General features: G+C 52.7%; 4 protein-coding genes across 8 annotated transcripts; 2 read left to right on the top strand and 2 right to left on the bottom strand.

Moving 5' to 3' along the window:
• Nucleotides 1-18: 18 nt before the first annotated feature.
• On the bottom strand, nucleotides 19-3,408 carry LOC104680063 (serine/threonine-protein kinase pim-3-like). The gene is made up of 6 exons (XM_030913972.1): nucleotides 2,886-3,408; nucleotides 2,707-2,816; nucleotides 2,591-2,628; nucleotides 2,150-2,520; nucleotides 1,109-1,291; nucleotides 19-1,035 (listed from the first exon to the last, which is right to left on the bottom strand). Exons 1-6 carry the CDS (start codon nucleotides 2,968-2,970, stop codon nucleotides 848-850), a joined length of 975 nt encoding a protein of 324 aa, XP_030769832.1. The 5' UTR covers nucleotides 2,971-3,408; the 3' UTR covers nucleotides 19-847.
• Nucleotides 3,409-33,568: 30,160 nt separating this feature from the next.
• On the bottom strand, nucleotides 33,569-51,649 carry LOC115892841 (RNA helicase Mov10l1-like). The gene is given in 9 exon segments (XM_030915320.1): nucleotides 33,569-33,702; nucleotides 34,237-34,478; nucleotides 34,749-34,889; nucleotides 37,313-37,500; nucleotides 37,909-38,021; nucleotides 40,313-40,409; nucleotides 40,411-40,473; nucleotides 49,539-49,723; nucleotides 51,518-51,649. Coding segments are annotated over 9 exon segments (1,254 nt in total). The 5' UTR covers nucleotides 51,615-51,649; the 3' UTR covers nucleotides 33,569-33,574.
• Nucleotides 51,650-55,353: 3,704 nt separating this feature from the next.
• On the top strand, nucleotides 55,354-80,206 carry LOC104660758 (modulator of VRAC current 1). 5 transcript variants are annotated; one of them, XM_010361207.2, is made up of 13 exons: nucleotides 55,359-55,588; nucleotides 55,990-56,150; nucleotides 56,327-56,562; nucleotides 58,078-58,167; nucleotides 60,782-60,835; nucleotides 61,154-61,255; nucleotides 64,268-64,369; nucleotides 64,889-64,960; nucleotides 67,916-68,032; nucleotides 71,871-71,927; nucleotides 73,869-73,991; nucleotides 76,474-76,638; nucleotides 78,867-79,206. In XM_010361207.2, the coding sequence occupies exons 3-13, from the start codon at nucleotides 56,386-56,388 to the stop codon at nucleotides 78,939-78,941; spliced, it is 1,134 nt and encodes a 377-aa protein (XP_010359509.2). In that variant the 5' UTR covers nucleotides 55,359-55,588; nucleotides 55,990-56,150; nucleotides 56,327-56,385; the 3' UTR covers nucleotides 78,942-79,206. The 5 variants fall into 5 exon arrangements, with proteins under 5 accessions (XP_010359511.2, XP_010359512.2, XP_010359513.2 ...); XM_010361209.2 differs by lacking the exons at nucleotides 55,990-56,150; nucleotides 58,078-58,167 and having other exon boundaries at nucleotides 55,354-55,931; nucleotides 78,867-80,206; XM_010361210.2 differs by lacking the exons at nucleotides 55,990-56,150; nucleotides 61,154-61,255 and having other exon boundaries at nucleotides 55,354-55,931; nucleotides 78,867-80,206.
• Nucleotides 80,207-83,237: 3,031 nt separating this feature from the next.
• Nucleotides 83,238-132,923, top strand: TTLL8 (tubulin tyrosine ligase like 8). Its single transcript, XM_030915291.1, is given in 18 exon segments — nucleotides 83,238-83,301; nucleotides 85,035-85,126; nucleotides 85,698-85,836; nucleotides 86,628-86,701; nucleotides 88,787-88,915; nucleotides 90,136-90,250; nucleotides 90,718-90,852; nucleotides 94,094-94,280; nucleotides 117,494-117,642; nucleotides 118,645-118,653; nucleotides 118,656-118,884; nucleotides 119,950-120,066; nucleotides 120,068-120,162; nucleotides 120,165-120,370; nucleotides 121,117-121,753; nucleotides 130,139-130,206; nucleotides 131,512-131,623; nucleotides 132,763-132,923. Coding segments are annotated over 18 exon segments (2,718 nt in total).
• The last annotated feature ends 1,945 nt before the right edge of the window (nucleotides 132,924-134,868 follow it).

The raw sequence follows: 134,868 nt of genomic DNA, 5'->3' as shown, positions 1-134,868 counted from the left end.
CCATCTGCGATGGCCGCACACACCGCATTCACAGAAACACAGGTGCTGAATAAATTAAACGCTCAGGCTCTGGCCCCACCCCAGCTTTCAGAGCCCACAGGCAGACTGTACAAAGTCAATAATTTAAAACCCGCACCCCGGGCACAGTGCCTGGAAGTGTCGGGGTCACCCACTCCCCTTAAATTAGCCACTGTACAAGTTCATCTTCTGACAGGCGGAGCCAGGACACAGGAATCAGGGCCTGGGGTCCCTGGACCACAGCTACCCCCTCCCCGGCCTCCCCACTGTCCCCTGGGGCCTGGGAGAGGCAGGCTGCTCAGAGGAAGTAACCTCAACAAATAAATTAAACAATAAATAGCCCCGGTGGACCCAGGGCACCTCCACGGGGTCACACCATAAATAACAGAGTTGGCGGCAGGTACGGCTCGCGTGGGCGGGCGGGCCCAGAGGCCCGGACTCGCATTGTGTGTGCAGGACGCGCCCAGACGCACACCGCAGGACTGAGGGCAGGAGGTGGGCTGGGGACCCTGCGCCGGCGGAAAGAGCTCCGGGTCGGCAGGCAGATGGAAGGCCGCCTCCGGACAGAGCAGCACAGAGGGGCGTCTGGGGTTCAAGTATCCACCCAGGGCAGGCGGGACCTCGACCGAAGCGTCTTTGGACAGAGCTTGAGAAAACCAAGTCCCGCGGGACCAGCGGTCAAAAGGCACTCAAAGCGAAGGTCACCAGGGGTCAGAGATCACTGCTTCCGCAGGAGGAGACGGCCCACGCAAGAGAAAGTCAGGGTCTGGGGGCGTCCCAGGTTTGGCCAAGGCAGGTGGTCCCCTAGCTCCCAGTCAGGTGTAGCTCCTCACAAGCTCTCGCTGCTGGACGTGGTGCTGGCCGCGTCATCAGGGTCGAGGGTGCACAGCCGCAGGTCACAGCTATCCGGGGCGACCCCGTCAACCCCCAACATCCAGGGATGGGCCGCAATCTGGTCCAGCGATGGCTGCTCTGAGGGCCGCAGAGACAGGCACCACTGGATCAGCTGCTGGCACTCTGTGCCGAGCAGAGAGGTCAGGGAGGGTCTGGGCAGGGCGAGGCCCCCACCCCGCCTCGAGCCCCCACGCACCTGGGGAGACCCTCCTCCGGAAGAGCAGGCGGCCGCGGAGGATCTCCTCGTCCTGCTCGAAGGGGATGTCATAGAGCAGACACACCATGTCATAGAGCAGCACGCCCAGGGACCACACGGTGGCCGAGCGCCCCTGGTAGCGGTGGTAGCGGATCCACTCCAGGTGGCTGTACACTCGGGTGCCTAAGGGGACACGGGGCTTAGCACGCTTAGCTGCCCCACAGGGGCAGAGCCGCTCAACGGACAGCAGGCACCTGCTGGTTAACTCCTTGGCCTGAGTCACAGGAAGCAGAGCCAGGCCTCAAAATCCTGCTCGTAATCACCCTGGAAAAACCCCAGCAGGCCATGGGGGGGCTGGGGGAGGGGCCGCGGGGGAGGAGCAGGTCACATGAGCAAGGGTTCAGCTTTCACAACAAACAGATGCACTGTGAAGCTACCCGGGGCCACCGCGGGTCCCTTACAGCCAGGGCGGCCTGCGGGAATGGGGCGGGGGGAAGAGGGGAGGGCAAAGGAGGGGCGGGCGGGGGAGCCCCGGCTTCCCCGAGCTCCGCAATGCCGGGATTTCTGCCGCGGCGCCCCCGCGCTCCGCACGCACGCAGCTCCCGCCCCCCATGCAGGGGAGGCCCCGCCACTCCAATCACACCACGGGGGCCTCCAGGCTCCCAGCACAGACCCAGCCCAGCTGCGCCCTGCGTCACGCACGAGCCCTGCAGAGACTCCTCTGATACTGCCCCCAGCCGGGTGTCTCTCTGCCGGAAGGTTGTCACGCGCTTCCCACACGGGGGCAGGAGGCCCCGTACCCCCAACCCGACGGAGGAAGAAATATTGAGCGCGCCCCTAGCCCCCACCCAGCACTATCCTGCTCTTGATCCCTCACTCAGTCCTCCCCAGGGCAGCGCGTGGGCCGCTGCCCCCAACCAGAACAGACCCAGGGCGCGCGGCCGCCCAACAGTCACCAGCCCCTCCATGCGCCGCTCCCCGCAGGCGTTAACCCGCCGGCACGGCCCCCGGAACGTTCCCTGCCTCGTGCCGGGCGCTCACCGTCGAAGTCGGTGTAGACCGTGTCCTTGGGCAGCGCGCCTGAACCGAAGTCGATGAGCTTGAGCTCTTCGGAGCGCAGGTCCACCAGCAGGTTTTCGTCCTTGATGTCGCGGTGCACGACCCCGCAGCTGTGGCAGTGGCGCACGGCTGCCAACACCTGCTCGAAGAAGCGGCGCGCCAGCGGCTCCTCCAGGGCGCCGCGCTCTGTGATGAAGTCGAAGAGGTCCTGCGCCGGCTCGGGCAGCTCCAGCAACAGCAGAAAGCCGTCGGGCCGCTCGAACCAGTCCAGCAGGCGGATGACGCCGCGCGAGCCGCCCGCCACGCCCACCTTGCGCAGCAGCACCACCTCCAGGGGCACGGTCGCGCCGCCATGGGGGACAGGGCGATCAGAAAGCCCCGCGCCTGACCCCTGCTGCCGCCGCCGCCCGCGCCCCAACTACTAGGCTGCCCCACTCGGTCACCCGCTCCTTCACGGCCACCTACGGGGGACGCGGGAGGTCAGGCCCGGCCGAGCGAGGCGCGAGAGAACCCCGGGCCCGCCCGGCAGCCCGACTCACCGAGAGCCCGTCGACATTGCGGCTGCCTGCGTAGACCGTGCCGAAACCGCCGCTACCCAGCACGGCGACCACCTGGTACGCCTTCTCGAAGCTCTCGTTGTCCGCCTTGGCTGCAGGGAGGCGCGGGCGGGGTTGGTGCGGCCTGGGGTGCCCCCGATCCCCGCCAGCCCTGCGCGTACCTGGCTGCAGGATCTTCACCGGGAGGTGGTCCACGCCGCCAGGCCCGCAGAGGTGCGCCAGGGAGCCCAACTTGGAGAGCAGCATCGCGGGGAGCGGCCTCCCCGGAGCCCCGAGCCCCAGGCGCCGAAGCCGCGGCCGATCCGGGCGGGCGGCGCGCCGGGGACACCGGCCGCCGAGCCTGAGGCGGTCGGCGCGGCGCAGTGGGCCCGGGAGGCCCGCGGGGACCGCATAGACGCTCAGCAGGCAGAGCGCCTCACCCGCCCTGGCCACCTCAACCGGTGGTTTTGGGCCGCGGCGCCGCGTATCCCTCCGCGGGGGCGGGGCGAGCAGGGACCCCGCCCCTTCCGCCCGGGGCCCTGGCGGCGGCGACGGCTGGGTGCTCGCGGGGGAGACGGCGGGGCAACCGGGCGCCTGTCCCCGGGCGGGCGAGGGCCGGGTGCGGCAGGCGTGGGGCAGCTCCGGGACTCGTTGTCGTAGCGCAGCCGCGGAGGCGCACGGCGTGCTGCGTCGGTCCACTCTCCTTGCTCACTCAAGCACTCCGCGCACGCGCAGCTCCCGCGCCGGTGGCGGCCGTGGCGCCTCGGGCAGCGCGAGGAGAGGCTGCACGAGCCAATGGAAACCGGGATTTTAAAAGAAATCCGGTGCCCCAGCCAATGACGGGGCGAGCCGTTTCCCGGCCCCACCCTCAACATCGCCGAGGAAGGTCACCCGCTGGCCCCGAGCAGGGTTCCTGGGGGCGTGGGAGTCCGGTAGGCGATCTACGATCGTCCCGCGACCTCGAGGTGACACAGGCTGCGAGTCTGCGTCTCTGGCTGTCCGCGCTCCCCGTCGCGCACATGGCCGGCCGCGAGGAGGTAGCTTCGGCTCCTCTGGGACCCCTCCCAGCGGCAGCGCCCCTAGTTTCGCAGCCCAGCGAGGGCCGAGAGCGCACGTGGCTGGAGACGTTTCCTCCTCACCCTGGACTCTGACCTCACGCCCGCAGCCCAGCCCGAGGGCCTTCCCTGGAACCTCTGCCCTGGTGGCCGGTGCCTGAAGTGGCCTGACATGGTCCTGGCTGCCCTCGGGGCTCTCCAGCAGCTGCTGTCCACCTCCACCAGGGAGCCCACCTGGATTGCTGCAACAACTGCACTCAAGGCCTGAACAGCCAGGGTACTCATTGCCCTGATCTGAACTTCACCCTGTCGTGCCCTTTCCCTGCTCTCTGTACAGAAGTCAGACTCACCTGTGTGGTTTGGTGCAAATCCACAGATTGCCAACATTGGTCCAAGGTCACCGGCCTGAGAGTAGCTCAGGGCTCCAGGACGTGAGTGGCCACCTGCCAGCCCCAGGGCTAGTGGGTTGAGAGTTGGGGGCCAGAGAGCCCAGGGGCTGGTCCTCTTGGCACTGCCAAGCGTTCCCAGTGGCTGCTGAGGGCCCAGCCGGTCTAAGTATTATGGCAGACATTCCGGGGAGGTCTGGTGTGACTGTCAGCGTGCACACACACCTGCCTCAGAGCTTCCAGCCTCCCCCAAGTCTGACCTCTCACCTCTATACAGTTATCATCACTGTCCCTGCACTGATCACACACCTCTCCCCTGCTCAGCCCTTCTGAGGCTGTGGCTCTCAGGACTGGCCCAGGCCCACCTGCCATCTGGGCCATCTCTGGGGCTCACTTCGTCCGCTGCTGCCTGGGCTCGTGCCTGTGCTCCTGGGGGCTCCTCACTTGCCTGGCTCGTCTCTTCCTGTCCCTTGGGTCCTGTTACCCCAGGATCAAAGCCAACCCTGACATTGTCCCCCCGTCCTCTCCCACTCCAGCCCCTGCTTCCCGGAGCTCTGTCCAATTCTCTCCCGCCTACGAGGGCAGGGTTGGGGCTGTGGGTTAGCCTTTCCCCCACCCCCCCCCACCCAGCCGGGCTCCCCCGGATCAGATCCCAGGTAGGATGACGCCCCAAGCCTACCCTCCAGCGGCTCCACACAGCACCTGAGAAGGAGGGCTGCTGCCCACGTGGTCCTCCCAGGGACCTGCCTGAGGGTCCCGTGGGGCCACCCTCTTCTGTGCTGGCCACACGCAGAGATGGGCCAGGACCCTGGAGGCAGTAGGTTTTTGGGGAGACCACCACAGTTGGGTTCATGTCGTCTGGGGGTGGTCCTCAGCCTGACGTGTCAGGCTAGTCTTCTTGAGTCTGATATGTCAGGCTCCAGGCCAGTCTTCCTTGAGTCATCCTGGCTGTAGAAGACCAGGCTCTGGCAGGTGGGCACCCCACCCTAGCTCTCCCTAGGCCCTGGGTCTTGCTCTGAACCCCTCAAGCATCCCTTAACTAAGAGCTTTCTGCTCCTCTCGAAAGCGTGATGTGCCCGCCCTCCACAGCCCTCCTCCCGCTCACTCCAGGTGTGCTGGAGATTCCTGCAGGCCTCCAGGTGGGATTCTTGCCACACAGGCCTCTGTGAAAGCCTCCGGGGGGCTCCTGCCTGGGGATCCAGCAGCCTGACCCTGGAGTGGGGGGTAGGGCAGAGCAGGAGGCAGCCCTTTCTCTGAAGTGTGACATCTTTGTAACCACATTTGTCCAGACACTGGTGTATGTTATAGATTTGCTGTTACATGCACCTGTGTGTGCAGCAAGGACCCTTGCACTGACGATGAGCTCCGTGAGCGGTCAGCGTGCACCCCAGCCCTTCACTCTGCCCCAGGACTGTTTTGACATTGAGGCCTCTTTTAGAATGTGTCTGGTCCAGGCCACCACATCAGATCTGGTTGGAGTCCTGGGGTCCCCAGTAACCCCAGATAACCCTGCTCACTTGTCCTGCGCTGCCATTGGGCACGGCCCAGCCTGTTCCTCAGCTTGGCAAACAGATACGGGTCATCTCAGTTGTGGAGCATCTGTGCTCTGCATACAGGAAAAGAAAAATCTGAGGGGCCTCAGGGCCTACTCACCCTCTGCCCTGGGCCACCCCTTTCCTGCAGGTCCCATCAACACCCCACCCCCCAACCAAGTCCCCAGCAGGGCAGGACACCAGCCCTGCCTGTTTTTTCCTGGTTCCTGGATAGCCCATCCGGTGGGCCCCATGGGCAGACCCAGCCCATGGGCCAGAGCTGGGGCCGCTCCTGCGAGCCAGGAGGTGAGCCAGGAGGAGGGGGCTTGGCAGGGTCTTGGTTCGGGGGCCGCTCCGCCTGGGTACTGGACTGCCGAGGACCTGGCCTGGCCCTGGAATCTGTAAAATCGAAAGTTCTGGGGTCAGCGTAGTGGCTCACACCTATAATCTGAGCACTTCAGGAGGCTGAGGTGGAAGCCCTGCTTGAGTCCAGGAGGTCAAGGTTGCAGTGAGCCGTGACTGCGACACTGCACCGCAGTTAGGAGGACAGAGGAAGACTCTGTCGCAAAAAAAAAAAAAAAAAAAAAAAAAGGTCTCACATTAAAAAATTTACACACACATTACTAAGTTTTAGTCTAAAACAGGCTTGTCCGACCAGTAACCCATGGACTGCATGCGGCCCAGGACAGCTCTGAATGCAGCCCAACACGTATTCGTAAACTTTTTAAAACATTATGAGTGTTTTTGTGATTTTTTTTTTCAGCTCATCAGCTATCATTAGTGTTAGTGAATTTTATGTGTGGCCCAAGACAAATCTTCTTCCAATGTGGCCCAGGGAAGCCAACAGATTGGACACCCATGGTTTAGAAGTTTATGCCAATCTTCTCCTCCCACAACTATTGTGTTTTGCAGTGTGACTGACATACAATAAGGTGCACATATTTGAAGTGTGTGACTTGACAAGTCTGACGTGCACATACCCATAAAACCATCAGCACAATCGAGATGACAAACAGACCCGTCAGTCCCCAGAGCCGCCTTGTGCCGCAGCCCTCCAGTCACATGGCTGCTCACGTGCTCTGGAACTTCATACTTCACATGAATGCACACAGTGTGACTCACTGGAGAGCCACCTGTGCTGTTGCATGTCAACAGCTTGCTCCCTGTATTGCTGAGTCATGTTCCATTGTACGAACGCAATGCGACTTGCTTATCCATTCACCTGCTCATGGACATGGGTTGTTTTATTTTTGGTGATTAAAAATCCAGCTGCTGTGAACTTTGTGTATGGGTCCTGGCATGGCCGTAGGTCTTCATCTCTCTGGGGCACATGCCTAGAGAGAAATGACTGGGTACTATGGCAGGTGTGCATCCAGCTTCTTAAGAACACCTTTTGCACAGTGGTGTGCCACACCCCCTTCCCACAGCAGGGTACGTGCCAGTGGCCCCACGTGCTCACCAATGCACAGATGGTCCAACTCAATTTCTGGCCATTCTAGTAGGTGTTCAGTGGCACCTCGTTGTGTTTTAATTTGTGTTTCCCTAACAACTAATGATGTTGAACATCTTTCATGTGTTTATTACCATCTGTATGTATTCTTTGGTAAAGTGTTCAAGTGTTTGATCCATTTTAAACACTGAGTTCCTAGGCAGTTTGTAGAGTACTGTTTTCCGAATACAAGTCCTTGATCAGATGTCATTTGCAAATTATTTTCTCTAGTCTGTCATTTTCCGTTGTTTTACTAGTGTCTTTTCTTTTTCTTCTTTTTTGAGACAGTTTTTCTATGTTGCCCAGGCTAGCCTTGAACTCCAGGGCTCAAGAGATCCTCCAGCCTCAGTCTCCTGGGTCACTGGGACTAAAGTGCATGCCATTGTGCCTGTCTAACAGTGTCTTTTCAACAGCAAAACACTTAATTTCACTGAAGTCCAATATATCAATTTCTTTATACGTCATGCTCTTAGTGTCACATAAAAAAATCCTTGCCCAAAGGACGTGCAGATGTTCTTCTACACTGTTTTCTAGATGTATAGTTTTAGGCTTTATATTTACGGCTATGAACCACAGAATAAGTTAGTTTTTGTCTATGCTGTGAGGTACAGATGCAGGTTCATGTTTTTGCATGTGTCCTGCATTTACAGATCATTTTAGGTAAAACAGGTAACTTGATAATATGGAGTCTTCAGACCCCAGAGATACAAATAGTATCTCTCTCCATTTATTTACATATTTTGTTGCCCATCTTTTGTCAGATGTATCCCTAATGTTTAAAACATTTAGGTGCTACTTAAAAAAAAAAATTCAGGCCGGGTATGGTGGCTCATGCCTATAATCCCAGCACTTTGGGAGGCTGAGGCGGGTGGATCATGAGGTCAGGAGTTCGAGACCAGCCTGGCCAACATGGTGAAACCCCGTCTCTACTAAAAATACAAAAATTAGCAGGGTGCAATGGCAGGCACCTGTAATCCCAGCTACTCAGGAGGCCAAGGCAGGAGAACTGCTTGAATCTGGGAGGTGGAGGGGTTGCAGTGAGCCGAGATCTGCCACTGCACTCCGACCTGGGCAACAGAGCAAGACTCTGTCTCAAAAGAAACAAAAAACAAACCAAAAAACAATTTCTGAGTGTTTCCTGGAAATATAGATACAACTTATTTTTCTACACTGATCGTGTATATCGCAAAGTTACTTAGTAGTTCTAACAGCTTCATTTCAGATCTCACCAGGTCTTTCTTTTCTTTTTTTGAGACAGGGTCTCACTTCATCAGGGCTGCAGTGTAGAGGTACAATCATAGCGCACTGCAGCCTCGATCTGCCAGGCTCAAGGGATCCTCCTGCCTCAGCCCCTGAGTAGCTGGGACTGTAGGTATGTGCCACCATGCCCAGCTAATTTTTAAACTTTTTTTTTTTTTTGAGGCGGAGTCTCGCTCTGTCGCCCGGACTGGAGTGCAGTGGCCAGATCTCAGCTCACTGCAAGCTCCGCCTCCCGGGTTTACGCCATTCTCCTGCCTCAGCCTCCCGAATAGCTGGGACTACAGGCACCCGCCACCTCGCCCGGCTAGTTTTTGTATTTTTAGTAGAGACGGGGTTTCACTGTGTTAGCCAGGATGGTCTCGATCTCCTGACCTTGTGATCCGCCCGTCTCGGCCTCCCAAAGTGCTGGGATTACAGGCTTGAGCCACCATGCCCGGCCGCCAATTTTTAAACTTTTTAAAAACAGAGACAGGGTCCTGCATGTTGTCAGGCTGTTCTCAGTGATTTTCCCATCTCAGCCTCCCCAAGTGCTGGGATCACCAGCATGAGTCACTGTGCCCAGCCTCCATCAGACTGTCTACAGGGTGTGGATGCCTCTTCTTTCTGCTTCATTGCACAATGCTGGGCAGAAATGCTGAGTAAACGTGCTCTGATCCTGATCTTATAAGCAAAGAGCATTTAGTTATCACTAAGTAGGTTTTTGTAGGTAACGGAAATTTCCTTTTATTTCTAGTTTGCCGAATTTTGATCAGGAATGGATGCTGGATTTTGTCAGATGGTTTTTCCTTTTCAGTTTGTTAATATGGTATATGACACATTGATTTTTGGAATGTTAAGCCATTCCTGGGATGAACCCTCTTGGTCTCATATACATGTCATATAAATATATATGTGCATATATATGTGTGTGTGTGTGTATGTATATATAATTTCTGAGACAGAGTCTCACTCTGTCACCCAGGCTGCAGTGCAGTGGCATGATCTCGGCTCACTGCAATCTCCACCTCCTGGGTTCAAGCGATTCTCCTGCCTCAGCCTCCTAAGTAGCTGGGTCTACAGGTGCATGCCACTGCACCCAGCTAATTTTTTTCTGGGATGGAGTCTTGCTGTATTCTATTGCCCACACTGGAGTGCAGTGGCACAATTTCAGCTCACTGCAGCCTCCACTTCTGTTCCATTTTAGATAGTTTCTATTGCTCCGTCTTTAAGTTCACTTTTTTCCTTCTGCATTGTCTAGTCTGCTGATAATTCTGTCCAATATATTTTTCATTTTAGGCACTGAAGTTTTCATTCCTAGAAGATAAAATTGTCTTTTATATATCTTTCACGTCTCCAATTAACATGCTCATGTCTTCTACTTTCTGGAACACATGGAACTTATTTATAACTGTTTTAATGTCCTTGTCTGCTAATTCTACCATGTTATTTTGGGGGGTTGGTTCCAACTGACTAAATTTCCTCCTTTTGGGTTATGTTTTTCACTTTTTCATTTTTTAATCAGATGTCAGTGTTCATTTTATACCTTGTTGGGTGCTGGATAATTTTATATTCCTATAAATATTCTTAAACTTTGTTCTGGGATGCAATCCAATTACTTGGGAACAGCTTGATCCTTTTGAGGCCATCATACCTTGTCAGTCTGGGCCGGAGCGGCCTTCAGTCAGGGGCTGGACTTTCTACACTCCTGAGACAACACCCTCCCAAGGACTCTACATGTGAATTATGAGGTTTTTCTTCTCTGGCTGTGGGCACAGCTATTTTTGGCACTGTGTCAACTTTAAGGATTTTTCTTGCTGTTCTTTCCAGCTGGTTCTTTTCCAGGCCTGGGTATTTTACTCACATCATGCATTCATCAATGCTCAGCTGAAAACTCAAGGAGGAACCTCTGTAGGTCCCCAGATCTCTGTACCCTGCCCTCTCCCCAGCATTCTACTGTCAGCCTTATCCCCCCGCCCTCCCCACCCTTCCAAATGCTGTCTCTGCACTCAGATAGGTCACCAGGCTCCACCTGGGCTCCCTCTTGGTGCTCTCTGGCCAAGACACTCTCAGAAGGCTGTGAGTTGGGAAAACCATGGGGTCACCTCATTTGTTTCCTCTCTCAGGAATCCCTGTCCTATGATAGCTGATGTTAATGTCTGAAACTGTTGTTCCATATGGTTTGTCTGATTTTTTATTGTTTAAGGAAGAAAGATAAATCTGATCCCTGAAATTCTATCTTGGTTGACATATGAAATATTCTTGAGGCCGGGTGCGGTGGCTCAAGCCTGTAATCCCAGCACTTTGGGAGGCCGAGACGGGCAGATCACGAGGTCAGGAGATCGAGACCATCCTGGCTAACACGGTGAAACCCCGTCTCTACTAAAAAATACAAAAAACTAGCCGGGTGAGGTGGTGGGCACCTATAGTCCCAGCTACTTGGGAGGCTGAGGCAGGAGAATGGCATAAACCCGGGAGGCGAAGCTTGCAGTGAGCTGAGATCTGGCCACTGCACTCCAGCCTCCAGCCTGGGCGACAGAGCGAGACTCCGTCTCAAAAAAAAAAAAAAAAAAAAAAAAATTCTTGAGTTTATTTTCAATCTAGTTAATCCATAAGAAGATAATGTTTTGCATTTTAAAATCTACAGTCAATTGGAAATGTGCCCACCTAAATAGTAACACCCTCCCCGACCTCACACGCCATCCGCATCACAGACTCTCCCTGAGAATCAGGCAGTATAATGAACTAGTAATGAGGTGATGACGGAAGAAGAAAAGCACTGTCCAAGGAAGACTCCTTTCTATTTGCAGAACAAAAAAGAGATCAACTATAAAATATGCCACAAATAACTTTCAAGGATAAACTCTTGCTGCTTAATTTGTCGTATTTTCCATGATTGTGCAGGCATTCTAAACCTATCATTTTTTGCATTTTGGGGGAGGAAACTATAAAAATGGTAAACATTTTTGAGTATTAGATATAATTTAAAAATTCATGTTATACATTGAAAACATGCTCATAAAACTAAATTTGAATAGCACAGAATAAGTTGTAAGCTCCACCATGGCATAGATGACTTTCTTGTTATTAGAAACACGAAGATAAATAAAACCACTTCTATTGTATTCACAAAAATATACCAAGAGCCCAGGACAATACCTGGCATATAATAGGCATTATATTACTAATTATGGAGTGACTGGACTATGGAAGCTTTTTTTCCTTTGAGATGGAGTTTCACTCTTGTTGCCCAGGCCTGGAGTGTAGTGGCTCAATCTTGGCTCACTACAACCTCTGCCTCCTGGGTTCAAGTGATTCTCCTGCCTCAGCCTCCCAAGTAGCTGGGATTATAGGTGTACACCCAGCACGCCCAGCTAATTTTTTGGATTTTTAGTAGAGATGGGGTTTCACATCTTGGCCAGGCTGGTCTTGAACTCCTGACCTCATGATCCGCCTGCCTCAGTCCTCCCAAAGTGCTGGGATTAGAGGCGTGAGCCACTGCACCTGGCCTAGAAGTTTTTATAAAATATCTTTGCAACATTGACAAAGTTTGGAAATGTTAACAATTTGTGGGGTGTGTATCCTTCCAGACATTTTCCATGCATACATGATCACATAAATGTACCTAAGTGTACACAAAAACCATATAATTTAAAAATAAAACTCTAAAGCCAGGCGTGGTGGCTCATGCCTATAATCCCGCACTTTGGGGGCCGAGGAGGGTGGATCACAAGGTTAGGAGTTCAAGACCAGCCTGACCAATATGGTGAAATCCTGTCTCTACTAAAAATACAACAATTAGCCAGGTGTGGTGGCACATGCCTGTAGTCCCAGCTACTCTGGAGACTGAGGCAGGAGAATCGCTTGAATCTGGGAGGCGGAGGTTGCACTGAGCCAAGATTATACCACTGCACTCCAGCCTGGGTGACACAGTGAGACTCTGTCTCAAATAAAAAAAAAAAAAAGAAAAAGAAAAAGAAAACAACCCAACTCTGAGGTCATATAAACATCCGTACTTTGCTTCCCCTATTTAATATATTGTAGCCATCTTATTAGCCCTTGCACATAAACTTTACACTAAATCTATTTTGTGAATATTTTAGTTCACTTGATTTTTTTTTTTTTTTGAGATGGAGTCTCGCTCTGTTCCCCAGGCTGGAGTGCAGTGGCTCGATCTCAGCTCACTGCAAGCTCCGCTTCCCGGGTTACGCCATTCTCCTGCCTCAGCCTCCCGAGTAGCTGGGACTACAGGCGCCCGCCACCTCGCCCGGCTAGATTTTTGTATTTTTTTTTTTTTTTTAGTAGAGATGGGGTTTCACCGTGTTAGCCAGGATGATCTCGATCTCCTGACCTCGTGATCCACCCGTCTCGGCCTCCCAAAGAGCTAGGATTACAGGCTTGAGCCACCACGCCAGGCCAGTTCACTTGGTTTTAACTGCAATTTTGAGTTATTTTGTGAACCACACTGCTCGAATACTCCAGTCAACTGAGCGCTAATACGCCAAGAAGGAAATTCCCATCCCCTGTGTAGAGACAGTTACGTTGTTGAGCACTACCTTTTTGCTGGTGGACTGTCCGTTGCTTTTGGTGTCTTGTTCATGGTTCCAATTTTCTGTCACTTGGGGAGACTGTAAAATAATTTCTTCTGGAAACAACACTTTTAAAACAAAAAAAGGTAAGAGCATAGGTATAACTAAAAAGTTAAAGAAAAATTAATAGAGGTTGTTTATGGCTGACCCTAAAGTAATTAATATTCTATTCCCTTCCTTTCTTAACCTGCCTGTTACACTGTTTCTAAATCAGAGCATTATTAGTAATGCATATTCTTCACAACAAAGCCATTTACTCGCCCACCTGCAAAAACAAAAATGAATTACATTTATGAGGGAAAAGTGAGCAAGATGAATTTATTTTCAGTTATTTAAGCAAGCTATTATTAATTATTCACTAAGCTGAAATAGTAAGAAAACACTAAAACTTGATAGAAAATTAAAAACATGACTATAACAAAGTTTTACTTCTAATATTATGACTGAAGAGACTATTTTACACAAAATTTTACATGAAGCCTATAAAAATATTCTGTGAAGATGTAACACTATCATTCTATAAAAATAATACCTTTTACACCTAAGTGGATGACTTGTTCAAGTGCAAAATGACACCGTCTGCTTGTAGTCCTGCTGGGAAGAAAACCACATAAAATAACTAACTTCACATTCAGAACTATTAAGGCTGGCATACAGTAATGCAAATTTGATTATACAACCTTTAAGTCAATATAAAAAAAATCACAGCAACAATCCAACAATCAATGAAATAGAGAACAGAAAAACACTAGAGAGGATGGGTGCAGTGGCTCACATGTGTAATCCTAGCACTTTGGGAGGCCGAGGTGGGCAGATCACCTGAGATCAGGAGTTCGAGACCAGCCTGGCCAACACAGTGAAACCCTGCCTCTACTAAAAATACAAAAATTAGCCGGGTGGGGCGGTGTTGCACGCCTGTAGTCCCAGCTACTCGGGAGGCTGAGGCATGAGAATCACTGGAACCCGGCAGGCAGAGGTTGCAGTGAGCTGAGATGGCACCACTGCACTCCAGCCTGGGTGACAGAGTGAAACTCTGTCTAAAAAATTTTTTGTAAAAACCACTAGAGAATACCAATGAAGCCCAAAAAAAAAAAAAAAAAAAAAAAAAAAAAAAAAAAAAAAAGCATGTGACAAAATCCCACAACCATTCTTTAATTATTATTATTATTTTATTTTAATTTTTTAATTTTTTAGTTTTTTTGAGACGGAGTCTCGCTCTGTCGCCCAGGCTGGAGTGCAGTGGTGCGATCTCGGCTCACTGCAAGCTCTGCCTCCCAGGTTCCCGCCATTCTCCTGCCTCAGCCTCCTGAGTAGCTGGGACTACAGGCGCCCGCCACCACGCCCAGCTAATTTTTTTTTGTATTTTTAGTAGAGACGGGGTTTCACCGTGGTCTCGATCTCCTGACCTTGTAATCTGCCCGCCTCGGCCTCCCAAAGTGCTGGGATTACAGGCGTGAGCCACCACGCCCGGCCTTTTTTTTTTTTTTTTTTTTTTTTAAAGAGACAAGGTCTTGCTGTGTTGCCTAGGCTGGAGTGCAGTGGCACAGTCACAGCTCACTGAAGCCTCAAATTCCTGGGCCCATGTGATCCTCCCACCTCAGCTTCTCAAAGTGCTGGGATTACAGGTGTGAGCCACCACACCTCGCCCCATATCCATTCTTGATTAAAAACTCACTAAAATAAGAATCTATCTCCTCAACCTGATACAGGGCCAATATGGAACCTACAACCCACACTGTACTAACTCATTCAGGACTGACAGCCCTGCCCCTAAGACCAGGGACGAAGCCAGTGCATCACTTCTCACCATTTCTATTCCACATCGGCACAGAAGTTCCAACCAGTTCAGGAAGGCAAGGGAAAACAAATACAGAGCATCCAAATAAGAAAGGAAGAAGTAAAACTGTTTTTTTTTCAGACAGAGCCTCGCTCTGTCACCCAGGCTGGAATGCAGTTGGGTGATCTCGGCTCACTGCAACCTCCGCTCCTGGTTTCAAGTGATTCTCCTGCCTCAGCCTCCTGAGTAGCTGGGATTACAGGCGCCTGCCACCACGCCTGGCTGATGTTTTGTATTTTTAGTAGACACGGGGTTTCCCCATGTGGGCCAGACTGGTCTCAAACTCCTGACCTCAGGTGATCTGCCTGCCTTGGCCTCCCACAGTGCTGGGATTACAGGCGTGAACCACTGCACCCGACTTGAAACTGTCATTCTTTGATGTACGTATATGTACTTGTATATGCAGAAAATCCTACAGACTCTATGAAAAGCTACTGGAGCTACTGAGTTTAGGAGACCTGCAGGATACAAGGTAAACAGACAAAAATCAACTGCTTTTTATAAATACTAGAAACAAACAATTAGAAACTTAAGTTAAAATTACTGTTTACAATAGCCATTTAAAAACTAAATAGGTATAAATCTGACAAAAGATACCTAAGACCTATACACTGAAAAGTATAAAATCTTGCTAAAAGAAATGAAAAAAGATGCAAATAAATAGAGAGACATACCATTTTCCAGGGCTGGAGGACTCATTAAGATTTCAATTCTCTCTTAAACCGACCTATAGATTCAATGTAATCCTAATCAAAATCCCAACATGCTTTCTGTAGAAACTGATATGACCTAAAATCCACGGAAGAATAAAGAAGACCTAGAATAGCCAGACAACTCTGAAAAGGAACAAAGTTGAAGGCTTGATACTACCTGATTTTGAGACTTATCATAAAGACACATATCATACACTATGTTTGTGTTCCCCTCAGCTTCATACAGTGAAACTTCATCCCCAATATGATGTTATTGGGTATGAGGAGTTGAGGCCTTTGGCAAGTGATTAGATCATGAGGGTGGGGCCTCAAGAATGGAGTTAGTGCCCTTATACAACGGAGCACAGAGAGCTCTCTCATCCCTTCTGCTGCGTGAGGACACAGGGAAAAGACATTCGCCTATGAACCAGGAAGCAGTCTCACTAGGACACTGAACCTGCTGGTGCCTTGACCTTGGGCTTCCCGATCTCCAGAGCATGAGTAATACATTTCTGTTGTTTATAAGCCACTCCATCTATGGTGCTATGCTAATGCAGCCTGAGTGGACTAAGACAGACAATAAGACCCTGTAATGTTGGTGTCAAGACAGACAAGTGTACCATATGGAACAGAACAGACAGTCTGAAGAAACAGATCAACAAATATTTGGTTGGCCGGGTGTAGTGGCTCACGCCTATAATCCCAGCACTTTGGGAGGCTGAGGCGGGCGGATCACAAGGTCAGGAGATCAAGACCATCCTGGCTAACACAGTGAAACCCCATCTCTACTAAAAACACACACAAGAAAATTAGCTGGGTGTGGTGGCGGGTGCCTGTAGTCCAAGCTATTCAGGAGACTGAGGCAAGAGAATGGCGTGAACCCAGGAGGCAGAGCTTGCAGTGAGCCGAGATCACCTCACTGCACTCCAGCCTGGGCAACAGAGTGAGACTTTGTCTCAACAAAAAAAAAAAAAAAAAAAAAAAAATTGGTCAACTGATTTTTTTTTCTTTTTTAAACAAAGGTACAATAGTAATTCATTGGAGAAAGGACAGGTTTTTCATCAAATAATGCTTGGACAACTGGATGTTTATTCCACCCTCCAATTTCCATTCATACCCTACAAATAATTTGCAAAAGCTTAATGAGATAGATCATAACCCTAAATGTACAGGTTAAAGCTGCCAAGTTTCTAAAAGAAAACAGGATAAAATCATTGAGATCCAAATTAAAGATTTCTGAGATGCATCACTAAAAGATCTGTGAAAGAAAACATTCATAAACTGGACTTCACCAAAATTAATAATTTCTGCTTTTCAAAAGGCACTATAAAAACAATGAAAATACAAGCTGTAGTCTGAGGAAATATTTGCACAGACACATATCTGATAAAGCACTGTACTGAAACTATACAATCATCTCTGCAAACTCAATCATGAGAAAACAATTTTTTTAAATGGGCCCAAAGACTTGAGGAAAGACTTCAACAAAGATTTTGTACAAATGGCAAAAAAGCACATAAAAAGATGTTCAGCGGCTGGGCGCGGTGGCTCACACCTGTAATCCCAGCAATCTGGGAGGCCAAGGTGGGCAGATCACGAGGTCAGGAAATCAAGACCATCCTGGCTAACACGGTGAAACCTCGTCTCTACTAAAAATACAAAAAAATTAGCCAGACGTGGTGGTGGGCGCCTGTAGTCCCAGCTACTCTAGAGGCTGAGGCAGGAGAATGGTGTGAACCTGGGAGGTGGAGCTTGCAGTGAGCCGAGATCACGCCACTGAACTCCAGCCTGGGGGACAGAGCAAGATTCTGTCTCAAGAAAACAAAAAACAGGACCGGGCATGGTGGCTCACGCTTGTAATCCCAGCATTTTGGGGAGCCGAGGCAGGTGGATCATGAGGTCAGGAGATTGAGACCATCCTGGCTAACACAGGAAAACCCCGTCTCTACTAAAAATACAAAAAAATTAGCCACGTGTGGTGGCAGGTGCCTGTAGTCCCAGCTACTGGGGAGAGGCTGAGGCAGGAGAAAGGCTTGAACCTGGGAGGCGGAGCTTGCAGTGAGCTGAGACGGTACCACTGCACTCCAGCCTGGGGGACAGAGCGAGACTCCGTCTCAAAAAAAAGAAAAAAGAAAAAAAAAGATGTTCAGCATCACTAGTCATTAGAAAAATACAAATTAAATCCACGAGATACCCCTTCACACTATGAGAATCAGCTCTGTTCTAGAGTCAAAGCAGGTCAAGGAGTCCAGGTCTAGACGTCGGCTGTAGTCTCTCTGGCTGCCATGATGGGAGCTGTGTGCCTTCTACCAGCGTTGCTGCTCCCTATGGCCCCAGCCAACCCTCACACCTCATCCAACACAGCTGCGCCTCCCTTCCCATTCCTGGGCCTTCTCATGGCACTCACATGCTGGGGTCTCTCATCTTGCACAGCAAACAAAAAGCACCCCCTCCTGGGCCTCCTGTATCTCTTTGGTCACCAATTTCTCTCACTCTCTCTCCATCCTACCCTCCCTGCTTTCATGGGCAAATGCCTTAAAAAGGAATCAACGACATTTCTCCATTTCCCCGTAGTCCATTCATTCATTCTCAAGACATTCCAATCTGGCTGTAGCCCAAATACTGCCGATTTCTCAGACATAGAAAGCACTAATATTAAAAAAAAAATGATAAATTTGACTATATTAAAACTAGCACCTTCTGTTAATAAAAAGACATATATATTTATATATAATAAAAAATATATACATAGTTTTTTGAGACAGAGTCTCACTCTGTCTCAGACTGGAGTGCAGTGGTGTGATCTCAGCTCACCGCAACCTCCGCCTCCTAGGTACAAGCAATTCTCCTGCCTCAGCCTCTCAAGTAGCTGGAACTACAGGCGTGTGCCATCATGCCCAGCTAAGTTTTGTATTTTTAGTAGAGATGGGTTTTCCCCATGTTGGCCAGGCTGGTCTCAAACTCCTGACCTCAAGAGATCCGCCTGCCTTGGCCTCCCAAAGTGTTGAGATTACAGGTGTGAGCCACTGCACCCAGTCTCAAAAGACACTTTTTAAAAAGCTAAAAGACAAGGAACAAATCTGGAGAAGATATGTACCTAAGAATAGTTTATCATAAGGAATACAGAAAGGACTCCTACAACAATGAAAATCAGATAAATTACTCAATAAAAAAGAGGGCAAAAGACGCAAGCAAGCATTTCACAGAAGATGAACATTTTACAGTCCACAAACAAGAAGATTCTCAGCCTTGTAAGTAAGCCAGAGAAAAGTAAATCAAGACCATCATGAGATGTATTACACACCTACCAGAGTGGCACCAATTAGGAAATCTAACAAAATCAGATTGCAGGGAGGGCACTGATCAACAGGTTGTTATATACATGGATACTGGAATTCACTTGATGCAACCACTTGTAAACCTGGAAACAGGAATATACCCCAAACCCAGCAATTCCACCCCCACATACACAGCGGCTCTAGGAAAAGCAGGAAACAATAGTAACAGGAAACAATGAAGATGTCCATCAACAGAAAAACAGAGGGTATTCACACAACCGCCAACTAATGAACTGTAGTTACAGGCAACAACATGAAGACATCTCAGGAACACAATGTTTAGTGAATATCTGCAGCTCCTAGGAACCAAATACAGCAGTTACTCCTTTTCTAAAGTTCAAAAGAATTAAAAGTGAAGAATACACTCTTTGTGCATGACTAGTTAATGGTTTTGTGGAGGAAGAAAAAGTCAGCTGGGTGCCAGGTCACAGCACCCCTCATCTGACAAGAAAACAAATAAAAGTAAGGAGCTGGTAGCTGACAGTGACAGTGAGGCATGAACCAAAGATCCAGTGCACGTGAGGTCTGGGAAAGAATGAACATGCAAATGTATGCACCTTTGTATCTCAAAAAATAGTCGATAATAAAGCTAGAAACACGGGGCATGCAAAAATACTGTAGGAGCCTACTTCATCCACAAGGCCTCTACACGTCAACCACAGGCGTGCTGGGGGCTCCTACGTCACTACTTAGATGTCAACGGCCATACTCGAGAGAAGACTGTACAATCAAAGATAAAGAGACAAATTAACTGGGCATGGTGCCTCACACCTATACTCCCAAAACTTTGGGAGGCTGAGGCAGGAGGATCGCTTGAGCCTAGGAGTTTATGACCAGCCTGGGACCCCATCTCTATTAAACAAACAAATAAAAAAAGACGGCCGGGCCCAGTGGTTCATGCCTGTAATTCCAGCACTTTGGGAGGCCGAGGCGGGCAGATCACAAGGTCAGGAGTTCGACACCAGTCTGGCCAATATGATGAAACACCATCTCTACTAAAAATACAAAAATTAGCTGGGTGTGGTGACAGGCACCTTGTAGTCCAAGCTACTCGGGAGGCTGAGGCAGGAGAATCACTTGAACCTGGGAGGCGGAGGTTGCAGTGAGCCAAGATCGCACCACTGCAATCCAGCCTGGGTGACAGAGCGAGACCTTGTCTCAAAAAAAAAAAAAAAAGACATTTGAAAGAAGACTCACTAAAAGCATTACCTATTATATGTGAATTCCACATCCATAGGTTCAAAGTTATAGGACTTGTTCAAATTCTGGATTAATTTTAAGAGTTACATCTTCTTCATGAATCTAAAAAAGAAACAAACAATATACATGATTTCTTGGAATAATGTGATATCTATATCCAGCAACACATCATCAGAAATTCATTCTACAGCTTTGAGCTAAAATTTGGATACCTATCTGCAAAATTAGTTGAAAAGGATTAAATCATGCCATTCAATTATACAAACAAGAGGAAATGAATCACTACAATCAAACTTATTGAACTTCTATTCGCTGGGCTGTAGCCTCTCCTAAGGCTCTGAGAATAGAGAATGCATGGGAGGTCACTAACTCCATAGGACACAAACAAACAACCACAAGTGTAGCCAAGTGTTACCTACTGTAAGGAAGCCTCAATAAGAAGGTCTGCCAGGTGCAGTGGCTCACACCTGTAATCCCAGCACCTGGGGAGGCCAAGGTGGGCAGATCACCTTGAGGTCAGGAGTTTGAGACCAGCCTGGCCAACAGGGCGAAACCCTGTCTCTACTAAAAATAGAAAAAGGAGCCAGGCGTGGTGGTGGGCACCTGTAATCTCAGCTACTTGGGAGGCTGAGGCAGAAGAATCACTTGAACCTGAGAGATGCAAGTTGCAGTGAGCCAAGATTGTACCACTGCACTCCAGGCTGGGTGACAGTGAGACTCCATCTCAAAAAAAAAAAAAAAAAAAAAAAGTCATTACAAGACTTCTCCTTTTAGTAGAAAAGCCCTCCAGCTAAAGCAAGATCCTGCACGATCAGTTCTGCATATTCTCTCCTAGACAGTGTGGGTAGAAAAATAAGAAGGAAAGCCCTGATCCGAAAGGAGCTCAAGCTCTTCTCCAGGTAGCTCAGGCAACAGGGTGAGTTTCCTGAGGGTCAGGGCTGACACCAGCAGAGGGTCGCGAAGCTACGGCCCAGGCTGGCTTCCAGCTCCGGAGGAAGGGAAGCAACAGTGGTACAGGGCTGTGGGATCGTTTCCCCTGAGGATGAGGAAGACAAACCAAGTCCTCACTGTACACAGGAGACATGCGTTAGTCTACTTGAGAAGAGGAGGAGGTGGCATCCAAGAGAGCCTGAAAAGACGAAAAGAATTTTTGGAGCTCAAAAGGATATGGAAGGTCATTTCAGATGCCAGGGTTTGATCAATGGCATGGAGGCCCAGCCATATGGCTCATGAACCAGGGGTAGAGGCAGGCAAGTGCCTTCCTCCTGAGATCTCTGGCTCTGCTTCTTTGGAGGTTTCAGTATGCAAGGCTTCCTTTCTTGGCACAGCTGGTCTACTATTTGGAGGCTAAGATGGTCACTTGGCCATCTTGGGCTCCTCATGTCAACTTGATCAACAGCAAAAGTGGGTAATGGAGAGCTGGCGAGGTCATGTCACTCGTGTCTCACATCTCAGTACACAGGCGATGGCCTAAGTCATTACAAGATCTCTGAAATCCTGCCAAGATTTTGTCTTCTGGGAAATATCCTATTCTATGAAATCAGCCACAGCATGGACCCTGCAGGAAGGTGTAGCCCAGAGTGACTGCGGCAGCAAAGGTCGGAGGCTGCCTCTTCTCCAGATCCTTACCAGGCTCTTCTAGCTCTCTCAGTCCTTCTTCCCTCTGACAGTAAAGGCTCTGGCATTCTCCATTCAAGTTTTCTACATTAAGTAATGTGTCGCTTCATCTTCTCTGATGCACAGATAAAGCACCTCCCTACTCATGCAGATCCCAGTATCGCTCCCAGTGCTATGCTCGGTACATGACCAGTAAAATCCAGCCCAAGAGTCACAGACCACCCCATACAGAACCATCTGGAGCACCAGGAGCTACTCAAAGCCAAAAAAACCACCTTCACACAAACATCAGAGCTGCAAACTTGTAGGTGTATTTTTCCTTTCAAGGTTTCCACTCTGCAAGCTCTTCCGGAATACATTCAGAATGCCCAAATATAACTCAGTGCAAACATCATGACTTACATATAACCTAAAAGATAAATGTTTTACGTGGTTGAAAATTATAGTATTAAGTTTCCTTTATGCATCAAAAATTATTTAAAGATTCATTGTATCTTCACATTTTCCAAAATAGCCAATGCATATGGCAGCACCTCCCCAAGAGCCGTGGGGAGAACGTTACCTTTCCAACCGGTCAGAAGAGTGCATCCAACATGAACTCATTAAGAGAGTGTGCTCTCACCTCAGTCACGTAGCTGATGTATTTGATGGCATGTCCTTTGTACTCTTGAGTTTTTAAAATCAGTTTATCACCTAGTTAAAAAAATATATTACCATGTTTAAAGCTAATACAAAATCACAAATTTCTGTGCTGTCCTATAAAATCCAACACGAGGAAGTTCAATAAAACATTACTGGGGTCAGGTCGGGCATGGTGGCTCACACCTGTAATCCTAGCACTTTGGGAGACCGAGGCAGGTAGATCACGAGGTCAGGAGATCGAGACCATCCTGGCTAACACAGCAAAACCCTGTCTCTACTAAAAATACCAAAAAAATTAGGCGGGCATGGTGGTGGGCACCTATAGTCCCAGCTACTAGGGAGGCTGAGGCAGCAGAATGGTGTGAACCCGGGAGGCTGAAGTTGCAATGAGCCGAGATCGCGCCACTGCACTCCAGCCTGGGCAACAGAGCGAGACTCCGTCTCAAAAAACAAACAAACAAAACATTACTGGGGTCAACTGCTTACAAATAATGAAATACAACAAAGAGGCCTGGCACGGAGGCTCACGCCTGTAATTTCAGCACTTTGGGAGGCCGAGGTGGGCGGATCATGAGGTCAGGAGATTGAGACCATCCTGGCTAATACAGTGAAACCCCGTATCTACTAAAAATACAAAAAATTAGTCAGGCGTGTGGTGGGCGCCTGTAATCCCAACTGCTCAGGAGGCTGAGGCGGCAGAACGGCGTGAACCCGGGAGGCGGAGCTTGCAGTGAGCTGAGATCGCGTCACTGCACTCCAGCCTGGGCGGCAGAGTGAGACTCTGTCTCAAAAAAAAAAAAAAAAAAAAAAAAAGAAATACAACAAAGAAACATGCTTGATGTACATACGTTGCTGATTTTTAGTGAAATTCTAACCCAAAAGAAAGAAAATGCGATAATATGACTGTCATATTGCCAGTTAAAGAGTATCTTTTCTCTCTTAAGTGTGGTTTCTCTGCTAGTCTACCTAGGGAAGCATGCGAGTAACAAACACACCTGTGTACAGAGAAGGTCTCCCTTCGGCCAACTCTGGGACCTCCAGAACCAGCAGATCCCCATTCCTTCTTAAGACGATCCCACTCATGTTGTACTCTTTCAGCTCCATTTCTGCATAAATCTCCTCAAGCCACAGCAAAGTCGAAAACTTCTCCTTGTAATTTGACATGTTCAGAAGCTGGAAAACATGCAAACGTATACGATACAAAGTCAGCGACAGCGCAGGGGCACACTGGAAAGCTACAAAGTCAGTGACAGCGCAGCAGCACACTGGAAAGCAGCAGCTCTGCACCGGGGAAGTCCCAACAGCTCCAGTTCAGCACATGGCCCCCCAGGTAGGGCGATTCTCGCCAGAGTCTGCTAATGCCTCAGTACGTTTCCCGGCCTTCAGCACAAGGGCCATGAGGCTCCAGCACACTCCCTGGCCTTTGGCATGAGGCTGTGGGGCTCCAGCTGGTGGTGTCCCTCCCTGCACTGCCCAGCACTGTCCACCCTCCCTGCTCTTTTTCAGGTTGTCCAAGTTAATTCTGGAAAGACAGAATTTGGCTTCCACAGACATCTGTAAAAAAAGGACAAACTTCTAGGTCTGGCCAAGGTGGACTAACAAGGACCAGATTTACCCTTGTACCTGAAAAATACTTAGAGACATAGAAATAAGAAATGATGGTGTTTAAACAGTGAACATCATGCAGCACAGGACTGTGATCCCAAGACTGGGGAAACAATCCATGGAGGCCCCATGACTGACCCACCTGCACCCGCACAGAGCTCCTAGGCCCCAGCACAGAGGACTCAGGGGAGCCGCATGGTCTCTGAGGAGAGGAGCTCTGGTCTATGGGGCTGGGTGCTGGGAAGAGCAAGCAGCACAGAGTGGTCTGGAGGGGTCGGGGGACCCACTCAGGACCATCAGTTTAGCACTGAGGAATGCACGAGACACCACCCTGCAAGACCCACTGTGGGGCCAGACCAGGGCCTCAGCATGAGCTGGGGGAAAACTCACAGCAGCCTGCCCGGAATCAGAAAGTGGGAGGGCAGAGAGTGTGTCTGAACACATGGTGGCTGAAAATTTCCAAATTTGAAGAAAACTCAAGGCCACATATTCAAGAATCCCAATGAACCCTGAGCACAAGAACAGGAAGAAAAGAATCTCTACCACCACACATTGTAAACCAAATCTATTAATATCAGTGATAAAAGAGAGAATCTTAAAAGCAGCTAAGAAGAAACAACGTTATGTGCAAAAGAGCAAAGATAAGAATTAAAGCAAAAGAACCCCATAAGAAAAACTAAAAAAATACTTAGGAGATGAATGAAAACAAAAACACAACATAGCAAGACTTACGGGAAAAGCATGAGCAGTGCTGAGGGAATCTGTGACCATGAGTGCTGATTCCCATGAGCACTGCAAGGAATTAGACAAAGGAGAACAAACTAAACCCAAAGATAGAAGAAGGAAATAAAGATTAGAGGAGAGATGAACAAAAGACAGAACTGAAAAACAATATAGAAAACCAGGAAAACAACAGGTTGGTTCTCTAAAAAGATCAACAAAATTGACAGACTTTTAGTAGATTAACTAGAAAAAAAGAGAAAGACATAAATTACTAAAACAAGATAGGAAAGTGGGAACATTACTACAGATTCTACAGAAATAAAAAGGATTGTAAGAGAGTATAAGCAATTGTACACCAATACCCAGATGAAATGGACAAATTCCTAGAAACACAAAACCTACTAAGACCAAACCATGAAGAAACAGAAAATCTGAATAGACCGATTACTACTAAGGAGGTTAAAGCGGTAATCAATATTCTGAAAAGGAAAACCCCAGGACCCGATGGTTCCAAAGCTAAATTCTACCAAACATTTGAAGAATAACTCATACCAAACCTTCTCGAACTTTTCCAAAAAGATTCAAGAGGAGGGAACACTCTGACTTACTCTTGTAAGGCCAGCATTACCCTGATCCCAAAGCCAGACAGAGACACTTCATGAAAAGAAAACTACAGACCAATATGAACACTGATGTAAAAATCCTCAACATGATACTAGCACACAAAATTCAGGAGCATATGAAAAGGATTAGCTGGGTGTGGTGGCTCATTCCTGTAGTCCCAATAACTTGGGAGACTGAGGAGGGAGGATCGCTTGAGCCCAGGAGCTTGAGGCTGCAGTGAGCAGTAACTGAGCCACTGCACTCCAGCCTGGGCAACACAGCAAGACCCTGTCTCAAAAATACATACACAAAAGGATTATACCCTATGATCAAGTGGAATTTATTCCTGGAATGCAAGGATAGTTCAATATCTGAAAATCAATTACTGTAGCAACACACATTAACAGAAGGAAAGAAAAATCACATGATCATCTCAATACAGAAAAAGCAACTGAATTTTCTTTTCTTTTTTTTTTTTTTTTTGAGACAGTGTTTCCCTCTGTCACCAAGGCTGGAGTGCAATGGTGCGATCTCAGCTCACTGTAACCTCTGCCTCCTGGGCTCAAGTGCCTCCCAGGTAGCTGGGATTACAGGTGCATGCCACCACGCCTGGCTAGCATCTGACAAAATTTAACACCCTTTCATGGTAACATTTAACAAACCAGGAAGAGAAGAAAACAAGGCTGGGTGCAATGGCTCATGCCTGTACTTGCCTGTAATTCCAACACTTTGGGAGGCCAAGGCAGGAAGATTGTGAGACCCCATCTCTATGATATACGAAAGTTAGCCAGGCATGGTGGTGTGCCCCTGTAGTCACAGCTGTGAGCTGTGATTGCACCACTGCACTCCAGCCTGGGCCACAGGAGAGCCTGGCTCAAAAAAAAAAAAAAAAAGAGAGAGAGAGAGAGAAAGGAAAAGAAAAACAAAGAAAGAAAAGAAAAGAAAAGAAAGAAAACGACCAAAAGTCATTATGAAAAACCCACTGTTAACATCATACTCAAGGTGAAAGATTGAAAGCTTTTCCCATAAGATTAGGAACTTCCAAGAGAAGGATGCCTGCTTTCACCACTCCTATTCAACATGGTACTAGAAGTTCTAGCCAGAGCAATTAGGCAAGAAAAGGAAATGAAAGACATCTAAATTGAAAAGGAAGAAGTAAAATTATATGTTTGCAGATGATGTAATTTTATATGTAGAAAACTCTAAAAGATTCCACAAAACACTGTTAGAATAAATTAATTCAGCAAAGTGGCAGGGTACAAAATCAAAGGACAAAAAGTATCTTCATTTCTAAACAACAATGAAGAATCTGAAAAGGAAGCTATGAGACCAATGTATTTACAACAGCAGTAAAAAGAACAAAATACTTACAAATTAATTTCACCAAATAAGTAAAAAACATATACAAAGAAAACGACAAAACACTGCCGTAAGAAATTAAGGGAAGACACAAATAAAATGTTAACATATTCCATGTTCATAGCCTAGAGGATTCAATATTGTTAAGTCCATACTAACCAATGCAATCTACAGATTCAATGCAATTCCCATCAAAATTCCAATGACAGGCCAGGTGCAGTGGCTCACACCTGTAATCCCAAGCACTTTGGGAGGCTGAGGCGGGAGGAATACTTGAGGCCAGGAGTTTGAGACCAGCCTGGGCAATGTAGTGAGACCTCGTCTCTGGGGAAAAAAATTCCAATGGTGTATTTTGCAGAAACAGAAAAATGCATCTTAAAATTCATATGAAAGATCTTGAAAAGCAAAATAAATTTTGCCAAAGAACAACAAAGCTGGAGGACTCAAATTTCCTGATTTCAAAACTTAACTACAAAGCTGCAGCATCAAAACATCAAGTTGGTGGCTGAGGAAGGAACTGAGGAGCACCCTCCAAGCCCAGCAGACCTGGGTCCCGAGGGAGAAGCTGAGGAGCACCTCCCCATCCCAGCAGACCCAGGTCCAGCTTTTTCTGCCACTTCCTTTCAATGAACCATTCAGGCATTTGCCTGCAAACTCAAAGTGACTGGGGGAGAGAGGACTGTACTCCCGACTCATGGCATCCTCCCTGCCCAGGATCTGTGAGTAAAACACATCTGAACTTGTTTTTGTCATGGCAATGGATTGAATTTGTGCCTTCCAACCCAAGAACCCAGAACTGCCCAGGCCGGGTTTTCCCTGGCACTGAGGAACATAAGACTGGGCTCCCAGTGCCAGATGGTCAGGCAGGCATAACCTGGACACAGGTCAGACAAGAGCCACTGGGGCGGCTGCCAGAATAAGTTAGTTTCCTGTGTGAGGAATCCCTGGTCATGGGGCATCCGCCTGTCCTCCTGGTAAAACAAGTATCCCCTGAAGGGTGCATGGTGAACACCCAGGTCCCGTTCCCTTCATTCTCCTTAGGACAGGGCTGCCAGTTGCTCTGGCACTGGAGCTCCAGTTTAGCTGGGGACTCTCAGAACACCTCAAAGCCCTACAGAAAAAAACCCTCCTGGACAAAGGGCAATGTTCTCCCCTCAAACTGTCAAATTTCATAGACTTTTCATCCTTCTTGGACTTTTCTTCTCCAGACACCTCACTCAGAACATGCTCCTCTGTCTCTCATATGGGTGGGGACCTGGGCTCTCCTCTCCTGGACCCTTGCCCTGCTGGCTCTGTCAGGGTGATGTTAAGAGGCTGGAATGCTTCTTGCTCATAACAAGGGCCTCCTAGTCTAGTGAGAGAGGCTGAGTTGATGGCACAGGTATCCCTCAGTTCTTCTGCTCCAGACCCCAAAGGCCCTGTGCGTGACTCCCAGTGAAGCTGTGGGATGCCAGCCCCTGGAGCACAGCAGGTCTGGCAGCATGCCTCAGGGCCAGACAGTGACCCTTGTTATCCCAGTTACCTGTGAAGAAAATGAGCCAGATGAAGGTCTGAACCTGAGAAGGAACCTCCTGGCTTTGTCAGAAAACAAGAGCATTAGAAGATGCAAACACCCCACAGGCCATCAGACACTTCCTACCTCTGCAAGTAATGGCTGGAAAGTCAGGATGTCAATTTTTTGTTCCACACATTTTCTAAGTCTATCTGGGATTGGATATTGTGGAAGAAAACTTGGAAGTTGTTGTATTGAGTTCCTTAAAAAATTAAGTTCACAAGTTAAAAACAAGTCTTTATCGCCAGGTATCACTAAATATTCTTTTTTTTGAGATGGAGTCTCGCTCTGTCGCCCAGGCTGGAGTTCAGTGGTGCGATCTAGGCTCACTGCAAGCTCTGCCTCCCGGGTTCACGCCATTCTCCTGCCTCAGCCTCCCGAGTAGCTGGAACTACAGGCACCAGCCACCACGCCCGGCTAATTTTTTGTATTTTTAGTAGAGACGGTGTTTCACCGAGTTAGCCAGGATGGTATCGATCTCCTGACCTTGTGATCCGCCCACCTCGGCCTCCCAAAGTGCTGAGATTACAGGCATGAGCCACTGCACCCGACCTAGACATTCTTACCTACACATCCTGTCCTATTTTAGGGAGACCAAAGTTCATCCACTCGCTGAAAAGAACTGATATATGAACAGCTGGTCTAAGGCAGTGGTTTGAAGCTTTTGTTTTAGCTCGGGGATCCTTTCCTCAAACAGTTCCCACGAGTCTACTATTTGTAAACAGGTAAGTGTAGCTGCACAGGCTGTGGGAAAACAGGGCTGGAACCCCCAGAATCTGCTGGAACCAGCAGTTTGAAAACAGCTGTTTTTAACATTCTATGAGCTCTTCCTACTGTATTTGTCATCAGGACTCCATCTGGAGTAGCCTATCCCTACAAAGCACACATTAGGAAAAGGCTGCTCTGTCTGGGTACTGCCTTCGATTTGTTTTTGTTGTTTCCCAGCCTGTGGTTTCTCTGGATGTTCAGGGTGAAGAACATTGATGCTCTGGAGGCAAGCCCAATGTAGCAACAGAAACAACAGGAAAGGGACAGACAGGAGAGAAGCCAGGAGAGAACAGGGAAACTAAAAGTCAGAGTGAGGTTGATAAACCTCAATTCAGCGAATAAGGATGTTGGCTAGACCTTTATCCCTCATTCCCTCCTAGCTCTCCATTTCAGTGCAGTCTCACCCAAGAGAGAAGCCCACATTGCTCTCCATATTCCATTCACTGTCATCTCAATTTGGGTTCCACTGGCTCAGCCCTCAACAGGAGAAACGGGGTGAAGACACTCCCCGTGGTTTGTGTGGAGGGTTATGTCAGTGCTCACGTGTGAGGTGTATTTGGAAAGCATTGATTACTAACATGAACAAGGTAAAGGGAAACCAGGATGATCACTATAGGCTTACGTCAACAGCCTGAACAGCTAACAGAACCACATGGCCTCAACAGACATGCTGGATTAACAAAATGTGGTTGCTACAATGATGGGTGGCTAGAAACTCGGCTGGGAAGGTGCTTGCCTACAGGGCACCCAGAACAGATCTCCTGAGTAAACACACTGCTCTAAGAGCCAAAGCTGCCTGGCACTGGGGGTCCTAGCAGGAAGTACAGTGCCTGTGACAGGCGGCCACGGATGGACAGATCTGGAAGCAGGCACCCGCCAACGCCTGCATGGGCAGGTCCAGACACCTGGTGCTCCAGGTGTGCTTGAGCCAATCCGGGTCAGGCACTCTGGGTCACTGACCTGACCGGCAGGAAACTAATGTCCTTGTTTTAGAGATGCTCCCACACAGTATGTTAATATTCACAGGGAAGTAACTGACCAGGGAGTTAAAATCCTTGTGGCTGTTGCTTTGTGTATTTCACTCTTTGTGTTAAGCCAAATGCTAACCAGAAACCTGCTTGGTGTGTCACTAGATGAGAACCAGGGATCCTCCAAGGCTCCTATAACTAAAACTCGATCCTCGGGGACTCTACTCTGCCTGGCAGCTGAGGGAACTTCCTGCTCCTTTTCTGGGTTACATCCCTACAGCCCCCTGATGTTGAAACTGTGCCCCAGAGAGTTAAAGAAACCAATGACTAAGAGAAATTCTTGAGCCTGCAGGATGGGTGATAAGAAACAACTCCAACGCTGAGACTCCCTCTGCTTATGACATCAAAGGACTGGCTGAGATCAGCTGGAACCAAAATGGACAACTGGAGTTTGTGCAGAGCTTACTGACATCACAGCCTGGATTCCCACCATGTGTTTCATGCGAACTCCCTCCGAACTGGCACATGACCCATGAGGTAGCATGAAGAGGTAACTACGCACACCCAAGGCCTTTCCAGCCCTCCCTTCTCCTTCCACCAACTACCTATTAATCCCAGACTCTACCCGCTAAACATTTTCTGATAAAATTACTGCCTTAAAGCCAGCACAGAGAGACACATTTGAGCTTGACTCCTGTCTCCTTGGGGGCTGGTTTTCAATACAAAACTTTTCTTTCCTCAGAAACCCACTGTCGTAGCAATGGCCTCTAGTACATCAGGCAGTGAGGCCCTTTTTCTCAATAATAATGTGCCCAGGGATGACGACTGCTTATTCACTTACTGGGTGATTGCTTTGTGCCAGGAAACTGCACATTTTACATGCCTGACCTCACTCAACCTTCAAACCACACGAGGCAGGGACTATCATTTTACCAACAAGAATAAGGCTCAGAGTGGTTAAGAAACTTGCCCAAGGTCACACAGCTTCTTGGTGGTGGTGCTGTGATTCAGACAATGGTCTAACATTAAAAGGTAAACAACCACATATTCTTCTCTGGTAACAGGTTTTCCCTTCAGTCTGCAACTTAGTAGAAGTCCGTAATCCCTCATCTTGAACTGTAACTGGGGCAACACGTGATTTGAAATTCAGAATTTTCCAATATTAAGAAAAGTGACCCATCTCACCTTCAGGGGGCTCTGGGGTAGTAGCAGAGCTCAAACCCATCAGTTATAGCTGATGGAGGAAATGTCACATTACACGGGACAAAGTCATTAAACTTTAGAAAAGCCTGCTGTTCAGGGCTTTTTGGTTTTATAACTACAGAAGAGAACACGTGGACATGAAATGCTTTCCTGAGACAAAACTCCAGTTAAAATCTGGGTGGTCCCTATGTTCCCCAGCCACAAGTCCCAGATCACACACAGTTTCTTCTAACTTCATTCTTAAGTGGTACCACATCTTCAAACAGGCTTCGGGTGACCCCACAATCCTGTTGCCCCCAGTGCAAGTGACACAGGGATGCCTTGCACTACCCACCATGGCCTCGTCAGGATGGGAGAGGTGGTGGGAGCTGGGTGAGGCCAGCCTGCTCTGAGAGCCACCTTTAGAACTGCCAGGGCAGAGTGGGGCTTGAGGGAGTGAAGGCTGTCTTCCTTTGGCTTCACGCTGCTGCCGGGCAGCTGCAGAGACAGAACTTGACCTTCAGAGTTCCATGGAAATGCACCCCATCCCCCAAATACAATCATGAAAGAGACTTGAAACCCAGCACATAAAACTGCCAGACCAAGAGCCACACTCATTTCACTTAGGGTATCTTTTCTGTGTGGTCACAACAACTGTAGTTTTTGCAGATGTTAATGCTTGTGAACTTTTAAGCTTTTTCCAAGAAAATGGTTCACGCACAGCAATTAGTAACTCCTCCCCACTGATAACATTTACTTCAAGATATCACCCAATCAGGAAATTGGAAAAACAAAGCAAAAGGAGCTCCTTGCAGCGGCCAGGATTTCTTGAAAAAACAAAATGAAATTTAGTTTTAGTCATAATTAAGACAAGCAGAGTCAACACAATTTTCCTTTGCACATACAAGAAAAGTGACAGAGCTAACAGTCATCTTCAGTCTGCAATAATTCTTTTTCCAGAGAAAAAAGAGATTTTCTAAAATAAGCTATGTAATTAATATTTTCTCAAGATAAAATTAAGCACCTATGGGCCGGGTGCGGTGGCTCAGGCCTGTAATCCCAGCACTTTGGGAGACTGAAGCAGGCAGATCGCTTGAGCCCAGGAGTTTGAGACCACCCTGGGCAACATACGATGAACCTGTCTCTGCAAACAATACACAAATTAGCCGGGCATGGCGGTGCGTGCCTGTGGTTCCGGCTACTTGGGAGGCTGAGGTGGGAACACAGGGAGGTAGAGGCTGCAGTGAGCCATGATCACGCCTCTGCACTCCAGCCTAGGCAACAACAACAACAAAAATTAAGCATCTATGACAGTCTTTTTTGTAATCCTAACATATAAGAATAGGAAAGTTTTGATATTCCCAGCTTTAAGTCAGAATTTTATGACATGACCAAAAACAGTACTACACCTAATGTGCTTTCTGCCCAGCCCTTGCTGTGGCTCTAACCGGGGCTACACCATCCACACTACACGTTGTGCCCACCTATGCCCTTTTTTTTTTTTTAAACCTGTTTCTATGTTGTCATAAGGTCAAAAAAAAAAAAAAGCACTGAAGCTGGCTGCACCTCACACAGCTGACTGTGCACTTGCCACCCACAGCTTGATGTTGATGAGCTGTGATTTCATCAGATTTGTTTTTTTAAAAAATTGAGGATTAGACACCCAGCTGGAAGGCAATCACGCACTGTAGGGCAGCTTAGGCAGGGATGTGGACACAGGGAGCTGGAGGACAGGGCCTGTTTGGTCAGTTGATGTAGCCAACCACAGCAGGGAGAGGGGAGGGCTCAAGGTTGGTGACTGGCATCCCAGCTAGGAAGGGACCGTCCCTGGCCCTCCCTCAGCACACTGTGCTGTCCGTGCCTTGGCCAAACACCCAGGTGCCAGGATGGAGATGACCAAGGTCCAAGGGCTCGGCTATGGGGAACACGGGCAAGGCAGTGAAGAGGAGCCGATGTGATGTCTCAGAACAGCAGAAGCACAGGGAGCTCAGGCCTCAGAGAACCTCACAGATGCCCTGTTTCCTTTGTGAGGGTGACAGCAAGGCCGTCTGGTGAGGACCCTCATGAGTGATGTGAAGTTACAGAATCCATTGCCCCAGGTGGGTCACACTTGGTAGCCGGCTTCTAGACCAATGCTTTTTCTTAGGATTCTGTCACATCCCAACAGTCAGGTGTACCTTTTTGTTTTTTTGAGACAGTCTTGCCTGTCTCAGGTTGGAGTGCAGTCATGCGATCTTGGCTCACTGCAACCTCCGTCACCTGGGCTTAAGCGATTCTACTGCCTCAGCATCCTGAGTAGCTAGGATTACAGGGGCCCAAGTAATTTTGGTATTTTTAGTAGAGGCGGGGTTTTGCCATGTTGGCCAGGTTGGTTTCGAACTCCTGGTCTCAGGTGATCTGCCCACCTCAAAGGAGTACCTTTTATAACGCCCAACCTAGAAGTATCAGAGAAACTTAAAAAGTTGGCTTTCTTCAGACCTCCAGGCTCTTACTTTCCATCACATATGACCACAATGAAGGTTTTTCCCCCTGGAGGGACAAGCCCCCCCAGGCTCGGGCTCTGTCATCTGCTTCCTTGAGAGAATGTTGTCTTTTTCTCCATTTTCTCCTTTACAGGTATAATCACCTGGGAAATAAAAATTTTAATACAAAGTTAGACCAAAAGGTAAATTATCTCTAATAGTGCTGGCATGCTTAGTGGAAATGAAGACTCTCTCTCTCTCTCTCTCTCTCTCACACACACACACACACACACACACACACAGATGCACACAAAAACACAGGGCAAAGTCTCAGATGGTGGCTGGAAAAACATAAACAGAGAGAGCAGCTGGAAGTAGGAAAGGGCTGTGACCACGACTATCCAAGTGCTGGGAAAGAAGGCCCTCCCTGGCGTGCCCAGCAATCTTTCCCTGCTTAGAAGCACTCAGGAGCTGGCTGCCATCTGAAGCACCTCTTGGTATTTGTCAAACTGCTTTCTGTCCCTCTCCCTAACCTTGTCAGCAAGAGGAGAAGGGCCTGAAGCCGAAGAGCTCAGAGCACAAAGCACTGCAGCTGCCGGGTATTCTGGCCCCTGCTGCCTGCCCTCTGTCCAGAGCTCACAACCCCATGGCCCCTGGCCCGCCCAACCTCATGCAGTGACAGCCGTAACGTCCACTACCTGGAGAGATTCTTCTGTTGTTCACCAAACCGTTCTCTGACATCTGAGAGACTGTGTTTTTTGTGTGGCTATTTAATGAACTAACATTTTCATCTGATGAATTCTCCTTCTCAGGAACAGAAACAAAAGATACCATGGGGCACGTCTGGTCTTTATCCAGCATTTGAAATCTGAATTGTTTAGATTGATCCCAGCCAGCCAGTTTACAGCTGACTAAGTTTTGAGGAATGTCTCCTTTATTCCTGGAAAAAGAAAATTAACCGTGAACCCAGCCAGGATTTCTAAAACCAAAATATTCAGTTATTATAAAACACAGAACTTAATCTAGGAAGTGGTGACTGCAAATACACTTATGAATATAAGTAAAAAGGACATTTTGGGGTAAAAAATTTTGAAAAGACTTTCATAAAGAAAAAAATAAATGACCAAAGTTGGTTTTACAGAAATTATTAAGTCACAGTTTAAAAGTCATTAATGTAGCTTTACAGAAAATGTTTCAGTGGCAAACTCACTCTATCCAGATCACTATGGTTTTACTTCTTCCTTCCTTTAGGGTTCCAAAATGTGTCATCTGTGTAACTTCAATATCACCTTTGTTCTTCAACAAAATGGTTCCATAGAACTGAGTGGCCTCATGAACGGGGGCGGTGTCTCTGAAAAAAGAGCCCCAGAAAGATGTCCCTCTGCAGCACACCACCCCTTCCTCACCTGCCTCTGCTCTTAAGGGATAGACTGCTGGTGGGGGCACTCAGAGGACCACTTCACCACAGGCAGGGCTTCCACAAGACTTAGGTTTCTAAGGATGGCAAATCCAAAGGAAGAAAACGACACAGTTCGTGAAGTCTAAGGAAGAAAACGACACACTTCATAAAGTCTAGAGAAAAGGGAGCAGCCCAGAGGACAGTCACAGGCGATGAGCCTGAGAACGGTGTCCTGAATGTGCTCCCCGGCACTCCCCTACCTCTCGCTCAGGGTGCAGAGTTAGGGTGGCATTCTCAGTCCCTCTTCTCTCCAGCCACCTTCCAAGGTGGTGGTGGGGGAGGCAATGGGCCTTGCCTATTAGGGCTCCACTAAACTTGCTTTGGAAAGAGTTTTGTTGCTTTGAAATGTTTGAAAACAATGAAATAAGTTTTTCTCTTTAGAAAATGAGAAGATGAGATTTTAACTTTCCCTAAAAATGGACCCATTTACTTCCCCTTCTTCTACTGATGACGCAGGCTTGATTCTCCTCCCTGCCTCTCCACAAGCTCTTTCCAGAAGGTAAACCTGCCTCATGCCTACTTTCCAATCTGTGGCGCCATAAAAAAAAATGGGGTCTCTAGAATGGCTCCCCACAATTCTGGCCCCTGCTGCAAACTCAGTGAGGTTTCCAGTTACAGAGCAGCTCCTCCTGGAGGTGCCTGTCTGGCTCTCCCTTCTCCGTGTGCCCAGGTGTGACAAGGGAGGTGCAGGGGCAGAGAGTCCACAGCTTTGCTGATGGAGGGGGTGGGGATTTTGCAGGAAGGAGTCGTCAGATGCAACTGCCCAGTCTGTGGCTCATCCCCCACAGGAGAAGCTGCGGAGCTCTTGCATGGGAAGGCTGTGGGACTGAGCGGAGATCAGGAGCTCACCCTTGGCACATGATCTGTTTCTAGAGTGCAGAGGGGCCACCCCACCTGGGGCCACAAGCTAAGGAACAGGCGCCCTGACTTCCCTGGCTCGCCCATCCCAGCAGCTTCTACTTTGTGGTCAGGAGGCCTCAGTGGGGAAATGCTGTTGGGGCAGAAACAGGTCTTTTTCAAGCATTTCTTTTTTTTTTTTTTTTGAGACAGAGTCTCGCTCTGTCGCCCAGGCTGGAGTACAGTGGCCAGATCTCCGCTCACTGCAAGCTCCGCCTCCCGGGTTCACGCCATTCTCCTGCCTCAGCCTCCCAAGTAGCTGGGACTACAGGCGCCCGCCACCACGCTCGGCTAGTTTTTTGTATTTTTTAGTAGAGACGGGGTTTCACGGTGTTAGCCAGGATGGTCTCGATCTCCTGACCTCGTGATCCACCCGTCTCGGCCTCCCAAAGTGCTGGGATTACAGGCGTGAGCCACCGCGCCTGGACAAGACAGTCTTTTTTTTTTTTGAGACGGTGTCTCCCTCTGTCACCCAAGCTGGAGTGCAGTGGTGCGATCTCACCTCACTGCAACTCCTGCCTCCTGGGTTCAAGTGATTCTCCTGCCTCAGCCTCCCGAGTAGCTGGGATTACAGGTACCTGCCACCACACCCAGCTAATTTTTGTATTTTTAGTAGAGACAGAGTTTCTTCATGTTGGCCAGGCTGGTCTCAAACTCCTGACTTCATGATCCACCCGCCTTGGCATCCCAAAGTGTTGGGATTACAGGCGTGAGCCACCATACCCTTTCTCTTTTTTTTTAAAGACTGAGTCTTGCTCTGTTGCTCAGGCTAGAGTGCGGTAGCACGATCACAGCTCACAGCAGCCTCAAGCTCCTAGGCTCAAGCAATCTTCCTGCTTCAGCCTCATGCCTAGCTGGGACCAGGGTCACACACCAGCACGCCTGGCTAATTTTTTAATGTTTTGTAGAGATAGGGTCTCACTATGTTCCTCAGGCTGGTCTCAAATTCCTGGGCTCAAGCAATTCTCCTGCCATGGCCTCCCGAAGTGCTAGGGATGCTCTCCTTTCACCTCAACAACTCAGGGCTTGAAATGTCTACTATTTGGCTTACTAAAGTAACTCTTCAAAATATACTTAAATTGGGCCTTTCACATCCCAAAGAAGAAAAGTGTTTTCTTTTATTGAGGCAGAGTTTTGCTTGTCGTCCAGGCCTGAGTGCAGTGGCGCGATCTGATCTCACTGCAACCTTTGCCTCTCAGGTTTAAGCAATCTTCCTGCCTCAGCCTCCCGAGTAGCTGGGATTACAGGCACCCACCACCAGGGCCAGCTAATTTTGTACTTTTAGTAGAGACAGATTTCACCATGTTGGTCAGGCTGGTCTCAAACTCCTGACCTCATAATCCACCCGCCTCGACCTCCCAAAGTGTTGGGGTTACAGGCATGAGCCATCGTGCCTGGCCAGAAAAGCGTTTTCTTACCGCCTCTTCACTAGGGTCATACAGAGCGCCCTCCAGACATAGCACGACTGGCTGCTCTCCACCACCACTGCATTGACCATGTCACCTCTCCGGGGTGTGTACCCGTCTGGCAGTTTCAAGGAGTCCAAGGTGAAGAAGATGCTTTCCTCTATCACCCCGTTCCTTCCACAGAGGCTAGAGATGCAGACCTGGGAGCACAGAGCTGAGCGTCACGGGAAGCAGGTGCTGCACCACACCAGGGCACAGCTCTAACGCACACCCAAGTCAGCCCAAAGCTCACAAGCTGCACCAGGAAGCTCAAGTCCGCCATCCCACAGCACTCGTCCAATATTTCTCTAACACACCCTTCTCCTTAGAACATTTTAGTACTGTCGCGTAAGCTGTAGACCTTAGAATTCAGCTATGCAAGCACTCGGGGTTACTGTTTCCTAAGGAAACACAGCATTATCAATAGGAAAACACACTCCTCTTTGGCCATGACTAAGCTTTATTTTTTCAGGCTCCCAACACATGCAGGAGAAGCCTGGGCTGTGTAAGTTACCCCTGATGGCAGGTCTGCTAGAAGCACAGAGAGGAGCCACTCGTCGGCACGCTACCTTGTCCACGCGCTTGTATCTCAGCGGCTTCACTGAGGTGGCTTTGCTGCTCCATGTGCCGGGCCGGATCCAGTACTCAGCCTCTACCCAGTCTCCCTTGCAGGGCTCAAAGCCTAAAACCGCCAGGGAAAAGCCACGGTAGTGTTAAAGTGCATAAGTTATTCTGAGGTCATGGTAGACTGAAATCATTTCTATCATATCTGAGGATACATTTGAACATTTAAAAGGCACTTTCTACTACTGTGAGAAACATATTTTGGAATTAAAAACCCTGAAGTATTAATATTAACCACTGCAATAAAATGAGCTGAGCTGGAGCCTCTCACTCACACCTCCAGGCTCCAGAAGGTGCACTGTGCATGCTCATGGCAGTCTTGCCCCATGTGGCACATCTGAGGGCAGGTGGCATCCCCCTTCCCCTGTCCTGCAGTGTTTGTGGCACCTCCCTGTCAGGGACACACACATGGTGCTCAGGGACAGAGAGACACCTGCGTTCAGGTGTGAGGGAAGCACTCAATGGTCCAGCCAGCCCCTCAGTGTGCCAGAGAGCTGGGCTGTGGCCTCAGCCATGGCCTGCCGGACGCAAGACACCACTGGGCCTCCCGCAGCTGGTAGAAAACTGCAGGTTCAGTGACATGAAGTGGCTGAGCAGTGCTGACAGAACAGAGAGGTGGTCTGCACAGGTCTGCCATGGTACAGGTAGTTAAAATCTTTTTGTTATTTTGCAATAAGCACTCTGGAAGCTCAAAAAAAAGTGTATAATTGAATACTGAGTTTGTGTCTCCAGAAAGCTGGTGATGAACACGTAACAGCACAAATATCAGCTGACATCTACATTCAACATGTGAGCCATGGTGAAATCACTGTCTACGTGAAAACAGAGGCCGGGCGCGGTGGCTCACGCCTATAATCCCAGCACTTTGGGAGGCTGAAGTGGGCAGATCACGAGGTCAGGAGATCGAGACCACGGTGAAACCCCGTCTCTACTAAAAACACAAAAAATTAGCCAGGCGCGGTGGCGGGCGCCTTTAGTCCCAGCACACGGGAGGCTGAGGCAGGAGAATGGTGTGAACCTGGGAGGCCGAGATTGTGCCACTGCACTCTAGCCTAGACCACAGAGTGAGACTCTGTCTCAAAAAAAAGAACAGAAAGAAAACAGAAGACACTAAAAAATGCTAGGGCACTGACTTCAAGGTCAGGGAGTATTTTAAGAAGACCATGTCCTAGGGCCGGGCGTGGTGGCTCACGCCTGTAATCCCAGCATTTTGGGAGGCCGAGGCAGGCGGATCATGAGGTCAGGAGATCCAGACCATCCTGGCTAACACAGTGAAACCCCGTCTCTACTAAAAATACAAAAAAATTAGCCGGGCGTGGTGGCGGGCACCTGTAATCCCAGCTACTCCAGAGGCTGAGGCAGGAGAATGGCATGAACCCAGGAGGCAGAGCTTGCAGTAAGCTGAGATTTCACCACTGCACTCCAGCCTGGGCGACAGAGTGAGACTCCATCTCAAAAAAAAAAAAAAACAACAGAAAGTAAAAAGATATATACTTTTTGAAAGAAACAATGTTATCCCCAAGCCCTATTTTAAAACATCTAAAGTACTTTAGTACCTCAGTATTCCTGTCACACTAACTTAGATCATGACACTATCATTAAACGGAAGCAACAACTACCCAGAAATCACTGACTGCATTTAACCAATGAACAAAAACACATAAAAACAGAAGTTTAAACAGTGACCTGGCTGGGTGCGGTGGCTCATGCCTGTAATCCCAACACTTTGGGAGGCCAAGGCCGGTGGATCATCTAAGGTCAAGAGTTCGAGACCAGCCTGACCAACCTGGTGAAACCCCATCTTTACTAAAAATACAAAAAATTAGCTAGGCATGGTGGTGCACACCTGTAATCCCAGCTACTTGGGAGGCTGAGGCAGGAGAATCAATCGAACCCAGGAGGCCAAGGTTATAGTGAGCTGAGATCACGCCACTGCACTCCAGCCTGGGCAACAGAGTGAGACTCCATCTTGAAAAACAAAAACAAAACAGTGACCTGGTCCCCTCTCCCAAAGTCCACTCAATATCCAAGACCTTCTGTGTAAAGCCAGCACCTGGAGAAGCTACTCTAATCCCCAAACCCTCTCAACAGACAAAGCATGCCCAAACCTGATCCCTTCAATGATGTGTGTAGCTGTCGCAAACAGGGTTGTGTTTCGTCATCCAGGCTGCAGTGTAGTAGCTGGATCACAGCTCACTGCAGCCTCCAACTCCTGGGCTCAAGCGATCCTCGCGTCTCAGCCTGACAAAGTGCTGGGATTATAGGCACGAGCCACTGTGCCTGGCCCATAACAATTCTTTAAAAGACAAAACCTAATTTTAAATGTGAAACATAGACCCTTGAGCGTACCTTCGCACACACTCTCCAGAGAGAAGTAGGTGGTCTGACTGATACAGCCTGCGCCCTCCACCAGAGAAGTCACACAGCCAATCAACACTCGGGGGGCTGCAGTCTGAGGGACTGCCTTGGTTTCTGCTGTCATCTTCCCATTTATCAGAGACAGCTTCTACCTGCAAAACAAACACACTGCTCTTTAAACCATAATACAAGAACTACAAGAAAAGCAAACTACAGGCTGGAATGCCTGTGTGAGTCCATTAGGGCTGCAAGTCCAAGATCAAGGCCCTGGCAGATTCTGGGTCTGGTGAGGGTCCTCTTCCTGGTTCACAGTCAGTGTCTTCCTGCTGTGTCTTCACATGGCAGAAAGGGCAAAGGGGTTCTCTAGGGTATGTTTCATAAGGGCTCTGCCCCGTGACCTAATCACCCACCGAAGCCTCCTAATAAGATCACACTTGGCAGGGCGCAGTGGCTCAAGCGTGTAATCCCAGCACTTTGGGAGGCCGAGATGGGCGGATCACGAGGTCAGGAGATCGAGACCATCCTGGCTAACACGGTGAAACCCCGTCTCTACTAAAAATACAAAAAAACTAGCCGGGCGAGGTGGCGGGGCGCCTGTAGTCCCAGCTACTCAGGAGGCTGAGGCAGGAGAATGGCGTAAACCTGGGAGGCGGAGCTTGCAGTGAGCTGAGATCCGGCCACTGCACTCCAGTCCGGGTGACAGAGCGAGACTCTGCCTCAAAAAAAAAAAAAAAAAAAAAAAAGATCACGCTGGGGTCAGGATTTCAACATACATATTTTGGGGGACACCTACACTGAGTCTACAGCAATCCCTTATGAACACTGATGCAAAAAATCCTCAACAAAATATTATCAAACTGAATGCAGCAGCATATTAAAAGGATTATATCCCATGACTAAATGGGGTTTATCCCAGAATGCAAGTGTTTCAACATAGGAAAATCAGTCACCATATTACACTGATGAGGGAAAAAAATCACGATGATCTCAACTGATGCACAAAAAGCATTTGACAAAATCAACACTTTCCGTGATGCACACTCAATAAACTAGGAATTGCAGGAAATCTCTTCAACACGAGAAAGGCTATAAATAAAAAACACAACAAACACCACACTCAATGCTGAAAGGCCGAAAGCTTTCCTCTAAGATCAGGAACCAGGTAAGGATGCCCACGCTCACTTCAAGACTCTCAAATTTCAATTATCTTTATTCACAGATGGTAGGATCTCATCTGTGGAAAACTCTAAAGACTCCACATATGTAAATAAAACAGAAAATGGTTACAGCTAATAAATGAATCCAGCACACGACACAAAGTCAACATACAAAAATCAGATTTCCATACATTTTAAACGAAAAATCCAAAAAGGAAATCAAGAAAAAGGATTCCAAAGAAAGAGAAAACAATTCCATTTATAACAGCATTGTTAGGTTAATAGGTTAATCCCTAAGAACACTTAGTAACCTAACTAAGGAGATGGAAGATGCATACAATGATACTAATGAATGAATTAAATACCTCAATAAACGGCAAGACAACCATGTTCATGAATTTGAAAACCTAGTATTATTATGACAATCTTTTTTTTTTTTTTTTTTTTTTGAGATGGAGTCTCGCTCAGTCGCCCAGGCTGGAGTGCAGTGGAGCAATCTCTGCTCACTGCAAGCTCCACCTCCTGGGTTCACGCCATTCTCCCGCCTCAGCCTCCTGAGTAGCTGGGACTACAGGCGCCCGCCACCACACCTAGCTAATTTTTTGTATTTTTAGTAGAGACGGGGTTTCTCCGTGTTAACCAGGATGGTCTCGATCTCCTGACCTTGCGATCCGCCTGCCTCGGCCTCCCAAAGTGCTGGGATTATAGGTGTGAGCCACCACACCCGGCCAAGATGACAATCTTAAAACTTAACTATTAAGATGACAATACTACCTAAAGTGATTATAAGTGATTAAGATGTTAATACCTAATTATTAAGATGACAATCTTAAGACTTAATTATTAAGATGGCAATACTACCAAAAGTGATCTATTACACAAATTCAGGCTGGGTGTGGTGGCTCACGCTTGTAATTCCAGCACTTTGGGAGGTCGAGGCAGGCGAATCACTTGAGGTCAGGAGTTCAAGATCAGCCTGGTCAATGTGGTGAAACCCTATCTCTACTAAAAATAAAAAAAAAATTAGCTGGGTGTAGTGGCAAGCACCTGCAGTCCCAGCTACTCGGGAGGCTGAGGCATGAGAATTGCTTGAACTCGGGAAGCGGAGGTTGCAATGAGTCAAGATCGCATCATTGCACTCCATCCTGGGTGACGGAACGAGACTCTGTCTCAAACAAACAACAACAAAAAAACGCCAACAGGCCAGGTGCGGTGGCTCAAGCCTGTAATCCCAGCACTTTGGGAGGCTGAGACAGGCGGATCACGAGGTCAGGAGATTGAGACCATCCTGGCGAACACAGTGAAACCCCGTCTCTACTTAAACTATAAAAAATTAGCTGGGCGAGGTGGCGGCGCCTGTAGTCCCAGCTACTCGGGAGGCTGAGGCGGGAGAATGGCGTGAACCCGGGAGGCGGAGCTTGCAGTGAGTAGAGATTGCTCCATTGCACTCCAGCCTGGGCGACAGAGCGAGACTCCGTCTCAAAAAAAGAACAACAACAACAACAACAACAAACCCCAACAAATTCAAAGCAGTCCCTATCAAAGTCCTACGGGTCTATTTATATATAAATAGAAAAACCCATCTAAAATTCTAATGGACTCTCAAGGGACCATGAATGGCCAAAATGGTCTTGAAAAGGAGTAACAAAATTGAAGGTCTCATACCCCTTTATTTCAAAACTTCCTACAAAGTCACAGTCATCAGACTAGTGTGGCATCAGTGTAAGGACAGAAATATAAACCAATGGAATAGTAAAGAGAGTTCAGAAATAAACCCTTGCATGTGCAGTCAACTGATTTTTGACAAGGACCATTCGATAAACTGCAATTGTGCAGTCTTTGAAAAAATAGTGGTGGGAAAAATAACCATGGGCAAAATAATAAAGTTAGACCCTCATCTTACACCACACACAAAAATTAACTCAAAATGGATTAAAGAGGCCAGGCGTGGTTGGTGGCTCAGCCCTATAATCCCAGCATTTGGGAAGGCATGGGGTGGGCGGATCACTTGAGCCCAGGAGTTTGAGACCAGCCTGGGCAACATAGGGAGGCCCCATTCTACAAAAATTGGGTGAGGTGACACACACCTGTAGTCCGAGTTGCTCAGGTGGCTAAGGTGGAAGGATCACTTCAGCCTGGGAGGTTGAGACTGCAGTGAGCTGTGACTGTGCTGCTGCACCACAGCCTGGGCAACAAATTGAGATCCTGTCTCAAAAAGTATTTTTTTAAATGAATCAAAGACTTAAATTTAAAAGCAAAAACTATGAAACTCTTTGTAGAAAAAAATCGTAATATTCTTGGATTAGTCAACGGTATCTTGAGTGTGACATCAGAAGTACAGGCAATAAAAGAGACAAATTAGACTTCCATCAAAATTTAAAACACCTGTGCATCAAAGGATACTATGAAGAAAGTGAAAAGACAATTGATAAAATGAGATAAAATATTTGCAAATCATGTATGTGATGAAAGATCCAGAATATATAAAGAATTCCTACAACAAGAAAACAACCTAATTTCAAAACGGGCAAAGGATTTGAGTAGACATTTCTCCCAAGAAGATATACAGACGGCCAATAAGCACACGAAAAGATGCCCTCACAAATCATTAGGGAAATGCAAATCAAAACCACAGTGAGGCCAGGCGCGGTGGCTCAAGCCTGTAATCCCAGCACTTTGGGAGGCCGAGACGGGTGGATCACGAGGTCAGGAGATCGAGACCATCCTGGCTAACACGGTGAAACCCCATCTCTACTAAAAAATACAAAAAAAACTAGCCGGGTGAGGTGGCGGGTGCCTATCGTCCCAGCTACTCGGGAGGCTGAGGCAGGAGAATGGCGTAAACCCGGGAGGCAGAGCTTGCAGTGAGCTGAGATCCGGCCACTGCACTCCAGACCGGGCGACAGAGCAAGACTCCGTCTAAAAAAAAAAAAAAAAAAAACCAAAACCACAGTGAGATACCACCTCACAACTACGAGGAATGGTACTGCCAAAAGAAAAAAAAGAAAAAGAAAATAGCAAGTGTTGGCAAGGATACAGAGAAAGTAGAAACCTCATGCACCGCTGGTGGGAACATAAAATGGTGCAGCTGCTGTAGAAAACATCTGGTTCCTCAAAAAGTTAAACCTAGACTTACCATATGGCCCAGCAATTCTCTTCCTAGGCATAGCCCCAAAAGAACCAAACAGGGACTCAGACACTTGTTCATGGCAGCACAATTCACAGCAACCAAAAAGCAGAAACAACCCAAGTGTGCACCAACAGATGAATGTGGAGAACAAAATGTGATTTATCACACAAGGGAATATTCAGCCATAAAAAAGGAATTAACTTTTGATACATGCTACATGGGCAAATCTTGAAAACCTAAGTCAAATAGCCAGACACATGATTCTGCTTATATGAGGTATTTAGAACAGGCAAATTCACAGAGACATAAAGTAGAACACTGAATAACTGTTTAACGGGTACAGAGTGTCTATTGGGATGCTGAAAAAGTTCTGAAGACAGATTGTGGTGATGGCTGCACAACAATGTGAATGCGCTTAATGCCACTGAACCGTACACTTCCAACATGGTTAAAATGGTATATTATGCATATTTTACCACAAGAAAAATACCGAAATAGAAAATAAATCCAGAAGTACATTCAGGTTTATACTAAATGGGGATCATTCTCCTCAAGTGAGAACGGCTCACAACACAGAAACTGCTCATATTTTCCAAGCGTCTTAACAGTTCAAAGGGACAAAAACTATGGGATCATTTGGAAGATACTGAAAAGTACTTGAAAAATCCATTACTAATTTATAAAAGCAAGATTTTGAGTAGAGATGAACACTCTCCACCATAACAAAAAAGATCCTGCATTCCTAACGAGATGGAACAAGCGAAGGGCAGCTGACCACCAAAAGGGTTGGTACTTGCTAGACACCCAGGGGCCAGTTTTTCCACATTTTCACATTTCTGAGATCAGAATGAGTCTCAAGACCTATGTTTCCATTTTAAATTTTCATTATCAAATTAATGGTGTGTCTTAAAATCAACAGGAATTTGGTACGAGAACCTGCTTTGGAAGGCTGCGTGTGAGCTACACAACCACAGCTCAGAGAATGAGAGAAACATCATCTCCACAGTTCTGAGTTCCAGATCCCCTTTGAAAGACTCTGAACCCAGAGTACTCCTTTAAATACACATAAAAACATGAGGACTATGGTATAAATTCAAGTTCAAAAGGAAATCTTTGGAGGAAAAAATATAATTAAAAAATTGGGAGAGGGAAAGAGGGTAGTGTGAACGAGCCAGTTGTACATCTCTGATGACAGAAGTCCATAAATACTAACATTGGTGAAGTAATAAAAGATACAAGCATATTGTTCGAGTGACTCGACTACCCACCAGATGAGGTAACAACAGAAACCCAGAGCATCAGATGGTCTGCAGCACGAACGTGCAGGTGGGGAACATGGAGGGAGGCTCTTCTACTTTGTATTCAGTCTCTAAGCCAGAGCTGACAGAAATATTCTCTATGTGTGCTGCCCAATTTGGTAGTCACTAGGCTTCATTTAGCACTTGAAATGTGGCCAAGGAAACTCAGGAAATAATTTTATTTATTTTTAAGAGCTAGGGTCTCTATGTGCCCAGGCTGGTCTCGAACTCCCGCCTCAGCCTCCCAAGTAGCTGGGACTCCAGGTTTATGCCACCATGACTGGCTGTAAGTTGCATTTAGTTTTAATAAATTTAAACAGCTGCACATGAGTGGTGGCTACCATATTGAATGATGGAATTATAGACTCAGAATTATTGGGCATGCATTTTTTTTAATTTGAGAAAGATGATATTAAGCATTAGATGGTACTAACCATAATAGTATAATAAAGTACGTCTCAAGCATTTTATTTAATTTATTTAGTTTGTTGAGACAGAGTCTCACTCTGTCTTGCCCAAGCTGGAGTGCAGTGGCACGATCTTGGCTCACTGCAGCCTCCACCTCCTGGGTTCATGTGATTCTCTTGTCTCAGCCTCCCGAGTAGCTCGGACTACAGGCATGTGCCACCACGCCCAGCTACTTTTATATTTTTAGTAGAGATGGGGTTTCACCATGTTGGCCAGGCTGGTCTTGAACTCCTGACCTCAGATGATCCACCCACCTTGGCCTCCAAAAGTGTTGGGATTATAGGCGTGAGCCACCGTGCCTGGCCATCTTAAGTGTTTTTAAAAAGTAGTTAATAGCTCAATAAGTTTGTCAGATTCCAAATTACATTTAAAAACCAAAAGCTTTCCCATATAGGAAGAAAAAAATAAATTTGAAAATACAATGGAAAATGATGTTAATAGAACACATAAAAACTCCTGAAGATAAATTTAATAAGAAATTCCAGGACCTAAATGAAGAAAACTATTGAACTATAAAAAGAATACAAAGGGCCAGGCGCGGTGGCTCACGCCTGTAATCCCAGCACTTTGGGAGGCCAGAGGCAGGCGGATCATGAGGTCAGGAGATCGAGACCATCCTGGCTAACACGGTGAAACCCCGTCTCTACTAAAAAATACAAAAAATTAGCCGGGCATGGTGGCGGGCGCCTGTGGTCCCAGTTACTCGGGAGGCTGAGGCAGGAGAATGGCGTGAACCCGGGAAGCGGAGCTTGCAGTGAGTTGAGATTGCGCCACTGCACTCCAGCCTGGGCGACAGAGCGAGACTCCGTCTCAAAAAAAAAAAAAAAAAAAAAAAAAAAAAAACAGAATACAAAGGAAGACTTAAATAAATGCACAGACATAATTTGTTGTTGGAAAAGACTCCACATGACCCAAATATCAATTATTCTAAACGAAATCCATAAACTCAGTGCCATCCAAAGCAAATCTGGGCAGAGGGGGAGAAGCAAAAAGATTTCAAAACTCATCTAGAACAACTGAAGAGCCGGAAAAATACCATATGCTAATAAGAGCAAGGAAGGGAAACCTGCTCACCACCTATCACAGCACCCATGCCATGAGACCGCCTTATAAGCATCAAGACCACATCACATGCAGGTGGGATTCTGGTGCATGATTAAAGAATTTTCCAAATCAGCAGGGAAAAAGTGAGTGACGCAGATGACTGGCTAGCCATTAGGAAAGCAATGTCTGGTTCCTTCTCTCAGTCTGTGCACTAAAATAAATTCCAGGCTGGTCAAATATTTAAATATCAACAAACAGGCCAGGCATGGTGGCTTATGCCTATAATCCCAACACTTCGGGAGGCCGAGGTAGAAGGATCACTCGAGGCCAGGAGTTTCAGATCAGCCTACGCAACAGAGATGCCATTTCTACAAAAAATTTTAAAAATTAGTCAGGTGAGATGGTGTGTACCTGTGGTCCCAGCTACTCAGGAGGCTAGGGTGGAAGAATTGCTTGAGCTCAGGAATTTGAGGCTGCAGTGAGCTAATGGCACTACTATACTCTAGCCTGGGTGACAGTGCAAAGCTCTGTCTCAAAAATTAAAAAAAAAAAAAAAAAATCTAATTGTAAATAAACAATTTTCAGGGTAAAATCTGAATATTAGAAGAAAGAAGTGGAATACGCCTCCCTAAGGCTTCTTACAGCATCCAAAACAACATGGAAAAGAGGCACACTTAACTACAAAAAATGAAACTATAAAACACAGTCAAAGATGATCCTGGGGAAAATATTCCTAACACTTTTATATAATAATTTTCCTTAAAAAGCTCTAATTTCGGCCGGGCACGATGGCTCACACCTGTAATCCCAGCACTTTGGGAGACTGAGGCGGGCAGACCATGAGGTCCGGAGATCGAGACCATCCTGGCTAACACAGTGAAACCCCGTCTCTACTAAAAATACAAGATAATTAGCCGGGCGTGGTGATGGGCGCCTGTAGTCCCAGCTACTCGGGAGGCTGAGGCAGGAGAATGGTGTGAATCCGGGAGGCAGGGTAGCTTGCAGTAAGTGGAGATCGCGCCACTGCACTCCAGCCTGGGCGACACAGCAAGACTCTGTCTCAAAAAAAAAAAAAAAAAAAAAAAAAGCTCTAATTTCCCTAATATATAAACTTTAACAAGAGAAAAGGTTGAACTCAACAAAAATGTGAACAAAGGACACAAAAATAATTCACAGAAAAAACATGAAGCCAGGCGCAGTGGCTCACGCCTGTAATCCTAGTACTTTGGGAGGCCAAGGCAGGTGGATCACGACGTCAGGAGATCGAGACTATCCTGGCTAACACGGTGAAACCCTGTCTCTACTAAAAATACAAAAATATTAACTGGGCGTGGTGGTAGGCGCCTGTAGTCCCAGCTACTCAGGAGGCTGAGGCAGGAGAATGGCGTGACCCAGGAGGCGGAGCTTGCAGTGAGCCGACTCCAGCCTAGGCAACAGAGACTCCGTCTCAGAAAAAAAAAAAGAAAAAACATGAAACATTACCATACTTAAGGCTTAAATGCAAATCAAGTGCAGTCTTTCATTCTGCTCCTAAGAGTATAAATTAGTATATTATTGATGTTACTTTGGCGATAACCATTAAATTGTTTAAAAAGTACAAAAATAATACATAATTGCTATGTTTTCCACAGCATAAATTCATAGGCAAGCTTTACTTTCTAAAGTATACACGTCTATGTTGTTTGAATGGTTTACAATGACTGCTGTTTATTTATAGAGACAGGGTCTTGCTCTGTCACCCAGGCTGGAGTGTGGTCATGCGATCATAATTCACTGGGACTACATGTATGTGCCACTACACCAGGCTAATTTTTGTGGGTTTTTTTTTTTTTTTTGTAGACACGAGGTTTCACCATGGTGCCCAGGCTGGTCTCTAACTCCTGAGCTCAAGTGATCTGCCTGTCTCAGCCTTCTAAAGTGTTGGGATTACAGGCGTGAGCCACTGTACCCAGTCTGTTTATTTTTTAAAACAGAAATCATACAGAGCAAAAGCATCCCCTTGAAGGTATATTCCACTCTCTCTCCCTTGGCCGGGTCATGTCTGATAGATTAAACACAAGGAAAACAACACAAAGTACTGGGGCAAAGAAAAACTGTTCCCAAATGAACTCAAAGCTTACCCTGATTGCTTTCAGTCCATTGGACACTTTATTTTCTTCCACAACTGCAATCACTTCCTGTCCAACATTCAGAAGCACTTTGCTAGTCACAGCATCACTGGAGAAGTAGATCAAATCATCAATCATGCCATAATCGCTGCAGTACCTTGTCACGACACCCCGTACAGTTTTCAGCTTAGTGTCACCTGAGATGGGTAAACAAAAGTTATCTTGGCCATAAAAGCAAGGGCACACTACAGTGAAGTCCCACCAGAGAAAGGCAGAGTGCAAAAGCCTCCATGAGGGACTGTTGCCTAACGGGCTGACTTGAGAGAGAGAATCCCATCAGAGAGTGCTGTGTCTCGAACGTGGGGTTTGGGGGCAGACAGTCCAGTTTCCTCTGAAGGGCACAGGTAGTGGCTGTGGAGGTGACAGCCCTGACTCCACAGCGGACTGCGGGGGTTGACTCCCAGCTCTTCTACCGCCATTGGTGTAACCCTGGACGAGGTCCTTAACTACTCTGGGCCCGTTGCCATCTGTAAGATGGAGACTAATCGTCACTACCCAAGGGAGCTGCTGGAGGGTTCAGTGGCAGAACACACATGCATGTATGGACCTCTGCGTGGCTGACACAAGTTAAGTGCTATGTAAACTGCCATGTATATCAGCATCTGGGAGACATTAGCATGCACGGTTTTATTAGCACTATCGATTATCTTCTTTCATCACCATCAGCAGCAGCCTTAGAAGACGGGAGAATCTCAACAAATATGCTGCTAGAAAAGGTTCGGGGCTGGGCAGGCAAGTCTGACCCAGGAGCAGGGCACCCCTCCGCCATTTGGCTACTGCTGCAGCCATGGTCCTGAGTCCTGAACGCGCCTTTCCTGCAGCTTCCAAGACACAGGAGGAACCTGGGGCGCCAGTTACAGTACAGGCAAGGAATCTTAGCGCTGCCAAGAGCTGGAGCTCCAGCTACGGCTGAGAGCGTTCTACCGAAGAGACCCAGATCTGCGGAGCAAGTGCTCCAGGTAACACAGCCGCCCCCCCGGGCATCGGCCCCTGTGCATGCAGAGGCCCTGAACACGCTGCCTGCAGCAGGAAGCTCCCCTCCTGAAGCCTGCTCCTGGTTTCCCTCACAGAAGGCAACCAGGGACCCACTACTGTGGATTCCATTCCCACAGAAGGAAACATCGGGAGAAGCCATCAGAACCTCGGGAGAGGCTGGGCGCGGTGGCTCATGCCTGTAATCCCAGCACTTTGGGAGGCCAAGGCGGTGGGTCACCTGAGATCAGGAGTTCGAGACCAGCCTGACCAACATGGCGAAACCCCCTCTCTACTAAAAATACAAAAATTAGCCAGGCCTGGTGGCAGGTGCCTGTACACCCAGCTACTCGGGAGGCTGAGGCAGGAGAATCGGTTGAACCCGGGAGGCGGAAGTTGCGGTGAGCCGAGATCGCGCCACTGCGCTCCAGCCTGGGCGACAAGAGCAAAACAAAACAAAAAACAAACAAAAAAACACCTCAGGAGAAAGGAATCGTGCGGGAATCCAAGCGCATCCCGGGCTTTAGGAAGATGGGTTCGGAAGCAAGGCAAGGAAAAGGCGCGCGTGGGCGCAGCGCGTTCTGAAAGCACAGGCGAGGTCGGCGGGGCCGCGTTTTTCGGGGCTTTCTAGGCACACAACCGCCGGTGGCGCTGCCCACGGGGAGGAGCGACGTGGAGAGGCGCCTCGGCAGCTGCTCGGCCCAGAAACACAAAGTGAGGGCGGGAAGGGGGCCAGTGACACCGGCGAGACCTCACGGAGGACGGGCGCCCAGGGCGGCGGGGCGTGTGGGGTCGGCAGCCTCTGAGGCGAGCGAGGGGAGATGAGGAAAGGCCGGGCCCAGCGTCTCCCGCCGGCCGCACTGCACTCAAAGACCTCGGGGCGCGGCTCCCTCGTGGCTGACAAGCGAGGGCCCGGGACCGCCTCCCGCCCGGCCGCCCCGCCGCCTGCCGTGAGCCACCTTCCGCGAGCTCGGGCTCCAGCCGCCCGGCTTCTTCCCTAGGGGTGTCCGCCGTCCGCCAGAAGAAGGCTACCAGCTTGGCCGCGAGGCTCAACATGGCTGTCACCCGGCCTCGGCCGCCGCCACCGCCGCTACCGCCCGCACGCGACCACGCCGCTCCCGCCGCAAGCGACCAATGGGGTCGCCGCGCCTGGGCATGCGCCTTGGGGTCGTCGCGCGAGCCGGGACCCGTATAGAGGGCGGCGGTTGGCGCCTGGCAGCGCGTGACGAGGCGAGGTGCCTTGTGGGAGTGACGTCATGCCGGGCGCGCAAGTTGGTGTGCCCGCAGGGTGGGCGGGGCTTCGGGCGGGAGGGCGTGGCCTCGCGGGGTGGGCGGAGCTTCTCGGGGGTCCGCCTTCTTGCCGCCCACACCTTAGGGAAAAGTGCGCGATCTTTCACCGCCCAGAGTGATGTTAGGAGTCGTTTTTTGTGGGTGTTCTTTATTAAGTTGGGGAAGTTCCCTCTAGTCCTATTTTTCCAAGAGTTCTTATAAGTGGGTGTGAAATTTTCTGCAACGCTTTTCTGCATGTATTCAAATGATCCTGTAACTTTTTATCTCAGCCTGTATAGGGAATTTCATTGCTTGGTTCTCCTGGGAAAACTCACTTGGTCGCGATTCGTTATCCTTTTCGTGTATTTCCCGACTCAGCTTGGTAACGCTTTGTCCAGGGTTGGGGACGGTGCTGGTGAAGCAGATTGCTCTGTGGCCGACCTCCCGTTTTCTGTGTCTGTCTGGTTTGGGGTCGGTTTAAGCTGGGCCTGCAGTGACCAGGGAGTAGGATGGTGTAACTTACACCCTAAAAATTGTAGTAGTATTCACCAGGGAACCCATCTGGGCTTCGAGTTTTCTTTGTGGGAAAGTTTTTAATGAGAAGTTCACTTCTGCATCAGCTAGAGGGCTATTAAAGTTATCAGGGTAGGCCGGGCGCGGTGGCTCAAGCCTGTAATCCCAGCACTTTGGGAGGCCGAGACGGGCGGATCACGAGGTCAGGAGATCGAGACCATCCTGGCTAATATGGTGAAACCCCGTCTCTACTAAAAAATACAAAAAAAAAAAAAAAAAAAAAAAAACTAGCCGGGCGAGATGGCGGGCGCCTGTAGTCCCAGCTACTCGGGAGGCTGAGGCAGGAGAATGGCATAAACCCGGGAGGCGGAGCTTGCAGTGAGCTGAGATCCGGCCACTGCGCTCCAGCCTGGGCGACAGAGCGAGACTCCGTCTCAACAAACAAAAAAATAAAATAAAAATAAAGTTATCAGGGTAATATTGAGTAAACTTTGGTAATTCTTTTAAGGAATTTGTCCATTTCATCCAATTATTAGATGTCAGATTATTGGCATAAAGTTGTTCAACATATTTCCTCTTATTCTTTTATTGTCTGTATGGTCCATAATGATGAACCATCGTTCATTCTTGACATAGGTAATTTATCTCATCTCTCTCATTTTCCTTGATTAGTCTATATTTATCAATTTTATTGATTTAAAAAAAATCTCTTGATTTCATTGATTTTTCTCTATTTTATTTTATTTATTTATTTATTTATTTTTTTTTTTTTTTGGAAACGGAGTCTCGCTCTGTGGCCCAGGCTGGAGTGCAGTGGCCGGATCTCAGCTCACTGCAAGCTCTGCCTCCCGGGTTTACGCCATTCTCCTGCCTCAGCCTCCCGAGTAGCTGGGACTACAGGCGCCCGCCACCTCGCCCGGCTAGTTTTTTGTATTTTTTAGTAGAGACGGGGTTTCACTGTGTTAGCCAGGATGGTCTCGATCTCCTGACCTCGTGATCCGCCCGTCTCGGCCTTCCAAAGTGCTGGGATTACAGGCTTGAGCCACCGCGCCCGGCCTCTCTATTTTAAAAATATCTTTACATTTGGCGAGACCAAGGTGGGTGGATCACTTGAGGTCAGGAGTTCGAGACCAGCCTGGTCAACATGGCAAAACCCCGGCTCTACTAAAAGATCCTTGCTCCACACTCTCTCCACCCTGGTCTTCTCATCTCTGTCCTCACTGCTCAGACAGAACTCAGCAACATCGCTCTGACAGCAGATTGCGTCCGCCCTTCAAACCCTATTTAGAGCCCAGTCCCTCCTCACCACATGCACACTGCCACCTCAATGCCAGGCAGCACCTGCTCCTCCCACCCCCCAGCCTGCTCTCCACCCAGTGAGTGACCGGATGCTGCTCTGCCCAGACCCCTCCAACAGGTCTGCCTCAGAGTCGAAGCAGAGTCATCTCCACACCCACAGGTGCTAGTACCCGTTGTCCTACCTCAGCCTCCCCTCCCTGCCTCCTTCTCAATGAGGCCTGCCCTGGCCCCTGCAAACAGCAGCCCCTCATTTCTCTCCCCTGACTTATTTTCCCTCATAGAGGAAATCACATGTGTCACTGGACATATTAGTCTGTTCTCATGCTGCTCTAAGGACATACCCAAGACTGGGTAATTTTAGGGTCAGGTCCTTATAAAGGAAAGAGGTTTAATTAACGCACAGTTCCACAGGGCTGAGAAGGCCTCTGGAAACTTACAATCACGGTGGAAGGGGAAGCAAACATGTCCTTCTTCACAAGGCAGCAAGAAGAAGTCCTGAGCAAAAGGGGGGAAAGCCCCTTATAAAAGACCATCAGATCTCGTGAGAACTCACTCGCTGTCAGGAGAACAGCAGCGTGGGGGTGACCACCCCCATGGTTCAATTACCTCCCAACAGGTCCCTCCCACGACACATAGGGATTATGGGAATTACAATGCAAGATGAGATTTGGGTGGGGACACAGCCAAACCATATCACTGAATAACACACTAATTTGTTTATCCTGTGCACTCCTGTGCCCCCACTGAATGTAAACAGCCTATAGGAAGGATGTCACTTCTCTGTCCACCCCCGTAAATGTTTGTTGAATGTTGAATGATGATGGAACGTCAGCAGGCAGAGGGAGGAAGGGCATTTTAGGAGCAACAATTTGTTGGAAGATCGTATGAAAGAACAGGGCCTGTTCTAGAAACTAGCGTTGCCAACGGTAACATGGGAACATTTCCCAAGTGACGACTTATGATCTGGGAAGCTGAGGCGTTTGCTCTGCAACCTCTGGTTCAGGGCAGCTTGTTTGCATTTTTAAGTGGAGAACTTTTGAAAGAAAAAATGTTGAAATCCGATTAACATTTTTTTCCAAACCAAAAGAAACACAGGAGGATTCGATCCCGTTGGACTAATTCCCACTAATCCCGTTTATCGCTTTAAAAGACAGAAAAGAAGTTTGGGAGGTTTCTCAATCCATTCAGAATAGTTCTTGACTTCATGGATTATAGTTTGTGAAAATTATTTCTCATCCTTGCTGGATTGAAACGAAGACAACAGAACATTGGCTGCGGTGGCTGGCACGAAATTAACCAACCCTAAAATATTAGTATAGCTTAAACTTTCGTTTACTGCTAAAGATTTATCACTGCTGTTTCCCGTGGGGATGTGGTTGAGCAAAGTGTTTTGAGCTGCATTTATGTGTACTTGATACTTACTCGTTTTGATCGAGGTAATTTAGTGGGCATTTTCACTGGGGTGGGGATGCTTGCATGTGTAATCTTACTAAAAGCTAATAAAAGCTTATTAAAAGCATCTTGCTTGATTGAAACAAAGACAACAGAACATTCCATGGTCTAGAACCTGATGACTTTACTCAAGTTTTAATGTGGGTTCATGGTTTAAGGAGCTGGTTTTTCAGAAACTTTGGTTTGAGCCTTTTTACAATGTGCACAAAGAATCTGTCGCTGTAACTGTCAGGGTGCCAGTGTCTCTGGGCGACACACATTGCTGTGGTTTTTCTCTGCTTGGTGAGCAGAGATAAAGGGGGCAGCGGGACTGGGCCTACCAGCCGTCCAGGCTGCCCACGCAAACCACAGGGCCGAATCTGGAGCAGCCCAAGGGCCCCACAGCTAAGCCGAATGCGCGAATGCTTGTGTGACCCTGTGAAGACGATTCCCACCGTGTGGCTGTGGGGGATGGAAAAAGGCTGCTTGGAAAGATGTATGAGACCTTTGAGCAAACAGTTATGTTTCAGAAACAGGGCCTGCTCGGAATGTGTATTTGGTGGGATTCTAACCTGAGGGACGCTTCTTTCTTCTGAGATACCCGAGGTCTTTGGTGAATGACACAGGAAGGCCCTTCCTTTCCTAGCTGGGTTCTGACAGCTCCCAGGCAGTGGTTTATACAACCAACGCGAAACATTTCTAGGATGCACCCGATTCCTCCCCTCATTGATATTCAGGAAGCAGCTCTCCTTCCCCTGCCTTCAGCGCAAGTTTGCTGAGCTTTTGTTTAATTTGTGAATAGTTCTTGCTGGAAGTCCCTCACCCAGAGACCAGCGCTCCCAACTGCCGAGCGGCGGGGAGGTAAGTGCTCAGACATTAAGCCGTTAAGTAGAGGCGTATTTTACAATCTCTTGTTTAGCTACCAATTGGAGCAGTTTAATGTGCTTGAGTCCCCCGCGTGATGGGTGCATAGATGAAGTTGCCGATGGAAGTTGTCAGGTGTTGTTGCATCTGGAGGGCCCACAAGGATCAATGAGGCATTTAAAGCGTAGAATCTCACCCTGAACCCAGACTATTCAGGTCTGTTTTTCCAGGAAAGTTATTTTTTTTCACTTTTAGATTCAAGTGTTCATTTTCTTCTTCAAATTTAGAGCACTTCAGTATGAACAATACCTCTTCTGTTAAAAAATATTTCTTGGAAACAACTTATTGAAGTTTCTTCAGAGTGGTCAAAACCAATGATAATTTTATTCCAGATAAAGAACTGGTGACACGTGGCTGTACATTCAGCACAGCTGTGGTATCCCCAAGTGCCATGACCCAGGAGCCATTCAGAGAGGAGCTGGCCTATGACCGGATGCCCACACTGGAGCGGGGCCGGCAAGACCCCGCCAGCTACGCCCCGGACACGAAGCCGAGCGACCTGCAGCTGTCGAAGAGACTGCCCCCCTGCTTCAGTCCCAAGACGTGGGTCTTCTCCGTGCTGATGGGGGTGAGTAGCTCCACACCAAGACCTTGGAGGGCCACGAGCACCTGGTCCCTCTGGTGATGGACCGCGGAGCCCTGGAGCCCCAGGTGGGACAGAAAGAGCAACTCTCAGACTAACCCTGATGCTGCAAAACTCTTGGGTGCTGACGAGCTTGTTTTGCTTGTGTTTTCAGTTATTTTTATTAATTTATGGGTGTGTGTTGTGCCAGCCTCGAGCTGCTCCAGGCTGTGGCTGAGTCCCACCAAGGCAGGGACAGTCCTGGGGCCACCCATGGGCCCCGGAAGCCTCCATGACCCTCGGCTCTGGGGGTCCAGAGTCCTCCGAGGGGTCACTTGCAAAGGTGGGAGGAGGTGTCTCAGGCCCTCAGGTCAGGCCTCAGTAAGAGAACCTCAGGGACCTCCTCCTCCTAGGGAGAGCCGCAGGGGCCGGCTGGGAGGGAGCTGGTGCATAAAGGAACAGGCCTGGGGCAGACGGGCAGCGCCAGATGTCCGAGGGACTTCCCTGGACATCTGGAGTCCTGGCCCTTCCCTGCACTGTCGTGGGCACAGAGATGATTGGCGGAGCCACTTGGACCTGAGTGTGTACAGCTGCTCAGAGCCAGGCCGCAGGACAGGCCTCTCTGCAGGGACTCCAGGTTCCGGGCAGCTTGGGCTGAGAATGAGATCCAGGCTGCAATCTCTCTCCTCCCTGTGCCCTCGCCTCTGCCGGCAGCCCCTGCAGCACCCACAGTGGTTCTGTCCACCTCCCATGGCCTGAGCATGCCTCACCAAGACAGGCGTCTGCCTCGGAGCTGGGGACAGGCGGCTCCCGGGTGGTGGCGGCCATCTCCGGGCTCTGCCCTCCTCCGCCCGGTGCCCTGGACTTGGTTGCAGCCCCTCCCCTGCCCAGGCCAGGTCCCCTCTGCCCCAGACCTTGCTTCCTCTGCCAGGACCCTGGGTCCCAGTGACCTTTGACACTGACTCCCCTCTGTCTCACCCCTGGGGTGCTGTGCGTGAGAGAGAGCCCCCTCCCTGCCTCCTGCTAGGGTCTTCCCTGCTCCGGAGCCCCTAGGCCTAAAGCCCGTGCCTGGAGGGATCTTCTTCCAGATCTGGAAATTAGGTTCTGCAGACGGAGGGGGATGGGCAGTTGCTTTCCAATCTCGCGTCTGGACCTGAGTATGGGATCCGGAAGACTCTGTACACACAACATGTTAGGACAGGGGTATTTTGTGGGGAGAGGTGCCATTCCTTGCTCTAAATATTGGCAGATCCCCTTCTTTCTCTCCTCCAGATAACAGCATGGGGGTCCATGCTCAGACATGGCTGGGGGAGGCTGGTCCATATACTGGGCTGTAGTGGGGCTGCGTCTGTCCTACAGGAGGAGTCCTGGGTTGGGCGGGCCCCGGGTGCAGGTGCGGTTGATGCTGGGGGCCGTGGGTGAGTCACCAACACGCAGAGACAGTGAAGTGGAAGCTGAAAGGTCGGTGTCCAGCCGGGGACGGGGTGCGTTGTAACCTGGGCTTCTGTCGCTGTCTTGCAGAGCTGCCTCCTGGTGACCTCAGGGTTTTCGCTGTACCTGGGGAACGTGTTCCCTGCCGAGATGGATTACTTGCGCTGTGCTGCAGGCTCTGTAAGCAGCTTCCTCCAGGCCTCTTCCGGTGCCCAAGCTCGCCGGCACATGCTCAGGTTTCTTTGCTCTGAGATGTGCAGGTTTCTGTCACCTGTACCTCCTTCAAATCTCCTCATATGGGCCGGGCATGGTGGCTCACGCCTGTCATCCCAGCACCTTGCGGGGCGCAGGCAGGCGGATCACCTGAGGTCAGGAGTTTGAGACCAGCCTGACAAACATGGAGAAACCCCATCTCTACTAAAAATAGAAAAATTAGCCGGGTATGGTGGTGCATGCCTGTCGTCCCAGCTACTCGGGAGGCTGAGGCAGGAGAATCACTTGAACCCAGGAGGCAGAGGTTGCGGTGAGCCGAGATCAGGCCACTGCACTCCAGCCTGGCAACAAGAGTGAAACTTCAACTCAAAAAAAAAAAAAAAAATCTCTTCATATGACTTTAGTTTCACATAGGATTCATCACCTTTGAGAATTACCGATGAAGCAGGTCTGAACCTTGCTCTGCAAATGCCTGTGCAGGGAATTGCATGTTGACTCTGACCCTGCAGCTGCATCCTGCCAAAACTGGCAGCATCTGCCCTCATGGGACTGGGACTGGGACCTGCGCCCCACACCCTCCCAAAGCTTCATGCTGCGCTTCTAGAATCTTATACGGTGCCAAGGCTGGTGGGGACACCCACTGATCCTCAGAGCAAAGGAGGACAGACGACCACTGACCCCTGGTCCTCTGTGAGCCCCGGTCATTGCCTCTCCAGCATCCCCGCAGCTAGAGCACAGTGCTGGCCGACCCCTGGGCTCTGGCCCACAAGCCGCTGACCCCATGCCCCTCCTGCTTCAGCCAGTTCCGAGCACTCCCCTCCTCTCGCTTCCCCTCCTCTCGCTTCCCCACGCCTGCTGGGTCTCTGGCCCCTGCCCTTTCTCTAGGGACACTGTTGGTGACTGTCCCCAGCAGCGCCCCCCAAACGTCTTAAGAACAAAGTGGACGCCCCGTCCTGTGCTGTCGTGTGTCCCTGCTCCCTTAGAACAAAGCTCTTTGGGGCAGGTGACTCGTCCCACTCTGCTGCCCTCTCTGGAAGCTTCTCCGTGGCCTTCGTCCTCACCATGGGAGCTGCCCTTGTCCCCGTGGAGCTGTGGGCTGTGCCCCTTCAGCTTCAGCGGCCGCCGGATATGGGCAGGTGCCCACCCAGCACCCAGCCTTGGCTCCATTTGGCCCTGCTGTCGGCCTTTCTTCTCTACCCTGGGCCCTCGTGGCACCTGAGTGGGTGCTGAACTGAGCCTGACTGTCCTGGTCCCAGCTCTGCCCCTCACTCAGGCCCCAACGGGGCTTCTCCGGCCTCCTCACCCAGCACTGCTGTGCTCAGCCCCTCAGACGCCCCTGCCCGCACCCCCGCCTCAGAGCCCGGGGTCCCATGGCTGCAGAAGCAAGGGCCACAGGCCTGGGCTGGCCCGACTCCGCCCACCTCCCTGCCCCTGACGTCCCAACCTCCATCCCTGGCCCTGTACTCCTAGCCTTGGTGTGGCCCTTTGGAGACAAGAAGGCCGAGGGGCTCTGGGACTCCTTTCGGCCTCCCTCACACGCAGAGTCTTGCTCCTTCCTTCGCTCCTTCCTTCCTCTTTTTCTTCCTTCCTTCCTTTCTTCCTTGATTCCTTCCTTCCTTCCTTCCTTTTTTTTTTTTTTGGATGGAGTCTCACTCTGTCGCCCAGGTTGGAGTGCAGTGGGGCGATCTCAGCTTACTGTGACCTCCGCCTCCTGGGTTGAAGCAATTCTCCTGTCTCGGCCTCCTGAGTAGCTGGGACTACAGGCGCCCGCCAGCAAGTCAGGCTAATTTTTTGTATTTTTAGTAGAGACGGGGTTTCACTATGTTGGCCAGGCTGGTCTCAAACTCCTGACCTCATGATCCACCTGCCTCTGCTTCCCAAAGTGCTGGGATTACAGGTGTGAGCCACCACGCCTGGCCTCCTCTTTCTTTCTTTCTTTCTTTTTTTTTTTTTGAGACAAGGTCTCGCTCTATCACTGAGGCTGGAGTGCAGGGTGTAATCACAGCTCACTGCAACCTCGACCTCCTGGGCTCAAGAGATCCTCCCAGCTCAGCCTCCTGAGTAGTTGGGATTAGAGGTGTGAGCCACTGCACCTGGCTGATACTTTTTCCTTTTTGGGTGATTTTCAGCAAAGACCAGGTCTTACATTCAGCCTGCATGAGTTACATTCTAGACTTCAAAGCTTATCCAGCTGGAAGAGCCTTCATTCACAAATATCTTTTTAGCACATCAGAAAAATAAAAACTTTTTTCAGAATAAATTATTTTGAAGTACCTGGGGGTTGGGTGCAGTGGCTCACGCCTGTAACCCCAGTGCTTTGGGAAGCCAAGGTGAACAGATCACTTGAGCCCAAAGTTAAGATCAGCTTGGGCAACAGAGTGAGACCCCATCTCAACAAAAAATTAAAACTGAGAAGTACCTGGGGGCCTTCTAGTCAAGCCAACCCGCTGTGTCGAGTGGGCTGGCAACACTGTTTTGCGAATATGATTCGGATCCTTCCGGAAGCGCAAACGTTAGAGTATTTCAGGGTCTCAGCTGCTTGGGTGAGCGGCGGACTCACGGGATTCTGGTTTCGTTCCAGTGCATCCCCTCGGCAATTGTGAGCTTCACCGTCTCCAGGAGGAACGCCAACGTGGTGAGTCCAGCCTGCACCCAGCCTCTGCCAGGGAGAAAGCCGGAGGGGCCGACAGTGCCCGTGTGTGCCTGTGTGTGTGCCCACACACGGACGCTGTGGCACCGAGAGGGGCCCCTGAGGTTGCCCCCAAGACAGTGAAGCTCCTGCCCAGCCCAGCCTTTGCCGCATGGAGGGGAGAGCAGGCTGAGCACGCAGGACTCCCCACCATTGCGTCCTAATCAGGATAATTTTTAGTTAATGGCCTCAAGTGTGGCTTATCTGTTACCTTTTTCCTTTCGTTATTCAGAGAAGGAAAACCCCTCCTGTCTTGTTTTTCAGATCCCCAACTTTCAGATATTGTTCGTTTCCACATTTGCTGTGACCACTACGTGTTTAATTTGGTTTGGATGCAAACTAATCCTGAACCCATCAGCAATAAATGTAAGTTCACGCGAGCTTCGCGCTGAGGCCCGACACCCACAGCCCCACCCCCACGGATGGTGTCAGCAAATGTTTGTGGAGCTGGAGATAGGTGGTAAATGTTATTCGTAGCTCTTGAATTTGATAAACGTTGAGGGTTTTATTTATGTGTCTAAAGAAAATAATTGTCTTTATTGAAGTCTTGTGATTCTGCTAGACAGATTTATTGGTAAACAATGTATTTTGCAATGGTCCTTAAAAATTAACAGTAACAGCCGGGCGCGATGGCTCAAGCCTGTAATCCCAGCACTTTGGGAGGCCAAGGCGGGCGGATCACGAGGTCAGGAGATCGAGACCATCCTGGCTAACACAGTGAAACCCCGTCTCTACTAAAAAATACAAAAAAACTAGCTGGGCGAGGTAGTGGGCACCTGTAGTCCCAGGTACTCGGGAGGCTGAGGCAGGAGAATGGCATAAACCCAGGAGGCGGAGCTTGTAGTGAGCTGAGATCCGGCTACTGCACTCCAGCCTGGGCGACAGAGCGAGACTCTGTCTCAAAAAAAAAAAAAAAAAAAAAAAAAAAAAAAAAATTAACGGTAACATAATACCATGTTTCATCCAATCTGTGTAAGACAATTGTTCTATGCACCTCTAAACAAAAATGGGAAATTGTGGGTGGCAGAGGTTGTGGGAGCCGAAATGGCGCCACTGCACTCCAGCCTGGCAGACAGAGCAAGACACCGTCTCAAAAAAAAAAAAAAGGACAAAAATCTCAAAGGAAACCAGGACCTCATCTGAGATACTGCAAGGAGGGCCTCCTGCTTCGTGTGACATGTGGAATGCACTTTATGATTGGGGAGAGCTGGAGGAGTCCTGAGTATGTCCCGGCCACTCTCATTGGGCAGGAAAAAAGGGCAGACACAGGAGAACCCAGTGGGAACACCTAAACTGCCTTCTTGTTTTTGTCTCTTTGAGAAGGAATCTCGCTCTCTTGCCCAGGCTGGAGTGCAGTGGTGCCATCTTGGCTCACTGTGACCTCCACCTCTCGGGGTCAAGCAGTTCTCCTGTCTCAGCCTCCCGAGTAGCTGGGACTACGTGTGCCACCACACCCAGCTAATTTTTGTATTTTTAGTAGAGACAGGGTTTCTCCATGTTGGTCAGGCTGGTCTCGAATTCCCGACCTCAGGTGATTCGCCCACCTCGGCCTCCCAAAGTGCTGGGATCACAGGCGTGCGCCACCGTGCCTAGCTAATTTTTGTATTTTTAGTAGAGAAGGGGTTTCACCATGTTGATCAGGCTGGTTTAGAACTCCTGACCTCAGATGATCCACCTGCCCTGGTCTCCCAAAGTGCTGAGATCTCAAGCGTGAGCCTCTGTGCCTGGCTAATTTTTGTATTTTTAGTAGAGAAACCACTGCCCTCCGCCTGATCTGTCAGTTTCTAAGAAAAGTGTTTCAAGTCCTTCCCCACCACTGCTGGTGCATCTCCATCTTCCTGTGGCTCTGTTAGTTATGACTTCATATATTTCGAGGCTCTGTTTTTAGTTGAATATGGTTCTGCATTCTTTCTTTTTAAAATGTATTTCAAAAATTGTCAGGCTGGGTGCGGTGGCTCACGCCTATAATCCCAGCACTTTGGGAAGCTGAGGTGGGTGGATCACCTGAGGTCAGGAGTTCGAGACCAGCCTGACCAACATGGAGAAACCCTGTCTCTACTAAAAATACAAAATTAGCCGGGTGTGCTGGCGGGCACCTGTAATCCCAGCTACTCGGGAGGCTGAGGCAGGAGAATCATTTGAACCTGGGAGGCAGAGGTTGTGGTGAGCCAAGATCACGCCATTTGCACTCCAGCCTGGGCAACAAGAGCAAAACTCCGTCTCAAAAAAAAATAAAATAAAATAAAAATAAAAAATTGTCAGATTGTCAGACAGCTACACTGACTTTTTAAAATGTATGCTTCTATGAATATCAACACACGTATAAATTCATGTGACTGCCAATATGGTCAGGGCCCACAGTAGTTTCATTACTCTCCAAAAAACCTTATGTTCTCAGAGTTTATCAATCATGCATGAAGCTGCTCTAAACATTCCTGTGCAGGCTTTTGTGGGAACAAGGAACGTTCAGATTGGGGTCGGTAGACCAGAGTCCAAGGCCAAATCCAGCCCTGGCCTGCGTTTGTACATCCTTTGAACTAAGAATGGTTTTAAAAACCAAAAGACCCCAAAGACCCATGTGAGACAGAGAGACTGCGCGGCCCACAGCGCCCCGCGGCCCACTGCGCCTCATGGACCCACAGTGCCTCACAGGCGCACAGCACCCCACGGGCCCACAGCACCCCGCGGCCCACAGCGCCTCACGGGCCCACAGCGCCCCGCGGCCCACAGCGCCTCACGGGCCCACAGCACCCCGCAGCCCACAACGCCCCGCGGCCCACAGCGCCTCACAACCCACAGCGCCCCGCGGCCCACAGCGCCTCACGGGCCCACAGCGCCCCGCGGCCCACAGCGCCTCACGGGCCCACAGCGCCCCGCGGCCCACAGCGCCTCACGGGCCCACAGCGCCCCGCGGCCCACAGCGCCTCACGGGCCCACAGCACCCCGCAGCCCACAACGCCCCGCGGCCCACAGTGCCTCACAACCCACAGCGCCCCACGGCCCACAGCGCCTCACGGGCCCACAGCGCCCCGCGGCCCACAGTGCCTCACAACCCACAGTGCCCCGCGGCCCACAGCGCCTCACGGGCCCACAGCACCCCGCGGCCCACAGCGCCTCACGGGCCCACAGCACCCCACGGCCCACAGCGCCCCACGGCCCATAGTGCCCCGCGGCCCACAGCGCCTCACAACCCACAGCGCCCCGCGGCCCACAGTGCCCCACGGCCCACAGCGCCTCACGGCCGGCCCTGGACGGGAAAAGTGGGGACCGTGGCCGAGAGTCCTGCGCAGCCTGCCCGTGAGGTGGCCCCGCGAACGCTGAAGCACAGTGGCGTGAGAAAGGCAGGCCCGGTGTTGAAGCGTGTGTGCCCCTTGGCAGATCAACTTCAACCTTATCCTGCTGCTCCTGCTGGAGCTGCTCATGGCAGCCACGGTGATCATGTCTGCACGGTCCAGCGAGGAGTACTGCAAGAAAAAGAAGGTGGGTGCAGCTTCTGACCCCACAGGGCAGGGGGTGCAGAGGCGTTGCCCCAGGGTGAGCGAGTCGCACCCCCATCTGCAGGGTGGGTCTCAGCGTCACCTTCAGAGGGCCAATCTGGGCTGCTCCAGGGCATTCCCACGAGACCCCACTCTCCTGGGTCTTAGAAACCTCGGCCAGGAGCAGGTCTGGAGCTGGGTGAGGGGTTGGCGGCCACTGGCTACAGGGAGGTGAGGACAGATGCTGTACCCTTCCCCTCCCCCTAAGCCTGACTCAGTCCAGTGCTCGGTGCTCGTCCCGAGGGGATCACCAGGAGACACCACATCTGTAAACGCGTTTTCGTGTGCAAGGACCATGTGTGTGAACGTTTCCTCAAGCCCAGAGATTCATGGGTGACTCCAAGGTCGTCTCGCGTCTACACCGCAGGCCGACCTGGCCCACTGCTCAGGGCGGCCAGATGCCAGCAGCAGTGCCGAGTCCCTGTGCCCGTGCGCCTGGGGTGACAGTTCTGTTTCTTCGTAGGGCTCCATGTCTGACAGCACCAACATTCTGGGCGAAGTGCCATTTCCTGCTCGGGTCCTGAAATCTTATTCCGTAAGAAAACTTCCCTTTTCTTTCTCTTTTCTCTCATACTCTGTCGGGGGTGACTGAGGCTGGATTAAACATCACGTTTCTATTCCGAGTTGGCTAAGAGCTGGCTGTCTAGACTGCAGCGTGCGCCTGCCTCATCTGTGGAGACTCTGGTCTGTTACTAGTATCGTTGGTAACAAAGTACCTTATCACGAAAGGTGCTACTGGTGTTCTGTAAGTTTTAGTGGGGAGTTTATCGCGGTAGGTGTGTTGACACTGCTGTCCCCGAGGAATTATTATTCTTATTTTTTGAGACGGAGTCTCACTCCATCAGCCAGGCTGGAATGCAGTGGCACGATCTCAGCTCACTGCCACCTCTGCCTCCCGGGTTCAAGTGATTCTCCTGCCTCAGCCTCCTGAGGAGCTGGGACTACAGGCGCCCGCCACCACACCCGGTTAATTATTCTATTTTTAGTAGAGGCGGGGTTTCGGGGTTTCGGCATGTTGGCCAGGCTGGTCTTGAACTCCTGACCTCAAGTGATCCACCCACCCAGGCCTTCCAAAGTGCTGGGACTACCGGCGTGAGCCACCGCACCCGGCCTCTCTTCTTCTTACTTTCAACTTCTCTTGCCTTATACTTTAGTATAATTGTTATAAGCAGCACGTAACTGCATTTTATTCTTTATCTTATGTCATTCTATCTCCCTAGCCTTTTGAATGTAGCCCATTTCCTTTGAGAGTTATTACTGATAAATTTCTACTTATTTTCACCATCTTTTGAGTTTTCCATTTTCCCCGATTTTGCCTTTTTCCCTTCTTCCCTGCCTTCTTTTGAATTGGCGGAGGCTCCGTCCTTCCTTTTCCCTCTAATTTTGGATGGGAGAATTTTCAGTATCCTTTTGGCGGTTGCCCTTCATATTCGAACATGCTCCTTGATAAACGGATCATGAGACGTCTGTCCAGCGTGTGATGTTTAGTGACATTTTGCCTTTTGACTCCAACAATGGGATAGCCTCCTGTGTGCTTGACTTGGTCCCTGTGCATTTCCCAGGGCCTTTGTTTCCCTTTATTTAGCATTTCAGTCCTCTTTTTAGGTTCCATTTCCATTCTGCTTCTTTTTTTTTTCTTTTATTTTGAGACGGAGTCCTGCTCCATTGCCCAGGCTGGAGTACGGTGGTGCAATCTCAGCTCACTGCAACCTCTGCCTCCTGGGTTCAAGCGATTCCCCCGCCTCAGCCTCCCGAGTAGCTGGGACTACAAGCGCCTGCCACCACACCCAGCTAATTTTTGTATTTTTAGTACAGACAGGGTTTCACCATGCTGGCCAGGCTGGTCTCCATCTCCTGACCTCAGGTGATCTGCCCGCCTCGGCCTCTCACAGTGCTGGAATTACAGGCATGAGCCATTGTGCCTGGCCCCGTTCTGCTTCATTCTTTAGAAGTCGGTTTTCGAGAGGCTTCTCCAGTTTGGGCTGGTTCTTCGCATTCCTAAGTGACAGTTCTCCTGGAGAGAGGTCCAGGTTGACACTTTCCCCGAGGACGTGTTTATTCCACTGTCTACGGAGGCCCAGGTGCTGTCCTTTGTGGGCGGTCTCTCTGTTTCCGGAGTTTTCTGCTTGGTGGTCATGGTCTCTGTCAGGTGGGAATTCAGCTTCATTATTTATTTATTTATTTATTTATTTTTTAAGGTGGAGTCTCACTCTGTCGCCCAGGCTGGAGTGCAGTGGCATGATCTGGGCTCAGTGCAACCTCTGCCTCCTGGGTTTAAGCAATTGTCCTACCTCAGCCTCCCGAGTAGCTGGGATTACAGGCATGCGCCAACACGCTGGGCTAAGTGTTGTGTTTTTAGTAGAGACAGGCTTTACCACGTTGGCCAGGCTGGCCTCAAACTCCTGACCTCGTGATCTGTCTGCCTCGGCCTCCCAGAGTGCTGGGATTACAAGCATGAGCCGCCGTGCCTGGCTGGGAATTCAGCTTTCTTTGTGCATCTGGAGTTTTGTGCCTTCTGGATGCGAGGCCTGGCTGCCCAGGTCCCGTCTGGCCCCCAGGCCCCTGCTGGCCGGCTCCTCATGCCTGGCTTTGCTGCCGGCCACAGCTCTGCATGTGCGCCTCACAGAGATCCTTCGTGCGAGCAGGTGTTCGGGCGTTGGTTTCTTCCCCAGCCCTCCCTGGGTTTGTTCGTGCTGTTTGCAGCCCTGATGGTGCAGGGCGGATGAGCCCACAACCAGGGCTTAGGTCAGGAGGGTTCTTGGCTTTGTCCAGGAAAGAATTCAAGGGCGAGCTGCTGGTGACAGACAGCAGCTTTGATTGCAGTGGCAGTTGAGCAGGGCTCCCCAGCTGACAGGGCGCCTCGAGCAGCAGCTCAGAGATAGCTCTGCCTCCTATTTATACCCTCTTGTAAGTATATGCTAATTAAGGGACAGGTTATGCAGAAATTTCTAGAAAAGGGGTGGTAACGTCTAGGTGGTTGGATCGTTGGCACAGAAAGGGGTGGTGGCGTCCAGTGTTGCCGTGGCAATGGCAAACCCACATGGCACGGGTGGGTGGGCGTGTCCTATGGGAAGCTGCTTCTGCCCCAGGCCTGTTTTCCTGAGTCCCCTCAATGGAGTCCAGGGCCTGAGCACCACCGCCTGCCACACTGTGAGGACAGGGAAGGGGGTCTGAGGGTCTTGGTTTTCTGCCCTCACCACTGTCAGGTCAATATCCTCGGTTTCTGTAGACAGAAGCAGCAGTGTGAGAAACACCCCTTCAGCTATTTCACTCCAGGAGGGACGTGAAAAGCCGCAGCTGAGGGCAGGGGGCTGGGCCCGGTGAGGCTGGGGGTCTGTCCAAGTGGGCTCCTCCACAGTTAGAGCCGGGGCCAGCCCACCGCACCCTGCTCCCGGGGGTCCGTGTCTGCACAGTGCATTCTGGTAATCTGGGGGTGTCTCCACTTCCTCGGGGTGGCCCCCATGAGCCGGTGTTGTCCCGTCCCCTCCAGGTGGTCGAGGTAATCGCAGGCATCTCTGCCGTCCTCGGGGGGATCATTGCCCTGAACGTGGATGACTCAGTCTCAGGCCCACACCTCTCAGTGACGTTCTTTTGGATCCTAGTGGCCGTGAGTACCTCCCCTGGCCCGCCCGCCACCGCTCCGGGCCATGCGGCTATGGCTGTGAGTACCCACTCTGGCCCGCCCGCCACCGCTGTGGGCCACGCCGCTCAGATCCTGCGTGGCTGGGCCCCGAGCTCAGTCTTGGTGCACTCAGACAGGGAGGCGCCATGGAGGGTCCTTGCCTGCCCCCAATTCAGAAGAACTGGGGAGTTAAGGATTAAATGAGTCAAATAATTAACTGCTTTTATATTAGTTTGTATGATTATTTTATATTATTTTTCCTGAAAAAAAACAATTATTTTTATTATTCTAGGTTTTTAAACATACGAATGTCAGGCCATAGATGTTTATTATTCTATATAATTTTCTAATATATAATGCATTTATATTACAACATGTCTTTTATACAACGCAGCATATTTCTGTTATTACTTTATATTAAATGTTACCGTAGCAGATGTGTCACACAGCACCTAGCACATGCCACATGCTCAATACATAGGCACTGTTTTATTTATTTTATTTTATTTTGTTTATTTATTTATTTTTTGAGATGGAGTCTCACTCTGCCGCCCAGGCTGGAGTGCAGTGGCGCAATCTCACCTCACTACAACCTCTGCCCCTCCCCAGGTTCAAGCAGTTTGCCCACCTCAGCCTCCTGAGTAGCTGGGATTACAGGTGTGGACCACCACGCCCAGCTAATTTTTTTGTATTTTTAGTAGAGACGGGGTTTTGCCATGTTGGCCAGGCTGGTCTTGAACTCCTGACCCCAAGTGATCTGCCTGCCTCGGCCTCCCGAAGTGCTGGGATCACAGGTGTGTTCCCTCAGAACACTGAGTCTAGAGCAACCCCTCCACACGCCAGATCCCTTCACGGCCTGTGGCCCACCCAAAGCCACCGCCCACCTGCCTCCGGACGAAACCCCGTGAGGTCCTCGGCACCTTGCCATGTAGTGGCCTGCACACCGGTGTTGACAGCCAGCCCCTGGTTTGTCTCATGCTGTGTGGATTTCTAGATTTTGCCCCTATTCTCTTATGTACATGAGCAGGAATGGTGAGCACCCAGCATCAGCTACGGGCTCCTCCTGGGCAGTAGAGGGGGGGCTCTTCCTCAAGCTGCCGAGAAGGCCCGGGAGCGGTACGGCCGGGCGGACTGCCGAGAAAGGGCCCACGCCTGCCCGGAGCGGTATGGCCAGGCGGACTGCCCCGAGAAGGGGCCCACGCCTGCCCGGGAGCGGTATGGCCAGGCGGACTGCCCCGAGAAGGGGCCCACGCCCTGCCCGGGAGCGGTATGGCCAGGCGGACTGCCCCGAGAAGGGGCCCACGCCTGCCCGGGAGCGGTATGGCCAGGCGGACTGCTGAGAAGGGCCCCACGCCTGCCTGGGTGTGGTATGGCCGGGTGGACTGCCGAGAAGGCCCATACCTGCCGGGTGTACACATCCCATTGGTGGCAGCTGTGGCTCAGCTCCCTCTGGGGGTGAGTAGGCTCAGAGCAATGCCCCCAGGGCACCAGTGCCCGACCTAGTGGGCTGCTGAGGCCCTCAGAGCCGGAAAGAGACCCAGGCAGGGCCCAGCTGGGATGGAGCCACACCCCCGGAAGGGGCAGGACCAGGGCCGGCTGCCGAGACAGAGAACTCACGTGGGTGCCCACTCAGGCGGGTCTGTACAGAGAGAATGACGCCTGCAGGTGTGCACATCTGACCCTGGGGTCTGACATGCAAGGATTACATCCCAAAGCTAAGGGAGGATGGAGACCACATACCTGCACAAAGTTGAGAATGAAAGGCACTTGCCTCATCCCCTTCCCTGTCCCTGCCGTCAGCCCTCATTACACGGCCCCTCCCGCCCCGCAGACCCCTCCTGCCCCGGGGGCTGCTCTGCTCTCCCCAGAGCACCCCACGCCCATCAGGTGCTGCCTCCTGGGTGTCCCTAAATCCACCCACACTTCCAATCCTCTCTTCAGGGCAGGAGCAGCCCGGGAGACCCCAGGAGGAGGGGAGAGCACTGAGGTGTACGTGATGGGGGAGCCAGCTCCGCCTGCCTGAGTCTGGCCTGGGTGTGGCAGAGGGGCCCAGGGCCTGCACCAGGTGCCCAGGGCTGGAGTTGGGGGCTGGGCTGCAGGTCCGGACCCTTCGAGGGCAGGGCCCTTGACTGAGCTGCCCCAGCCCTTACGGCTGAGCTTCCTGGTGCTCTAGGGCAGGGGTCGGAGTGACCGTGCTGGGTAAACAGGGAAACTCCTGCCCTCTTGTGGCTCACTGGGGCCATGAATAGGCCGCCCTGAAGCCACCATCCCTTCCTGTGCCCTCACCGCTGCTACAGGTAGAAGGCCCCTTCAGAAGCACCAAGCCCAGGAGACACCCCTGCGTTGACACCTCAGCCTCCCTGGCCAGGGCCACACCCCCCCCACAGACGGCTTGGGGCCTTTGCACCGGCAGCCCCTCAGCTCCCCAGTCTTCCCCTCACTGCCCAGGCTCCCCTGTTCGGAGCCTGTCTCTGTCCTGCCCACCCTCTCACCTGGCTGATGCAGCCCTCTCCCCAGCAGGCCGGGCTGGGGTGCTGGCGCGTGCTGGCACCTGGACACCTTTGGGGGGATGAAGAGGACAAAGATCATGCGTCCTCCCTCTGCCCACATTATGTAGAACTAAGGCAGCCTCCTTACAATAAGTGGGAAAAGGGCATTTCTTGGTTATAAAAAGGAAGAGGCGCTCATCCAACAGAGGAACCCGCAGATCCCCCTAACCCACTGAGTCAAGTCAGCATCATCAGGAAGGGGCAGTCCACACCCTGGGGCACTGCAGAGGCTCCTCCAAGGCTCCCTAAGGCACATCGTGAAGAAATCCTGTCCCACACGGAGGCCCGACTGCAGCTGACGGGCTGCAGTCCCCAGAAGCGTCCAGGTAACGGAGGTGACAGAGGCTGAGGGACTCCCCGATTAACAGAGACCCACAAGGAGACTATGAGCACAATGGCGACTGAATCTGGATCAGGAAGAAACAAACAAACAGTTCTATAAAGAACATGATCAGGGCCGGGCGCGGTGGCTCACACCTGTAATCCCAGCACTTTGGGAGGCCAAGGCGGGCGGATCACAAGGTCGGGAGTTCGAGACCAGCCTGGCCAACAAGGCGAAACTCCGTCTCTACTAAAAATACAAAAATTAGCCGGGCGTGGTGGCGGGCGCCTGTAATCCCAGCTACTCGGGAGGCTTGAACCTGAGAGGCGGAGGTTGCAGTGAGTTGAGATCGCGCCACTGCACTTCAGCCTGGGTGACAGAGCAAGACTCTGTCTTTAAAAAAAAAAAAAAGAAAGAAAGAAAAAGAAGAAAGAAAAATTTAAAAATTTAAAAAAAGAATGTGATGAGGACAAGTGGAAGAATGTGGGCATGGACCACATCGGCCCCACGTGCAGTCTCTCGGGCGTGGTGCTGCTTTGGGTGTGTGCACAAGTGCTCTGGGCTAAGCCAGCACACTCAGGTGTTCAGGCGTCAGGCTGTCTGGGAGAGCGGGAGAGAGCACAGATGTGACTGTCAAGGACTGGTGATTTTGGGGCCTCAGATGCCTCAGATGACCCCTGCACTGCTCTGGCAGCTTTCCTACAGGCTTACAATTTTAAACCAATGGTTGAGGAACAGAGAGAACACAAAACCTCTGAGAGGCTACCCCTGCTTCCCTGCGGACCCGTCCCTGCCCCAGCTGCACCCTTGGGCACCGCCCCCCCCACCCCAACACAAGCCCTGCACCAGCCAGGCAGCCTGGATGGAGGGGTCACTGGTGGGAGAGCACATCTTTGGAATTTGACTTCTTGGACTATTTCCCCTAAAATCTTTCCTTTTTTATTTCTCCTAGTGCTTTCCAAGTGCCATTGCCAGTCATGTGACAGCAGAGTGTCCCAGCAAGTGTCTGGTAGGTGAACCCCTCACCCCTAGGTGTCAGGGCCTGGCCCCGCCCTCCCTTGGTGCCATGTGACCAGGCTCCAGCCCGACTGTAGGGACCCGGCTGCAGGGCCTGTGGGCTGAGGAGGGTGGAGGTTGTGGGAGGCGGAGGCTGGCCCACCCAGCAGGGACTGTTCCCAGGGACAGGCAGACCTGAGCAAGGCGGTGTAGACTCTGGAAGCGCTCTCCATGCCTAACCACGGAAGGAGACCAGTGCCTGAGCATCATCTGCACCTCCTAAGGCTGATCGATTTCATTTTTTTTTTTTTTTTTTTTTTTGAGACACAGTCTTGCTCTTGTCCCTAGGCTAGAGTGCAATGGCACAATCTTGGCTCACTGCAACCTCCGCCTCCCGGGTTCAAGCGATTCTGTTGCCTCAGCCTCCCGAGTAGCTGGGATTATAGGTGCCCGCCACCTCGCCCAGCTAATTTTTGTATTTTTAGTAGAGACGGGTTTTCACCATGTTGGCCAGGCTGGTCTCGAACTCCTGACCTCAGGTGATCCACCTGCCTCGACCTCCCAAAGTGCTGGGATTACAGGCATGAGCCACTGCGCCCGGCCAAAACTGTCACAAACTGGCAGCAGTGGGATATGAACTGGTCGATTATTAATGACTGCTGCCAAAACGTGGACCCTGAGTGCTTTGCAAGGTGACTGCCCGTGCTTGGCATGAGTGAAGGCTGTCTCTGAGACTTGACAGGTTAAACGGGAATTTGGGGTGGGTTAAAAGGACAGGACAGACTTCAGAACAGTGAAGGAGGTGACCCATGCCGAAGGGTTATTTTTTCAAGAGTGGAGAATTGCAGGTAAATGTTGTTTCTTGGTTTTGTTTGTTTGAGACAGTCTTGCTCTGTCACCCAGGATGGAGTGCAGTGGTGTGATATCAGCTCATTGTAACCTCTGTCTCCCGGGTTCAAGTCTTCTCCTGCCTCAGCCTCCCAAGTAGCTGGGACGACAGGCATGTGCCACCACTCCCGGTTTTTTGTATTTTTAGTAGAGATGGGGGTTTTGCCATGTTGGCCAGGCTGGTCTCGAACTAGTGACCTCAGGTGATCTGCCCTCCTCAGCCTCCCAAGGTGCTGGGATTACAGATGTGAGCCACCATGCCTAGATAGTAAATATTTAAAAACTCGTGGCACTGTGCTTTGAATGAAAAGGCAGGCTGGTCATACCTGTAATCCCAGAACTTTGGGAGGCCAAGGTGGGTGGATCACAAGGTCAGGAGTTCGAGACCAGCCTGACAATATGGCGAAACCCTGTCTCTACTAAAAATACAAAACAATTAGCCGGATGTGGTGGCGCATGCCTGTAATCCCAGCTACTCAGGAGGCTGAGGCAGGAGAATTGTTTGAACCCAGGAGGCAGAGGTTGCAGTGAGCAGAGATTGTGCCACTGCACTCCTGCCTTGGCTACAGAGGGAGACTGCATCTCAGAAAAGAAAGAAAGGCAGGCTGGGCGCGGTGACTCACGCCTGTAATCACAGCACTTTGGGAGGCCAAGGTGGGTGGATCACCTGAGGTCAGCAGTTCGAAACCAGCCTGACCAACATGGCAAAACCCGTCTCTACTAAAAATACAAAAATTAGCTGGGCGTGGTGGCAGGGGCCTGTAATCCCAGCTACTTGGGAGGCTGAGGCAGGAGAATTGCTTGAACCTGGGAGGCGGAGGTTCCAGTGAGCCAAGATCACGCCACTGCACTCCAGCCTAGGTGACAGAGAGAGACTCTGTCTCAAAAAAAAAAAAAAAAGAAAAGAAAAGAAAAGAAAAATGAAAAGAAAAAAGAAAAGGCAGAGGTTTCAGCAGGAGCCATGCTGGGAACCAGCTTGGGACTACGCCCCTGAGCACCCAGCCACGCCCCCTGTCCTGGGCTCCCGGGCTCCGGCCCTGGCCCTGCAACCCGCGCTTTTTTCCAGGTGGAGGTGCTGATAGCCATAAGCAGCCTCACGTCTCCGCTGCTGTTCACAGCCTCTGGATATCTGTCATTCAGCGTCATGAGAATCGTGGAGATGTTTAAAGATTACCCGCCAGCCATAGAAGTGAGTTGTGTTTTATTTTGGGGCCCTCCAGACATGCAGTGCTCTGCGTGTTGGCCTGGCCCTTGCTGGCTTTGCCTAGGACTCTGTGGGACCCGGCCTCAGGGGCAGCTCCAGGCGGGGCCTCCTCCACTGTTCCTGGGCAGCCTGGCCCCAGGGCCTCGGGGCCTCAATTCCGCCCTGGATCTGGGGCCACCACCTGCTTCACAGGGACCTGGGACCCCTTCTGTCCCTGAGCCCATTTTAAAATCTGTCCTGAGTTTGTGAGACACACTTTTTGGATTTGCACCAGAACTGCATTGAGTTTAATGGGTGAATTGAAGGAGAATTCAAAGTCCCGTGACTTTGAGCTGGCCCAGTAGGAGCTTATCTCCAACACGACTTTGAAGGCTCAGGCATGTGTAGCTACAGGTATTTCTTAGATACCTGGTGTGTTTTTTTGTTTGTTCTTATTTCCAATGTAAGTGGTTTTGCCACCCAAATCATTAGATGACCTGTATTCAAGCTGTTTGCTCCAGGTCAACATGGGTGTGCCGATGGGGGATGGAGTCACTGTCTGATGGGAGATGGAGTCACTGATGGATGGAGTCACTGATGGATGGAGTCACAGCTTGGGAGATGGAGTCACTCTCTGATGCGGGATGGAGTCCCTGTCTGATGGGGGACAGTGTCCTCAGCCTCCCACAGGTGCTGGGATTACAGATGTGAGCTACAACGGCCCGGCCTGGGGTTTTTTCTTGACTTTTCTTATGTTTGCTTCCCCCACTCCTACTCCAAATATTTTGTTTCCTGTGACATTTAATATATCTGCTACTTCATGTTGTCTTACAATATGCACATAATTTTTCACGATTACAAGAGACAATATTACCACCCAGGGGCTGTCTCCTGAGTGACCTGAGGCTTCCATTCTGCCCTCAGCATGCATTCTGCTAAGAGGGGACAGCCACACGCCAGCGAAGTCGGCCCCTTTCTGTGTGGGGTTATTCTTTGGGTTTGATGCCCCATTAAGTTTAATGGCCTCTGGTTGTATTCCATTTTAGGGCTTCGTGCTTTTTTCTTTTTAAAATGGCATTTTTTGAATATATAAAATATTTATGTGGTTCAAAAGCCAGACTCTGAAAGATGAGCTCAGAGAAGCTACGATCTCACGTCCGACTGACCTGTTCCTCTTATGGGCAAACAGATGATAATTTTCTTTCCTTTCTTACAAAACAGCGTGTACACCAGAATCACAATTACTATTCTGTACCTTGCTGCTTTTTTTTTTTTTTTTTTAAAGCAGAGTCTCACGCTGTCGCCCAGGCTGGAGTGCACTGGCACAGTCTTGGCTCACTGCAACTTCTGCCTCCTGGGTTCAAGTGATTCTCCTGCCTCAGCCTCCGGAGCATCTGGGATTACAGGCATATGCCACCACGTCCGGCTAATTTTTGTATTTTTGGCAGAATTTTGTATATTTTGTATAATAAATTTTGTATATTTGTAGTTTCAACATGTTGGCCAGACTGGTCTTGAACTCCTGACCTTAAGTGATACGCCTGCCTCGCCCTCCCAAAGTGCTGGGATTACAGGCGTGAGCCACCGCGCTGAGCCATGTACCTCACTTTTTAATTATGTGTTTACTTATTGTATTTTTCAGAGACCAGGTCTCACTCTGTTGCCAGGGCTGGTCTTGAACTCCTGGGCTCAAGCAATCCGCCCACCTTGGCCTCCCAAAGTGCTGGGATGAGAGGCTCCTGCCACTGTGCCCGGCCCCTTGCTTGTTTTTTTAAACTTAATAATTTATCCTGGTGTTTCCTTGATACCCAAGGGGATCAGAGCTCTTCTGAATTCCTTCATCGCTCCTGCACGTAGTTGCTTTGTTTTTCCTGGGCCAACACTGGAAAGCTATCCACGGGCACAGAGGGTTTGGGTGCTCTGTGGTCACTCTCTGGCTCCCCGCATCCTTGGTTGCTCCCTCCATCCTCTTCCCTGCCAAGCTCACCGCACTACCTCCTGCCTCTTCCTTCCCAGCAGCTGGGGCTCAGGGGTGAAGCTGCTGGGGGCCTGTGCCCCCACCCCCCCAGGATGGCTGCCCCCTCTCTCCTCTGCTCAGGATCCTGCTGACACGGGACGGTCAGCACTTCTGCCTCCTGCAGACGGTCTTGCTGGCTCCAGGACTGAGCCTTGTGGGTGTTGGGGCAGGAGGGGTGGAGCGACTTGACCACTAGCAGCCAGCACTGTCCACAGGGCCTGGCTGTGGTTCGGTCACTTTTATTCCTGTCTGTTGAACACAAGCTGATGGAATTTAAAGCAGAATTGACCTCATTAATTGAGCTACAATGATTATCATCAGGTTGCCGAAATAACAGTGCGTTTGGGTTACTGCGGCTCCAACTTGAGCCTGGCACCTGCTCTTTGCAAAGGCTGTGGGCGCGAGGGAGCTTTGGTCTCCTGGGCTGGAGGGCGGCTGGGCCACCCTGCTCACACCTCCTTCCACCTGCAGCCATCCTACGATGTGCTCCTGCTGCTGCTGCTGCTGGTGCTCCTGCTGCAGGCCGGCCTCAACACAGGCACCGCCATCCAGTGTGTGCGCTTCAAGGTCAGCGCAAGGCTGCAGGGCACGTCCTGGGACACCCAGAGCGGCCCGCAGGAGCGCCTGGCTGGGGAGGTGAGTGGCCTGCAGGGGGAGGGGGCTCTGGGGAGGTGAGTGGCCCACAGGGGTGCCCAGCTGGGGAGGTGAGAGACCTGTGGGGTGTGGGGGCACTGGGGAGGTGAGTGGTCCACAGGAGCGCCTGCTGGGGAGGTGAGAGGCCTGCGGTGGGGGCACCTGTCCTGGTGAGGGCCTCCAAGGGCCACACACCACGACCCTCAAAGGCTCATTGTGCCACTTTGTATTTTTAAAAACACCCCAGAAAAACCCCTAAGAAATAAAATGTCTTTTTCTTTTTCTTTTTGTTTTGAGAAGGAGTCTCGCTCTGTCACCCAGGCTGGAGCACAGTGGCACGATCTCGGCTCACCGCAACCTCCGCCTCCCGGGTTCAAGCGATTCTCCTGCCTCAGCCTCCCAAGTAGTTGGGACTACAGGCGCCCGCCACCACGTCCAGCTAATTTTTCTATTTTTAGTAGAGACGGGGTTTCACTATGTTGGTTAGACTGATCTCGAACTCCTGACCTCGTGATCCGCCCGCCTCGGCCTGGGATTACAGGCGTGAGTCACCGTGCCCAGCCGTAAAATGTCTTTTAAAAATACAAACACAAAGCCTAGGTAAGCCCAGGCCATCCCTGGGAAATATTCTGGACTTCATGCTTTCAGATTTGCTCTTGGAGACACAGAAGAGGGCTTTGTGGGGACTCTTTGTGGGGACAGGTCATGAAGTTTCCCCCCCTGGCCTCTGGTGGGGACACGGTTCTGCAGGGAAGGCATTGCCCACCCAGCCTGGCACGTGGGGCTCCGTGGAGCTGGGGTGTCAACAACTTCTGGCTGTCACCGCCTGAACAGTGTTCCCCTGGGCCCTGCCTACTGTCTCGCTGCCCCCTCAACTGAAAGGCGGAGGCTCAGCATCTTCCCTCCACCGAGCTACAGGTCCTGGCGGTGCTCCCCTGGGCAAACCTGCCCGCTGACCCTCAGGTGCAGTGACCACGAGGACTGTCAGCTTGATACCCAAACACCCGGGTGGCCACTCAGCATGGCTCTGAGTCCTGCCCCACCTCCAGGCCACCCTCTCAGCACGGCTGAGTCCTGCCCCACCTCCAGGCCTCCCTCTCAGCGGGGCTCTGAGTCCTGCCCCATCTCCAGGCCACCCTCTCATCATGGCTCTGAGTCCTGCCCCACCTCCAGGCCACCCTCTCAGCGGGGCTCTGAGTCCTGCCCCACCTCCAGGCCCCCCTCTCAGCGGGGCTCTGAGTCCTGCCCCACCTCCAGGCCCCCCTCTCAGCGGGGCTCTGAGTCCTGCCCCACCTCCAGGCCCCCCTCTCAGCGGGGCTCTGAGTCCTGCCCCAACTCCAGGCCACCCTGGGCGGACCGGCCGCTGCTCTTGCCCTGCATACCTTGCCCTCCTGTGTTGGGCACACCACCGGCCTCCGAGTCTTGGTGCAGAGCCTCCAGTGCCCGCTAAGTCCTGGAAGACGCCCTCTTGCCCTTGGCTCGTTTCTCAGCTGACCCAGTCGCCCCCACCCTCCACGCTCCCCACTGACATTCCCTTCACCTGCCTCCTCAGCTGCTTTGCTGTTGTTTTACCTGGCTGTGGTCAATCTCCCTGCTAGGACGGCAGTCCCTGGGCCTGAAATGAGACCCACCTGGGTTTCTGTGATGACTAGCAAGGCCCAGAGTCGGATGCATGGGGTGCTCTCCCCAGATCCCAGAACTGCTGGTCCCGGGGCTCAGGGTGGACGGCTAGGGCTCAGGGTGGACGGCTAGGGCGCAGGGTGGGCAGCTGGGGCTCAGGGTGGGCGGCTGGGGCGCAGGATGAACGGCTGGGGCTCAGGTAGTCAGCTGGGGCTGGTGCTGTCCTCCCTTGTGCCTGGAGGCATCTGGTCACCTCTGCCTTAAGTGTTTTCTTCCTCGGCCGTCAGGCACATGCCCACCCTTGGGTGGCCTCCCCCGCCCCCCGCCCCAGAGCCAGGGCAAGGGGCCGAGTGAAGGGCTGCTCCATCCCAGGCTCCGTAGAGACCGCGGGTGTGGGGACGCGGGCGTTTCTGGGACAGTGAGGGAGTAAAGGCCTTTGTCTCTTTCCATAGAGGCCCAGGGGTTAGTTCCCCCACTTCCTTCGAATTCAAAGAAAACTTCTGAAGTTAAAAGAATGCTGCCTGCTTGCTGCCTGTGGCCGAGTGGCGTGTCCAGCTGCCCGCCGCACAGGTGGTCCTGGTGAGGTAACACCTTTCCTGTCTCGGTCGCAGGTGGCCAGGAGCCCGCTGAAGGAGTTTGACAAGGAGAAAGCCTGGAGAGCCGTCGTGGTGCAGATGGCCCAGTGACCCCCGGATGCAGAAACTGGGTGGCAGTGCCCAGCCTGGCCCCAAGCACGGAAACGCACAGCCCCTAATCGCCCTGAGCTACTGCTTCTAACACCTCTTTTCCCTTGTGTGAGGGCAGACCAGGCTGCAGTGGGGTTTTCACTTCCTAGGGTAGTTTAATTTTAAAATAGACCAATGTTGGCTAGTCTGTGTCTCAGCCAGATCAGTCAGTGCCAAGGGCTCCCGTGTCCTAACAGCAGGAGCATGGCCGCAGCTTCCCAGGCCGAGGAAGGGCCCCCTGGCTCCGCCTCTGAGAGCCCCACCGCTGAGCAGGCCCCAGCTCCGCGTCCTGCCTCTCTCATGGCCTGGGCTGGAGCTCTCTGGACCTGACCAGGGGTCAGACTGTGGGTCCCCGTGTCTCCTGCCCACTCTGACCCGGCTTCTTCCCTCTACTCTTCGGGTCTATCCTGGGTGCTCAGTCAGCCCAGTGGGATCTTACCTACTTCCCTGCAAGGTGCACCTGCCCCAGGCTCAGCCTGCCCAGCGGCTCTTCCTGGACAGTGAGAACAAGGCTGGGCACCTCTGTCCTGGCCCGGGAGCCGTGGGGGCCCCTCCTCCAGAGCCCAGGTGCAAGTGACACGGGCTGCCACTGCTCTCCCAGGTGAAATCCACACCGGTCCACACCGGGTCGCCTGCCTTGTCTTCCTACGTGGACCCAGTCATTCTAGAGGAATCCACCACCACAGTGGCTGGCCCACGTCCCGGGCACTGCCCACATCCTGGGCACTGTCATGCCCAGCTTGGAGTGCCATGTGGCCACTGCTGTGACAGGCAGTGTTCTTGGGGGTGGGACTGCATCTAAGGCTTTGTAAACGGGCTGGACCACGTCTCCCTGGCCCCGGTGACTCCCTGGCCCCAGTGACCGGGGGAAGCTGAGCCCCTCCCTTCTGTGTTTGCTCCCATTACTCAAAATGCAGGACAGATCAGGTCAGAGCCCAGGAATCCTCACAGGTTCACCCAGCTCCCTCTACCTCCTAGCAAATACTTTGTCTTGATCCTCACTGAGAAGGCCCCAGGGCCAGCGGTCTTCTCCATCTCTGCTGTTTTGGGGTCTTAGGGTACAGCCCAGGCGGTCACTGCCCACCTGCCAGACTGCAGGGACAGTTGGGTGTGAGAATAACACTGGCTTTGGATAGTGCCATGGCCACGAGTGGGTTCCCTGCGTCTCCTCTTCCCCGAGAGCGCCTGGATCCTCCCAGCTGACACAGCAGTAAATCTGCAGTGAGTTGGGGTGATGGTAAAACTAGGAATATTGTTATTTTGGTCATTACTTCTCCAGCAGGTGTTTTTCTTCACAGTGGTTTTGTTTCTTTCCTTCTGGTCTGAGAACACATGAACATTTTCCCTTTATTGCCTTCGGGTGTATTGACTAGTCCCCCATGGGCTGCTGGAAAGGCCCGGAGATGCATTCTGTGGCCTGGGGCCATCAGGATCAAAGAACCAGGAGGCCTGGGAGATGCAGCTGGATGGGGCTGCCTGCTAGGGGGTTTGAGGACCCTCCCAGGTTTCCCACTGCTGAGCAGGAGTAACTCTGGCTGCCAAGATACCTTCATGGTATTCACAACAAGTGGGATCATTATTTTCAACCATTCGAGGGGAATGCAGGCAAGACGTCTCCCCAGCTGCTCCAAGAGGGGACAAGCCAGTCCCTCTCTGCAGCCCTCAGCAGCTCCTGAAGGACAGAGACAGGGGCTGGGGCAAACGCTTTGGCCATGGTCCCAAACAAGCGCCACTGTGGGAGAGGAGAGGCCACTCCTACTGGCACTGGATGCAGATCCCACCCCGTCTGCAGGACACTCCCACCTCCCTGCAGCTTGGAGGCCAGTGGGGTCTGCTCCTGGGAATGCAGTGAGAGCCACAGGGACAGTACTGATGCCTTCTTGGGGGTAGACCAGAGAGCTCAAATTTCAGAGCCAGAATTAGGCACTTGGAGTGTTTTTACTGGCTTTCACCTTCTTATTTTAGAGCGCTTAAAAAATCCGGACAAATGGGGTTTAAAAGAACTGTCTCTTTCAATCTACGTTTTGGTTTAATACGCTTGAGCAATAAACGCTGCCTTGTAGACGTGGCTGTGGCTGTTTAATGTTGGGTCTCAGCAGGGTCAGCTCTGTCACTACTGGAAACCTTGGGACACAGGGAGGAGGGCCGGGTGAAGGGAGGGCCAGCTTTTCGCTCACTGATTTGTGTAACCCCTAGAAGCCAGTACTGGGGGCTGGTGAGAGCCCAGTGGCATTCCTGGGGGAAGAGGGAGGGAGCTGGAAAGGAACCACCCCGGCCAGGGGATGCAAGCACTCCCTGCCCTTCAAGTCCCCCACCAGTCCCTTCAGAGTCGGGGCAGAACCTCCCTTTTGGGGTATCTTGGGAAGTTAAATGCAAAATAAAGTTGATTTAAAACCAAATAAAGACATCTAGGCTTTGGAAAGTTGCCGTGAGGGAGGGTCCTGGCGGGGCAGGTGTGTCTTTGCTACCCCCACCCTGAGGTGCCGGATGAGACACGAGCTACCCCTGCCGGGCGATGGGGGGTGGGGTCATCTGATCTGCGGGGTCGGAGGGGATAGGACACGGGCCGTGTGGACCTGGGTGGGCTCAGAACACCCGGGGGACAGCGGCGTGGGACCCCACGAGTGGTTCTGCGGACACCGAGGCCCTCCCAGGTTCCACCGCAGGACGGGGGCGCTGCTGCGGTCACCCCCTGGCCCCCAACAACCAGGACCCGCAGCGCGTAGCCCGGGAGGAGCGAAGCGTCCGCGGCGTCCTCACCCCGCCGCTCCAGCCTTGCGTGGGGCAGGGCCCCGGGAGACGGGGTGGCGTGAGGGCCCCGGGGAGGGCGAGGAGGCCCGGCGGGCCTGGGAGGCCTGAGGGGAGGGGCAGGATGTGACCCGCGGGTCTTTGTGACCTGGTGGGGGTTGAGTGTGACCTTCACAGGGGGGCGCGGGGCCGCAGCGCATGACCTGGGGCTACACCCGGGCCCTCCCCCGGCGGACACCATGGCGCGCACCGTCCCGCGCCCCGGACCCCGCAACCGCGCCTGCTCCGACAGCAGCCCGGGACCCCGACCCCAACCCGGGCCCAGCCCAAGCGCCGCCGACTGCTACCCACCCGGGCCCGCGCCCCCCGCACGCCGCAGCCCGCAGCGCCCCCGCGTCCCCCGCCGCCCGCGCAGCCCCACGCCCCGGGGCCGCCGCCGCCGCACAGCCCCAGGCCCGGGGCCCAGCAGCCGCCGCACCGGGGGTGCACAATGCGCGTGGCCGCCCCAGCACGTTGCCCCGGGCCACCCCAGGACGCCGGGCGGCGCGGTGCGAGCCACTGACCCGGTCCCCGGTGAGCACGACCCCCGACCGCGGAACCCCAGGCTCGTCCGCGCTTCCGATCCCAGCCCGGATCCCTCCCCCACACCCGCCTTCGGAACCCCAGACCCACCCCCCACATCCCGAAACCCAGGCCTACCCCCTCTCCCCGCCCCGGGCTTCCGAATTCTAGATGCCTCCCTCTGGGAATCCCAGACTAGGAATCCTCGCTCGGAACCACAGAACTGCCCCTCGACACCTGCCCAACTCTACCCACCGGCCCGCACTCGAAAGCCCAGAGCTGTTCTCCCCACCTTCCTCCATCTTCTGGGAACTCCACAACTGTCCACTCCCCTCTGCCTTCAGAACCCCATACCTCTCCTCATTAACCTAGACCTGCCCCCCCAACCCAGACCTCCCCCTCAACCTAGACCTGATCCCCAGTTGAGACCTGATACCCACAACCCAGACCTGACCCCCAAATCCCAGACCTGCCGCTCAACCCAGACCTGATACCAAACCCAGTCCTGACCCCTAACCCCAGACCTGATCCCACAACCCAGACCTGACCCCAACCCAGGCCTGACCCCAACCCAGACCTGACCCTCAACCCGGACCTGACCCCAATGCAGACCTGACCCCAACCCCAGAGCTGACCCCCAACCCAGACCTGATCCCCCAACCCAGACATGATCCTCCAACCCCAGACCTGACCCCCCAACCCAGACCTGACCCACAACCCAGACCTGATTCCACAACCCAGACCTGACCCCACAACCCAGACTTGATCCCCAACCCAGACCTGATCCCCAACCCAGACCTGATTCCCAACCCCAGACCTGACCCTCAGCGTGGGCCTCAGAACCCTCTCCATCCCCAGGGGCCCCTACACCCTCCAGGTTACCGCATAACCACCACACCCTCTCCTTTAGGGGCCAGAGGAGCAAAGGGCGAGCTGTCGGAGGCCAGCATGGAGCCAGAGAGGAAGGGGCTCTCGTTGGCTTCTTCCAACAGAGACGGGAGAGAAGAAAATAGTGGGTATCGTGCATTGCCTGCCTACCAGCCACTCACCCAGAGCAGTGCTGCAGCTCCCGGGGTCAGAGGCAATGCTGGCTGCAGCCTGCTGCCAGGAAATCGGAGAATCTGGGGGCGGGCACTTCACTGAGCTGTAGAACCAGGCGCCTTCTCTTGGACGGTCCAGGCGTAGGACCCCAGGAGTGTTGGGGGGTGCTGGCTCCTGCCTCCTGCACCCTAATCGCACTGTCCAACTTCTTGGGAAACTGGGAAATTAAACATGTGGGTGTGAAGGGCTCCCTTGGTGGGTCATGCGGGGCCCTGTACTTGCGTTTCTCTTCCTTCCTGCCCTTGCCCTCTTCCAGCTCGTCTTCGTTGCGTGGGTAAATGCTCCCTAGGGGTCAATGGCTGGGTTACAGGGCGGGCACATGCTTAGCTTTAGAAGGTCTCCCAACCATTTAAGGGCCCAACTGAGAGCTCCGGTGGCCCCCCCAGCTCCGCCGTCCCCACCCGCAGTGGGTGTCCTCACTGCCACTCCGGGCACTCTGGTGGGTGTGGTTTTAATTTGCATTAATTAAATCTCACTGGTTTTAATTTGCATTTCCAGACAGCTCAAGGTGTTGAGCTGTTTTTCACATGATTACTGACCATTTGGAGCTCTTCCTTCCGGAGTGCGGTTCTGGGTCTGCAGGCCGTGGTGAAATTGCGCTGTGACCTCATGGACTTGGAGGAATTCTCTGTATGTCCTGGATACACGCTCTTTGTCAGATGGATGCAGCCTTGTCAGTCACTTCATGCTTCCTTTTGATAATCAGAACTTCTTAATTTAATTCAATCTATGTTTTTTGAGACGGCGCTGGTGGGAGTGTAGCAGTGAGGATGGCCATAGGTCACTGGCATCATCATCTTGGTTTTGGTGGGTCTTAGCCAGCTTCTTTACGGCAACCTGTTTTATATCAGCAGGGTCTTTATGACCTGTATCTTGTGCCGACCTCCTATCTCATCCTGTGACTTACAACGCCTTCACCATCTGGGAATGCAGCCTCATTTTACCCAGCCCCTATTCAAGATGGAGCTGCTCTGGTTCACACACCTCTGACACTTCTACCACCATTCCGTGGACCAGCGTCCGGCCACACGCCCTCTCTCACAGCTCTGTCTCCATCACTGTGGACTGTGGATGAATTTTGCTGGCTTATGGATGGCGCCCCTCAGAATATGCCATTTCATGTCTGGCCTCGTCAGAGGCATGTCTTTTTTTTTTTTTTTTTTTTTGAGACACAGTTTCGCTCTTGTTGTCCAGGCTGGAGTGCAATAGCGCCATCTCAGCTCACTGCAACCTCCACCTCCCGGTTCAAGTGATTCTCCTGCCTCAGCCTCCTTAGCAGTTGGGATTATAGGCATGAGCCACCACGCCCGGCTAACTTTTGTATTTTTAGTAGAGATGTGGTTTCACCATGTTGGTCAGGCTGATCTCGAACTCCTGGCCTCAGGTGATCCACCCGCCTCGGCCTCCCACAGTGCTGGGATCACAGGCGTGAGCCACTGCACCCGGCTAACTTTTGTATTTTTAGTAGAGACGGGGTTTCACCATGTTGGCCAGGCTGGTCTCGAACTCCTGGCCTCAGGTGATCCGCCTGCCTCGGCCTCCCACCGTGGGGGGATTAACAGTGCTGGGATGACAGGCGTGAGCCACCGCGCCCGGCCTTGGATGCCTTATCCTTTGATTTGATGTCCTCTTTCTCTTTTGCAGAATTAAAACAAGGAATTTCCCAAGACTTAGCTTCTTCCTCCAGATTAGACAGATATAAGATAGCAAGGCAGTTAACAGAAAAAGCTATCAAGGTAAATGCTCCTTGGGACTCAGTGGGGAGGGGGGACACTTTTTTAAAAGGACATTTGTTTTGGAACTTGGAATCTGTCCGTCTGGTCTCTGACTCACTGTGTCCCTGAGCTGCAGCCTCCTCCCTGTGGGGACTTGGCTGACGTTACCTTTTGTTTACTTACTTATTTTTGAGATGAAGTCTTGCTCTGTTGCCCAGGCTGGAGTGCAGTGGCACAATCTCAGCTTACCACAACCTCTGCTTCCCAGGTTCAAGCAATTCTTGTGCCTCAGCCTCTCGAGTAGCTGGGACTACAGGTGCATGCCACCATGCCCAGCTAATTTTTAGTAGAGATTTATTTAGTAGAGATTGTACTTTTTAGTAGAGATGGAGGTTTCACTGTGTTGCCCAGGCTGCACTCCAGCCTGGGTGACAAAGCGAGATTCCATCTCAAAAAAAAAAAATTACATTATTGGGTGATGGATGCCCCCAAATCTCAGAAACCAGCACTAAAGAGCTTATCCATGCAACCAAGGTCTGCCTCTTCCCCCAAAATGATTGAAATAAAATAAAATATCTTCTTGCCATTTTAGGAGAAGAAGATTTTCTCTATTTACGGACACTACCCGGTGGTCCGGGCCGCTCTGCGAAGGAAGGGCTGGGTGGAGAAGAAGTTCCACTTTTTGCCCAAGTTCATTCCGGATGTCGAGGACGAAGGCGCTGGGGTTGCTGGTAGCGTATCGGAGGCGCGCGTCTCAGCTCAGGGCGTGTGCGTCTGTCACAGGCAGGGGGAGTCGGCACTGGCCTGACTGTGGTGCCCGCCCCTCGGTCCTGGTGTGCCTGATGGGGTGTCTCCGACCCCAGGTCTCCATCGCCGTCCTGGCCTCCCCGCCCCAGGCGGTCGTGCCAGGCAAACTCTTTCAAGTCCCCAGCCCTGCTCCCTTCTCAGAGTCCCTGTGGCCCCCGCCCAGGCCTCCTCCTGCCCGGGCGATTTCTGTCATCCTCTCTCTGCCTGGCCCTGGCCATCCCTCCTCCAGCCCCAGGTCCCCAAATCCACTCCTCAGGCCCCCGCGGCGCTGGCTGCTCCTGGCTGACATCTGCACAGCTGTGTCTGTGTCCTCTTGGCCCCATTGAGACCCGAATCAAATGTCCCCCTCCTCTTCCACCCCTGCCGGTGGCCCCTCAGCCTCTGTCACTCCCACCCCCATCCCGGGCTGTCTCCACCGTTCCACACCTGGGGACACCTGGGCCTCCAGGAATCCCGAGCCCCCAAGCCCTGTCACAGCTGTGGGGAGGTTCTATGCAGTGGATGCTCACTGGATGTGTGGGGGCTGCCAGAGCGCCCCGAGCCTGACTCAGGACCCACAAAGGCACCTGCTCCACCAGGGCAAGGCCCCACCTGGAGCAAGGTTTCTGGAAGTAAACAAGTTGCTGTCCTGCCTGCGGTGGTAGTAACGGACACGGGGCGGGAAGTCTGGCTGAGGCTCCATGTTCATTCAGGCCTCCCCGTGTTTCCTTGGCAGATGTTACATGTGGCAAAGTCAAAGAAAATCAAGAAATGGCCTTGGAGAAAACAGACGACATCCACAACGTGATGGTGCGTCCCCCGCGCGCATCGTGGGCGTCCCCCGCGCGCATCGTGGCGTCCCCCGCGCGCATCGTGGCGTCCCCCGCGCGCATCGTGGGCGTCCCCCGCGCGCATTGTGGGCGTCCCCCGCGTGCATCGTGGCGTCCCCTGCGTGCATCGTGGTCAGCCGCGCCTCTCCAAGGCTTCTCACACCACCATCCTGCTCCATGCCCACTCGCCCATGTCCTGGGGGTATGGCAGCCCAGCGGGGGCAAAGCCCTAGTCACAGCCGGGCCCCTTGACTGGGCAGCAGGGCCTGGCTGCCCCCAGGGGTGGGGCAAGCCCTTTGGTGCTGGATGAGCCTCTGTGCAGTGAGTGGACCCTGTCCTCCCAGCTCCCCTCCACCCACACCAGGCTGGCTTGCCGCGTGCACGTGGAAGCTGAGGGCACTGAGGCCCAGCAGGGCTTGGACAGCTCGGCCGGTGTGTTGCAGGATGGGGCCTGGCCAGCGAGTGAGCTGGGGTCTCCAGCACCAGGGCAGTATGCCCCTCCCCACCTCCCCAGCCCAGCCTAGTCCCTGAGGGCTCCCAACCCTCCACCATAAAGAGGACGAAAGAGAAACCAGAGTGGGAGGCGACATGTGCAGTACTTAAAATTTAAAAGATCAAATGTCCAGAATATATGAAGAACTCACAAATCAGCAATGAAAAGACAAATAGAGAAATGGGCCCAGACTTGATGAGGCACCTCCCACACGGCCAGTGAGCTCGTCCTTCCAGGTTCCTGGAGTCAGTGCCTTTCCCATAGAGCGTTGTGGGTGCTCCAGCGGCTCCCACAGGTCCGTGGGCAGTGGTGTGGACACAACAGAACATTCCTCACTGTTCTGGAGGCTGGAGTCTGGGTCAGGGACAGCGTGGCTGGGCTCTCTGAGAGCGTCCTGCTTCACGGGCAACTGGCTTCTCTCTGCGTCCTCACACAGGGGCAAGGGTTTTTCTGGGGCCTCTTTGTAAGGGTGCAAGCCCATCGTAAGGGGCTCAGGCTCATGACCTAATCCTAAAGCCCGCCTCCTATGCCATCGCCCTGGGGGTGAGGATTGTAACACATGCATTCCGGAGAGACAGAAACACTCTGCTCATTGCGCCTGGAGGAGAGACAGCTGCAGGGGCAGTTACCTGGTGGGGGTGGCTGGGGGACTTCGCCTCTGTTGATGATGCTGTTTCTCACTCTGTACACAGTGGTGAGTGGTTAGCAGTTAGTGTGCTATTATTTACACACACACACACTATATATATTTTTTTGGAGGGGCGTGTTTTGAGATGGAGTCTCACTCTGTTGCCCATGTTGGAGTGCAAAGGTGCGATCTCAGCTCATTGCAAACTCTGCCTCCCAGGTTCAAGTGATTCTCCTGCCTCAGCCTCCCGAATAGCTGGGATTACAGGCGCCCACCACCATGCCTGGCTAATTTTTGTATTTTTAGTACAGACGTGGTTTCACCATGTTGGCCAGGCTGGTCTTGAACTCCTGGCCTCAGGTGATCTGCCAGCCTTGGCCTCTCAAAGAGTTGGGATGACAGGTGTGAGCCACTGCACCCAGCCTGGTTGGAATTTTGACTTAACAGATGCCATTTTGTAAACAGAAAAGCACCAACCACACGCCCCCAGCTCCACGCCCAGCCCCTCTATCAGCAGGGCAGGAGCAGGAGGCCAGAGCCTGGGGCTCAGGGAGGGGTGTGCAGGGCCCATGGTGCAGGCCTGGGGGGCTTCCGTCCTGGGGACTGTGAGCTCTGAGTTATGAAGTGTTGTGTCATCTCGGCAAGTGGTGCGTCCCCACACCCACGCAGACCCCATGCGGAGGGCTCAGGCCCCACCTGCAGCCCCACATCAGGGGTGGCTCCCCAGAACCCGAGGCCCCTCTGTGGAAACCCTGCGTGGTCCTGGTTGCGCCCCACATCCTGTGCACAGGAGGAGCACAAGGAGCACTACTGCCTGCAGCAGAGCCCAGCTGGGATCCCCACGCTGCACACCATGTATCCACTGATGGTCGCCTCGCTCCACCCTGTCCTGGCTGGTGTGAACCTTGGATGCTGAACATCAATAAATACTTTCTTCTTGCCAGTCTAGGTTGGTAAAAAACGAGATGCCGTACCTCCTCTGGACCATCAAGAGGGACGCCATTGACTATCACAGCCTGACCTGCGACCAGATGCTGAACCATTATGCAAAGACAGCCTCCTTCACCACCAAGGTGAGCCGGCTGCTTGGGCATAGCGGGAGTTGGCAAGGGTGGTGGGAAGGGGCTTCTGCAGCCATTAGGGACCCTCGGTGGCTGGTCAGTGACCACAGGTGGCCATCGGCAGCCACCAGCCACCGCCTGGGTGCCTCCCAGGACTCCTGGTCTAAGGCCGTGGCCAGAATCACTCAGTGCCCACCCCACTCCCTGCACCCCTGTGCCCTTTGCTCTGTATCTCTGGGTGAATCCGGGCCCACAGAAACCCCTTCCTCAGAGCACAGAGGCCAAGCCAAAGATGGGGCTGAGTGGGGGCTGCCTCAGGGCTTTAGGTGCTGAAAGAGCTGTGGGTCCCCAGGGGAAGAGGTGCCGCTCCCCGCAGGGCACTCCCCCGCCTCCCCCGGCCTCCAGCCCTGCACAAGGCAGCTTCCATACCCTTCCCACCAAGGCCCAGGGCTGGGGCCTGCCCAGGACGCAGGGTGTGGGGACCCTGCTGACGGAGGGGTCCGGGAAGAGGGGCTTCCCTGGCACAGAGGTCCCTCTCAACAGTCCAGGTGCGGCTGCCTCAGCACAGCGTGGGGCGGAGGTGCGGGACAAGGCTCCCTGCTGCACGTAATACCCCAGGGTCAGGCCAGCGCCAGTGCTGCTTCTGGAAACACAGCCCCTTCAAAGACCCTGTGTGCAGAGCCAGTCAGCGTGTGCTGTGTTTTCTGGGGGCCGGCCACTTTTTTCCTTAACAGGGTGACAGACCAGACGTTGGGGTGCGGGGACTTCACGATATACCCCTCTAACGGCGAGTGCTGCATTGTGTGTGGTGGGCAGTGCTGGGCGTGTGGCCGCATTCCGGGTTCGGCAGCCGGTCCTCCCTCTCCTGGGGCCTGAGCTGTGGGACACCCTGTGGCCCGTTTAGGGGCCTGGAGGGAGCCCCAGTGCCCACTGCCCTCGGTGCCCTCAGCTGCAGCCTCCCCATTCCCCGGGACCTGCCACGCCCCCCACTGCCTCAAGGATGCGTCTGAGCCTGCCCTGCACATCCACATACCGACTGCTGGGACCGGCTGGAGGGGGTGGCCTGGGGCCCTGGGGGACCGTGTGTCTGGGGGGGAGGGATCTGCCCTAGGGGTGCTGTGTGGTGCCCCATGGCCAGGCAAGTCCGAGGTGGACGGCCCATCCTCACCTTGTGAGCGAGGCAGAGCTGAGCTGAGCTGCCCCTTGTACCTAACGTCCCGCTGTCTCTGAAGATCGGGCTGTGTGTGAACATGCGGAGCCTGCCCTGGTACGTCCCGGCCAACCCAGACTCCTTCTTCCCGCGTTGCTACAGCCTCTGCACCGAGAGCGAACAGCAGGAATTCCTGGGTAAGTGAGGAGACGGCAGAGGACCCCAGGGTGGTCAGCAGAGAGGCTTCTAGAAATATCCCCCTGGTGCTGAGACAGACTGATGGGGCAGGGTCTGAGGACAGAGGACCGGAGAGAGGCCTCCCATGGCCATGGTTGTGGCAGTACAGGGGCCAGGGACCCCGGGGAGGGAGGGAGGGCAGGCAGGGAGTGTGTGGTTCTGCACTAGGCCTGTGGAAAGTGCGGCGAGCAGCTGGGGCAAGGCCAGCTCCGTGGTTGGAGGCCAAGGGGTACAGTTGGATGGCTGCAGTCTCAGAGGCGCTGCAGGGAGAAGGGCGGGCAGAGTGGGGGTGTGGGAGCAGGCCTGGGCCCCACCGGCTGTGAGGGCGGGAAGTGGGGCGGGTCGGGGAGCGTCCATTGCCCTGGCCCCATCTCCAGTCCCCAGTCCCAGCTCGGGCAGATGGGGCGAGGCCGTGCTGTCCTTTCAGAAGACTTCCGGCGCACCATGGCATCCAGCATCCTCAAGTGGGTGGTCAGCCACCAGAGCTGCAGCAGGAGCGGCAGGAGCAAGCCCAGGGGCCAGAGGGAGGAGGCTGGGAGCAGCGACCTGAGCAGCAGGCAAGGTGCGCTGGGCTGGGCAGGGCAGGGCCAGGCCACCAGAGCTCGCGGCCTCCATGGGGGCCCTCCCGCCTCCTGGGTGTGGTCAGTCCTGAGGGTCGTGGCAGCCGGGACCGGATGCAGCGATGCCTCAGACTCTTGATTCTCATGGCAAATGGGTTTTCTCTTCTAACCGTGGGGCTAAACATCAAAGTCACCCCGTTTGTAAAGCACCTGGCTGTTAACGCAGCCCTGGGACATCTGAGTCCCACACTCACCGCCACAGTCCCGTGCCATGGACGTGGTTCCAGCCTGTGGTCAGAAGCCTGCCCTGCCCCACGGCCACCACGATGCGGCATCCTGAGTCTCCTAAGGGGCCCCATGGGAGAGGACACAGGAAGCCCCAGGGAGAGGCACCCCTGGGTGGTACAGGGATGTGAACCAGCCGTCGTGTTTTTGGACAAAACCCAAATCTTTTTTGTGGTGGTTGGTTTTAATAAAATGTACTTTCTAGGGCAGTTTTAGGTCACAGCACAGCCGAGCAGAGGGTACAAGATTTGCCACACTCCGCTGCCCCCGTGCCTCCCCCACCACCAGCATCCCCCGCCAAAGCAGTGTATTTCAGCTGTTGACAGATGAACGTTGGTGCATTAAACTTTTAGAGTGTATTTGAGCAAACAGTGATTTGTGCCAATCAGACGGCTGCAGTGCTCCACCGAGGGGAAAACCCTTCTAGGTAAACGTGGAAACGGAGGAAATAAATCCTGATTGGTGAACGCTGGAGCAGTGGCCTTGTTTGTGCTGAGTGACAACTTGTTCCCAGCTGGCTGCCTGCGATTGGCTGTGCTTAAGTTTCGTTTTCAATTCTGAGTTAGGTTGTGGTTTGCGTTTGTCGGAGACCAGGTCACTGATGGCCTCCTAATTAATGGTTTTTTTTTGAGATGGAGTCTCGCTCTGTCACCCAGATTGAAGTACAATGGTGCGATCTTGGCTCACCGCAACCTCCGCCTCCTGGGTTCAAGCAATTCTCCTGTCTTAGCCTCCTGGGTAGTTGGGTGCCCAACACCACGCCCGGCTAATGTTTTGTATTTTTAGTAGAGACGGGGTTTTGCCACGATGGCCAGGCTGGTCTCAAACTCCTGACCTCAGGTGATCCACCCACCTCGGCCTCCCACAGTGCTGGGATTACAGGCCACCGCACCCGGCCTAATTAATGATTTTAACACAATTGGTGAACCTGCACTGACACATCATGGTAACCCAAATGGTGTTATACATTCTACAGGCTTGGACAATGTGTGATGCCATGTATCCACCATTCCAACATCAGACAGAGACGATCCCTGGCCCTAAAACTCCCTGTGCTCTGTCTCTTCATCCCCCCACCCGGAGCTCCTGGCTACCACTGGTGTTTTTCCTGTCTCCGTGGTTTTGCCTTTTCTAGAATGCCATGCGGTTAGAACGACGTAGCATGGAGCCTTTTCCGATGGGCTTCTTCGACTTAGGAATATGCACTTCAGATTCCTCCGGGTCTTTTCATGACTTGAGAGCTCATTTCTTTTTAGGGCTGAGTAACATACATTCCACTGTCTAGATCCACCACTGTTTACTTATCTATTCATCTGCTGAAGGACATCTCAGTCACTTCCAGGTTTTGACTATCATGAATAACGTTTTTCTCGATATCTGTGTGCAGGTCTTTGTGTGGCCATGAGTTTTGAATTCATTTGGGCAAATACCAAAGAATGCACTTACTGGGTGGCATGGCAAGAGTATGTTTCATTTTGTAAGAAACTGCCAGAATGTCTTCCAAAGTAGCTGCACCATTTTGCATTTCCACCAGCAATGAGGGAGAGTTCCTATTCTCCACATCCTCACCAGCCTTTGATGTGGTCAGTGTTCTGTTTGCAGCATTCTCCCGGGTCTGTATTAGTGTCTCATTATTGTCATGATTTTGTTGTGAGACAGGGTCTCACTGTGTTGCCCAGGCTCGTCTCAAACTTTCAGGCTCAAGTGAGCCTCCTGTGTCAGCTTCCCAAAGTGCTGGGATTACAGGCGTGCCCAGCCTCCATTTCCTTGTGAATTTCTGAGGGTATTTTATAGAAAAAACTTGTAGATATGGAATTGCTAGTCCATAGCAGTATATGATATTGAGCATGTGTTCATATGCTTGTTTTCCATCTGTACGTGTTTTCAGTGAGGTGACTGTTCAGATTGCTCATTTAAAATTGTTTCCTGGCTGGGTGCAGTGGCTCACACCTGTAATCCCAGCACTTTGGAGGCTGAGGTGGGTGGATCACTTGAGGTCAGGAGTTTGAGACCAGCCTGGCCAACATGGTGAAACCCCATCTCTACTAAAAATACAAGATTATCCGGGCATGGTGGTACACACGTGTAATCCCAGCTACTCAGGAGGCTGAGGCAGGAGAATCACTTGAACCCAGGTGGCGGAGGTTACAGTGAGCCAAGATCTTGCCATCCAGCCTGGGCGACAAGAGCAAAATTCTGTCTTAAAAAAATAAAATAAAATAAAATTATATTTTCTTGTCGTTGAGTTTCAAGAGTTCTCTGTATACTCTAGGTAATATTCCTTTATTAGATGTGTGCAAGTATTTCCTCCCAATCTATGGCTCATCTTCTCATTGTCTTGACATCTTGATATTGTTCTTTACAGAACAGAAGTTTTTCATTTTAATGACGTTGAACTTATCAGTAATTGCTACTGTGAGGAGCTGAGGGTCTAGCGGCGGGGTCCACCAAGGAGCTGAGGGTCTAGCGGCGGCGTGCGCCAAGGAGCTGAGGGTCTAGCGGCGGGGTGCGCCGAGGAGCTGAGGGTCTAGCGGCGGGGTCCGCCGAGGAGCTGAGGGTCTAGCGGCGGGGTCCGCCGAGGAGCTGAGGGTCTAGCGGCGGGGTCCGCCGAGGAGCTGAGGGTCTAGCGGCGGGGTGCGCCGAGGAGCTGAGGGTCTAGCGGCGGGGTGCATATGTTTCTTGTGAGGGCATAGCACTCACAGAACCATTGGAGGTTGGGACTATTCAGGAGGGAGGAAGTCACCTGCCCAGATGCAGGCGTGACATCCAGGGTGGCCTCCCAGAGAAGCTTGGTTGGGTATTGGAGTGCCTGTCTGGGGGTCTGGGATACTTGTTGGGTATTGGGGCACAGAGGGAGTGGAGCGGACTTTGTCCATGGCTTTAGGCCTCACCCCTCGAGGCGGGCAGGACTGTCCCTGGGTGGGGTTCCCACTCCATGTGCCTGTGTCTGGGTTTCAGATGCCGAAAATGCTGAGGCAAAGCTCAGGGGTCTCCCGGGGCAGCTTGTGGACATCGCGTGCAAGGTGTGCCAGGCCTACCTGGGGCAGCTGGAGCATGAGGACATCGACACGTCAGCGGACGCCGCGGAGGACCTCACCGAGGCCGAGTGGGAGGACCTGACACAGCAGTACTACTCCCTCGTTCAGTAAGACTTGCACAGACCCCCGTCACGTGTCGGAGCCGTGAGCGCGGACTTCAGGAGCTTCCGGGGCAGTGCATTGGGTCACCTGTCTGGGCATTAGGTTACCTGTGGAGTATTGAGTGTTGGGATGCCTGTCCTGGCATTGGGACTCCTGTCTGGATGTCTGGGATACTTGCTGGGTATTGGGGTATCTGTCTGGATCTTGGGGCTTCTGTCTGGATGTCTGGGATGCTTGTTGGGTATTGGGGTGTGCCTGGATCTTAGGATGCCTTACAGGTGTCGGGGTGCCCAGGCGGTCTGTTGCCTGTCCCACCAGGCCCCTGATGACTGTCGAGAGGATGATACCCCCTCAAGGGGCCTTTAGGGAGTAGCATTGTCTTGTGTATCTTCAAAATCCAGAACGGTATGATGTCATTTGAGTCCCCCACAGCCCGAGACAGGCAGGTGGGGTTTGTCTGTTTTGCAGCTGGGGCACCTGCCTCACTCTTGGCATTGGTGAGTGACTGGCAGAGGTGTGCCTGGGCCCAGAGCTCCTGGCAGCTGGCGAGTGACTGGCAGAGGTGTGCCTGGGCCCAGAGCTCGGCAGCTGGCGAGTGACTGGCAGAGGTGTGCCTGGGCCCAGAGCTCGGCAGCTGGTGAATGACTGGCAGAGGGGTGCCTGGGCCCAGAGCTCGGCAGCTGGTGAATGACTGGCAGGGGTGTGCCTGGGCCCAGAGCTCAGCAGCTGGTGAATGACTGGCAGAGGGGTGCCTGGGCCCAGAGCTCCTGGCTCACTGACTCTCATCATCACCATTCACCACTCCAGGTGTCCAAAGGCTGACCCTGACCTTCCTGCCCCTGCTGAGGGCCCAGTTCTTCCTGGGGCCAGGGGTTCTGCACTCCCTTGGCAGTGGCCACCAGAGAGAGGAGCTGGGCGGAGGTGGGCCTGGCCCCCCAGGAGCATGAGCAGCTGCCGGCCAATGGGAGAGTCAGGAAAGTGACTTGATTCAGAGGGTCTGCAGCAGCTTCATGCTTCATCCCAGGGTGCTGTTGGTTCCTTTGTTTCTTTCTTCTTCTTGTGAATTAATCAAGTATTTTTCTTTTCCTTTTATTGAGGGATTACATAACTACAGTTAAGGGCATGCAGTGTATAATCGTATTTGTACATGTGGACGAAATTTTGCTTACGTGTCCACCTGCGTAGCCACAGCCCACTTGAGACAGAAGACGTTTCCAGTCCCCTGTCAGCTCCTGTTAACCTTTCTTGGGAGAACCCCCACAGGGTCACACCTATTCTGGCTCCTGCAGCCATGAACCAGTTTTGTTTTCAGATTTCACATTTGGGGAACAGTCTGTGCTCTCTCGTTTATGACTTCTTTTACCCAACATGAAATCTGTGAAGTCCATCCACGCTGGCACATGTAAGATCTGTGAGGTCCGTCCATGCTGATACACGTGAGGTCTGTGAGGTCCGTCCATGCTGATACACGTGAGGTCTGTGAGGTCCGTCCATGCTGATACACGTGAGGTCTGTGAGGTCCGTCCACGCTGGCACACGTGAGATCTATGAGGTCCGTTCATACTGGCACACTTGAGGTCCATGAGGTCTGTGAGGTCCCTCCACGCTGGCACACGTGAGATCTATGAGGTCCGTTCATACTGGCACACTTGAGGTCCATGAGGTCTGTGAGGTCCCTCCACGCTGGCACATGTAAGATCTGTGAGGTCCGTCCATGCTGATACACGTGAGGTCTGTGAGGTCTGTCCACGCTGGCACATATGAGATCTATGAGGTCCCTCCACGCTGGCACACGTGAGATCTATGAGGTCCGTTCATACTGGCACACTTGAGGTCCATGAGGTCTGTGAGGTCCCTCCACGCTGGCACACGTGAGATCTATGAGGTCCGTTCATACTGGCACACTTGAGGTCCATGAGGTCTGTGAGGTCCATCCACGCTGGCACATGTAAGATCTGTGAGGTCCGTCCATGCTGATACACGTGAGGTCTGTGAGGTCCGTCCACGCTGGCACATATGAGATCTATGAGGTCCCTCCACGCTGGCACACGTGAGATCTATGAGGTCCGTTCATACTGGCACACTTGAGGTCCATGAGGTCTGTGAGGTCCCTCCACGCTGGCACACGTGAGATCTATGAGGTCCGTTCATACTGGCACACTTGAGGTCCATGAGGTCTGTGAGGTCCGTCCACGCTGGCACATGTAAGATCTGTGAGGTCCGTCCATGCTGATACACGTGAGGTCTGTGAGGTCCCTCCACGCTGGCACACGTGAGATCTATGAGGTCCGTTCATACTGGCACACTTGAGGTCCATGAGGTCTGTGAGGTCCCTCCACGCTGGCACATGTGAGATCTATGAGGTCCGTTCATACTGGCACACTTGAGGTCCATGAGGTCTGTGAGGTCCATCCACGCTGGCACATATGAGATCTATGAGGTCCCTCCACGCTGGCACACGTGAGATCTATGAGGTCCGTTCATACTGGCACACTTGAGGTCCATGAGGTCTGTGAGGTCCCTCCACGCTGGCACACGTGAGATCTATGAGGTCCGTTCATACTGGCACACTTGAGGTCCATGAGGTCTGTGAGGTCCATCCACGCTGGCACATATGAGATCTATGAGGTCCCTCCACGCTGGCACACGTGAGATCTATGAGGTCCGTTCATACTGGCACACTTGAGGTCCATGAGGTCTGTGAGGTCCCTCCACGCTGGCACACGTGAGATCTATGAGGTCCGTTCATACTGGCACACTTGAGGTCCATGAGGTCTGTGAGGTCCCTCCACGCTGGCACACGTGAGATCTATGAGGTCCGTTCATACTGGCACACTTGAGGTCCATGAGGTCTGTGAGGTCCCTCCACGCTGGCACATGTAAGATCTGTGAGGTCCGTCCATGCTGATACACGTGAGGTCTGTGAGGTCTGTCCACGCTGGCACATATGAGATCTATGAGGTCCCTCCACGCTGGCACACGTGAGATCTATGAGGTCCATTCATACTGGCACACTTGAGGTCCATGAGGTCTGTGAGGTCCCTCCACGCTGGCACACGTGAGATCTATGAGGTCCGTTCATACTGGCACACTTGAGGTCCATGAGGTCTGTGAGGTCCATCCACGCTGGCACATGTAAGATCTGTGAGGTCCGTCCATGCTGATACACGTGAGGTCTGTGAGGTCCGTCCACGCTGGCACATATGAGATCTATGAGGTCCCTCCACGCTGGCACACGTGAGATCTATGAGGTCCGTTCATACTGGCACACTTGAGGTCCATGAGGTCTGTGAGGTCCCTCCACGCTGGCACACGTGAGATCTATGAGGTCCGTTCATACTGGCACACTTGAGGTCCATGAGGTCTGTGAGGTCCGTCCACGCTGGCACATGTAAGATCTGTGAGGTCCGTCCATGCTGATACACGTGAGGTCTGTGAGGTCCCTCCACGCTGGCACACGTGAGATCTATGAGGTCCGTTCATACTGGCACACTTGAGGTCCATGAGGTCTGTGAGGTCCCTCCACGCTGGCACATGTGAGATCTATGAGGTCCGTTCATACTGGCACACTTGAGGTCCATGAGGTCTGTGAGGTCCATCCACGCTGGCACATATGAGATCTATGAGGTCCCTCCACGCTGGCACACGTGAGATCTATGAGGTCCGTTCATACTGGCACACTTGAGGTCCATGAGGTCTGTGAGGTCCCTCCACGCTGGCACACGTGAGATCTATGAGGTCCGTTCATACTGGCACACTTGAGGTCCATGAGGTCTGTGAGGTCCCTCCATGCTGGCACACGTGAGATCTATGAGGTCCGTTCATACTGGCACACTTGAGGTCCATGAGGTCTGTGAGGTCCATCCACGCTGGCACATATGAGATCTATGAGGTCCCTCCACGCTGGCACACGTGAGATCTATGAGGTACGTTCATACTGGCACACTTGAGGTCCATGAGGTCTGTGAGGTCCCTCCACGCTGGCACACGTGAGATCTATGAGGTCCGTTCATACTGGCACACTTGAGGTCCATGAGGTCTGTGAGGTCCCTCCACGCTGGCACACGTGAGATCTATGAGGTCCGTTCATACTGGCACACTTGAGGTCCATGAGGTCTGTGAGGTCCGTCCACGCTGGCACATGTAAGATCTGTGAGGTCCGTCCATGCTGATACACGTGAGGTCTGTGAGGTCCGTCCATGCTGATACACGTGAGGTCTGTGAGGTCCGTCCATGCTGATACACGTGAGGTCTGTGAGGTCCGTCCACGCTGGCACACGTGAGATCTATGAGGTCCGTTCATACTGGCACACTTGAGGTCCATGAGGTCTGTGAGGTCCCTCCACGCTGGCACACGTGAGATCTATGAGGTCCGTTCATACTGGCACACTTGAGGTCCATGAGGTCTGTGAGGTCCCTCCACGCTGGCACATGTAAGATCTGTGAGGTCCGTCCATGCTGATACACGTGAGGTCTGTGAGGTCTGTCCACGCTGGCACATATGAGATCTATGAGGTCCCTCCACGCTGGCACACGTGAGATCTATGAGGTCCGTTCATACTGGCACACTTGAGGTCCATGAGGTCTGTGAGGTCCCTCCACGCTGGCACACGTGAGATCTATGAGGTCCGTTCATACTGGCACACTTGAGGTCCATGAGGTCTGTGAGGTCCATCCACGCTGGCACATGTAAGATCTGTGAGGTCCGTCCATGCTGATACACGTGAGGTCTGTGAGGTCCGTCCACGCTGGCACATATGAGATCTATGAGGTCCCTCCACGCTGGCACACGTGAGATCTATGAGGTCCGTTCATACTGGCACACTTGAGGTCCATGAGGTCTGTGAGGTCCCTCCACGCTGGCACACGTGAGATCTATGAGGTCCGTTCATACTGGCACACTTGAGGTCCATGAGGTCTGTGAGGTCCGTCCACGCTGGCACATGTAAGATCTGTGAGGTCCGTCCATGCTGATACACGTGAGGTCTGTGAGGTCCCTCCACGCTGGCACACGTGAGATCTATGAGGTCCGTTCATACTGGCACACTTGAGGTCCATGAGGTCTGTGAGGTCCCTCCACGCTGGCACATGTGAGATCTATGAGGTCCGTTCATACTGGCACACTTGAGGTCCATGAGGTCTGTGAGGTCCATCCACGCTGGCACATATGAGATCTATGAGGTCCCTCCACGCTGGCACACGTGAGATCTATGAGGTCCGTTCATACTGGCACACTTGAGGTCCATGAGGTCTGTGAGGTCCCTCCACGCTGGCACACGTGAGATCTATGAGGTCCGTTCATACTGGCACACTTGAGGTCCATGAGGTCTGTGAGGTCCATCCACGCTGGCACATATGAGATCTATGAGGTCCCTCCACGCTGGCACACGTGAGATCTATGAGGTCCGTTCATACTGGCACACTTGAGGTCCATGAGGTCTGTGAGGTCCCTCCACGCTGGCACACGTGAGATCTATGAGGTCCGTTCATACTGGCACACTTGAGGTCCATGAGGTCTGTGAGGTCCCTCCACGCTGGCACACGTGAGATCTATGAGGTCCGTTCATACTGGCACACTTGAGGTCCATGAGGTCTGTGAGGTCCCTCCACGCTGGCACATGTAAGATCTGTGAGGTCCGTCCATGCTGATACACGTGAGGTCTGTGAGGTCTGTCCACGCTGGCACATATGAGATCTATGAGGTCCCTCCACGCTGGCACACGTGAGATCTATGAGGTCCATTCATACTGGCACACTTGAGGTCCATGAGGTCTGTGAGGTCCCTCCACGCTGGCACACGTGAGATCTATGAGGTCCGTTCATACTGGCACACTTGAGGTCCATGAGGTCTGTGAGGTCCATCCACGCTGGCACATGTAAGACCTGTGAGGTCCGTCCATGCTGATACACGTGAGGTCTGTGAGGTCCGTCCACGCTGGCACATATGAGATCTATGAGGTCCCTCCACGCTGGCACACGTGAGATCTATGAGGTCCGTTCATACTGGCACACTTGAGGTCCATGAGGTCTGTGAGGTCCCTCCACGCTGGCACACGTGAGATCTATGAGGTCCGTTCATACTGGCACACTTGAGGTCCATGAGGTCTGTGAGGTCCGTCCACGCTGGCACATGTAAGATCTGTGAGGTCCGTCCATGCTGATACACGTGAGGTCTGTGAGGTCCCTCCACGCTGGCACACGTGAGATCTATGAGGTCCGTTCATACTGGCACACTTGAGGTCCATGAGGTCTGTGAGGTCCCTCCACGCTGGCACATGTGAGATCTATGAGGTCCGTTCATACTGGCACACTTGAGGTCCATGAGGTCTGTGAGGTCCATCCACGCTGGCACATATGAGATCTATGAGGTCCCTCCACGCTGGCACACGTGAGATCTATGAGGTCCGTTCATACTGGCACACTTGAGGTCCATGAGGTCTGTGAGGTCCCTCCACGCTGGCACACGTGAGATCTATGAGGTCCGTTCATACTGGCACACTTGAGGTCCATGAGGTCTGTGAGGTCCCTCCATGCTGGCACACGTGAGATCTATGAGGTCCGTTCATACTGGCACACTTGAGGTCCATGAGGTCTGTGAGGTCCATCCACGCTGGCACATATGAGATCTATGAGGTCCCTCCACGCTGGCACACGTGAGATCTATGAGGTACGTTCATACTGGCACACTTGAGGTCCATGAGGTCTGTGAGGTCCCTCCACGCTGGCACACGTGAGATCTATGAGGTCCGTTCATACTGGCACACTTGAGGTCCATGAGGTCTGTGAGGTCCCTCCACGCTGGCACACGTGAGATCTATGAGGTCCGTTCATACTGGCACACTTGAGGTCCATGAGGTCTGTGAGGTCCGCCCACGCTGGCACATGTAAGATCTGTGAGGTCCGTCCATGCTGATACACGTGAGGTCTGTGAGGTCCCTCCACGCTGGCACACGTGAGATCTATGAGGTCCGTTCATACTGGCACACTTGAGGTCCATGAGGTCTGTGAGGTCCCTCCACGCTGGCACACGTGAGATCTATGAGGTCCGTTCATACTGGCACACTTGAGGTCCATGAGGTCTGTGAGGTCCATCCACGCTGGCACATATGAGATCTATGAGGTCCCTCCACGCTGGCACACGTGAGATCTATGAGGTCCGTTCATACTGGCACACTTGAGGTCCATGAGGTCTGTGAGGTCCCTCCACGCTGGCACACGTGAGATCTATGAGGTCCGTTCATACTGGCACACTTGAGGTCCATGAGGTCTGTGAGGTCCGTCCACGCTGGCACATGTAAGATCTGTGAGGTCCGTCCATGCTGATACACGTGAGGTCTGTGAGGTCCGTCCACGCTGGCACACGTGAGATCTATGAGGTCCGTTCATACTGGCACACTTGAGGTCCATGAGGTCTGTGAGGTCCGTCCATGCTGATACACGTGAGGTCTGTGAGGTCCGTCCACGCTGGCACACGTGAGATCTATGAGGTCCGTTCATACTGGCACACTTGAGGTCCATGAGGTCTGTGAGGTCCCTCCACGCTGGCACACGTGAGATCTATGAGGTCCGTTCATACTGGCACACTTGAGGTCCATGAGGTCTGTGAGGTCCCTCCACGCTGGCACATGTAAGATCTGTGAGGTCCGTCCATGCTGATACACGTGAGGTCTGTGAGGTCTGTCCACGCTGGCACATATGAGATCTACGAGGTCCCTCCACGCTGGCACACGTGAGATCTATGAGGTCCGTTCATACTGGCACACTTGAGGTCCATGAGGTCTGTGAGGTCCCGCCACGCTGGCACACGTGAGATCTATGAGGTCCGTTCATACTGGCACACTTGAGGTCCATGAGGTCTGTGAGGTCCATCCACGCTGGCACATGTAAGATCTGTGAGGTCCGTCCATGCTGATACACGTGAGGTCTGTGAGGTCCGTCCACGCTGGCACATATGAGATCTATGAGGTCCCTCCACGCTGGCACACGTGAGATCGATGAGGTCCGTTCATACTGGCACACTTGAGGTCCATGAGGTCTGTGAGGTCCCTCCACGCTGGCACACGTGAGATCTATGAGGTCCGTTCATACTGGCACACTTGAGGTCCATGAGGTCTGTGAGGTCCGTCCACGCTGGCACATGTAAGATCTGTGAGGTCCGTCCATGCTGATACACGTGAGGTCTGTGAGGTCCCTCCACGCTGGCACACGTGAGATCTATGAGGTCCGTTCATACTGGCACACTTGAGGTCCATGAGGTCTGTGAGGTCCCTCCACGCTGGCACATGTGAGATCTATGAGGTCCGTTCATACTGGCACACTTGAGGTCCATGAGGTCTGTGAGGTCCATCCACGCTGGCACATATGAGATCTATGAGGTCCCTCCACGCTGGCACACGTGAGATCTATGAGGTCCGTTCATACTGGCACACTTGAGGTCCATGAGGTCTGTGAGGTCCCTCCACGCTGGCACACGTGAGATCTATGAGGTCCGTTCATACTGGCACACTTGAGGTCCATGAGGTCTGTGAGGTCCCTCCACGCTGGCACACGTGAGATCTATGAGGTCCGTTCATACTGGCACACTTGAGGTCCATGAGGTCTGTGAGGTCCATCCACGCTGGCACATATGAGATCTATGAGGTCCCTCCACGCTGGCACACGTGAGATCTATGAGGTCCGTTCATACTGGCACACTTGAGGTCCATGAGGTCTGTGAGGTCCCTCCACGCTGGCACACGTGAGATCTATGAGGTCCGTTCATACTGGCACACTTGAGGTCCATGAGGTCTGTGAGGTCCCTCCACGCTGGCACACGTGAGATCTATGAGGTCCGTTCATACTGGCACACTTGAGGTCCATGAGGTCTGTGAGGTCCGTCCACGCTGGCACATGTAAGATCTGTGAGGTCCGTCCATGCTGATACACGTGAGGTCTGTGAGGTCCCTCCACGCTGGCACACGTGAGATCTATGAGGTCCGTTCATGCTGGCACACTGAGTCCAGAGGTCTGTGAGGTCCCTCCACGCTGGCACACGTGAGATCTATGAGGTCCGTTCATACTGGCACACTTGAGGTCCATGAGGTCTGTGAGGTCCATCCACGCTGGCACATGAGATCTATGAGGTCCCTCCAACTGGCACACGTGAGGTCTATGAGGTCATCATACTGGGCACATTGAGATGAGGTCTGTGAGGTCCCTCCACGCTGGCACACGTGAGATCTATGAGGTCCGTTCATACTGGCACACTTGAGGTCCATGAGGTCTGTGAGGTCCCTCCACGCTGGCACATGTAGATCTGTGAGGTCCGTCCATGCTGATACACTGAGGTCTGTGAGGTCCGTCCACGCTGGCACACGTGAGATCTATGAGGTCCGTTCATACGGCACACTTGAGGTCCATGAGGTCTGTGAGGTCCGTCCATGCTGATACACGTGAGGTCTGTGAGGTCCGTCCACGCTGGCACACGTGAGATCTATGAGGTCCGTTCATACTGGCACACTTGAGGTCCATGAGGTCTGTGAGGTCCTCCACGCTGGCACACGTGAGATCTATGAGGTCCGTTCATACTGGCACACTTGAGGTCCATGAGGTCTGTGAGGTCCCTCCACGCTGGCACACGTGAGATCCATGAGGTCCGTTCATACTGGCACACTTGAGGTCCATGAGGTCTGTGAGGTCCGTCCACGCTGGCACACGTGAGATCTATGAGGTCCGTTCATACTGGCACACTTGAGGTCCATGAGGTCTGTGAGGTCCCTCCACGCTGGCACACGTGAGATCTATGAGGTCCGTTCATACTGGCACACTTGAGGTCCATGAGGTCTGTGAGGTCCCTCCACGCTGGCACATGTAAGATCTGTGAGGTCCTCCATGCTGATACACGTGAAGTCTGTGAGGTCTGTCCACGCTGGCACATATGAGATCTATGAGGTCCCTCCACGCTGGCACACGTGAGATCTATGAGGTCCGTTCATACTGGCACACTTGAGGTCCATGAGGTCTGTGAGGTCCCTCCACGCTGGCACACGTGAGATCTATGAGGTCCGTTCATACTGGCACACTTGAGGTCCATGAGGTCTGTGAGGTCCGTCCACGCTGGCACATGTAAGATCTGTGAGGTCCGTCCATGCTGATACACGTGAGGTCTGTGAGGTCCGTCCACGCTGGCACACGTGAGATCTATGAGGTCCGTTCATACTGGCACACTTGAGGTCCATGAGGTCTGTGAGGTCCGTCCATGCTGATACACGTGAGGTCTGTGAGGTCCGTCCACGCTGGCACATGTGAGATCTATGAGGTCCCTCCACGCTGGCACACGTGAGATCTATGAGGTCCGTTCATACTGGCACACTTGAGGTCCATGAGGTCTGTGAGGTCCGTCCACGCTGGCACATGTAAGATCTGTGAGGTCCGTCCATGCTGATACACGTGAGGTCTGTGAGGTCCCTCCACGCTGGCACACGTGAGATCTATGAGGTCCGTTCATACTGGCACACTTGAGGTCCATGAGGTCTGTGAGGTCCCTCCACGCTGGCACATGTGAGATCTATGAGGTCCGTTCATACTGGCACACTTGAGGTCCATGAGGTCTGTGAGGTCCATCCACGCTGGCACATATGAGATCTATGAGGTCCCTCCACGCTGGCACACGTGAGATCTATGAGGTCCGTTCATACTGGCACACTTGAGGTCCATGAGGTCTGTGAGGTCCCTCCACGCTGGCACACGTGAGATCTATGAGGTCCGTTCATACTGGCACACTTGAGGTCCATGAGGTCTGTGAGGTCCCTCCATGCTGGCACACGTGAGATCTATGAGGTCCGTTCATACTGGCACACTGAGGTCCATGAGGTGAGGCCCATGAGGTCTGTGAGGTCCATCCACGCTGGCACATATGAGATCTATGAGGTCCCTCCACGCTGGCACACGTGAGATCTATGAGGTCCGTTCATACTGGCACACTTGAGGTCCATGAGGTCTGTGAGGTCCCTCCACGCTGGCACACGTGAGATCTATGAGGTCCGTTCATACTGGCACACTTGAGGTCCATGAGGTCTGTGAGGTCCCTCCACGCTGGCACACGTGAGATCTATGAGGTCCGTTCATACTGGCACACTTGAGGTCCATGAGGTCTGTGAGGTCCCTCCACGCTGGCACACGTGAGATCTATGAGGTCCGTTCATACTGGCACACTTGAGGTCCATGAGGTCTGTGAGGTCCATCCACGCTGGCACATATGAGATCTATGAGGTCCCTCCACGCTGGCACACGTGAGATCTATGAGGTCCGTTCATACTGGCACACTTGAGGTCCATGAGGTCTGTGAGGTCCCTCCACGCTGGCACACGTGAGATCTATGAGGTCCGTTCATACTGGCACACTTGAGGTCCATGAGGTCTGTGAGGTCCGTCCACGCTGGCACATGTAAGATCTGTGAGGTCCGTCCATGCTGATACACGTGAGGTCTGTGAGGTCCGTCCACGCTGGCACACGTGAGATCTATGAGGTCCGTTCATACTGGCACACTTGAGGTCCATGAGGTCTGTGAGGTCCGTCCATGCTGATACACGTGAGGTCTGTGAGGTCCGTCCACGCTGGCACACGTGAGATCTATGAGGTCCGTTCATACTGGCACACTTGAGGTCCATGAGGTCTGTGAGGTCCCTCCACGCTGGCACACGTGAGATCTATGAGGTCCGTTCATACTGGCACACTTGAGGTCCATGAGGTCTGTGAGGTCCCTCCACGCTGGCACATGTAAGATCTGTGAGGTCCGTCCATGCTGATACACGTGAGGTCTGTGAGGTCTGTCCACGCTGGCACATATGAGATCTACGAGGTCCCTCCACGCTGGCACACGTGAGATCTATGAGGTCCGTTCATACTGGCACACTTGAGGTCCATGAGGTCTGTGAGGTCCCGCCACGCTGGCACACGTGAGATCTATGAGGTCCGTTCATACTGGCACACTTGAGGTCCATGAGGTCTGTGAGGTCCATCCACGCTGGCACATGTAAGATCTGTGAGGTCCGTCCATGCTGATACACGTGAGGTCTGTGAGGTCCGTCCACGCTGGCACATATGAGATCTATGAGGTCCCTCCACGCTGGCACACGTGAGATCGATGAGGTCCGTTCATACTGGCACACTTGAGGTCCATGAGGTCTGTGAGGTCCCTCCACGCTGGCACACGTGAGATCTATGAGGTCCGTTCATACTGGCACACTTGAGGTCCATGAGGTCTGTGAGGTCCGTCCACGCTGGCACATGTAAGATCTGTGAGGTCCGTCCATGCTGATACACGTGAGGTCTGTGAGGTCCCTCCACGCTGGCACACGTGAGATCTATGAGGTCCGTTCATACTGGCACACTTGAGGTCCATGAGGTCTGTGAGGTCCCTCCACGCTGGCACATGTGAGATCTATGAGGTCCGTTCATACTGGCACACTTGAGGTCCATGAGGTCTGTGAGGTCCATCCACGCTGGCACATATGAGATCTATGAGGTCCCTCCACGCTGGCACACGTGAGATCTATGAGGTCCGTTCATACTGGCACACTTGAGGTCCATGAGGTCTGTGAGGTCCCTCCACGCTGGCACACGTGAGATCTATGAGGTCCGTTCATACTGGCACACTTGAGGTCCATGAGGTCTGTGAGGTCCCTCCACGCTGGCACACGTGAGATCTATGAGGTCCGTTCATACTGGCACACTTGAGGTCCATGAGGTCTGTGAGGTCCATCCACGCTGGCACATATGAGATCTATGAGGTCCCTCCACGCTGGCACACGTGAGATCTATGAGGTCCGTTCATACTGGCACACTTGAGGTCCATGAGGTCTGTGAGGTCCCTCCACGCTGGCACACGTGAGATCTATGAGGTCCGTTCATACTGGCACACTTGAGGTCCATGAGGTCTGTGAGGTCCCTCCACGCTGGCACACGTGAGATCTATGAGGTCCGTTCATACTGGCACACTTGAGGTCCATGAGGTCTGTGAGGTCCGTCCACGCTGGCACATGTAAGATCTGTGAGGTCCGTCCATGCTGATACACGTGAGGTCTGTGAGGTCCCTCCACGCTGGCACACGTGAGATCTATGAGGTCCGTTCATACTGGCACACTTGAGGTCCATGAGGTCTGTGAGGTCCCTCCACGCTGGCACACGTGAGATCTATGAGGTCCGTTCATACTGGCACACTTGAGGTCCATGAGGTCTGTGAGGTCCATCCACGCTGGCACATATGAGATCTATGAGGTCCCTCCACGCTGGCACACGTGAGATCTATGAGGTCCATTCATACTGGCACACTTGAGGTCCATGAGGTCTGTGAGGTCCCTCCACGCTGGCACACGTGAGATCTATGAGGTCCGTTCATACTGGCACACTTGAGGTCCATGAGGTCTGTGAGGTCCGTCCACGCTGGCACATGTAAGATCTGTGAGGTCCGTCCATGCTGATACACGTGAGGTCTGTGAGGTCCGTCCACGCTGGCACACGTGAGATCTATGAGGTCCGTTCATACTGGCACACTTGAGGTCCATGAGGTCTGTGAGGTCCGTCCATGCTGATACACGTGAGGTCTGTGAGGTCCGTCCACGCTGGCACACGTGAGATCTATGAGGTCCGTTCATACTGGCACACTTGAGGTCCATGAGGTCTGTGAGGTCCCTCCACGCTGGCACACGTGAGATCTATGAGGTCCGTTCATACTGGCACACTTGAGGTCCATGAGGTCTGTGAGGTCCCTCCACGCTGGCACACGTGAGATCCATGAGGTCCGTTCATACTGGCACACTTGAGGTCCATGAGGTCTGTGAGGTCCGTCCACGCTGGCACACGTGAGATCTATGAGGTCCGTTCATACTGGCACACTTGAGGTCCATGAGGTCTGTGAGGTCCCTCCACGCTGGCACACGTGAGATCTATGAGGTCCGTTCATACTGGCACACTTGAGGTCCATGAGGTCTGTGAGGTCCCTCCACGCTGGCACATGTAAGATCTGTGAGGTCCGTCCATGCTGATACACGTGAAGTCTGTGAGGTCTGTCCACGCTGGCACATATGAGATCTATGAGGTCCCTCCACGCTGGCACACGTGAGATCTATGAGGTCCGTTCATACTGGCACACTTGAGGTCCATGAGGTCTGTGAGGTCCCTCCACGCTGGCACACGTGAGATCTATGAGGTCCGTTCATACTGGCACACTTGAGGTCCATGAGGTCTGTGAGGTCCGTCCACGCTGGCACATGTAAGATCTGTGAGGTCCGTCCATGCTGATACACGTGAGGTCTGTGAGGTCCCTCCACGCTGGCACACGTGAGATCTATGAGGTCCGTTCATACTGGCACACTTGAGGTCCATGAGGTCTGTGAGGTCCGTCCATGCTGATACACGTGAGGTCTGTGAGGTCCGTCCACGCTGGCACATGTGAGATCTATGAGGTCCCTCCACGCTGGCACACGTGAGATCTATGAGGTCCGTTCATACTGGCACACTTGAGGTCCATGAGGTCTGTGAGGTCCGTCCACGCTGGCACATGTAAGATCTGTGAGGTCCGTCCATGCTGATACACGTGAGGTCTGTGAGGTCCCTCCACGCTGGCACACGTGAGATCTATGAGGTCCGTTCATACTGGCACACTTGAGGTCCATGAGGTCTGTGAGGTCCCTCCACGCTGGCACATGTGAGATCTATGAGGTCCGTTCATACTGGCACACTTGAGGTCCATGAGGTCTGTGAGGTCCATCCACGCTGGCACATATGAGATCTATGAGGTCCCTCCACGCTGGCACACGTGAGATCTATGAGGTCCGTTCATACTGGCACACTTGAGGTCCATGAGGTCTGTGAGGTCCCTCCACGCTGGCACACGTGAGATCTATGAGGTCCGTTCATACTGGCACACTTGAGGTCCATGAGGTCTGTGAGGTCCGTCCACGCTGGCACATGTAAGATCTGTGAGGTCCGTCCATGCTGATACACGTGAGGTCTGTGAGGTCCCTCCACGCTGGCACACGTGAGATCTATGAGGTCCGTTCATACTGGCACACTTGAGGTCCATGAGGTCTGTGAGGTCCCTCCACGCTGGCACACGTGAGATCTATGAGGTCCGTTCATACTGGCACACTTGAGGCCCATGAGGTCTGTGAGGTCCATCCACGCTGGCACATATGAGATCTATGAGGTCCCTCCACGCTGGCACACGTGAGATCTATGAGGTCCGTTCATACTGGCACACTTGAGGTCCATGAGGTCTGTGAGGTCCCTCCACGCTGGCACACGTGAGATCTATGAGGTCCGTTCATACTGGCACACTTGAGGTCCATGAGGTCTGTGAGGTCCCTCCACGCTGGCACACGTGAGATCTATGAGGTCCGTTCATACTGGCACACTTGAGGTCCATGAGGTCTGTGAGGTCCGTCCACGCTGGCACATGTAAGATCTGTGAGGTCCGTCCATGCTGATACACGTGAGGTCTGTGAGGTCCCTCCACGCTGGCACACGTGAGATCTATGAGGTCCGTTCATACTGGCACACTTGAGGTCCATGAGGTCTGTGAGGTCCCTCCACGCTGGCACACGTGAGATCTATGAGGTCCGTTCATACTGGCACACTTGAGGTCCATGAGGTCTGTGAGGTCCGTCCACGCTGGCACATATGAGATCTATGAGGTCCCTCCACGCTGGCACACGTGAGATCTATGAGGTCCGTTCATACTGGCACACTTGAGGTCCATGAGGTCTGTGAGGTCCCTCCACGCTGGCACACGTGAGATCTATGAGGTCTGTTCATACTGGCACACTTGAGGTCCATGAGGTCTGTGAGGTCCGTCCACGCTGGCACATGTAAGATCTGTGAGGTCCGTCCATGCTGATACACGTGAGATCTATGAGGTCCGTCCACGCTGGCACACGTGAGATCTATGAGGTCCGTTCATACTGGCACACTTGAGGTCCATGAGGTCTGTGAGGTCCGTCCATGCTGATACACGTGAGGTCTGTGAGGTCCGTCCACGCTGGCACACGTGAGATCTATGAGGTCCGTTCATACTGGCACACTTGAGGTCCATGAGGTCTGTGAGGTCCCTCCACGCTGGCACACGTGAGATCTATGAGGTCCGTTCATACTGGCACACTTGAGGTCCATGAGGTCTGTGAGGTCCCTCCACGCTGGCACACGTGAGATCCATGAGGTCCGTTCATACTGGCACACTTGAGGTCCATGAGGTCTGTGAGGTCCGTCCACGCTGGCACACGTGAGATCTATGAGGTCCGTTCATACTGGCACACTTGAGGTCCATGAGGTCTGTGAGGTCCCTCCACGCTGGCACACGTGAGATCTATGAGGTCCGTTCATACTGGCACACTTGAGGTCCATGAGGTCTGTGAGGTCCGTCCACGCTGGCACATATGAGATCTATGAGGTCCCTCCACGCTGGCACACGTGAGATCTATGAGGTCCGTTCATACTGGCACACTTGAGGTCCATGAGGTCTGTGAGGTCCGTCCACGCTGGCACATGTAAGATCTGTGAGGTCCGTCCATGCTGATACACGTGAGGTCTGTGAGGTCCGTCCACGCTGGCACACGTGAGATCTATGAGGTCCGTTCATACTGGCACACTTGAGGTCCATGAGGTCTGTGAGGTCCGTCCATGCTGATACACGTGAGGTCTGTGAGGTCCGTCCACGCTGGCACACGTGAGATCTATGAGGTCCGTTCATACTGGCACACTTGAGGTCCATGAGGTCTGTGAGGTCCGTCCACGCTGGGACACGTGAGATCTATGAGGTCCGTTCATACTGGCACACTTGAGGTCCATGAGGTCTTTGAGGTCCATCCACGCTGGCACATGTAAGATCTCTGAGGTCCGTTCATACTGACACACTTGAGGTCCATGAGGTCTGTGAGGTCCGTCCACGCTGGCACACGTGAGATCTATGAGGTCCGTTCATACTGGCACACTTGAGGTCCATGAGGTCTGTGAGGTCCGTCCACGCTGGCACACGTGAGATCTGTGAGGTCCGTTCATACTGGCACACTTGAGGTCCATGAGGTCTGTGAGGTCCCTCCACGCTGGCACACATGAGATCTATGAGGTCCGTTCATACTGGCACACTTGAGGTCCATGAGGTCTGTGAGGTCCGTCCATGCTGGCACATGTAAGATCTGTGAGGTCCGTCCATGCTGATACACGTGAGGTCTGTGAGGTCCCTCCACGCTGGCACACGTGAGATCTATGAGGTCCATTCATACTGGCACACTTGAGGTCCATGAGGTCTGTGAGGTCCCTCCACGCTGGCACATGTGAGATCTATGAGGTCCGTTCATACTGGCACACTTGAGGTCCATGAGGTCTGTGAGGTCCGTCCACGCTGGCACATGTAAGATCTGTGAGGTTCGTCCATGCTGATACACGTGAGGTCTGTGAGGTCCCTCCACGCTGGCACACGTGAGATCTATGAGGTCCGTTCATACTGGCACACTTGAGGTCCATGAGGTCTGTGAGGTCCCTCCACGCTGGCACACGTGAGATCTATGAGGTCCGTTCATACTGGCACACTTGAGGTCCATGAGGTCTGTGAGGTCCATCCACGCTGGCACATATGAGATCTATGAGGTCCCTCCACGCTGGCACACGTGAGATCTATGAGGTCCGTTCATACTGGCACACTTGAGGTCCATGAGGTCTGTGAGGTCCCTCCACGCTGGCACACGTGAGATCTATGAGGTCCGTTCATACTGGCACACTTGAGGTCCATGAGGTCTGTGAGGTCCCTCCACGCTGGCACACGTGAGATCTATGAGGTCCGTTCATACTGGCACACTTGAGGTCCATGAGGTCTGTGAGGTCCCTCCACGCTGGCACATGTAAGATCTGTGAGGTCCGTCCATGCTGATACACGTGAGGTCTGTGAGGTCCGTTCATACTGGCACACGTGAGATCTATGAGGTCCGTTCATACTGGCACACTTGAGGTCCATGAGATCTGTGAGGTCCGTCCACGCTGGCACACTTGAGATCCATGAGGTCTGTGAGGTCCCTCCACGCTGGCACATCTATGGTTATGAGTTTTGTTCCTTTTGAAGGTAATGTCTTTTCCTCTGGATGCTTCAGGATATTCTCTGTCTTTGGTTTTCAGCAGTTTGATGATAACGCTTCTACACGTAGTTTCTTTGTATTTCTCCTGGTTGAGGTTTCTGGGGCATTTTGATCTGTGGGTTGGACTTTTTCCTCAAATTTAGAAAACTCTAAGCCATTATTTCTTGGATGTTCCTTCTGCCCTATTCTCTCTCTCTTCTCTCCTTCTGGGGCTCCAGTTACGTAAGTGTTAGTGCTGGGATTACAGGCATAAGCCACTGCACCCAACCTAAATCTGTAATTTAAAAACTTTCCTACAAAGGAGGATCCAAGGCCATAATGGTTTCACTAGTTAATTAAATTATTTAATTAATTCATTAGTCAAAATTGATTCCAATAACACACAAATGCTTTCAAGTAACAGAGAAGGAAAGAACATTTTCTAATCATTTTATGAGGCTGGAGAAGCCTGATATCAAAACTTGAAAAAAGTAAAATAACAAAAAAGTATAGGCCAATATTTCTCATGATTACATATATACAAAACTTTAACCAAAATATTATTTAATGAAACCAGTGAAATGTGAATGAAATAATACATCAGAACCAAATGGGCTTTATTCCAAGAATGCAAGGTTGGTTTAACACTGAAAAGTTAATCAGTGAATTTTATTACATTTTCAGAATGGAAAAGAAAAGCTGTAAGATCATCTCAATAGGCAAAAAAAAAAAAAAAAAAAAAAAAAAAAAAAAAAAAAATCACCTCAAGAGGCAAAAATTGATGAAACTTAATACCTGTCCTTGTAAATTTGTTTAGCCAACTTGGAAATGAAAAAACTCTTCTTCTTTTTTGAGATAGGGTCTCACTCTATCCACCTAGGCTGGAGTGCAGTGGCACAATCGTAGCTCACTGCAACCTGAAACTCCTGGGCTCAAGCAATCTTTCCAACTCAGCTTCTCAAGTAGCTGGGACTCCAGGCACATGCCACAATACTGGCTATTTTTAAAATTTTTTTGTAGAGACAGGGTCTTGCTATGTTGCCTAGGCTTGTCTTGAACTCCTGGCCTCAAGCAATCCTGCTTTGGCCTCCCAAAGTGCCAGGATTACAGGCGTGTCGATACACACAGCCGGTCTCTTCATTCGAAAGTTTAAGAGTCCAACAGCAATATATTTTTAGTGGTTATATACGTGAGAGGGTTCTCCTTGAAATCAGAATGAGACAAAGTGCTCACCATCAGACTTTGTTCAGCGTAGACTGAATGGTCTGACCAGTTTAATAGCACAGGAAAAAAAAAGTAAGGCATAAAGATCAGAAAGGAAGAAATAAAATTCTTATTTGTAGATGATATGATTGCTCATACCAAAAATTTAATATTTAAATAATTTAAATAAATGGTGATGTATTAAAATTAAGTGAAATCAACAAGGTCACTGGGTACAAAGTTAATATATGAGACTCCATCATATTTCTATGTTCTAGCAACAAACTGTGAAAGAAATTCTAAAAACACAATACACTAACACAAATAACAACAAACTCTAGAAATAATACAGCAAATACATGAAGACCCTAAACTGAAGTTATGAGTTAAAGTGACAGTAAAACCTAATAAACAGTGTGTGTGTGTGTGTTATATATAACATGGTAATGACTTAGAAGACTTAATAGTGTAGACATTTGCTTTTTCTCAGACTAATCAATAGAGTCAATGTAATCCCAGCCAGCAATCCTGAGAGGTATTTTTTTTGAGGGTGGGGAAGGGGCAGGAGGAATAATGAACTGATTTACATGAAATATGAATCATTAAGAAAAGCCAAAACAGATTGATAAAGAAAACCAAAATCAGAGGACTTGTGCTCCAAATTTCAAGACTTACTCTAGATTTACAATAGCGAAGATGTGATATTGGGATAGGATCAGTGTAACAGAATAGAGTCTAAAGATAGATCCTCCCATCTGTGGTCACTGCATTTAAGATCATTAGGGAAAGGTTGGTCTTTTCACTAAATGGTGCTCCAGCAGCGATCAGCCATATGAAAAAAATGTACCTTGAATTCTGTTTCACAAATACACAAAAATTAGTTTGATATATCATGTGATATGTGAAAGGCTTTTAAAAATGGGAAAGCAGTGGGCCAGGCACTGTGGCTCACGCCTGTAATCCCAGCACTTTTGGAGGCTGAGGCGGGCAGATCACGAGGTCAGGAGTTCAAGACCAGCCTGGCCAATATGGTGAAACCCGTCTCTACCAAAAACACAAAAATTAGCTGGGTGCGGTGGTGCGTGCCTATAGTCCCAGCTACTCAGGAGGCTGAGGCAGAAGAATCTCTTGAACCCGGGAGGCAGAGAGGTTGCAGTGAGCTGAGATGGTGTCACTGCACTCCAGCTTGGGGCAACAGAGTGAGACTCTGTCTCAAAAAAAAAAATAAATAAAATAAAGAGTAAAACCTGACATCGCCAAGTGTTTGCTAATGTGTGGAGCAGCTAGAACTCTAGATACGGCTAGGGGAGTGTAAATTGGCACAACCCATTTAGAAAAGTCTTTGACAGTTTCTTTTATGTTTAGGCATCTGCATACCCAATGACCGAGATAATCCATTCCAAGGTATTTATGCAGGAGAAATGGAAACATGTGTCCTCAGAAGGACTTCATTCCTGATGGCCCAAATCTGGAAACTGCCAAACTGTGTTCAAGAAGGAGGGACTGAGCCACGCTGCAGCGTGGATGACTCTCACAGTCCTGTCGAAAGAAGCCAGACACAGGCAGGGCGCGGCGGCTCACACCTGTAATCCCAGCACTCTAGGAGGGCGAGGCAGGGGTATCACCCGAGGTCAGGAGTTCAAGACCAGCCTGGCCAAAATGGTGATATCCGCCTCTACTAAAAATACAAAATTTAGCCGAGCATGGTGGCTCATGCCTGTAATCGCAGCTGCTTGGGAGGCTGAGGCAGGAGAATCACTTTAATTGGGAGTTGGAGGTTGCAGTGAGCCGAGATCATGCCACTGCACTCAAGCCTGGGTGACAGAGCGAGACTCCGTCTAAAAAAAAAGAAAAGAAAGAAAGAGGCCAGATACAAAGGAGCACAAATTGTGTGGTTTCATTGACAGAAAGTTCCGGAGCAGGCCAGCCCCGCCTGCAGTGATAGGCTGGTAACTGGTCTCTGTTGCCTGTTGAGGAGCCGAGGTGTTCCTGTCTGGATCCGGGTGGCGTGCACACGAGCGTACATGGACGTACACACTGTGCAACTTGACTTTTTCGAGTATGGCAGGGTGCACCCCACTGCGTTTTCTTAGACCTGAATTAAAAGGAAGACCCAGGGGTGACCACCAGGTGGCAGCATCGGACCCCTGCAAGTCCCTGTGGCCGACTCATCCAAACCACGTCAGGAGGGTGTGCGTGCAGGGGAGCTTCCCAGCTGCTGCGGAGGGATTCTCTGGGTCCCTGGTGCCTCGGCCCGTCCGTCCTCCCTACTGGGCTCAGCTGGATCCCTGGCAGGTGCCCCAGGTCAGGACCCAGAAGCCTGGCTGTGGCCCTGGTCGCCGTCAGCATCTGGAGGCCCGTGCTTGTTCTCTGACGAGTTTGGTGTGCATTTCTAGTTCCTGGACCTTGCCAGCTCCTGTCGGTGCTCGCTGGGCCCTGGTGGCTCTGTCCCTCACTGCTCGCAGCCTTTCCCCACAAAGCAGGGGCAACACAGTGACGCATGGCATTGTGGGGAGGGTGGTCCTGCCAAATACCACCTCCCAATGTGAGGGTGTCGCAGGCTCGGGGCTTGGCTGTGCTGGGAGGCTGTGAGGGATTCCTTCCCACAGCTCATCCTCCTGGTGAGTCGCTGTAGCCCCGTGTCACTGGGAGCTTGCTGGATCCTGGGCGACCTTGGCTGTGACCAGCATGGGGGGACGTCATGGGTGACCCACCCTGTTTAGACCTCAATAGTTGGGGCGGCCTGTGCCGCACAGAACGGGATGTTTCGGGCATGGGGGGCTGGCTGCTTCCGGTTTGCTCCAAGTCCTATCACAGTCCTGTTGCCATTCTGGGGTCAGGAGTGTGCGGCGCTCACTACAGAGGAGATGTGGCAGCCAGTGGAGCCGGGAGGTGCCCCTGTCGAGATCACCTTCAGTCCTTCCCCGGAGGGGCTTGTCACCACAGGGGCTTCACCAGCCCCCCCACCGGCACCACGCTCACCAGTGGTGGAGCCCCTCCCCTGTGTCAGGGACACCCCAGCCTTATTCTCCCTTCAAGCTGCCCCCAGCAGGTGGAATGGAACCCTGATGTCCTGTGTCCTCAGGGGCTTTGCCTCCCCACCCTAGCCCAGGCTGGCTGCGAGAGTCATGGCTGGTGTCCTTGGAGCCCTGCTGGTCCCCCCTCCTGCATCAAGGCCACCTTGTCAGGATGTCACGGGGTCCACACTGGGTCTTCACAGCCCTGAGTTTGCCCATGCAGGATGGGTCCAGCGGGCCCTGGGGCAGCTGCTGGTACTGGCATGGCTTCCCCCACCATCCAGGCAGCAGGAGTGCACCCGGAGTTCTAAAAGCCACTCAAACAGCTCTAGTGCACCCCTGAGTTCTAAAAGCCACTCAAACAGCTCTAGTGCACCCTCTCCTTATTCCCTGTGGTTATGATGACTTCTTGAGTCTAGCTGGTGACTGCAAAGGGTCTTGAGTCAGACTGACCTTGAGCTCACAGGATGTGGCACTGGCAGCTGGCAGGGAGGCAGGATGTCCGCACGGGCCAGCTGCTTTCCTACCAGGGGTTGGTCCCAGGCACCACCAACCACAGGTGAAACCTGGGAATGGCTGCATCCGCCCCTGGCCTGTGTCTCCCACGTTTCCACCATGGCTACGCCTCCCACCCCGTGCCTCCCACCATTTCCACCCAGGCAAGGTGCTGCTTGGGGACTGTGGCTGGCTCCGACCCACACACTGGGGTCCCCAGTATCTTAACACAGCCCTTGTCTGGAGGAGCCTCACAGGGCTGGTGTTTAGGTGTTCTATACGTGGCAGACTTCTGGGCCAACCCACAGCCCTTTCCCGCCAGGTCAGCTGCAGACCATCCTAGAGCCGAGTGCCTGCTTGGTGGGTGAGGCGGGACCCAGGCCTCCAAGTCTCATGCACTTTCTGGATCTTGCTTTGTAGTGGTGATGCTTTCATCTCCGATTCAAGAAATTACTTTTCGCAGTGCCAGGCTCTGCTGGATCAAATCATGTCCGTGAACCCTCAGACGGACATCGACGGGTTCCGGAACATCTGGATTATAAAGCCCGCGGCCAAGTCCCGGGGCCGAGGTGAGTCCCCTGGTGTGGGCGCTCCCTGCACTGAGTTAATCACGTTCATCCGGGCGAGATAAGTCCCCTGGTGCGGGCGCTCCCTGCACCTTGTTCATCACGTTCATCCGGGCGAGATAAGTCCCCTGGTGCAGGCGCTCCCTGCACCGAGTTCATAGCCACCAACGCCCGCACTTGATGCCAGGGGCCGTGAGTGAGGGGCAGTCTCAGACCCACAGCGCCACAGGGAAGGAAGGGTGGGAGCAGAACGCCGAGGCAGGCGTGGGGGTCAGGACTCCAGTGCTGGGGCAGACCTGGAGGCGTCTTCACAGCGTGTGTTCCAATCACAAGGCTGGATCTGGGTTGATGGGTTAATCAGGATTTCCTCCTCTATTCACAAACTGATCTACGCTCTTCTTTTTATTGTTTTAATTATTATTATATTTTTGAAACTGAGTCTGGCTCTGTCGTCCAGGCTGGAGTGCAGTGGCATGATCTCGGCTCACTGCAGCCTCCATCTTCCAGGTTTAAGCGATTCTCTGCCTCAGCCTCGAGTAGCTGGGACTACAGGTGCCCACCACACCCAGCTAAGTTTTTGTATTTTAGTAGTAAGATGGAGTTTTACATGTTGGAGGCTGGTCTTGAACTCTGACCTCAAGTGATTTACCCTGCCTTGGCTCCCAAAGTGCTGGATTACAGGCTTGAGCCACCGTGCCCATCCTCCTGGCTCCCTTTTAAAAGTATCTCTGTCCCTGCCCCTTCACTGATCTCTGTGTCCCCTCTGGAGCTCCAGAGGCTGGTTCTGTTGGGGGAGAGCCTGGGGGAGACTGGCACTGGCTTCAGCCTCATCCATGAGCGCTAAGCCTTCCCTGTCCCCGTTCCCCCCACCAGCAATGCTGCCTGCTGGCGCTGGACAAAGCCAGTGCAGGTCTCAGGGCCAAGCTGCGACCCTGCCCCAGGGCTCAGGAGCTCAGTCCCGCTGCACAGTGGCTGGGCATGGGTTAAGCTGGGGTGGCCTTGCAGACATAGTGTGCAGGACCGTGTGGAGGAGATCCTGGAGCTGGCGGCTGCAGACCACCCTCTTCCCAGGGACAAGTGGGTGGTCCAGAAGTACATCGAGACGCCACTGCTCATCTATGACACCAAGTTCGACATCAGACAGTGGTTCCTCATCACGGACTGGAACCCCCTGACCATCTGGTTCTACAAGGAGAGTTACCTGCGGTTCTCAACACAGCGCTTCTCCCTGGACAAGCTGGACAGGTCAGTGCGGTGGGCGAGCTGAATGCCTCAGGCCAGGGAATGGGCTGCTGCCCACCTGCCTGGGGCAGCTGCAGTGAGAAGCAGCATGGGCAGGACCCCCTCACTGCCACCTGCCACCACGAGAGGCACAGATGGAGGGAAACTGAAGCTTGGGAGGCTGATGACCTCCCCCAGGGACAGGTCCAGGCCCACTGACCTTCAAGGCCAGCACCCTACACCCCACACTGTCTGTATCATTTCTGGAAAATCTTAAAAGGCACCATTTTGCCTGTGCCCAGGGGGATCGGAATGGTGTGGGCAGCACCTGGGCCCCGGTTCAGGGGCGGTGGCGTGTGGGGCGCCTGGTGGAGGCGAGTGTGCTGCCTGGGGTGGATGGACCCCCTCCTCACCCGGACCCCTCGTGGGCAGGATGGCGAGGGCCTGCGGAGTCCTCAGGAGTGTGCTGCACACACGGTGATGCCTGCCAGCCTCTGTCTGCACCAAGGCTTCCTCTGACCATTGTGTGGTTCTCGCTTGGTGTGAGGCGCTGGGGGGCCTGATGGCTGGGCAGGAAGGGGGTCTGCTTTTCAAGAGAGTGAGGATCCAGGGAGGCCCGAGACTCACATAACAGAGACCTTGCAGGGGAGTTAACTCTGGCCCAGGCAAGGGGCTGCGGTCATGCCTGGTGGGTCATGCTTGAAGTCACACCCAGAAGAGGCTTGGGAGGAGCCGGCCAGGTGCTTTGACCTGCTCACTGCCTCTGGTCAAGTGGGCCTGGAGGGGGTCCAGGAGCTCACCTGTGCAAAAGCAGCTCCCAAGCAGTGAGAAGCCAGGGCTCCCTTCCAGCACCCATTTCTGGGCCTCCAGCCATGAGCCGTGCGCCTGGCCAATCCCATGGCCTCTCTGAGCCCTGTTTCTCCATCTGGGACAGTAACACTCATCCCAACTGGGCCCCTCCAGCAAAGGGTGGGAGTCCTCGGGGGCAGGGTTCTCTAGAGCCAGCTGGGTGGACGCAGCGCGGCTGGGAGGACGCCTTGGTGCCCCCTGGGCAACGGAGGCTGAGACCTGCCCTTGTCCCCCCCACAGTGCCATCCACCTGTGCAACAACGCCGTCCAGAAGCACCTGAAGAATGACGTGGGCCGCAGCCCCCTGCTGCCCGCACACAACATGTGGACCAGCGCCAGGTTCCAGGGTACCTGCAGCGCCAGGGCGTGGTGCCGTGTGGGGCAGTGTCATCTACCCGTCCATGAAGAAGGCCATCGTCACAGCCATGAAGGTGGCCCAGGACCAAGTGGAGCCTGCAAGAACAGCTTTGAGCTCTACGGGGCCGACTTCGTCCTTGGAAGGGACTTCAGACCCTGGCTGATTGAGATCAACTCCAGCCCCACCATGCACCCGTCCACACCGGTCACGGCCCAGCTGTGTGCACAGGTGCAGGAGGACACCATCAAGGTGGCCGTGGACCGCAGCTGTGACGTCGGCAACTTTGAACTCCTGTGGAGGCAGGTGAGCCACGTCCGCCCCTGCCCGGGCGGTGGGCCCCATCCCCTGGGGGGTTTGGTGGCTGCCCGCCATGCGGATGCTTTGCCACCTGGTCACTGGGTGAGGGTGGAGCTGCAGGCCGCCAGCGCCGCGGGGTCCATGGAGGACACCAATCCTGCTCTGTGACCACGCTCGGTCCCGCCAAGGGTCCAGGCCTGTCCTGCTCTCCAATGGGGCTCAGTGCCTCGTCGCCACCGAGGAAGGGGCTACTCCAGGCGTACAGGCGAGCGGGGTGGCTCAGGCTCAGTGCCTCCGTCCAGCTTTCCTCCCTCCTGTTCTCCGTCTCATCCAGCCCTCACTGGTTAGAGGTGGGGGCTCCATGCCTGCAGCCTCCAGGCCCCCTATGCTGCTTCTTCGCTTTGGCCTGCAGTGCCTCCTCCACTCCGAGGATCTTTCGAGGGGCCTCCCTGTGCCTGCAGATGTGCTGGAGCCATTGGGAAGCATGGCCAGTGCCTCTCTCTTGAGGCCTCTTTGTGGCTAAACTCAGTGGGGCCCCTCAGGCTGACCCCCAAGCCTCAGGAAGCCTTGGCTCCCCACGGGTTCTCCAGAGCCTGGGAGCCTCCTGGCGGTCTGCATGGGACCCCAGGTGTTCAATCCTGAGTCAGGTGGGGGTCTGTGTCCCAACCAGCCCCTCCTGCACAGACCCCTCCTGCATGGACCCCACCATCCCAGCCACAGCCCAGCACCCACAACCTGTTCCTTCCCCGCAGCCTGTGGTTGAGCTGCCCCCATTCAGCGGGTCCGACCTCTGTGTGGCAGGCGTCAGTGTGAGGAGAGCCAGGAGGCAAGTGCTGCCTGCCTGCAACCTCAAGGCCTCGGCCTTGCTGTTGGACACGCAGCCACTGGAGGCACAGGGCCCCTCGGCCATGCCCGACCCTGCCCAGCGATCCCCACGACCAGCTCTCCAGCGAGACTTGGGACTGAAGGAAGAGAAGGGGCTCCCCCTGGCCTTGCTGGCACCCTTAAGGGGGCTGGCCGAGAGCAATGGAGGCCCACAGCCTACCCGCACCAAGGCTGCTGGGAAGATGGAGCTCCCGGCCTGCCCCTGTTGCCATGTGGACAGTCAGACCCCAAACACCGATGTCCCCGAAGCCCAGCCCAGCAAACACTGGAATCCAAACCAGCTAAATGCACACCCCCTGGCACCTGTGTCGCAGAGTCTGAAGACAGTGGAGGGTGCCCTGCATCCGCCGCCTGGAGGAAAAGGTAGCCTGCGCTGCTCCCAGTGCGCTGTGGCGTTGGGGGCCATCTACTCCATCCCCAACCCTCGCCAGCAGCCGCTGCATCCTCCAGAGCAGGGCACAGGGCAGGCTTCGGTGCTGGGGCCTGGGGTGTCCCCTGACAGAGGTGCCGGTGGGAACTGGGGAGCGGGGTTGAGGCACCTGTCCCAGCCCGGCACGGGGTGGGGGGAGTGGCAGTGCCGGACAGGTGGATAGTGGGGTCCCCTCTGTAGAACCTGGCGGGTGATGCCGTTGTCTCCACACCTCTGGGGTGTGGTGCGGGGAGGATTTGAGTTAGGACCTTGAACAGCTCCATGAACAGCACCAAACTCCCCGGCTGAGTGAGGTGGCAGAAGTGACTGCTGGGCTCTTGTGTGTGGTTTTCTGAAGGCTCTGAGGGGCTGAGATGACAGCTCTGAGCACCACGCCCAGCCCCGTCGGGCTCTTCCGAGCCTCGGCTAAACGTTCAGACTTCAAGGGTTGCCACAGGCTGCTCTTGGCCTCAGAGTCGCTGAGAAGGACGTAGGGCAGGGACACGGCTGGCCGGCAGGGCAGCATCGCCCGTTCCTCCCACACGGGGGTCTTTACGACGGCGTGATGGGGGTCTTTAGGTGGCATGATGGGGCCGGCTTTTTTTTTTTTTTTGAGACGGAGTCTCGCTCTGTCGCCCAGGCTGGAGTGCAGTGGCGCGATCTCGGCTCACTGAAAGCTCTGCCTCCCGGGTTCACGCCATTTTCCTGCCTCAGCCTCCCGAGTAGCTGGGACTATAGGTGCCCGCCACCACACCCGGCTAATTTTTTGTGTTTTTAGTAGAGATGGGGTTTCACTGTGTTAGCCAGGATGGTCTCGATCTCCTGACCTCGTGATCCGTCTGTCTCAGCCTCCCAAAGTGCTGGGATTACAGGCGTGAGTCGCCGCGCCCGGCGATGGGGGGGTCTTCAGGCGGCATGATGGGGGTCTTTAGGAGGGTGTGGTGGGGGTCTTTAGGTGGCGTGATGGGGGGGTCTTTAGGCGGCGTGATGGGGGTCTTTACGAGGATGTGATGGGGGTCTTTAGAATAGCGTGATGGGGGTCTTTATGAGGGTGTGATGGGGTCTTTAGAATGACGAGATGGAGGTCTTTAGGACAGCATGATGGGGGTCTTTACGAGGGTATGATGGGGGTCTTTAGGACGGCATGATGGGGGTCTTTACGATGGCGTGGAGGGGTCTTTATGATGGCGTGCAAGTGTTGCCGCCTCCCTGATTGACGGGCTGGGAACCACTCACAGAGATGCCTCTTGCCCCAGAGGAGGCGAAGTCCTCCTGCAGCAGCCCCCAATGGCTACGGCCCGCAGGGCACACGCCCAGGTGTGGGGATCACTCAGGAAGGCCCGTGACGTGGCCCCCAGACACCAATGACCTCCCCAGTCCCCACGTGGTCTGCCCGCCACAGGGCAGTTTTGCCGTAAGCAATGTTGCCGACCAAAGGAGTTTATGTTCCCCTTTACCAGGTCACCAGCGGGAGGCAGCTGGAGGCTTAGCCCGGTGCGGGATTCTCGTGCTGAAGAGGAAAGCTCTCCTCTGCCTTTGATCCTCACATACCAGCCGTGCCACAGGGTTCTCCTCCAGACCCTTCTGCCCGGTGCTGCGGTTCCCTGGAGATTGCCTGCTTCGGAGGCCCACAGATGACTGTTGATTCAACCTGGCGTTTAACACCACCTTACAGAGGCCTCTCCTTTCCAGAGCTGTGACATTTCCTCACCACCCACCAGCTGCTTCCGAGCCGACGCCACGTGTCTGAGGGCCTCTCACTCGTGGGTGCTGGGTGTGCGTGCGTGGGGGTTCCTGCTGTGGTTGCCATGCATGGCAAACAACTCCAACCCGTGCGTACGAGCGTTTCACGGTCAGGCGAGGGCATGGCCGGGAGTAGCTGGGCTTGCTTCCAGACTCCTGGCTGGGCTCAGGCCAGTCCACGTGCTCCTCGGCCTTACGCTAGTGGCTACCTGGGGTGTATTTGTTCCGTGACAGTCAGGCAACCGTACCGGTGCACTCAGAGCCTGTGTGTGCTGCAAAATGCCTCTGGCGACAGGGCCACCTGGCCTAGTCCGGCCAGCAGGACAGGAAGTGCACGCTGCCCTTGGAGCTGGTCGGCTTAAGAACAGCAAACTGCTGGGATCACCTTGAATCTGCAGATCTTGGGAAGAACAGACTTTTTTTTTTTTGGACAGAGTCTCACTCTGTCACCCAGGCTGGAGTGCAATGGCGAGATCTTGGCTCACTGCAACTTCCACATCCCGGGTTCAAGCGATTCTCCTGCCTCAGCCTCCTGAGTAGCTGGGACCACAGGCGCCCGCCACCATGCACAGTTAAAATTTTGTATTTTTAGTGGAGACAGGGTTTCACCATGTTGGCCAGGCTGGTCACAAACTCCTGAGCTCAGGCGATCCACCTGCCTTGGCCTCCCAAAGTGCTGGAATTAAAGGCGTGAGCCACTGCGCCCAGCCGATTTGTTTTTTTTTTTTTTTTTTGAGATGGAGTGCCACTCTATTGCCCAGGCTGGAGTGCAGTGGCAGAATCTCAGCTCACTGAAACCTCCGCCTCCTGGGTTCAAGCGATTCTCCTGCCTCAGCCTCCTGAGTAGCTGGGATTATAGCCATGTACCACCACACCCAGTTAATTTTTTTTGTATTTTTAGGAGAGATGAGGTTTCACCATATTGGTCAGGCTAATCTCAAACTCAGATCCTCTGCTCTGAGGTACAGCGGCTGTGCAGAGTGGCAGGTGTATTCCCGTGTCTGACCCTCCGCTCTGAGGTGCAGCGGCTGTGCAGAGTGGCAGGTATATTTCCGTGTCTGACCCTCTGCTCAGAGGTGGTGGCTGTGCAGAGTGGCAGGTGTATTTCCATGTCTGACCCTTCGCTGTGAGGTGCAGTGGCTGTATAGTGTGACAGGTGTGCACCCTTTTTGGTGAAGAACAGTACTGCATTGCACATGTGTGCCAGAGCCCGCCTGGTCCCCTGCTGACAGACAGCTGCCTTGCTTCCAGTGTAGGACTGTGATAAATGAAGTTGCTCTGATCATCCCGTGCCAGCCGTTACAGGGACATGTGCCTTTGTCTGTCTTGGCCATATGTCCAGGAGTTTCACCACTAGGTCATGAAGGATGCTTGGGTTTTGCTTTAGAAGAAACTTCCAGTTTACAATGTGGTTGTGGTGTTTTGCACTCCCACCCACCACATGAGAGTCCTGGTTGCCCCACATCCTTGCCAACACTGGGTATTGTCAGGTTGTGTTTTTAACCAGTCTGGTAGGTGTATGGGTATCTCATCATGGTTTTAACTTGTGTTTTTCAGGTGACCAGCTGTGCTGAGCACTTTGTTCATTAGCCATTCAGATATTTTGCTTTGCAAAATGCCTTACTAAGTCTTTTTACCGTTGTAAAATTAGGTTGCTTGTCTTTGGTTCGTTACTAAGAGTGGTTTTTATATATTCTTTATATTTATTTATTTATTTATTTTTGAGACAGAGTCTGACTGTGTCGCCCAGGCTGGAGTGCAGCGGCGTGATCTCGGCTCACCGCAACCTCTGCCTCCGGGATTCTAAGTGATTCTCCCGCCTCAGCCTCCCAAGCAGCTGGAATTACAGACATGCACCACCATGCCCAGCTAATTTTGTATTTTTAGTAGAGACGGGATTTCACCATGTTGGGCAGGCTGGTCTCGAACTCCCGACCTCAGGTGCTGGGATTATAGCCCTGAGCCCCTGCGCCTCTTCTGTATATTTATTTGTCAGCTATGCACAATGGGACTGTTTCCTCCCAGTCTGTGGTTTGCCTTTTTGCTTTCTTAGTGATTCCTTTATTTTTGGAGTTTTTGCTACTTTGTTTTTTTTTTTTTTTTATTTCTGTGGGTGCCCTGTAGGTGTGTATATTTGTGGATTACATGAGGTAGGATGATGCAGACATGCAGTGTGTAATAATCGCTCAGGGTAAACAGGGTGTCCAGCCCCTCAGGCATTTAGATGCTCTTCTGTGATTCCTTCTACGAGCTTTGTGGTTTTGACTTTCACATTTTGGTCAATGAGGCATCTTGAGTGAATTTTTGTGTATGGTGTTGTAAAAGCCAGTGATACAAATGGGCTCATTCTTGTCCTACACAACTAACTCAGAATCAAGGGGAAAGGGGAAAAAACACTCAGAACATAACCTGGCACCTGCTCCAAAAATTAAACATTTCACGAGCCCAGCACCTAAAACAGTCCATGTAATCCAAAGACAGTTTTATCTGTGAGCTGCTGAAACAACCTGCTGGGACTCTGAAAGTACTTTCACCCACGCCGTCATTCACCAGTCAGAGCCCCACAAGTCTCCTGGTGCTTACTGGTCTTACTAGTGAGCTTGCTTGTGAAACAACACAGAGCATTTCTCTAAGAAAACTCCCAACCTTCTCTTGGTTCTTCAGACATAGTGAGATCACCCCGTCTGTGTGTATGCCCTGAATTGCATTCTTGCTTCCTAAGTGTTAAATTTAGATTTTCCTGTGGCGGTCCAGTTGTTCCAGCACCATCATCAAAAAGACCATCCTTCCTCCCGCTGAATTACTTTGGCATCTTCGTCAAAAACAGACTCTCTTGAAGGAATTCTGGATTATTTATGCTGTTTCAACAATCTATTTACCTATCCTTATATCAATACCATACTGTCTTCGAAGTTTTCAAATATGATAGTGGGCCGGGTGCGGTGGCTCCTGCCTGTAACCCCAGCACTTTGGGAGGCCGAGTGGTGGGCACCTGTAATCCCAGCTACTGAGGAGGCTGAGGCAGGAGAGCTGCTTGAACCCAGGAAGCAGAGGTTGCAGTGAGCTGAGATCGTGCCATTGCACTCCAGCCTGGGTGACAGAGCGAGACTCCACCTCAAAAACAAACCACAAAACAAAACCAAATATGATAGTGTCTTTTTCCAACTTTGTTTCTTCTTCAAAATTGTGTTGGTTACTCTATGTCATTTGAATGGTTTTGTTGTGGTGGCTGTTGTCTGTCTGTTAGTTTGTTTTGAGCCAGAATCTCACACAGTCGCTGGGGCTGGAGTGCAGTGATGTGATCTCGGCTCACTGCAACCTCCGCCTCCTGAGTTCAAGTGATTCTCCTGCCCCAGCCTCCCAAGTAGCTGGGATTACAGGCGCCCGCCACCACGCCCGGCTAAATTTTTGCATTTTTAGTAGAGATGGGGTTTCACTATGTTGGCCAGGCTGGTCTCGAACTCTTGACCTCGTGAGCTGCCTGCCTTGGCCTCCCAAAGTGCTGGGATTACAGGCGTGAGCCACCGCACCTGGCCTGAATTTTCATGTTAAGTATTTATTTATTTATTTATTTATTTATTTTGAGACGGAGTCTCACTTTGTCACCAGGCTGGAGTGCAGTGGTGCGGTCTTGGCTCACTGCAAACTCCGCCTCCCATGGTTCAAGCGATTCTCTGCTCAGCTCCTGAGTGCGTGGGATGACAGGACGCGCCACACACCCCAGCTAATTTTTCTGTATTTTTAGTAGAGACAGGGTTTCACCATGTTGTCCAGGATGGTCTTGATCTCCTGAACTTGTGATCCACCTGCCTCGGCCTCCCAAAGTGCTGGGATTACAGGCATGAGCCACCGCGTCCAGTCTCATGTTAAGTTTTAAAAAAGACCTGCTAGGATGTTTATTGAGATTGCATTAAATCTATAGATCGTTTTGGGGAGAATTGATATCCTACAATATTGAGGTTTCTGATCCCTGCATGTGATGTATCTCAACATTTATTTAGGTATTTTCCTTTTTCTTTTTTTTTTTTTGAGACGGAGTCTTGCTCTGCCACCCAGGCTGGAGTGCAGTGGCGGATCTCAGCCACTGCAAGCTCCGCCTCTCCGGTTTAGCCATTCTCCTGCCTCAGCCTCCGAGTAGTACGGGACTACAGGCGCCTGCCTCGTCACCGGCTAGTTTTTTGTATTTTTAAGTAGAGACGGGGTTTCCCTATTAGCCAGGATGGTCTCGATCTCCTGACCTCGTGATCTGCCCGTCTCGGCCTCCCAAAGTGCTGGGATTACAGGCGTGAGCCGCCGCGCCCGGCAATAAATTCCATTTCGCTTCTTCCCTTATGATCTTTTTGCCTTTTGTGTCTTATACTTGCTGCTACACACCTGCATGGACCTGCAGTGGTAAGAGGGGGCAGGAGTATATTAACTGCGACAGGGGATGCCAGGTTTTCATCAACGCTCATCGTCAGGTGCAGGTGCACGTCAGATGGAGGACTGTGCATCGTTAGTTGGTTGTTAGTTGCTTTAGGTGGTTAATTTTTGTAAATGTTTCTTGGTGCAAATAATGTGCGGTTCTGAAACTGTTCAGCATCATGAGTTGACCAGATTTGTTTATTGTGTTGTTGACATATTTCATTTTCTTCGTCTCCTTATCAGTTACTAAGCAAAGTATGATAAGAATCTTGGAGATGCATATAATTCTGTCAGTTCTTGCTTTAGAGTTTTCAGATTGTTACTCATTTTATTTTGGTGAGGATTTTCCTGGTATGTTTTTTCTTTCATCATTATATAAGCTTATGTTTTACATATTCCTCTGCATAAAATTCTGGACTGCCAATGTTTAATCTTTTAACCAGTGCACATAACATTTACGTTTAATGTAACCATGTACATGGATTCTGTGGTGATTGATTCTGCTTTAGAAATCACTGCAAAGCAGAGCTGCTGACAAAGCAAACATTTATCCTCCACGTTTTCTGTGGCTCAGGAATCCGAGAAGGGTCATTGGCATGGCGCTGCTTTAGGGATGCTTCTGAGGCTCAGTTCCAGTGTCAAGTGAGGCAGCCTCATCTGAAGGTTTGCCTGGGGCTGGGGACCCACCTCCCTGATGGTGCACCCCCCATCAGTCCTCCCACGTGCCCCTTCCACAGGGCTGCTTGAGTGTCCTCACAACATGGCAGCTGGCTTCCTCCAGTGAGTGATTCAAGAGAGGCCACTAGAGTCATGAGGTCTTATGACCTCACCCGAGACATCACATACCCCTGCTGCTCCTATATTCTACTGGCCACGTACTCCAAGCCTGATCCAGACAGGAGGGGAGCACACATGCATGACTGCCTGGGGATGAGGATCACTGCGGGCTGCCTTGGAGCCTGATGACCACAGTATCTACCATCTGATTTCATTTAACTTTTGTTGATCTCATCTATTCTATGTTCCTTTTTCTCTCTGTTCTTGCCTTAGTTTTCACTGATGCTTCTTCCTCTCTTTTTGTTTTTCCTTCTTCTGGTTTGGAGTTACAGACTCTGTTTCTAGTGTTTTACTAACTGCCTACAAATTACTCATTGCAGGTTTAACTTACCAAAATCTAAAGTGAAGGAAGTCACACTTATACCCACCTGACAATACCATCGACTTCGAAGCCTGGAAAATGTGAAGTCCCTGCTCCCTTCTGACTTACTGCTATTGCTGTCAGTCTGTTTAATAATGTTTTTAACAGTCTACTAGGCGTGATTATCATCATCGCTTGCACAGCCAATGGTTTTTAGATTTACTACACACATTCCTCTTTGCCCTTCACTCTTCCTGAGTGTCAGACTTCCAACCATGTTCATTCTGAACCACTTTCATTCTGCTCAAGACAGTGTCCCTTAGGGAGGTGCCCGTGGTGGGACACTAGGATGAGTTTTTGGTCTGTCAATATCTTTTCCACACAGATTCATGACAGAGTCAGATTCTCTGCGGCAGGAGTCCAGGTTGCAGCCACTCTCCCACCGAACACTGAATATGTCTTTCCACTGTCTTGTCTTTGCTGTGGCTCTCGAAAACGGCGAGTCAGCCATCACTCTGCAAGGGGAGCTGTCAGTTCTATCTGCCAGCTTTTAAGACTGTTTTAATATACGATATCTGAGTGTTCAATTTGATTTTTACTTATTCGATCTGGAATTTGAATGTCTTTGATGTGTGTGCTGGTGTCATTATTCAATTATGGACTCTCTCAGCCATTATGTCTTTAAATATTGCCTCCACCCCGTTCTGTCTCCTTCCCTTTGGAACACAAACTAAATATTTGCTAAGCCTTCTCTCTCTCCCGGTATCTTTTAATCTCCCACTTCTTTGTTTGATTTATTTAGCTGCCTGTGCTGCATTCTAAAAATGTCTCCTCACCTGTCTTCCAGCTCATTTAAGGATGCTATCAACCCATTGAAGTTTTAATTTCTTAAAGTTTTCATTTTTAGAAGTTCTACTTTTTAATAAAATTATTTGACCTTTTTTCTTTTTCTTTTTTTTTTTTTTGAGACAGGATATCACTCTGTCACCCAGGCTGGAGTGCAGTGGTGCAGTCATAGCCTCTAACTGCAGCCTCCAACTCTTGGGCTCAAGCGATCCTCCCACTTCAGCCTCCTGAGTAGCTGGGACCACAGGTGTGCACCACGCCCAGCTGTTTTTGATTCACCCTGGCACCCAGCTGTTTGGGGCTGCTACATTGTTGGGGGCATGGGGTGTCTTCTGTCACCACACTCCAGGGCCTTGGGACCCAGAGCTCCAGGTGGCCCTGGTGGTGAAGCCTCAGAGTGAGGAGCTGCGGGGCTGGGTACCTTTCAGAGCACCCTCTCCTTGGCTCACTCACCTTCCCTGGCCTGGACCTGGTCCTCCCTTACCTGGTTGCCTGCTGCTTTTGTTTGCTTGCTTTTGTGATGCTTTTCCAATCTTATGCCCCTATTTGGTGGTTTTCCCTGGAAGGACTGGTCCGGGTCCCAGACTGACTCCCAGGTACTGAGTGTGCCCCATGAGCTTTAGTGGCTCCCCAGAGCCTGCTGACACCCCACAGTGAGTCTCAGCCCAGCCCCGGCCTCCATACAGGGTTGGGGCCCAGGCCTTGGGCCTCCCCTCCCTCAGCAGGGTCCAGGCCCCACACCAGCTCTCGGCTAGCTCATGCATGCTCCATTAATCACGCACAGACACACAGAGAGCTGCAGCCACCCTGGTGGCTCCCATCAAGCCCTGGGTGCCTGGGGGACAAGGCCCTGCCCCACAGTGCTGCCTGGCCTGCTGCACTGGGTCACCCTTGCAGACTTGACCTCCCAGTCTTGTGCCTGGCCTCCCTGCGTCTCTCTGCTGGATGAGAGTCCTGGGGAGTGGGAGCTGCTCCCACCTCATTCTTCCTGCGGCTCATGCCCTGCTTGTGCCACGCGGGTCCTGGCCTGTCCTGTGGGCCAGGCTGGCCCAGCCCTTCCGAGGTTCCTGGAAGCCAAGGACTGCTTTGCATAGGCACTGGGGGTTCTCCCCACCCAGACCCCCAGGAAGAGTGACTCAGCCTGGGGCCCGGAGTTTGCTGTTGGCGGTGGGTGCCCCAGCAGGGTGGTGCCTGCACTTCTGGGTTGGGCTGTGGCTGCTTGGGAACCTTTAACCCCAGAGGCTGGGAAAACCGGGGAGTCCCCCCTTCACCCCACAACCCTACCCCACCCTGAGACTCCTTCTCTCCCTCCCCCACCAGCTATAGCTGCAGCAAACATGCAGGCTGGCCTTACCCTAGCCCTTCCTGGCCTGGGAAACCTGAAGTTTGACTCACTGGCCCCAGTACATGGGGCACGGGGCTTGGCACTGGCTCACCCCACTGAGAAGGGCTGGCCAGAGCCATGAGACAGCCCCAGGGCAAGGGCAGCGGCTGGAGGCAAGTGAGAGCCAGGCCAAGGCCCCAGCCTCTCGGGTGAAAGGGACGTGTGGTGGTCACACCTGCCAGCCTTGCCTGTCCTGTGATGCTCCAAGGAACTGTGTGAAAGTTCTTGAAAAGCAGCAGCTCCCATGCAGGGGGTGACCTCGCTGAGTGGCCAGCCCCGCAGTGGATGGCACCTAACTGCTCTCGCCCATCATGGCTGCCACCTCTGAGTCCATGCAGGAGGGGGCACGGACTGCAGCCACCTGCCAGACCACGGGCACCGCATGGGATGGCTGGCCTGGGGCGTGCTCCCTCCAGCAGCTCCTAGCATCAGAACAGCCCATGGGTCCTGGTGAGGTCTGACCACATGTTGTGGGCAGCAGGTCTTCTAGCTCCACTGGGAGCCCCAGGCCAGGTCCACTTCAAAGGTGCCAGCGTGACCAGATGGCCTGCACCCGGTGCAGCCTCTCGTGGGGACAGGGCTCGGTGGCTCCTGGAGCACCACTAGTCTTAACACTCCCACCTCCCTCCTGAGTCCTCCAGCCGCTGACCCATCCTGGGACTCTGAGGCTGGCCTAGCATGCTGCTGGCCCTTGTCTGCAGGCACCACCCTGTGCCCACCACCCACTTGGTCCCGGCCCAGTGGGGACAGGTCCTCAGCACCAGGCGTCTGAGCCCAAGCCCCGGCACAGCAGAGCAAGAGGAATTGGGGTGGGGGCTGATCTTCTCCAAATGCCCTGGTGGGTTGGGTCCTTCTAGGCAGGACTCGCCTGGAAGAGGCTGATGAGCTAGAGGCAGAGCTGGACTGCCCCTCTGGGGTGGGGGGCCAGGCAGAGGGGTGTTACAGAGGGTGAGGGGTTGGAGAAGGGGACCATCCATCCGTAGAGCCTTCATCCCTGAGGTATGAGGCCCCACTCCCGACCCCCGGCCCGCGTTTGAGTGGAGGTCTTGGTTTTCCGAAAGCTGGGGGAAGCATGTGGACTCCATGCAGGAGCGAGTTGGGAACCACCTGGGGCTGAACTCTCCGCCTGGGCTGGTCTTGCAGGTGATGAGAGTGGCCCTGGGGGGGGCCTGCAGGGGGGCGTGGCCTTGAGGGGCGTGGGCGTCGCCTGTTGGTGGGTGTGAATTCAGGGAGGGGTGGGCGCGGTCTGGGGGCCTGGGGACGAGGTCAAGGGGCGCTAGGCGCAATCAGGGGGCCTGGGGCGCAGTCGGGGATGGGCTGGGGTAGGAGAGCACAGGGGCGAAGTTTGAGGGGTTTGTGGGATCAGGGTCTGTGGACGCAGTCCAGGGTTCCCGGGGCGTGTGGGACGGTCAGGGGACTGGAGGAGCGGTGGTGGGGGTGCGGGGCCTGGGGACGCTGGTGGAGGAAGGCGCTTTTGGGGGTGGGGGGTCCCGGGGCGCGCCGAGCGGGCGGGTGCTGTCGGGGCGGAGGGAGGCGGCCGGGGGTATGTGGGGCTGGCGCACGCGGTCTCAGCGCCCCTCCCTCCCCAGGGCTGCCGAGGGACCCCCGAGGGCCGCCCTGCCTGGTGTGCCGCGGGCTGCTGCCGCCCGCCTGGCCCTGCAAGCGCTGCGGCTCGTTCCGCGCCGCGGTCCTGCAGGGCGCGTCCTTCGTGCCGCTCGGCGGGCGGAGCTGCAGCCCGCGGACCCCGTGAGTCGGGACCGGCGCGGGGACCAGGACAACGACCCAGAGCCACGCGCGTCTTTGTGGAAACCTGCGAGGAGCCGAGGCCGAGAACACAGCGCTGTTGTGGAGAACCCGCGTCCTTGCAGTGTTTTTCTTGGGACCCCCGCGCCCGCTCCGGCCCCTCGGAGCCCTCTGGAGAAGGCTCCAGCCCGGATCCCAGGCAGACGCTGGTTCGTTCCTTCCCGAGTTCGTCCGACGAGTCTTGGCGCCGCCCAGGGTCTCCGCACCCCGTTTCCTCCCACCTGGTGCCCAGCGCGGGCGCGGAGGGAGCCCTCGGGGTTGGACCCTCTGAGCCCTTCGCCGTTGGGCTTCTGGGCGCATGGATGGTCACTGGGCCATGTGGCCGTGCTGCCCTGGGGACCCAGACTTGCAAGGACCCCATCCCCACCCCAGGCCTCGTCCAGCTGCGGGGTGGCTGGGGCCTGCCCAGGAGCCCGTGGCCTGTCTTTTCATGGATATTGAGCAGGGCCAATCCCCCAGCCCTCAGAGACAGGGCAGGAGCCCCCTGACCTCAGGCTGGAGAGGGTGGCCCCACTGTCCTTCCCTGGGCCTTGGGACCAGCGCCAGCCACATCCCGTGGGCCGTCCCCACAGGAGGTCACCGACTACTGGTCACCTGCAGCCCCAACCTGCGTCATGGCACGCTGGGATGGCGCCTTCAGGCGATGTGTGTGTGGTGGTGGGGGCCTGTCCCAGAGAGGCCTGGAGAGAGGTTTGGGTGTGAGTGGGCCCACGGGGGAGCGACATTTGTCCTTTCCCAACGATCCTGCTGGTCGTGTCCATGGACATCGTCTGGGACACCCCTGCCACAGTACAGCAGCCCCCATCGTCCCCTGGTATAAGGAGGGCTGGAGGCCAGGCTGAGGGCCGAGGCCCAGCTGGAGTATCTGTCTTATACCCCAGCCGGCCTGGGATGGGGGATGACAGTGGCCCATCCTGGGCCGCCCCAAACCTGCCTGCCTGCTGCTGACCACGCTGTGGCATGGTGGCTGGCACTGGCCACTCTCTTCAGGGTGCCGTGGCCACAGGCACGCTGCTGCAGGGGGCGGGCTTAGCCCCATTTACTCTGCCCAGCAGTGACCGCATAAGTTCCAGCCCATGGAGGGCTCTAGGCCAGGTGGGGGCAGGGTCGAGGTGCTGGCCCAGGAGGTAGGGAGGTGGGCAGTGGGGTTGGCGGGAGGGAGGGAGGACTTCACGGTCACAGCAGGTCCTGGCCGCCTTCCCTCCCCTGGGACCCAGCCCCAGAGTTTGCTTCCCAAGCTCCCTCCTGACTACCCGAGCCCACAGTGTGAGGCCCACGGCCTCTCCCAGCCTGCGGGTGGTGCTGCCCTCCACACCTGGGGAGTCCTGTGGGTATTCCAGGCAGAACACCTCAGCTAGACACTCCCAGGCTCCCCAGCTATTGACTCCCTCCATCCCCCCAACCACACACACACACACACATGCACACACATGCACACACGTGGGGCAGTGCCCTCCCAGAACCAGAGGCAGGTGCAGAAGCCTCTGTGCTGCCTGGCCCCAGCATAGAGATTGGGCTGGACACAGGGCCTCTGGGCCCGTCCAGGAAGGGAGGAGCCAGGAGAAGCCCAGAACTACACCCTGGTTCTCTCCAACCCCCTGCCCTGGCTGGAGGCAAATGGGAAGCAGTAAGCTTCTGCCCAGAAACTTTCCTATGCATTTGATGCTCCAAATAAGAAGAGGACACGGAACAGCTCCCTGAGCAGAAGCTGGGCCCCAGACTTTCCAGCCTCAGGGGCTGCTCTCTGGAATGGGGGACCTCACAGTGAGGACCGCACAGGGGAGGTGGCTTTTTGTATCTTGAGGGGAGGTGGAGGCCAGGGACCTGGGTGGAGTCTCAGGTCCCAGGAGAGGGCTCTCCCTTAGGGACTGGAGCTGAAGCCAGGGGCTCTG

This window comes from Rhinopithecus roxellana, chromosome 13 (genome assembly GCF_007565055.1).
Source record: "Rhinopithecus roxellana isolate Shanxi Qingling chromosome 13, ASM756505v1, whole genome shotgun sequence".
Lineage (NCBI taxonomy): Eukaryota > Metazoa > Chordata > Mammalia > Primates > Cercopithecidae > Rhinopithecus > Rhinopithecus roxellana.
Note: the sequence above shows the minus strand (reverse complement) of the source record. Positions and strands in the feature narration are given on the sequence as shown.

What these genes read in the sequence shown, in the direction of transcription:
- LOC104680063 (XM_030913972.1), bottom strand. Translation starts at nt 2,970, where the DNA reads ATGCTGCTCTCCAAGTTGGGCTCCCTGGCGCACCTCTGCGGGCCTGGC. An exon ending in GGTGAAGATCCTGCAGCCAG is followed by an intron (nt 2,817 to 2,885) that starts GTACGCGCAGGG and finishes GCCTCCCTGCAG; the next exon opens with CCAAGGCGGACAACGAGAGC. An exon ending in GTGACCGAGTGGGGCAGCCT is followed by an intron (nt 2,521 to 2,590) that starts AGTAGTTGGGGC and finishes CCCTGTCCCCCA; the next exon opens with TGGCGGCGCGACCGTGCCCC.
- LOC104660758 (XM_010361207.2), top strand. Translation starts at nt 56,386, where the DNA reads ATGACCCAGGAGCCATTCAGAGAGGAGCTGGCCTATGACCGGATGCCC. An exon ending in TCTTCTCCGTGCTGATGGGG is followed by an intron (nt 56,563 to 58,077) that starts GTGAGTAGCTCC and finishes GCTGTCTTGCAG; the next exon opens with AGCTGCCTCCTGGTGACCTC. An exon ending in AGGAGCGCCTGGCTGGGGAG is followed by an intron (nt 76,639 to 78,866) that starts GTGAGTGGCCTG and finishes TCTCGGTCGCAG; the next exon opens with GTGGCCAGGAGCCCGCTGAA.